Raw genomic sequence first — 144,179 nt, 5'->3', positions numbered from 1 at the left:
TCTGTTTTCACTTAACTTCCCCAACATTTCCCTACTTTCAGTGTACAGTTTTCTTTATTCTATTCTCTATTCTTAAACCGTATTGATTACTTTTTTTTTTTTTTTTTTAAGTGGAATTAAAATGGAATTAAGAGTTGTTTGGTCTTTAAATTCAATAGTCTTCGGAGCATCAACTGTTTATTCTTTATAGCACACATTTTGAATGACGCATTTTAAAAGCAAAGAATTGAAGAGATGAGAGAAAATACATACAAAGAATTCTGTCCATCCTCCCTCCCCCTCCCCCCCCCCATGTAGTACAAAAAACCTAGATTATTGAACTTCAAAGTTTCTCATGCTACGAAATAATTTAAAAGGGAAATGGGTAGCCAAGGCCCGCATATCTTGTCTGTAACTCTGACAATACACCTTTCACCATTAATCATTTGCTAGTGTTCTGCTGTCTGTTGATTCAACATTATAAGCAGCAGAATTTCCCACTTGGCCAGGTGGCATTTTCACAGGATCTAATGTCCTGCAATGCTGTTATGGTTTGTTAATCTTCAAATACATTAAATTGAAAGTCCACCACAGCTGGTGACCATTCCAGGTGAACCTTTGCTCAGTTCCAAGACTGGAATTGGCTTATAGTGCTAGACTAATTCCACAACAAACTTGGTAGCTTTCCTCGGCTTTGTTATTCAAGCATATTAAATTAAATGGAACTATTCTGGCCCTCACTGCAGCCCTGTTACACTGGTTTGAGAAGCAAATGGGATTACATGTACAAAAGATTGCAAGAGGGGAAATCTGACAATGCAGGCATAGCATAAGGCCAAATACAAACCCAATATAAGATAGGAATGAAAGCTGGGATACTGTGTATGCTGGGATATTGTGCACGCATGGAGTAGAACTGCATTGTAACCCAACCCAGGTAATGCTTACATATATCAGAAACAAACCTCTTTTAAATTTTTCTCCTCCTCTTCCTCCTCCCTTTCTGCATCACTGGCTGTGACCTAGGTACCTTTGCTTTGAAAAGCATTAGTTGTCTCTGTCAGTCCTAAGGGCACAATTTCTGCATAGTTATCATTTTCAACTGTGGTTGTTACTTCCCAAAGTGGAGCAATACACGTGCCCTTCTTTAATCTTTTCTGGTGAATCAGTCTCCTTAGCCCCTCCATTTTTTTTGCTGAATTCCTTTCAGTTTGTTCCTTTTATCTCTTTTGTTCATATTTTTTTCTTTCTTTCTCCTCTGAAATCCTCACAGCTGAATGGCTGAATGCAAAATTCTAGGTGTGGGTTTACCTGAGCTGTTCAGAGAAGGGATAATACCTCACAATACCATCATGCCTTCTGTATATATGTATTCACAAGTAATACTTACCTGTTGCCATACTTTGCTATATTTCAAACTTGTACCAACCAGCTGACCACTACAAGCTGAAGGTTATTTTTATTGCATTTACTTTCAATGTTTATGCTTTCAAAGATCCTGTAGCTGTTTTATTTTTAATTATTTTATGTGTTCCCAGATTATGCTCAGTATGTTTTCTGTCTGTATTTCTTACTGCTTTCTATATTCCCTGCTACTTGCAAAGTTTTCCAATTTAGGAGCATCTGTTAGTCTGTTGTTTATTTCCAAATGATTCATGGTGATACTAATCGTCTTTGCACTAAGCCACCAAGGCTCTGTTTTATCTTATCTAAGGCTAGTCAGATATTTTAGGAAGTGCCTTTCTTGTGGCTTGCCTTGTCATTTATGCAGAGGCAAGAACCACAAGAATGTGAGTCAGATATTACGTTAGATAATTTACTCCCAAATTGAACTCAGGTGTGATGAATGCAAGCTTGTCTCCTTTCTTCTGAGAATGCCTTGGATTGTTTTCTGCTTGAGTTTCAATACTTTATTCCCTGTATACTGAGATCAATTTACAAAATAAATGACACATTTTGAACTCAGAAAAATCTAAAAATGTCCAACACTAGAATAATATTCTGCTCTTGGTTACATTCAGTGGCAATAGCCCAGCTATAATTCTAGAGTTGTGTTATATAATACAGTTTAAAGTAGGAACATCTGGAAGATTTCATTTGTTAGATTTTGTGATTGGAAAATTGTGTTAATCAAAGCAGTTGGTATAGGACAATATTGCTGGAATTTTGTGACAAAGGAATTGTTTTCATTGACAGGTTTAAGGATTACAGAGAACCACCTTGGTCCCCAAATCACTATGAGTTTTCTAAACAGTACTGGGCGGTCTTATCTGCTCGCTTGGCTTTTGTTATTCTATTTCAGGTAAGTCTGTTAAGCTATGCGATTTTCTTCACAGGAATATTGATTAGAGATTGAAAGGCAAGTACCAAAGAAACCCATCTTCAATAGAGTTTTTCTGCTTGCAAATATTCAAACTGTTTTGCTTGTACTCAGTTTACTGGTCTTTCTGAGGTGTCATTAGGCTGCAGCAAATATTCTCCCTTTGGAGCTGTGTGGCATAATTCCTCATGGAATTATTTTCCTTCATGGAGAGCAGTTACATAGCCTGCACAGGATCTTGAACATTTTGGGTAAGTGGGCTGTCTCAGAGTCAGCACTTAAATTCTATCTTGTGAAACATTATTCTTTACACATAACAAGAAATAAACAGAAATAATAAATCCTCCGAGATCTTTTGTTATTTTCTACAAGTCAACAGAATACAGTCTGCCCCAGCATGGAAAGTTCATTGGTTCACTGATTTGCTTTCATGGCTTATATTCTGAATGGCAAGAGCCTTCTGTACTCCTTCTTGACCTGGGATCTCTTGACAAGTTTAACCAGTGTCATCTCTGATATTGAAATCTGCCTGTCTTTTCTTCTCATCTGTCAAATATTCCTAAGTGTACCTGAGAGTCTTGTCTGGTTTATATTGCCATCTTCTGCTTCTTCACTCTGACTTCAGTAATTTTCCACCATGACCTGCAAGACTTTTAAAGCCAAATGGGTATGATGGTGTAGGAAAATGCTTCCAGTAATCCTGCTCTTCAGTAATGGATTCTGTACCAGCCTCAACAAACTTGATGTTGGGAGCTGAGTACCTTTGAACCTCTGTAAGGAATAAGACTATTTTAACTACTTAGGCAATTTATTTGATGAATCCAAGTCAAATCCTTTTTAGATCTGATGGAAACATGTTTAAATCAGTCTTATCACTATGATGGAACTGCTTACAAATGTGAATGATTTTCTGAAAGAAGGCTGTCATCAACCATATAATACTATGTGACTTCAAGAAAATGTGCTTGATATGTGCATCATACCTATAGCTCAGGTTTGGTTTTGCTTTAGGGAAGGTGTTTTGTATTATTCCTTCTTCTTTCATTGTATGTTTCTATGTTTGCAGAACTTGGTGATGTTCCTCAGTGTTTTGGTCGACTGGATGATTCCTGACATTCCCAAGGACATCAGTGAACAAATCAAAAAGGAGAAAAGTGTGCTTGTTGACTTCTTCTTAAAGGAAGAGCACAAAAAACTGAAATTAATTGAAAGCTTTATCACATGTGACAAGCGCAAACATGAAAGTGGGACCAAAGACCAAAGAATCAGAGCTGCAAGCTTCTCTCAGTTTAATCAGAGTCAGAAAGGCAGCATTGTCTCCTTCAGTTCACAGCACACAGAAGTGTGACTCCACAAGGGGGATAACCTCTGCAATAACGTTTTACTGTGTTCTGTGATTCTGAAAAAAGAAAGGGAAGGAGAGACAGTTAAGGAAGGAATGGAACAAAAAAGGACACTTCTTTTTCTTTCTTAGAAACTCCATATGTAAGTGTCTCTGTTACATTTTATATGTTATCTGAGCTTCTACAATTTCAGAGTTTACCACTACAGGATATGGGCTATGTTGAGCCTGTAGCTGGTCCCCATAGTGGTGCCTATCAACTGAGTAGGTAAGCAGGAATGCTCCTCATTTATGCAGTCCCTGAATACATTCCTTGTGAGGAATGGGAGATGGAAGGGATACTTCTGCCCTAATATCTGTCTTTTAGCTGATCTGACCAACTCTATTGAAATGTGCACAAGTCATGTTCTCATGGCTTTTAGCTGTCACTATATGGCTGATAACATGTAGAGTCTTGGGGGTTGATGTGCCTTCCTAACTTGTACTGCCACTTAGTGATGTCACGGTAGAGCGTTCAGGGCTACTGGTAAGTGCACTGAACTTTGAGAAGAGAAGGAACTGAAAATAACTGAGGACTTCCTATGTATCTCCATATATATCATATTTTGCTTTGACACATATTTTGCAGGACACTGAACGCATGTGATAATAAGCAGAAGCCACAGTGTATGCATCAGAATTAAGTAAAGCTGCTAGAACTAGAAAGCTCATTGTTATTCATCATCCTGAACAAAAAACTGCATGTTTGATTCTTTTCTCACATAAACTTAATTCAGACAGTATAATTTTTTTTGTGCTGTACTATATTGCTCCTTCTTCTTATACACATTTTCCAAAACAAGTGATTTGAAGACCTTCTGAAACAATGTAATGAATGTAGACTACTGACAGTGTATATATTTGGCGTTTATAAGTGATTCCAATAGGTAGGAAAATTACAGGAAACTGTTCTTTTTAAATACAATTTAAGATTTGTCCTAGTATGATTACTTCACAGTCACCTGCAGACAGATGAAAAACATCCTTGTGAGGCACAGAAGTCATGATACTGTATTTTGTGTCTCAGAGAATGCACTTGATGTGATCACAACATATCTATTAAAATTTAGTAGGTTTCCTCTGTAGTCACCTCAGAAAGAAAGGCACTGGCAAATTGGGTACCCATCTCATCTTGACATTGCTGTCTGAAAGAAATGCATGAATCACCCCTGGGAATTCTTGGCTCTTATTTTATTTTTGAAGGTCCAACAAGCCCTGTTAGGGAATCTAAGGGCCCATACTTTATGTCAGCTGATATTAATGACAACTATGATCTCATTTGCACTACGTAGTATTTTGGTAGGGAGATCTGAGGGTTTGAAACTTTCTAATTGTTGTGGTTTACATTTCTAGTTGATTGATTCAATTAACTTTCTTCAAAGCAAAATGTCTCTGACGGGGAGAAAAGTCAAGTTTTTAAACAGCAGAAATAACAGTCAAGCAAGAACTTTAGAATATTTTATTCTCCTTTTCTTTTTCCAGATAGGCAGAAGTACATGCATGGTTTAGAATGAGTTTCACAAGTTACACTCTTTTTCCAGTAACAAACTGGATGCAACATAGTCAAAGTGAAGGATCTTCTTAACAGAACCATTTCTGCACACTTTCTGCCAACCCAGGAAATACCCTCTTGCCTTTTAAAAAATTCTGAGTCACTTAAAAATGGTCAGAAAAAAAGCTATCCCAAAATTGAATGCATTAGGCACAGAATTTCCGTAATGAGCAACTGAAATGCTTTCTGTGATAATCTATTTCTAGATTTCCTAGCAAAAGGAACTATAGAAGAAGGCAGATATATACTGATGCTCTTGAGTTTCTCCTGAGATTTATATATCTCAACCAAACAAGGCTGGGAAAGAGGCACTGCAGCAAACACAGCTGATGTCCAGATTTGGATCTACTATGGTATCAAAAGCAGGACACAGAGCTTATCTTTACCTGTGATATGCTTTCTGTGTTTCTCTTAACTTGAGAATTTCTTTCACTGAAAATTCCTGCATTTGCTACTTGACCTCAGTCCCTGAGGACTGCATTCATTGTTACACTTCTGTGGTAGCCTCTGGATTCTTCTGATACTAATTTCCATCAGTTCCTGTAACTGTAGATCACTGATTGATTCTTTATTCATTCCCAGTTTCTAACTTTTCCCCTTTGGACAAAGAAAGACTTTATCTGATTCCTTTTAATCAGTATACTCGTAAGTCCAAACATAAAGTACCCCCTTACTATTACACGTATTTCAGAAGCAAACAATCATTATTTCAAGAGACATGCATGGAAAGCTCTCTCTAGGGAAGAGAGCAGGAATGCAAGTAGAAATGCAAAGCAGTTACAAAACCTCTGAGCTTTTGTGATTCCTTGCAATGAAAACGAGTTAAAATCTCTGCAAAAGGAAGGAGAAAAAGAAGTAGAGAAGAAATTTGTGCAGATGCCTCTAAACATTCTGTTCAGATTTTAGTAGATCTGTCCAATAGTTCCAACAGTAAAGTAAGAATAAAAACAACAGTAAAGTAAGAATAAAACAACAGTAAGAGCAAACAAATGAAAATCTACATCCCTTTGTGGATGAATATTTAATGTTACTCAGACACAGTCACAAAATACTGAACCCACATTCTAGGCTTCATGTCTAGAGGCATTAAGAGGAACATACATAACACATACCTAATTAGAACAGTGAGAACATTAAGTAAAAAAACATAATAATGACCCTAATATAAAGCCTTAACAGAGGTATAACTGGTCCTGATTACTAGGCAGTGTAAGGAGTGTAAGGAGACCTCTTAGTCTCTCTACTAGCAGAATCTTACAGTAACTAACAGAGATTGTTGTTCCATGTACCACGGCTTCTCCTTTGTGCTGCTGGTGCAAGATTAAAACAGCTTTCTGAAGTTATTCAAGAGAATAAATTGACTCAGATTGAAGGTGTCTTTGCTCCTTGCTTCTGAGTCACACTATGAACTTAAACACCATTCTGTTAGAGAATCCAGATTCATACAGACAGATTAACCTCTTCACAGTGGCTTTCTCCAATTTTAAAGAGGGCTTCCAAGAATTAAACAAAGCTGCAGGGGGATGTTAGCCCTTTCCATCATGCCTTTTTAAAGGAGACTTGCCCTCTTTTTAAAGCATCATCACTAGTAGAAGTATCACTGTAATTTTCTTCAGCATTCTCAAAAAGGAGAAAAATGTTGTTATCTAGACCTCTCCTGCAGTTTGATCTTTCATGGCATTAAAAACTAGTTAAACATCGTCCAGGGAAGAAAAAGGTAGACTATGTGGAAGTATATCTGTTAAATTATTGCTTGGAAATATCTATCTCAACATGCACGGTATTTACCACTGTTACCAATAAACACTTCAGACTACAGGAGAGTCTGTTGCTGTTCTGTTCTGTTGCTGTTACACACTCTCACCCTTTAACTAGGCATAGATGGCCTTATATCCCACTATTCTTTTGCTTTTGAGAAGAAATTGCAAACAGTTATTTGTTTGTTTATTTATTTATTTATTCGTTTGTTTGTTTGCTTGTTTGCTTTTGTGACCCATACTTGTAGGTAACTTCCTCCACATCATATATATTTCACATGTCTGGTAATATCAATTTTTCAGATGTAGCAGCAGGAATTGTTTCTACTGCATTTTGAAGAGAAAGGAAAAGGAAGGAAGTGAATCGCTCTGAAAGTAATACCAATATTTTCCTGAAAACTACAACAAAAACACATAATAGCACTATTTGACAGAGCAAATTCTCAGCTACAAAACACTATTTTTCAACACAGTCAAACAAATCAGCTATGCATTTTTGCCAGTCATGAACAAAAACCTGTGTGCCATGATTGTTAAAATCTGCATGGACATCTGCAATGTGCCTTGTCTTTAATTTTACTGTTATCACTGTGTCATGGTTTTATGATTTTGGGCTATTGGTATTCCACATCATAACATCATGTAGTACACTGGGAGTTAAGGATTTAATTTTCCCGGTCTGGATACCTGTCCCAGAAGAACTACATACCCCAGGGGACTTTGCGTTCAGAGAGGAGATAAAGCCCCTGGCAAGGTCATGAGACGAGGCTCTCCCTCCTTCTGCTTGTCTTGACTGCATGTCTTGCCTCTGCATTAGAGTAAGGCTTTAGGCTTTCAGACACTTTCTCTCATTTAATTTGATTTATTGGCTCAAAGTCTAATTATATTGTATTATATTGTATTACAGTGTGTTACCTTGCATTTGATATCTTACTTAATAAATTAGTTTGTTTCTCCTCAGATTGTTCCCATTGTTTTGTTTCAGGCCCATCTCTCTATCTGTTTTCCCTCATCTCTCTCTGGGGCACAGATCCGTGGGTCCCTCCACCCCGCTAGTCACGGAATGGGGCCAAATCAGCCCATAAACCATTGACACACTGCTGAAAGACAGCACCCACCACTTCACTGTGCTAGAATCCACTGATTAGTCTCCATAAACACTCAGCACATGTTAATGTATCTCAATGGGTGCAACCTTTTTCTGCATGGAGGAATTCAATTCCACTCCTTTGTTTCATATGCACTTCTATGTCAGATTCCATTATGTCAGGCCTCCCCTCTGCTGCCATGAATTGCACAGCAACAAAATGTTACAGAATATTGGCAGGAAGGTTTAACATCTTCTGCCATTCCACTGACACCTGCCTCTGACATTGTGAGCTAATATAATAAAATAAGAAGCATTACTTTCAGAGCAGCCCTCATTCATCCAAATTCATAACTCTTGACTAGGAAGGACATTGATGCGTGTTTCATGTAAAAGGTTCACAGACAATGGATGAATTATATTTCTAGCAAGAAAATGAGTATGCATTCTGTATGTCATATGTGCAACCTAACCATTTCTAAAGGAAAGAAGAATCGCGTCACCAAAGCTATTCTGATTCAAGACATTGTAGTACATGATGCTGGTATAAATAACATAAAATTGGGAAGAATATAAGAACATAGTTCTGCAATGTAGTTATATCTATGTACGTAATATAAGATAAATAACTTCTGGTAAGAGAGAGTCTGTTATCACGTGTCGTAGTGGTTGATTTCAGTAAATTCAATAAATAGGAGAATAATGTGATCCATTAGCTAGGAAAGGAATTTACTGCCTTGCAGATGAACCACATATTTTGGGGAAAGACTGTTCTAAGACTGTGAATTGCACTTTTAAATTTAGAAAGAAACTAGCTAAGAAGGTTGGACAAAGGAAGCAGAGATTCATCAGGAAAGCCAAGATGTAAGAATAATGCTGTTCTTATTTGAATAAAGATCTCTGTACAGTGTTAGTAGGCACACAACTTTTATAAGTTGTCAGTATGAGATTCAAGTCCACAGCCTCATCGTTTAGTGGAGCTCTAATTATCATAACTGGATCAGTGGAAAACAGTCACTAGTGCTAGTGCTTCTAAATTCTTCAATGTAAAATGCTTTGGTCCGTTATAATCATAGAATCATAGAATCATAGAATCATAAAATCATAGAATCATAGAATCACCAAGGTTGGAAAAGACCTAAGTTGTTATTCTGCACTGACTGCTATAACTAATGTGAGATGATCCTTGATAGATGTATTAATATCGATAAAGTCTTCACAGTTTCATTTGAAATTCATACATCGGGGAACAAACTATTTTCTACTTAAAGAGAAATAAAAGGAAGAAATCAGTCTGATCTGAATCTGACCCGTAAGGTAAAGTCTGTTTCATGAGTAATTTCTGACTACTCTTCTGAATTTAATGCCCAAAGGAAAGCAGCAATTAAAACAAAACAAATAAACAAAAACCACAACAAAAGAAACAAGCAAATAACAACAACAAAAAGCAATGGAGTCTTTAACTACACAAACAGGGAGAGACCTTCTGGCATTTTCTACCTTGGAATTAAACAGAAAGCTATCCTTACCCTAAGAAGCCAGTTCTCTAATGGGATTATTTTCTAAAAATATTTTTAGTAGACACTTTAAATGAGAGATGAACACAACAATAAAGTCATCTCGAGCTTTCCAGGTAAGATTTAAATTTGCTTGCTAGATTTCAGTTTCTTTTCCATCTGTTCTGACACTTAAAAAAATAAAAAAATAATAATAAAAAAATAATAATAAAAAAAGAGAGCGAGAGAAAAAGAGAGAAGATAGTTACATATGCCTAATAAAATACAAATCAGAAACTAAAAGGAAATTACTCGTCTGTTTTTACTTTATAATATGTATGCAATTTATGAATTTTATAGCAACTTTCAAAGTACAGCCAACTAATTCCAAAAATATCCTTCTATTGATGCTGGGAGAGTTTTTGATTGCTCATTTGTTTGTATTTTACTAAATCTAAGCTTCTGAGAAACAACAACATAATTTCATGAGAATTTGGAAACACTGAAGGTAGGTAAGAAGATAAACCTATAAGGACTTCTAAATAAAGAGTATTCTTACTGTCAAGGTTCTGATTAAGTCTGGAAAAAAAAAAAAGTGTGTGCGAAGTACACTCTTAGTTATAAACAAAATTATACCAACTGTAAAGACTAGAGTTTTGGTTTTTTTTTCTCATTTATTAACAAAAAATGTTTCTAAAATAAATATACAAACATATATATGTCGGCGCACAGTTGAGTTAGAGAGCTCTCACAGTTTCTTGTAGCATCAGAATAGTTCTCCAAATAGTTCTGCTTATTGTGTTCAACATAATCTTATATACCATTCAATTACAAGCCACAAATTCCTGTCCCTCTAATCAGTTAATTGGCCTAGCTTCTCTCAAACAACAGTGATAAATGATAAAAGGTTTCTTAAGTATGATAAGGTTAACAATGCATACAAACAGAATCTCCTGTTTACCCTTAGACACAAGCAGATACCATTTGCTCTCCCTCTTACACTCTAGACTCCCAAGGCTTCACAGAGCCCAGGTGGAACACCTGCTCACAAAATAGAACAACCCACTAAATTAGATTTCTCTACAAAACAAAATACAGAAAGTTGTTTACAGCTATAGTCGCTTACTCCCATTGTTTCTTGCCTTACCATTACCTCCATTTTTTATTTAATTCATAAGCTTTTTCTTGTAGACCAGCAACTTGTACTACTGTTAAAAAATCATCTATGGGTAATAAATCTTGATGCAGCACAGAGTGAGAGGCATCCATATCTACCAGAAAACAAACACCTTTACTCTGCTGTGTGTGCACTGCATTCAGTCCACTGGGGGCAAAACACAACATGGGTCCTTCAAGGTCCTGCTCTAGTGCAACTGCTCCTGTTCTTCCCAATTTCTTTCTTTCATTACAATCCCTGTTTCCATATACTTTCCAAGTCTCCTCATTTAATTTGTCCAATTCCCTTACTTCAATTCCTTTAACCTGTATATTACTGGGAGAAAACAAAGACATTCTTGCTCAGACTAGCGAAAGTCCTTCTGAGGTGTAAACAAATTTAGCAAACGTGGAGGCAGAAAAACTGAAAGATTGTAACTATTCATCCAGACAGACACTCTCAACATGATCACAAGATGTCTAGCTTGTACACCTGGCATGGGTGTGCGCAGATGCTATGAAGACCATTGGCAAGCCCCTCCAAATCTGGGGTGGCTTGGCAGAGGTGAGTGGCAAGGAACTGTGGGTTCATGTGTGACAAAGGAGCAGACGGTGGATTGCCAATTGACAGAAGAGCCTATCACTTATACATGGAACCCAATGTATGTTGTCCCAGTCATGAACAGCTGGGGGAGATGACCTGCGCAGAAGGAGGTGAGCGCCAACATCAAGCTTCATCTCGTGCAGTAATGGTTCTACGGCAAGCTGGGAGCAGGGTGCAGTGGGTGGCACATTGCTGAGCGGCTGCTGATGGAGTACTGTGCCGAGATGGGAGCCCCTGATGGCTCCTTCCTCGTGAGGGAGAATGAAACATATTCTGTCCTTCGGTATATTGAGAAAGTAGAGCATTTCCGCATCCATTGGCGGCTGGATACTAACATCCACAAGTTCTTTTCAACTGAAACCCACGTATGTGACAGCCTGTATAACCTCATAAGCTATTACTGGGAGACACTGCTGAGGTACAACGGACTTGAGATAAGGCTGACAGAGCCGGTGTCTCAATGCAACACTCACAGCAACATAGACTGGATGCCGCAGGACGGCACAAGGGGGACAAGTTCAGCTCCAGCGTGATCTACTTCAGGGCAGGATGGAAGATCGAGCTCTGCCAAATGTGGCAAGAGAGTCACATTTAATAAGGCACTTGACCAAGTGCACACTGTTCATCACCCACAATAAAAGTTTTTATTCTGCACTAACAAAGAGTCCATGTCTAATTGCCACAGTTAAACTTTCCTCTTGTTTGTCTTCCTCAACCTGTATGAGGACCTTTAGACACGATTTCAAAAGGGCACAGAGGGGCTTTACCAGTACTCCATAGTTGTAGGTGGCACCACCTCGTCATCCTTAGGAAAATCTGGAGCTCCTTAGCTGTTTGAGGTTCTGGAGTCTGGCAGATTATTTCCTTCCTTGCTGTTTCCTAGGGTTCAGGATCCCGCAGCGATTCCATAATACAAATAGGTTACCTGTGGCTGTGCCACTAGGGCACAGAGAAACTCGATAGCCATTAAGTCTGACAAAGTTTAGTAAGCTAATTGTCCGTGTTGTGCATTACCTCCTTTGTTTTGATAGCTATCAGGTCATCCATGTCTTTGAATTTGAAGGAGTACTTTTTAATCTGAACCAGCTGATCTCCCTGCTTTATTCTGAATGCTATTGGTGTTGCATTCTTAGCCCTATCTGGAGATTCTACTACCCATGCCCCAGGATAAACTTGGTCCCTTACTTTGTCTGTGTTCTGGTCCCAGCAGGGGTAATGATTAATGCTAAACTAAGCACCTTTATTAACTGTTCTTCTTTTACCTTAAATTCCAATTTTCCTTTAAACTTCATTTCAGTTTCCAGTTGTTTTATTAGATCTTGCCCTAGTAAAGGTTTTGATGAATTTGGCATGTACAAAAATTTGCATATGCCTACCTGTTTACCTATACTAAATTGCAAATGTTTAACAATGTAAACCTCCTCACTTTTGCCAGCTGTTTCCTTACGGTTATAAATTCGTCACTTACTGGAGTAAGAATACCAAATTAGTTTCTTCAACGTTTACTACAAATTCCACACTTTGCTGTAATTCCTTCCTTAGTATAATTTTCTTCACCCTTAACTGTTATTGCATCTGTTACCAAATTCAGCGCTACTTTTTGCACCAACTGTTTTTCTGTTCAGTGAGGGCAGAACCCTCCTCGACTCTGCCAGCTCCTCCTCTCAGCTATTCCTGAGGAGATCTCTGGATCCTAGAGCCCTGCTCTCAGCTCCTTCCTCCTAAGGCTTCCCGTGCTAACACTGGGATATCAAGTTTCCTACATCTCTATAGATAAAGTCTATTCTCACTTCCAATGTTTTGTTTTTGTCCCCATTTGCAACTAACACTTTGTTTATGTTCTGATTACAAGTAGGGGGAGGAGCAGTGTGGGGATGTGTTTTCTTGTCGGCACTTACCTGCTTTGGCTAGAGCAAATCATAAACTTTAATATTTTAACTCACTGTTCTTCTTTAAATTTTCTGCTGTTTTTTGTTTTTCACAATTCCACTATTTGTACCCTCAATTACACTTCCATATACCATTAATAATTCCACTTCCATATACCATTAATAATTCCACTTCCATATAGCATTAATATTTACACTTTCACATAGCATTAACATTTACACTTCTGTATACTGTTAACAATTCTACTTCCATATACCATTTACATTTACATTTCCATATACCATTTACATTTACACTTTCATATGCCATAAACCTCTAACAATCTCAAAGACAGTGACAATAACCAGTACAAGTTTATCCTAAAGATTCTCCCTCTCTACCAAGTTATCAGTGGGAATGAGCATTCCCATGGACCTGATTCCAGATTCTTTACTAGTATCAAAGTTTTTCCATTAATATTCACTCTTTCCTAGTTAACTGAAAAGAAATGAGGGCTATTGGTTGACCTCTGTATTCACATCCTCAATTTAAAAAGTGCAATACATGTGCTTCCTGCTGGAAGTGCCTTTTCCATTCCATTTTGCTTAAGTAGCACAGTTTTAAGGATGCTATGGGTATGCTCAACTATGGCTTATCTTATAATACTGTAATGCTTCCTGGGATATATATTTTTCCATTATCTGTAGAGATTGTAGGGCTGTTTTTTATGCCCTGAGGTAATACTGTCCAATGATACTGTTGGGCTGGTGTTGATGCTTTACAGAGAGGATGAAAAAGCAAACCTAGGAGCATCATGGGGGTCCAGAGTGATGGTGAAAAGAACAGTCTTTTAAGTCAAGCGTTAAAAGTCCTGAAATGTCAAACTTCCGAGTAGGAATCCGCATTGATCCAAACCCTGCAGCATCCCTTTTCATGGGTGCAGTTGGCACTGGCTGTGCCTGAGAATGAATCAGTTGAGCAAAACAAGTGCCTGCCAGTACTTCACATGGGGGCATGGGTGTAACTGAGCATCCTAAGTCCTGCAGGACGCTATACAATAACACTTCCCAACATGGCTCTTAATCTGGGGCTATGATAACTGGGAAAACTTTCAACATGTCTGTATTTTCGGTTTTCCTAGCCTCCCTCCCAAGAGTTGCGCGTGGATCAGGAGGGGACAAATCCGTCTCTTCTTCAGGGTCTATGGGGCCACGATCAAAAGGGCCGCCGGGATGCTCGCGGAGGGGAGACAGAAAAAATTCCATCCCATGGCAATGGCTGTGGAGCCGATAGCATTGCGGGCTGATCTGTAGAGCAACCAGCTGCTCCTTTGCCCTCAGGCAGACCGGGGGTATCAGATTGCGATTTTAAGTGGCTCCTTACCACTTCAAAGACCTTTCTCCAAGTCTGAAGCAACCAGAACTCTGTCTTATCACACTTAGTAACAGTGTCCCATAGCTTCATCCTGAGCCGGTCTCATACTTCAGGATCCTAAGCTGTCTGATTTGTGATCAAGGGGTCACTCTTGGTAGCCCGTACAGGCATCTTCTGTAAAGTGGCAGTGGGCACCATCTTTTTCCATTTTTAAGAATAATTTGAAAAGTAACTAGGACATTCTTTTGTTCTGAGGTCATATTATTCCCTGTACGCAATGGCCTACCTTCTTCCAGCAAAAGGCAGAGCTGTTGGAGACAATGAATCCTCAGGTTGTGGCGCTTCTCTCAGTGCACCCACGCTTTTCTCAGCGTCTGCCACGCTCCTCTCAGCACCACGCTTTTCTCAGCATGTTCCACGTTTTTCTCAGTGCCTACCATGCTTTTCTCAGCGTGCTCCAGACCGGTCAATTTTCAAGTCACGCTCAGCATCAGGTCCCTACTCAGGCACCAATTGTTGGTGCTCAGTCAAGTTAGAGAGCTAAGTGTGATAAAGTTAACAAGGTTAAGGTTACCCTCTAGACTCCCAAGGTTTCACAGTGATAGAGTCTGTCAAGGAGTCTGATAAACTCTTTGGTAACTTGCTCACAGTTTTATCTTCCCCCACGTACATATATGTAGCACATACAGTGAGCCCAATTGCACAGTTGTGCTACACAAAGCATGACGGAAAGGAAGTAGGTGGAGAAAATAGAACTGAATTTATTGGAGATTATTGTTCCTAGGTGTAAAAGGATAACAGCCTGATGTCAATTCTTTCTGATCAGCCTATCTGCTTCTAGTACATCCTTTCTCAGCTTTTGCTGGATATCCTGCTCACCCTGCTTCCCCCATGTAAACATCTTAGAAGCACTGAATAGAGGAGATGACAACTGGTGAAGCACCAACAACTCAGATAATTTAGAGCACTGTGTGTATTAAGAGGAAGGTATAATCCATAGGGTAATTTAGTTTGAACTTTCTGCTGTCTTACCTGACTTAACAACATTCCTTCAAAGTACATGATGTTTCAGAAACTTTGACACACTTTTCATGACATTCATGCTGCTCCTTTCACAAGTCAAAAGTTTTGTTGTCCTCAGGTCAAAAGAGCAGCACAAAGAGCAGCTTTCAGAATACTCCTATGTCATCACAGTCAAAGTACACTTCTCGGAGTACTGGAAGAAATTTCCACAGTAACACTGTGAGATGAAAGCACTTCTCAAACATGAAGGAATAGCATAAAAAATGGCAAAATATTAAAGAAGACATCTAGAACTTTCTCTTTTGGTGAGGCTGATGAATTTCCATCTATGTCCTTCCTACTGGCAATACCAATGACTTTTCTTCCCTATGGATCCAAATTTATCTTCTCCCAGAGGGAATAGACCTATCCCAACTCATGCAACCTGGTCAGTATAATGCTGTTCCTGTAAGCTCAGGTAGATCTCAAGTGAGCTTTGGGAAAGAGAAACAACAAAGACTTTGAAATGCTGTCTGTGACTAGAAACATTGTGTTTTTGTATTTCACAGAGATTTTATTTTTTCTCCTAAAGGGAAATTCATTACAGTCATATTATCAGCCTAATTTTCTTAAAAATCAATACTTGTGCTTCTTAGCACTCTCCTCAACTCTCTGAAAGGAGGTTGTAGAGAAGTGGGATTGTCTTCTCCCAGGTGACAAGCAATAGGAAAAGATGTAACAGCCTTAAGTTGTGCCAGGGAAGTTTCAGGTGGATATTAGTCAACATTTAGTCTCAGAAAGAGAGGTGAGGTATTGGAACAGACTTCCCAGAGAGGCAGTAGAGTCACTGTCCCTGAAGGTGTTCAGGAAAAGGGTAGATGTGGCACTGGGGGACATGGGATAGTAGACATGGTGGTGATATGTTCATTGTTAGACTAGAAGATCTTACTGTTTTTTTCCAATATTAGTGATTCTATTACTCTATGATTCTGTAACTATCATATGATTTATTCATTCAAATGCCATGCAAAACTCATTCCAGTAGATGGAGCAAGAAAGCAGCAGGAAACAGTGCCCTATACAAAGGGTAGGCAAAGTAGAGAGGTTCTGGGAACACACCTCAAACCATCCGAGAACAAAGTACTTCAAAAGTTACTTTGTGAGTTCCAGTTCAGTCAAAAATAAAATAAACATATCACATAACTGACATCGATGGATTTTTCCTTGGAATGAGGTTAGTAGATGAAGAAAAATAACCACTTGGGATTTTCTGTGAAACAAAGGAAACAAATGAATTGTAACTTGCCTTTTATTCTCTTGGCTTTAGTGGAGATTAGAATCATTTAACCCTTTAACAAAAATGAATGCTGTGAGAAAGTACTGAATGAAAAAAAGGTTTAAATGCCCCATATGATCCTTAGCCTTTTATGTTTGCTGCCTTTCTCTTTATGCTAGGTTCAGACCCCGTTTCTCTGTTTACACTGAGTCCTGCACACACGATGTGCTGGAGGAAATCTGGCTGAAGGCCTTGCACAGGTGCAAGCCAGCTGAGCCACAGTTCCTTAGGAACACCACAGAACCTTTGCATACAAAGTAATGTCAGATCTTCAAGGGAGATAAAACAGCTTTTCCTTCCTCTTTCCTTTGTTTTTCTTGTTTTTTCTTTTTCTTTTCTCTTTCTTTCTCTTTTCTCTATCTCTCTTTTCAATATATTTTCTAGAAAGCTATAATAAGATAGATTTTTTTTCAGTGAAAATGAATCAAAAGATCTCCTACCCTTATCAGAAAGGTTTCTTAACCATGCCTATATATCATAGAAGCCTCTGGCAGTTGGCTAGCAACATCCATGAAGCCTGTGTCTTGTCACCAACCCAGGAAGTCTGTGACACTGAGTGACAAGGAGAAAAGAATATTTACAAGCACAGCTCCAAACCTGCTAACAATAAGGAGGATCTCCTGTCCCACCTCAGCTCTGGGGATATCAGCCCTATTCCTCCTGTTGTTTCCTTACCTCCCTGCAAGCCCTATGTTATCTCTTTTAAGTCCTACATCATTGTCTCCAACCTGCAGATATTATCATAGAATCACAGAATGGTTTGTGTTGGAAGGACCTTTAAGATCATTTAGTTGCAACACCCCAGCTATAGTCAGGGACACCTCTCACTAGATCAGGTTTCTCAAAGCCCCATCCAGCCTGGCTTTGAATGCATCCAGGGAAGGGGCATCTGCAGCTTCTCTGGGCAAGCAGTTCCAGTGTCTCACCACCCTCACAGTAAATAATTTTGTCCTAATTTCTAGTCTAAGTCTATTCTCTTTCAGTTTAAAGCAATTTCCTCTCATCCTGTCGCTTCATGCCCTTCTAAAAAGTCTTTCCCCAGCTTTCCTGGAGTCCTCCTTCAGATACTCTACTGTCACTTTAAGGTCCTTCTGGAGCTTTCTTTTCTCCAGGATAAAGAGCCCCAGCTCTCTCAGACTGTCCTTGTAGAATAGGTGCTCCAGCCCTCTGATCATCTTCACGGCTCTTCACTGGAACTGCTTCAACAGCTTGATGTCCTTCCAGTGATGGCTCCCAGAACTACAGAACTAGATGCAGTAATCCAGGTGGGGTCTCATGAGAGCAGAGTTCAGGAGCAGAATAACCTCCCTCAGTCTGCTGGTCACTCTTCTCCTGATGCAACCCAGGGTATAGTTGGACTTCTGGCCTGGAAGCACACATTGCCAGCTCATGTTCATTCTTTCTTCAATCAACATTCTGAAATCTTTCTCCTCAGGGCTGCTCTCAAGACATTCTACACCCAGCCTTTGTTATCCTTACACATCTTTTGACATCAGTGATTGTCTTGACCTCACCTTCAGTATTCATTGACCTTCAGTTTCCTGTGTTCTTCCCTTTTTATTTCCAAAATGGAATTAAATAAGCCATATTGAAAATAACATAAAAATTAGTGGTTCATCTCTTTAGAACATAAGGAAAAAGAAAGTTCAGGAAAAAACACTACAAAGATGCTAATCGCCTTTAAGTCTATCATTTCGTTCAAAAGACTCTGGAAAAGGAGGCCACCTCTTCTACTGCTTTAAAACAACCTATTATTCAGGTGACCTTCAAGGTATGATCATCCATGAACACAGGAGAAAGCTGATGTCTGGTCTCTCCTCCTGGTGGTTCTGGGGATTGGTGGGAATGAATAAGGTTTGTTCCTGCATGATTGCCCATTCTTTGGATGCATAAGCAGGTATGCGTTTGTACACATTCACTCATTACTGAAGTAACACAAAGAGAGTAAACACTCAGTGCAAAGAATTAAACATAGCTTTCCCTTCAGTAGAAGACATCTTGAGTGATGAGAGACAGTTCATTAATGAAAGAAGAAAGACAGGGAAACAGAAAACTGCTCACATCTCTAGAGTTCTGCAGCTTCTGGCAAGGTGAAACAACTGCATGGAGAGCATCTGAAATTGTACAGAAAAATTCTATACCTTTTTGTCCAGGACTGGAAGAACAAAATTGAGAACAGGAGAGTTGTACGAAGAATAGAGAAAGACCTGAGTCTAATCATTAGTTGACATTTGTGGAAATTTCTATGTCTGGACATAAACATTTTCCATTCCAAGTTGCTATTTAGTTGTCAGTGTTAGTCATTCCAGTATCATAGTCTCCAAATTGTATAACATCTTTTAGAAGAGCAGTCATGGCACCTTCTGAAGAGGCACAACAGTAAAGCAAGGATTAGAATCTTGCAAGAATTCAGCACAAGGATTCTGCTCTGAGTCTGTAAATGTGTATTAGTAATATTAATATTAATAATAATAATATCAACTTAAAAAATCTAAAGTAAAAGCCTACAAAAAAAGAAAAAACTTGCTTGTAGATAGTTTGTGGCAGGAAAAGAGTGGGATGTGTAAAATAAATAGTTCCTTCTGAAATAGGACTAATTAAGAGATACTGAAGGACTGAAGGGACAAAATAATTGAAGAACAAGTGTAAAGGAATATCCAGCTAAAACATAAAACAAGTATTTGAGTTTATAAAAATAAACAACGTGTGTGAATGTTTTTCTTGGGATGAGCCAAGGGAAATATTTTCTTGGGGTTTGGCCCAAGCGACTTGTGACAAATGAGACCAATCTGATTTTCCCTTTTGAATTAATTACACAATTAGTGGGTAAAAGGAGATATAATTGATGCTAATGTTATTTTTGAATGTCATTTGAGCATCAAATCCTATACATTCTTATGTTTGAGGGTGCCTTAACTTACAACAACCTTCATTTGATGCTGGTGCTGCTCCATTGATTCCAGAGGGCTCACACCTGATTTCATGTCTTTGAAAGAGGAAGAAGGTCTGATTCCAGGCAAAACTGTCGAACTATCCAGGAAGCCTGGTGTTGCTAAGAAAGTTTGCCTAAAGCCTAAAGGATTTCATTCCAACAGCTAGTAAGTGTGCTGTGAAGAACAACTTCAGTTCTGTAAATGAGATAAAATTATACCCCAAGTGAATGTGAGAAACACATGCAAAATATTTATGATACTTCCTGTTATTTTACTTCCTAATACTCAGGAAAGGTGTCTATTAGAATGTGTAGAATGTGTAGCTTGTGTGTTTGTTTTGCATGATTTCCATACACAAAACTGTATGAAACTGTGGGATATGGGGGCCCACCAGCAATATATGAATAAAAAGTGTTATGAAAACACTGTAACAATAAAAAAGCCTACTCTTTCAAGTCCAGGAAAATTTTAAAAATAATCCATATATAATCCAAATCCAAGAATGTTAATTAAAAAATATCTTGGAAATCAGAGATGTTTTGGAGAAGCATGTTTAGGGCCTATTGAATTTTAAGACTATTTCTTTTAATATGAGTATGGAGTGTGTTAATGACAATCATACAACTATTGCATAAAACTCTAACTGCAAAAACTTGCACATCCTCAAAAAAACTCACTTTGTACTTAAAATAAGGGTGAGAACAGATCTTACGCTGTGGCTTGATTGAAGCATCCAGCTTTGAGAGTGATGTCCTACACTCTGTGAGCAAAGACCGAAGAAATTTGTTCTCAAAACTGAAGATGAAACATAAAAAAATATGATGAAATGTTCTAGAAACATGGGAAAAGAAATATGAACAATGCAAGATGACTTCTGCCTCTGCTCAGAAGGACTATGCTCAAAGGGCATCGTTAGCATCTGAAGCTAAAACAGACCTGAGGGTACTGGTGGATGAGAAGCTGAACATGAGCCAGTGATGTGCCATTGCAGACCAGAAATTCAACCATATACTGAGCTGCATCCAAAAAAGCGTGGCCAGCAGGGTGAGGGAGATGATCCTGCCCCTCTACTCTAAGCTGGTGTCATGGGGTTATCCTTAGATATAAGTCCATGACAGGGGGGCACAGACCCCGGGGAAAAGAAAAAAAAAAAAAAGGAAGGGGTACTAACCGTTTGCTGTTACCCAACTGGCCCCTGGCCACATACACTCTGGGAGAGAGGAAAGGGCAGAGAGCTAGCAGGTAGTTTTAAAGAAGAGAAAACATAATGGCAACTATCTGAGTAGGAATGTTAATTTACTGAATTTAACTAAATCAAACAAAATGAGAGAGACAAGAGTATCCAAAATGCGAGTCAAATCACAATAGTGTGAGGGAAAGCGCGTGCTTTTCTTCGTGGGGAGTTGAGATGGCTGAGCAGGGGCCAGAGAGAGAGATGCAGACGCTCAGGCCCTGTCCAAAGTTCCACTCCACTTCCTCTTCCCTCCAGGTCCTCCAAGGGATGCTATCCCCTCCCCTCCCATCAGGATACTCAAAGTGCCCATAAAAGGCAGTAAATGGAACCAGAACATTAACTTGTTAACTCTCACTGGTCCACATGATGTTCTGATGTAGAATACTGACAACAAAAAATCACAAAACCACAACAGATGGTGAGGCCTCTCCTGGGGTACTGCATCCAGATGTGGAGTCCTCAGTACAGGAGAGACATGGACCTGTTGGAGAGCATCCAGAGAAGGGCCACAAAAATCAACCGAGGGATGGAACACCTCTATGAGAACAGGCTGGAAGATCTGGGGCTCTTCAGTCTTGAGAAGAAAAAGCTCTGAGGTGACCTGATCATGGCCTTTCAGTATCTAAAGGGGAGCTACAGGGAAGAAGGGGATGACTTTTTAGCAGGGTCTGTGGTGATAGAACAGTTGGAAATGGTTTCAAGCTCAAAGAGGGTAGATTTAGGTTGAATATAAGGAAAAAATCCTTTACAATGAGGTGAAGTGAGGCACTGGAACAGTTTACCCAGTGGTGGGGTTGATGTCCCATTCCTGGAGACTTTCAAGGAAAGTCTGGATAAGGCCCTGGACAACCTGATCTAGCTGTGTGTCTGAATCCTTCTTTGTTCTTGGCTCAAAGCTTGCTTTCTGAGGCATTTCTTGCGATAGGATTCTGACTTATCTAGATGAGAGGTGGGTGTTGCTGTGTGGAAATCAAGGTCACTTTGTGGAATGTTTTACATTTGAAAGCATTTCTTTGGAGCTGTTTGCTTCCAGAAGAGAATTCTTAGGACTGTTTACTGGCAGAAGATCTGGTCTGTGACCAAATAACTCCAGGTTGGTATGGAAAACTGTGGGATGATACCATCATGTCCTGTAAAAAACGGGTTGCATGTGGGCAGCTTCCTGCTCCCTCTTATCTTCTGGAAAGGCCTGGAAGACGGGAACAAAGGAGTTTCTGCTAAGATCCCAAAGCCAGAAGCTGTCACTCCAAAGAGAGCCGCTTGGACTTATAAATAAATTTGTACTGCTGCTGAAAAGTTACTCCTTGTTGTCATCCAAACAACAATCCCCAATGACTACTGAGGATCAACTGACCTATGAGCAGTGCTGGAATCTGTGGTGGTGACTATCTTTCTCTTGCTTCCTACAAAGACTCCTTGCTTTTATTTCCTATCTTTTCTATCACCAGTCTTCCCTTCCCTGTCTCCCTAAATGACTAGGATGTGTAACAAACTGACCGGGCTAACATTTGACCTGTTGTGTCTTAATCTCACCATTGGGTATACATATATTAAAAGAACCTCCTCTCCCTCCTATACATTGAAGGAAGGCATTGTGGCGTCCCTGTTCGCTGCAGGGGAGTTGGAGTAGATTGGTTTCAGAGATCCCTTCCTATTATGGATCTCTCTAAGGATTTTATGATTCTATTCTATGACTTCATCCCTCCACAGTGGTATAAAGAAAGAACAAGGGGGCACAGCTTTTTTCTCCTCCTTTGCATATCTGCCTCATGTTACTTCCAGAATCCTGTTAAGGTGAATCTGAGCAATGAAGCTGAAGAATATAGTCTACAGCAACAGAAATTAGTGTTTCTGGGAGACCCTGCCAGTGATGCTACATGTGAAGCTCTGAGGACAGCATTTCTTTTAGAAAGGGCACTTGACTAGAAGAGCCTGAACTCTATATGTATATAAAGAAATTTAATATCTGATTTCCAACAGTACCTCTGCTGTAATTCTGAAAGTATTGTCCCATCTTAGGCTCTATGCATACAAGTTTTGAAAGCAGATGGTAATACTATTTTCCCTTCCTAATATAGTCTTGAATGACTTAGCTGTATCTCTCAAGAAAATGTTTCTATGCAAGTATAGTACACATGCATTAACACTACAAGTAACCTGGGTCTATTCAGCCTGGGAAAACAAGACTTAGGGAGGGGATCTGATTAATGTTTGTAAATATCTAAGGGAATTGGGAGGCAAATGGATGAGGTCAGGCTTTTCTCAGTGATGTGTAGCAACAAGACAAGGAGCAATGGCCTAAAACTTGAACGTAGGAAGTTCTATAAAAACATGCAGAAGAACTTCTTCAGAGTAAGGTTTGAGAGCACTGGAACAGCATGCTCAGAGAGGTTGTGGAGTCTCCTTCTATGGAGATATTCAAAACCCATCTGGATGCCTACCTGTATGACCTATTGTAGGAAACCTGTTTTAGCTGAGGAGATGGACTCAATGGTCTCTTGAGGCCCCTTCCAACCCCTGCAATTCTGTGATTCTGTGATACAGAACAGTGCCCTGAGCCTGGGACAAATGAAGGAAGCCTACATTTGTAAATGTTTCAGTGAAGATTTAAGCCAAATGAGGATCTCTTCTCTATCACAGATCCTTTAGTTTGACCTTTTTTCTGTTCTTTCCCCTTCTGTTTCTCACACCTCCAAAAAGTAAATGTAAATAATCACAAGGAAATATAAAGGGTGAATTGTCTTATTTTGTGTCCTAGAAATTTCTCTGTAAAATGTTACACATCCCACAGAAATGATTCAGAAATACTGATGAGCATGATATCAAGGAAAGCAAAGAATATGTCAGTCAGCCAGGATTATTTTTCAATATTAACACAGTTTGATGCAAAAAATTGGTACCAACTGTGGTGGTATCACTGAAACGAATTTGCTACACCTACTTCTATGTGTCAAGGAAAAAGACATTTTAATAATGGCTGAATATATCATATTACATGATAACTAGCTGTAATGTGATTGTAGTATAGGTTAAAGAATGGGGCAAGTTATTTCTTTTTTTTTTTATTGTGCACCATAGTTATTATATGCACTTGAACCTTATATTGATCTTTTTACATTTCCTGTTCCTATCCTCTTCTGAGTATTTCTCCTAGGATTTCAAATAAAGCAATAATAGAGACAGCTTAAACCTTTGCATGATGGTATAACTCCGTCCCATATCTGCTAAATGTTCTAGAAACATTAATTACAGCCATAAATTAGAGTATGACAGGCATATCACTTTCCTGTCCCCCTCCCCCAAACCCTATTGTCTATTTTGGACAGATTTCAGTCCTTTGAAATTATGGTAGAGCTAAATTTCCAAATGTAAGTGCATTCCCTCCATCGTATGTTACTACAGATGTTTGGTACCGGTTATCCAAGCTTTCATCTCTTCATCTCAAAAATACTATCATTAGTTGTTTCCAGACAGTTCAGTCTTCTACTTATCCAAAACTTCATTCCAAGCCATATGGGAAAAAACATTTATTTTTGATTAACTGTCATATTTTCTTACAATATACTAAAGACATGAGAAAAAATAGGCAGCAGTTACTAATTAATGTTCATGATGGGAATGATAATTGATTATGAACTTTATTGTCAAGACATAGACTATGTGGTCATAAAGTACTCTCAGATATCACAAAAGCTGGCCAGTTCTGTAACAGTGAAAGCATTTTTTAGGCGTTTAAATGCCACTATTTATTGGACTTAATGGAGATTGGTATATGTACATATTAATTTCCATTGGAAACATTTCCATCTTGGCCAGCTTCAGCTTTAGTTTTCCTATGGTTTGAAATTTCTCATATCTTGCTACATGCTATGTATGACTACTTATTTTAGATTTGAATCTTATCCCCTATGCTACTGAGGACAGGTATTCCATTAAGCTTTATAATGTAACAAATGTTAAAACGTAATTTCTTGCAAAGTTGGAAAGGCTGTGGGTAGGTTGTCACACTGCCCATGACTATATGAGTAAGCAGATAGCAGGGGGAAGCAGTGAGTGCTGTTAAGTCAGATGTCCACCTCACACTCATTCCAGACTGTTTCTGTGGACTGATTGCATGCTCATGGCTGGAGCACTTCAAGTATAGTCCTGGCTGCCTCTTTCAGGTTAGATCCCTCCAAAAAGAAACTTTATTTGTGTGCTCTGAGGTCATACTGCAGTGTGGGCCAAACAGCGGTAGAGATAATGGCGGCGCCATCTTCAGCAGTGATTCAATCTCAAACACAGAGCTGGAATGAAAGGGATAAATTAAGCCAGTAGAGTTATTCACCTACCAATCAATTCCAGAGAGACCAATTCCCTTATTCCCTTTTTTTTTTTTTTTTTTTTTCCTTCCTTATTTTTTTTTTTTTTTTTCTTTCTTTCTTTTTTTTTTTTTTTTCCTGAATATTTATTTTTGAAAGTGATGGAGTTACCATGCTTGGGCAGAAATAGATTTTTTTGGGGGACTGAAAATAAATAAATATAGACAGGGTGCTATTCTTAGGAATCAGCTATATGTGTCATTCCCCATTTCAAAGGAATATTTAAAATGAGAAGTTGAATTCCCATTCAAAGCCATTCCCTTTGTTGCAGAACAAAGGCTTGTCCATGCAGCCTTCAAACAACTGCAAGATTATTTCCTCCTGAGTTCAGTCTTGTTCTCCCAGCCACCCACACTAAGCAACCTCTTCCAGACACACATGGATTATGAGTCATGTAAAGTGATCCAAATTGAAACCAAGGAGGAAAACAATTGCTAGGTGGCTAGAATATTGGTAAAAAAATTATTGGAAAAATTACTGAAGAAATATAGTGATGAAGCGTGTAAAAATAGGGAACGGATTAATCATTTAAATGGACCATGCTTTTGATTGTCCACCTGTATTAGAGAATAAGGGCCTTGGTTCCAGGTTCAATAAGACACTTCATAGCAGTAGGAAGGAAAGTCACCTCTGTGGACTTTGAGGCAAATAATTAGGAAGGTCAAAGGTAGGATGATATAGAACTGCCTGGACTTTTAGAGCTTCTGAATTTCATAATCTTCATTTCTTATTTTACCAGCTATCAGCGAGCAGCCAGCAGAGAAAAAAATAAACAAAGACAGTTCCACAGGTCTGGTAAGAATTGTTATTGTACTGCTTACCTGAGCAATAACCATCTTCCTTTTTAGCTCTCTTTTTTTCCTGTCCAGGTGTCTGAGGATTTTGAAGATAAAGAATGTCTCATCAACGCTGTAATTGGTTCAATAATTCTCAAATAAACTGATGTTTTTGTTAAAAAGTAGAATATCTGGGATATCTTTTCCTGGGAAATGTCTTTGTTTGAATGAAATGAACCAAGTTTTGGCAGGGAAGTGAATAGACGTGGGGCTGGAGCAGGCCCTAGAGGAGTTAAGAGCACCCACGCCAGTTTCCTCTGAAGTCTATGAATCAGTGTCTTGCTTCAATTTGTAGGAGGGAGAAGAGATTCTCATTAATATATGTGTACCCGGCATGAGATTAAGAAGCAATAGTTCAAGTGTTGGTCCAACCAGTTTATTACAAATCTTAATCAGGGAGATGGGGAAGGGAAGGACGAACACTGTTATGAATTAGGCTAGTGAGGAAGGGAAGGAGGACAATAGAAAAGACAGGAAAGAAGCAAGGAGTTTTTGTAGGAAGCAACAGATAGATAGTCACCACGATGGAACCAGAGTAGTTCATAGTTCAGTCACTGATCTTCAGTGGTGGTGGATCATCGGGCATTGTTGTTCTGCTGATGACAACGGTGACCATGGCGATGATGGCAATTTCTTTCCAATGGTAATACCAACTTATTTATAAGTCCAAAGTGGTTGAGTCAGTTCTTTTTGGAGTGACAGCTTCTGGCTTTTGGATCTCAGCAGGAACTCCTTTGTTCCCATCTTCTGGGCCTTGCCAGCAGATAAGAGGGAGCAGGGAGGCGCCCACTTGAATCTTGCCTTCACAGGATACAGTGGTATCATCCCCCAGTCTGCCATAGCAAGCTGGAGTTATTTGATCACAAGCTAGATCTTCTGCCAGTAAACAGTTCTGAGCACTCTCTTCTGAAGGCAAACAACTAAAATTGTCCACACAGCGATATTGATTGCCACATGGCAACATCCATCACTCATCTCTTAGACAAGACTTATCACAGGAAATACCTCAGGAAGCAAGCTTTGAGCCAAAAAAAAAAAAAAAAAAAATCCAACAAAGAAGGATTTATATACTCGGGTCTACGACTCTGCAGTGGCTCTTCATAACTGATTGTCTCTTTCATCCAGAAAGTGTTTAGTTAGCTCTACAGTCCAAAAAGAGCAATGTGCTTCCTATGTTGGTGGCAGAACATCCATACAACGCATTTCATCAGCATTTGAACAAAGATGTCCTCATGTTCTAACTGAGCAAGTCAAGTGCAGTGAGGAATTCAAACCCAGAAAAACAGCCACTTTCAGCCTTTTTGGTGAGGTAGTCAGCTCTGGAGTAAACTCATTCCATGCCAAAGCAGGGAATTGCCTAACCTGGTTGAGGGGTAGCACTGTCTGGGTGCCACTGTCCTCCATGTGGAAGCGGCATTCTGATGTCGCAAGGGTGGACCTAGGAGCAGTGGAGGGATCACTCCATTTGTGTATAAAACCTTTCTCTAGGGAGCACAGTGGCCCAGGAACGTAGCATGTGGCACATCAGAAGGGGGTGGCATGGCAGTTTGCCTAGGCTGTTTGAAGATGAGGGGGGAGAGTATCTCTGTCTATTCAGGAGACCAGCTCACCTGCTGGCTGCCTCCCAGACAACAAATCTAGCCATGGTCTCTGCTAGGCAGAAAGCTCTGACAAGAAAAAATGTGGTAACTCAGACAGAGCATCTGCCTAAAAATGTGGCAGTTCAAGACTCTGGCTGCTGCAAATGCCTAAGCCTGTTACTGTTAGTGAAGGGTGACAGGGATTCCACCTGCGTAAGGTGTGAGCAGGTGGATGCTCTCCTCAGTAAGGTGATAAACTCAATGAAAAGATGGAGAGATTAAGGAGTATCAGAGAGTGTGAGCAGGAAATGGATTGGTGGAGTAACTGCTGAACTTGCGAGAAAGACAATGGTATGATACCCCCCAAACAGTGGAGCAACCATAAGAATTCTGTGGGGGGGGGGTTTGTTTGTTTTTTGTTTGCTTTTCTACCATGGGGCTGTTTACTCAGCACCTGGCCTGATGTCTGCTGATGAGTTTCATCTGTTTCAAAGGGGGAAACAGATCCCAGCCCAGTGGGGCTCTTTGAGGGGGCTTTAAACTGGATATGAAGGGGAAAGAGGTTAAAACCAGACCCACTAGAGATGGACCAAGAAGAATGATGTTGGGACTGGGGGTGAGGCAAGCAGCTCACTGAATGTATCTACACCAGTGCACACAGCACAGGCAACAAACAGGACGAGCTGAAAGCAGCAAGCAAATTTGACTTAGTTGCCATTATAGAAACATGGTGGGATTGCTCCCATGACTGGAGTGCTGCAATGGATGGCTATAAGCTCTCCAGAAAGGATAGGCAAGGAAGGAGGGGTGGTGGTGTGGCTCTTTATGATAGAGAGTGTTTTGATTTTGTTGAGCTTGCAGTTGAATCTCTATGGGTAAGGATCAGGGAGAGGGCCAACAGAGCTAACATCCTAGTGGGGGTCTGTTGTAGACCACCTAACCAGGATGAAGAGGCAGATGAGGCATTCTATGATCTGGCAGATGTTATGCAATTGCCAGCTCTTGTTCTCATGGGGGACTTCAACTTCCTGCTATATGCTGGAAATATAATACAGTGTGGTCCGGGAGGTTTCTAGAGTGTATGGAAGAAAACTTCCTGAAGCAGCTTATAAAGAGCCTACCAGGGTGGTGCCCTGTTGGACCCACTGTTCACAAGCAGAGAAGGAGTGGTGGGAGATGTGGAGGTCCAGAACTGTTTTGGACAGCATGACCATAAAATGGTAGAGTTCTCAATTCATGGTGAAGCTGGGGGGGGTGGGGAGTGAAGGGGAAGAGGGCAGCAAAACTGCTACTTTGAACTTCCAGAGGGAGGACTTTGGATTGTTCAGGACACTGGTAGGAAAAGTGCCTTGGGATTCAGTCCTGAAGGATAAAGGAGTCCAGGAAGGCTGAACACCCCTCAAAAAGGAAGCCTTAAAGGTGCAGGAGCAGGCTATCTCCCTGTGCCGCAAGATAAGCTGGTGGGGAAGAAGGCAGGTGTGGATGAAAAGGGAGCTTTTCCTGAGGCTTAAAGAGAAAAAAGAGAATCTACTTCCTATGGAAGAAAGGACAGACAACTTTGTGAGAATACAGAGAAGTTATTAGGATGTGCAAGGAGAAAATTAGAAAGGAAAATGCCGAGTTTGAACTCAGCTTGGCTGTTGGAGCAAAGGAGAACCGAAAACATTTTTACAAATTTATCAACATTAAGAGTAGGGCTAAGGAGAATCTCCATCCTTTACTGGATGCAGTGGAGAGTGTGACCATTATGAATGGATAAGGAAAAAGCTGAGGTTCTTATTGACTTCTTTCTTCTGTCTTTAAAAGTCAGACCAGTTATCCTCAAGGTGCTCTACCCCCTGATCTGAAAGTTTCAGATGGGGAACATAATAAAACTCCCATGATTCAGGTGGAATCTTCTCTGGAAGCAGTTAGAGACCTACTACTCCACATGGGCTGCTAGAAGTCCACTGGGCTAGATGGGATCCACCCAAGGGTGCTAAGGGATCTGGTGGAAGTAATAGTAATAACCAAGCCACTTTACATCATCTATCAGCTTTTCTGGTCAACCAGAGAGGATTGGAGACTTGTCAATGTGACTCCCATCTACAAAAGCTGTAAGAAGGATCCAGGGAACTACAGACCTGTCATCCTGACCTCTATGCCAGGTAAGGTTATGGAGCAGATCATCTTGAAGGAGATCACATGGTATGTATGGGGCAAATGGGGGATCAGGCCCAGCCAGCATGGGTTCACGAAAGGCAGGTCCTGTTTGGTCTGCCTGATCTCCTTCTATGATCAAGTGACCTTCCTGATGGATGAGGGAAAAGCTGTTGATGTAGTCTGCCTAGACTTCAACAAAGCCTTCAACACTGTCTCCCATAGTATTCTCCTAGTGAAGCTGGCATCCTGTAGCTTGGGCAGATATACTCATTGCTGGGTAAAGAACAGGCATGATCGCAGGCTCCAGGGAGTGGTGGTGAATGGAGTTAAAAACGTATGGTGCCTGGTCAGAAGTGGTGTTCTGCAGGGGCCAGTACTACAGCCTGTCCCGTTCAATATCTTTTCTGATGACCTGGATGAGGGCACTGAGTGCCCTCAGTAAGTTTGCAGATGACACCAAGTTGGAAAGAACTGTTGATCTGCCTGGGGTCCCTATAGAGTGATCTGGACAGACCTGGGCCGGGGCCAGTGGGATGAAGTTCAGCAAGATCAAGTGCCCGTTCCTGCACTTTGGCCACAAAGGCCACCACAGGCTTCAGGCAGAGTGGCTGGAAACTGTGCAGAAGAAAGAGACAGGGTTGTATTGGTCAATGCTCGTCTGAATGTGAGCCAGTAGTGTGCCCAGGTGGCCAGAAAGGACAATGGCATCCTGGATTGTATCAGAGATAGTGTTAACAGGAGGAACTGGGAAGTGATCACCCTTCTGTGCTCTGCACTGGTGAGTCTGGACCTTGTGTACTGCATTAAGTTTTGGGCCCCTCATTACAAGAAAGACATTGAGTCCCTGTAACGTGTTCAGAGAAGAGCAGTGAATCTGGTGAGGGGTCTGGAGTACAAGCTTTATGAGGAGCAGCTGGGGGAGCTGGAATTGTTTAATCTGGAGAAGAGGAGGCTCAGATGTGATCTCATTGTTTTCTACATCTACCTGAAAGGAGGCTGTGGCAAAGTGGGTGCTGGCCTTCTCTCCCTCTAACTAGCAATAGGACTAGAGGAAATGGCCTCAAGTTGCACCAGGAAAGATTTGTTCAGATGTTAGGAAATATTTCTTCCCTTAGAGAGTGGTAAGGCACTGGAATGGGCTGTCCAGGAAGGTTATGGAGTCACCATCCAAGGAGATGATCAAGAAATATTTAGATGGTATACTGAGGGACATGGTTTAGTGGGAAATATTGGTGATAGGTGGACAGTTGGACTAGATGATCTTGGTGGTCTTTTCCAACCTTGTTGATTCTGCAATTCTAAGAAAGCCCATTATTCAAAACCCAGTCATTACTCAAAAGTCTGACCTTTCATTGAAAGAAAAATTATGTGGTTCCTCTATAGTAAACAAACTGTTGTGATGTGGAAACACTCTTTAAATGGAAAAATGTAATTAGCAACTCTGTTTACTCAGTTATTCTTCAGGTCCTACTGCAAAATAAGCAGCAAATGGAAATTCCTGGAAATGTGTCTCATTTATAGCAAGTTTCTGTGTAGTTTAAAAAACAAAACAAAACAAAACAAAAAAACCCACAACCTCCGAAGCCAAGAACGAAATCTAACTGCATACTAAGTGTGCTGATAATATTAGTAGGTGTTCAGTTTAAACAATCAGAAAATTAGCAAGCCCAGCTTGAACACTAATTCCTTTCTGGTAGCTAATTACACACTTCTCACTTTGAAGCAGTACCACATGTATTTGGCTGATCACTTTGTGATATGTCATCCAGTTTTCATCAATTTGAGAATAACTGTAAATACAGTGGAATTCTATACAGGGAATACTGTGAGTGATGTACAAAATGTACAGCATGTTTAAGACATGCAGAACATAGTATCTTTATCTAGTTATGTTATTATCTTAAGGGATGTTATTATCTCTTACCTGGATTGTTGGAAGTATCCAAATAATTTTGTCAGGATGGTATCTCTGATAAAAGCAGATCTTATTTGCAATTGCAATGGCGGGTGTCCTGCAAGCAGAAGCACCCTTAAGGACACAATGACAGCTTTTTTATCTTGTTTCTCCCTTTGCCTATCCCCCTCCCCTGTTTCCCCATTGCTGGGTACTCCAGGTTCACAATCTTATCAAAGTTTACACTTGCTAATTGGTGTGTTATCTGGTGTCAGTAAGTAGCCATCCTGTAGTTTCTAAGATGTCTCAGTGCTCTTCTTGTCATATTGATTTTCTTTGAAGTCTTTGTCAAACAAAGAGCACCAGGGTGTGGGAATGATGCCAGGCCTTCCCGATATCTCTTCAGGCACTTCTTCGGACATACCATGGCTTGTTCTCTGTTTTGATCAATCTCATGCAGGATATTCTCCCAGTGTGTATGACAAGATATACATATATACACCTATATACAGAACGTGCATTCCTGGGGAAGGTTCATCTGGAGGATAAGTGATGCAAACTATCAGAGACCCCCCCCCCCAAGTAAAGTAGAAAGACTCCCAAAAAGAACTATGACAGCAGAGACCATGAAAATTAATATATATATACTATAAAATATAATATATATATATTATCCAATTCTAATGCAGAAACAACATTTGATTCCCACGTGGAGGATAACAAGAATAACATTAAGTCTTAGAGTTTCCAGAAACTTTAACCCCCCCCTATAGTCTTTTATAAAGCAAATCTCTGGAGAAAAAAATGTTATTTTTTATCAGCTCACTTCACCTTTCATGAGCTCATTCAAACTCCACCAGCACCACTTGTTCTTTAAGACTTCAGTGTTAATGTCTTAGTGTCAGAGCAATGGAGATTCAAAGTATCTTTACAGGAAACAATCCTCCAAAGTCAGCCACAATTTGCACTGGCAGAACAGGGGGTGTGTTTCTTCAGTGTGATATAAAATGTTTTCCCTGTTGTATGGGAACTGCTGAATCATGGGCTGAACCTCTGATTCACCACCTGAGGCAAGTAATGACTGAGCCACGGGAGCACGCATGAAGGTAATTCACCTGTGCTACCAGAAGTGGTGGAGTCTGGCTCTACCTCTCCTAGATCCCATTTAAGTGCTGACTGACACTGAGGAATGATCTCTTTCTAGAGATTGCTCCTTGTAGAGAATCTTGTGAGCCTACAACATTGGTAAGTGTTTTCCATTTATTATCTTCCTGTTGCAATAATCTTACTTAGCCTAAATTTCCTGTGTATTTCTTAATTATATCATCTGTATATTCATTTATTATACACCCATCTCAGAGACTGGATAGATGCCATAGAAAAATAGGGTCAATCTACAACCGTTACTGTTTTTCCTTACATCTGGTAATTGGAAGAATGACATATGGGAGTTAGGCTTCTCTGTGACTCTTGTATAAACTTTTCTTCTAGAGATAGCAATTATTCTAAAAAAAAAAAAAAAATAAAAAAAATACACAGCCTACCCATCCAAACTGCTTTCTGTCCATTGATAGAATGTAGTAAGAGATACATTCCCTTTACATCCATGATGTGCTTCACTTAATTCCCTTCTTAAATCTTTCACTCTGCCTCCTGAAGGACTTCCTGATGCTTTTGAATATCATTTCTAATGATATCCCAGACACCACTGAAGAACTAGTTAAATGTTTTGCTGTAGGAAAGCCATTGCACTTTCAAGGTGCACAATCATACTCAAGAAAGCCTTGTGCAAGAGCACCAGGGAACACTTTCTATTTTAAAAATGCATTCCCTGGAGACCAGGAAACAGTGAGGTCTGTGTCACCTTCAGTCCTTTAAAATTGATTGTATTTACTATTCACATGTTTGTTGGTACAGATAGCTCATGTGTACGCATGCAGGAATGGGAAAAAAAACCCCAAAAAACAACACATTGCTGTTGGGTCCTGTTCCTATACAGATGGTAAGTTTTTCCTTTATTCTTTTATTCTCCTTCATTTTCTTTCATGATACAGCTTCACTGATTGTTGTCAGTGGTTTCTGCCTTGGCTTTCCCTCTTGATCATTAGTTTCCGTTGTCATCCTGACATAAGTAAATCACTTCTTAAAACAGATTCTTTCTTCAGGGCTCTTGTTTTTGTCTTGTTTTTGCTGTAAACATCACACCTAGTGATAAGCAGTAATAGAAACTGAGAATCAACTCAGTTGCCCCCATACAAACGTGTTCTTATCTACCTGGAGATGCTATCAGAAAAATCCCAATGGATCTGCCCGATTTGACAGAAATCCTATTAGGGACCTGTGACTTTCTGTAAGGACAGCTGGGAGTGAACTGAATTATGCTTAGAGAACTCAAATGGATGGAGACAAATACATAAGGCAACTCCTTTTCCCTAGTTTCCAATCTGCACAGTGCTATAAATAATACTTTGCAGTCTAAGCCAGCTGAGATCTTCTTAGCAACATCATACAAAACTGAATTTTACTGTCTTACAGGTGAAAAACTACAGGATATCTGCATATGCCATAGGAGTAGAGAGAGTGAAGGCAAACAAGGGAGCTGGAAGGGAGTGAAAAGGAGAGAAGCCCTGGAAAACTGGACATCACAGACCAGATACCGAAGGAAATGTGAAATATATGAGGGTGACAAGTGTTTTTGTATCGGGCTAATACTCCTGGAACAGATACTGCTTAGCAATAGAAATTGAAGGGGTAATCAAAAGGATTGCTTAAGAACATGACCTCATGTAGCAGCTGCTCCACCAGGAGAGTAAGTATTTGAGAAGCTTCAGCATGGATGTGAACTGGGTGGTCCACAGACACTATGAAACATTCAGGGAAAGAATAAGGGAAAATCATAGCCAAATACCTCATAAACAGGAGAAAACTATGAGACTAAGATTATGTAAGATTGCATTCCTTTTACTGAAATTGAACATTACCTAGGACTTATTGAAATTAAAGTTTGACCCTCAGTATTTTTATCTTTTCTTCAAAGTCAAATTTCTCATGTTGGAGCACCTCAGAGACAGAGGGTTGTGGGGTTTTTGTTTGTTTGTTTGTTTGTTTGTGATCTTACATAACCTAGTAGTTTTGGCTAATTTCACCTGTATCTTCAGCCATCCAAACATTTTTAGAGACCTACAGTAAAGTTATAGAAAGCATAACAAGATTGTAAAGCCTCGGGCTATAGCAAGTGTGGATCTGCTTAGATGTGACAACAGTAGGTGCAGAAATAATTAAAAAAACATACAAACAAAAAAAACCCAACTGATTGCCTACAGAAAGCCTATAAGATCCTCAGGCAGGGATCTCCAGAGACACCACGCTCACCTACCCCTATCAATGCTTTAAATGAAGTCTGGAAAGGGGTAGATCCTAGCTCCACTCCTTCTGATCACTCAGGTGCATTGCTTGCACCTGAACTCTCCTGGGAGGGCTCTGCCTTCCTAACCAGGTGCTCAATCACTGGTTCAAGCTGTAACTTAGCATTTCCACTATACCTACCATCCATTATTACAAGGTATTACTGTGGTCACAAAGTAACTGCTAAAATGGATATCTAATCATCCCATGAAACTTCAAACCCAAAGGACAGCTGTTAAGTTTTAGAGGATCTGAAGTACTAGACCTTTAGAATCTTTGTTACAATGGTAGTCCTTCCAGCTGGGGGAAGATAAGAAAATATTGAGACTTTTGGGAAATCTGAGAATCTGGTTCTGAGAACTGAAGACTTCTGCAACCGAGTAAACTTTCTGGTTTACTGCCCTCCTATTAACTACTTGAGGTATTGAAGTTACAATTCAACTCTTCTGTAAGCTATATAAAAAAAAAACCCAACACACGAACATGTCTTTGAGCTTATTGCTACTGGATGTGTGCTGAAATTGTTTAGGAACCTAAGAGTCATTGAAATCATCATATATGAAGTGTTGTGTGTGTTGCACAAATGTATATGACGAGTGAAACTCATTTCTGTGTATGTTGCTGAGGCAAATGTAACATTAGAGGAACATAAAGAAATGTATTAAACTGAACTAGATTTGCACTGACTGGTGCATTCTTTACAGAATTTTAATTTATCTACAGAACAATATGTTGATATTTTCCACAGCAGTTTGAATGATAATACACACACACACACACACACACACACACACACACACACACAAAAAAAAAAAAAAAAAAAAAAAAAAAAAAAAAAAAAAAAAACACACCAGAAAACAACAACAAAATACATGTAAGGATGCAAGATTTTTTTTTTTTTTTTTGGGGGGGTAGGGGGTGGGGGAAGTCTCAAGATAAAACTCATTCAAATTTTTCAGATTCCAAAAGCCAGATATATTTATCTTTCATAGTGTTTAATGTACTAGGGGAAGTTTTTGTATTAATACTTTCCACCTCTCAGCTTCCAACTCAGTATTCTTGTTAACGTTATTCAACTTAAGGAATACAAATTTATGCTAAAAGTGATATATATCGTGGAAATTAATTTGGTAAGTAAGGCTGGAAGATATGTAGAATATTTTTTTAACTGCAAATGCTGCATGTATGAGTGCGTCAGAAAGAGACAGACTATGACTTAAAAATTAGCAGTGATCTTTGAATATCTGAACACTTTTACCTGAAACTTTCTTCTGTGCCCTGTTACAAAATCGTGTGTTTGGTATAGTCACTTCACAATGAAATCCCCTGTGAGGCAGAATCTTGTCTGCATTAGGATGAACCCAAAGATGGAAGGAGACATAGCTTGAGCTTGTTTTTGCTGAATAATTTTATGTCTTCATCTTCCTAACCCCACCTCATTCCCTTACTTTGACCATCTTCTTATCCACTGGCCACTTTGTTCTATGCATAGAGCGCCAGCTTCTCGGGGCACTGACCACATCCCCATATTTCTCTGGAGCCTTATGTGATTTGACATAGATGAGTAAAAAACAATAATCTGTCATATTGTTGCTCTTGAGGATTTTAATGATTTATTCTTTCTGATTACATTTAATCATGTAATAGGCTCTCAGCTGATTTGTGTATCCTGAATAAGCTGCTAAAATGGCAAGGTTTTGTATGGAGGTGCATTTCATATAAAGGCTTTGTAAGCTTTGATGGACTGATTAAAACGGATATAACCTCTTTCCCTATTTTAACTGTAAAGAAATTGAGTGAAATTTCCTTATGAAAGATGAATAGCCTTCAACACTGACTCCTTTCTACTAAAGAAAAATAGAGCACAGCAGTGAGGTGTGGGTGGTGCAAGTTACGTTCCTGATCTGGTTGCTGTTTCCTATGTGTCCCTGACAAAGTTACTTCACTACAATAGCTCTCATCCTGGATATTTTGTATCCTGGAGATCTGAAGTGCTTTTCAAGGCAAGATTTTTATTTATTTATTTATTTTCTGTGCGCTTCTGAAAGGACTCATCAGCCCTAATCTTGCTTGGGTCCTTAAGGCTCTGTCGTGGCAGAATTACTAGCTCTACAACACATCATCAGTAGGGTAAAACTAATATGATTTACTGACAGAAGACATAGCTTCTACTGACAACAGAAATAAGTTCTGACACAGATATGGAAATGAAGGGACAAACACAGGAGTAGCAAAGCTGTGAAGCAGAGTCTGTTGGTTGCCATTAGTGGTCATGTTACTTTGACAAAAGTTGTACGACTTTTACAGTATCAGAAAGAAATAGCTCAGTTCATTGTAAGATATTAAATTAATATATGTATATATATTAACTGTTTTATTTTCTTTACATAATATTTGCTTTTTGAAGCTATAGTGGTGAAACGATTGTACTGGCCAGTATCACAAAAAAGCTGACTAGATATTCGTGAATAAATGTTTTTTCGTATATTTCTGAAACGCAGCAGCAATAGATGGGATAGAGGAGACTAAATTTCTCAGAAAACATTTTTTTTTTTTTTCCAGGTTTTCCACAGTGAGCTAGAGAAATTAGTTAGAGATTCTCCTCATGGGGAGATTGTGAGATTGTACCTTAAGTTCTTGTGCAATAGTCTGAAACAGATTTCTTAACAGAAATAAGGTCTCTGTGCTCATTAAACTTTGGAGGTAAGTTCGGAGGCTAGACAGTGTGTTCCATGGTGTATCTGTCTAAACAGAAGTTTCACTGCTTGAATCTTACAGTTGATTAGGCAGCCAAAATTTATTACGATTCTGCACTCTCAGTGGCAATGAGAGTTGCCACCTGTTGCAAGACTAAGCCTCAAAGTAGAGCTAGTTGCCAATCTGCTTAATCATACCTAGAGACATCACTGCCCAACAGCCAAGCAGCCAGAAAATAACTATGTTTTCAACCAAGCATCTAAAGCTAGATGCCTGCCTTTCCACAAACAGCCTCTAATCCTATTTATGACCTTGTGACTGACAGGCATCTGCATTCCAGACAAAGTGCTGAAGAGTTCTCAATTACAGGAAATAAGTAGAAAGTTGTAGCAGGTTCTTTGCTCATTAGACTTCCCCGTCAGTGACTGTGGGAGTGTGTGGCATGGTGGTAGACTCTCCTGCTGCTGATCATTTGTCTGTCATAATGTGGTCAGCCACAGTCATAACGAAAGGCTAATGTGTCAAGAGAATCCAAAGATAGAAGTTCAGCTTGACTTATGAGGATAAAAGGGGCAGAGCTAATTCTGAATGGCTGTCATTTGTGTTTCCATGTGCTGGTGACTGCTTTTAACTTTAAAACCTGTCTAAAGCTGCAGCCCTCCTTACTCTATAAGGAGTACAGCAGTGTCACTGAATTACCTGATAAAAGATAACAGGAGTTTCTCCTATCTCTTGATGCCTTCTTTTGGGGGGCAGTTGACCTCCAAAGGAGGTCAGCTGATGGAGCATACCAGGCTCTATTCTCAGCAATCACATAGCAATGCCCAGTTTTAACATGGTGCTACTCAATTATACATCATCGCATTCTAACTTCACAGGTGGAAAAGCTAAGATATGGAGATGAAATATGGCAGGGTCAAGGTCACTCGTTTTGTTACTGCTGTACTAGAAACTTACTCCCTCAGGTCCTTGCTTTGTGTTCTAATGTCTGTTGATTTTTGCCCATTGCCAGCGTGATCTGGAAGGGGTAAGCTAATATGTTTTCATTATTATCTATTGAAAGCAGAAAAGAAAATTTGTTTCCTGTACTCATTTGTTTCCTTAGGGACTGGAAAAGCCCATATTGTGTGAAGACCAAGATGGAATGTAGGATATTTGAGAAAGCCTTCTGTAAGACCACAGAGATCTTCAGAGATAAAAGACAGGGGTTGTGCAAACCAAACTTCTTCCTTAGGATAAAAATGTGAGTGAGAATGAGACATTCTAGCAATGGATTTGGCAACTAGCTATATATAAGGGCTGCTCTGAAAATGATGCCTCCTATTTTATTGTATTGGTCCACAACGTCAGAGGCAGATGTTGATGGGATAGCAGCAGAGGGTGAAACTTTCCACTAATACTCCATTAAATTTTGTTGCTGTGCAACAGGTGGCAGCAGAGGCAATTAGACAAAATGGTACCTCATTCAGAAGAGTTTATGAAACAAAGGTATGGAATTATTCCCCCCATGCAGCAGAAATTGTTCCCAGAGACATTTATCGACACTTGTTGAACATTTTTGAAGATGAAATGGTAGATGTTAGCAGAGGAGGTGGTGGGTAGTGCATTTTAGCAGTGGTGACAATGACAGTGAGTAACATCTGTTGCGCAGATTTTTTGAGTGTGGCTTGCTGCCTCTTGTCCATACATGGTGAAAATGCATAGCTAATGGTGATGACTATGTAGCTGAAAAGTTGATCTATCATGTAGTATTATTGTTCTTTTGGTATCTGTTGCTGTATGATGGAAATAAGTAAGAAACATTACTTCTGGAGCAACCTACATGAAAAGTGAAGTATTCATCCCTACTTAAAAGACTGGAGGAGTCCCCTTCTGCATTCCTTACTGACATAGTTCATCAGTAATGTGGTCTTCAAGGCACTATTCTTCCTGATGTCATGACTTCATGGAGGTTTTACCTGGAGGCAACTCTGGCTTAAGGAATTCCTATCTTTTCAAATGGCTTATGCAGTTGCATGGCTATCCAGACTACAGCTTTCAGTAGGATTTCTAAAATACTTCCTTTACATTTAGCTGAGCCCCTCTTCCTACTGCACCTGTCAAGCCCTTGGAAACTTGGTGACACATAAAGTAGCAGTCTCCTTGAGTCGGCACTCTGCTGAAGAAGCACTTGCAGAATCAGGCTAACATTCAACCTGAAGCCCGTCCATTGTGCATGAGACAAATATCTTCCCCCTGTCACATTGTGTTGGGTAACTGAGATTTCTAAAGGATCTATTTTTGTTTCTTCCAGGTGGCCAGAAGCTTTTTTTTTTTTTTTTTTTTTTTTAATAGGCAAATGCAGTTGCGCTGACTTCATTTATTCTATATCATCACACGAGGAGCAGTACCATTAATTGACCATTTCCTCTTTTTTTGTGTTTAAAATGTGCTGATCTGGGATTTCAGTGTAAACTGATGCAATTATAGTATTACACAACACTGCTTGATGCTGCAATAGAGAATGGCACAAACCATTTATCATCATTAATGAACAGGCAAGTGCAGGAACATTAGAGAGTTCAAATATGGGAGCAGTGGATAGCTCTCAAAGGCAAGCTACACTAGCAGGATGCAGAGAAGGATATGTGTTCACAGACAGGATAAAATTACAGACCCTTATAACTGGTGGTGTGATCATCCAAGTATATATACACTTCTCATCACTGCTCAGAGCTGTTAGTCCAAGCTCATCAGTCTGTATTCAAGCAAGAATGAGTTGTTTTCATGCAGGCAGATAAACTGAGGAGGAGACTAAATCTTGCACAACCTTCCCTCAGCTCCACCAGAGGTGTTTAGACTAACAGAGAAATCACCACACTTTTCCCTAAGGAAAATATAGAGTGGCTCAAATCCAGTTTTAAGAACAAGTCTAAGCCAGTTGTACACTGGAAATCAAACATGCATAAATGCAGTAGAGAGAAGAAAAAGTTATTTTTGGCAGGGCTTTACTCTGAGATTATTAACACCTTTGATAGACAAAGAGCCTCACTTGCTAAGCATCTGAGTTTTAATTCCAGAAAAGATATGTAATAACTGTGTAATCATGTCAGACGTAAGACTGAGAGGAGGCCCAGCAAAAACGAGCTGTGTCTGCATAAATAATAAGTGTATTTTTCTTTCCTCTCCACACTCCAGCACCCAATCCTCTGCAAGACTCAAGACACCTTGACAAAAGTTAGCTCAAATAATCTTTTATAACTGTTCAGGATGTCCTTAAGTAACTACAGAGTTAGGCAAGAAAGGAAATCACAAATCCTGATGTATCTTCCATACACAAATATCCAGAGCAATCATGCAGACAAAATAAGTAGAAGAAAACATCCTGCAGTTTGCCTTGAAAGGTTTTGCCAAAGGCAGAATTTGGCATGTGTGGAAGAGAGGTTCCCAGCATCGTTGGCCACCATAAATGAAATTATTGCTTTGTTGGCTCATTCAAGTGGCTTTATCCATTGCAAATATTCTTCTATTAATGCATTAAACTTTTTAATAGAAGTCTCCAAAAGACTGAGATTTTGTTCTTGAGCACAGCAGATGTAAAGAAAAAATGGACTTCTACAGTCCCTGAAGTATTAAGCAAATTCAGGCGCTATTCACAGGACGACTCTTCCCCTGAGAATTCATGCTAAATAGAGAAGAGAAACAGTATTTTCATTCTGCTGCCTCTCCTCTTCATTACTGCGTCGCCTAATGGGTATAAACATTCCCATGAGATCCTTTGGGAGTGGAAAGAGAGCTACTGAACCCTCATATTTTATATCCTTGTTGAAAGATATATGTACTTCTTGAAATACTGTATGAAAACCAAAGCAAATGCATATCTTCCCATGATGAATTTGTGAATTTAGTTCTTCCCCGCCTTCTCCTCTCTCCCCAGTCCCCTACCGGGTTGATTCAGTAAGGTAACCAAATGAGAACGGTCAGTTGTTTATGAAAGATTCCCAAAGACCTGGATACATTCATGGGCCTTTGAATAATGCCATGCTTTAAAAATAAATAAATAAATAAAACAGTGGTTCTTCAGATGGATCTGCTGCTAAGCTTCCTGGTGTCTTCAAATAAATCATTTTGTAAGTATGACTGCTCTTAAAAGATGAAAGCCACCAACAAAAAAAGCACAAATAAATAACAAAATAAAGAACTGTCTAGACCTGTTGCCAATATGGACTTGTGGCTACAACCTAATAGTCACAAAACTGAAATACAGAAAATTTCAAACACTACTGTGCATAGTTTCTTTCGAAATCTGCTTCAGAAGTGACATTCTTCATTAAAAACAATCTGTCATCCTTTCTCAGATTACAGTGTAGCTAATCTTGTAAGAAGTCTGGCTACATACATACAAGCATGGTTTGGGGAACAGCAAGGAGCATTACATACTTTTAAGACAAGCCCTTTGTCCACGCAGATTTCTGCCTACTTACAGATCGTCTGGATGTTCTGTGATGTACCACCTTACCTAACTGAAACAAAACAAAACAAAACAAAACAAAACAAAACAAAACAAAACAACATTAAATTGTAGTGAGCTTATTTGAGACATGGAATTATATGTCCTACAGGGTTGGCCTCTGCCTGCCTGGGGCTATGCTTAGCTTTGCTGACTACTAATCTGATCTTGGTAAATCAGGTAAGCTACTCACATTAATGAAGAGACATGGACATTAAAACTGCTTACAGAGTACAACTACTTCTCAAAGGTGAACTAAAGCAGTTATCTGGCACTAAGCTTAAAGTTAAATAACTGTTTGTCTCTTGAGCTGAACATAACATTGTTGCTGATAATTATAGGTAGTGGAAGAAATCTCTTATAATTGCCGTTGTTTACAAGATGCATTAAATAGAGCTATTTTCCATTTCCAAATATGGAGAGTTTAATTGAGTAGAAAAGCAAGAAGCTCTGCATAACTCTCTTTACCATTCTTAAAGCTTAGCTATCAAAAGATGGAAAACATTATATCTATACTATGTACCCTTTCTTGTTTTGAGGCTTTACTCAAACCTCAGGGAAAGTAAAGGTAGTTTTTCTATTGACTTCCATATTATCCAGAACTGGAATAGTGATTGAAGGTGTGTATACTCAGTGGTTTCTTTTCGGGCCTATGGATTTGGTTTTACTTTCAAGAAGTAGAATATACTGGGTGTCAAGAAGGCCACTATTGAAAGCCTTCACAAAATATCTTCTCCTTAAAAGTGCAGCATGTATAGATGCTTGTGATCTCTGTTATTTCTGAAATATTTTTTTTTTTTTGGCAGATAATTGTGCAGTAAGGAAGAGCTGAATACTCTCTGTCTCTCTGTCTCTCTCTCTTTCTCTCAATATAAATAAATAAATAAATCTGACCACAGTGATGTTACATGGGAGTCATTCCTATTAAATTGCAATAAATATCAAAATAATGTCATGGCTTGGAAACAGAGATATCCCAAACCAGTATTAGCATTTGATTATTGCCATGATTGTTTTATAAGCCCCCAGCAGAAAGGGGGAAAGGAATCAAACAGAAGTGAAGAAAATTGGAATACTGAAAGTGGAAACTTATTTTCTGTTCTGATAACTGTGTACGTGCTGAGGAGACAGGAATGTGATCATCTGAGGAGTGGTGAGGCAGCAGTTTTTTGTGTCCTGATCCACCCCCTTCCCTGTCCAGCAGAGTTTTCACATGAAATTGTAGCCATACTTCAATTAAAATAAATCAAAATTTTAAAAATCCAGGTGAATTCCTATCCCCCTTAGAATAAATAAAGAAAAAAGCTTTCATGAGTTTTCACATTTAAAGACAGCTGCACTAGTTATGTATATGAAATAGTATTTATTTTTTGTCCATCTATTTTGAAGATGCATCTACTCATTAGGGTACTGTAGAATTCATAACAATTTCAAACAATTTTACAATTTTAAAAATGTATTTTTATTTTTATACAGCTAAATAGGAAGTTCTTCTACAAAAGTTCTATTTCAAGTAGAAAATGAGCAGTCTAATCCTACATCTCCTGACGTCTTTTTACACATGAACACATTGTTGCCATTTACTGTTTTGGCATTATGTGAAAATAAGCATATGTATAATTTTTCATAATAAGTAGTACTTGAGGAACTGGGTTCAGATGAATCATTTTTTCCAGTTATGTTCTTGAAAATCTATTTAGGCACTGGTTTAAATAGAATACATAAATCTGACATTCAGTCTATTTCTGTTAATGTGTAAGGCATTCTAGAAATTGTTTCTGATATCTTCCATCATTTATATAAAACGTATGAGAAATAAAATGTTTGAGTGACTCTAAAGCTAGGACTTCTTGCCAACTTGGACATGTCAGTAGGGAGACTAGTGATAAACTGTCAACCAATAATTCAGGTTTTGACTGGAATTGAATTTCTTGTCTGTGCTCCTGGTAGCTGACAAACGAGGACATAAACAGCTGTGTGCCAGCCATTAATTTCCTCTTACAAGCCACCGTTTCCCCTGAGACTTTCCTTTTCTATCAGATCATTGCCCTGTAGGGAATGGATTTAAAGTGCAACCATCCAGGAACTTTGCATGTCCTTGAAGAAAGGCCCTTTCTTGTGGAATGTGATCCTCTTCCTGCCTTACATCAAACATCAGATACAGAAAAGAGACAGGAATATTCTCTGCAAGCAACCTCTAATTCTGCACTCAGTGCTTTCTCACAGGAAAGCAGACAAAAGGAAAAATGTGCAGTGGTAGACCTGCCTTCTAATTGCATAGATGTAGGGATTTGAGATCAGCCCTGCAGATATAAGAGCAGGATTTTCCCTTTGGTCTTTTCGTCTTGGCTGAGTTATTGCTAAACTATTTGGCCTCTATATAAGAACCTGACCTTCTGCTGCACAGCAGGCAGCCTGACATTTCTTCTCCACAGAGGTTTTAATTACTAAGTTTGTTAGAACAAGCATCTAAATCAGAATCAACGTTGCCTTATCTAACTGATTTCATTTGGAATGGCTTCATGCTTCACAGTGCTTTACAGATGCTTCTTGAGAGAGTTCAAGCAAAAGACAGCTACCAGAGGATAAGCTCTTTCTGAAGACATTTGGCTCTTGCAGCTAGTTTATTTGCCAAAGAAAACTCTGTGTCCCAATTCTGTGAGAATCACTGGAAAAATTTAACCTGCTGCTGCCTATTCTGCTCTGCTTTCATAAGTGAATGTCTATTGTCTTCAGTAGACAGGAAATCTTTTCTATAGTCTCTCTTCTTTTTCTTTTTTCTTTTTTTTTTTTTTCTCATCGGAGCTGCTTCCTTTTGTTTACTTGCTATTTCTTTCACAAATATTTCAGATTTCTGCTACCAAGAACTTTATCTCCTTTATTACCATACTGCATTTCAGCCAAACGTGTTCAAGAAATCTCTTTCACCTGAGGAAATCATGACAGTGAAGATTAATTTCACACAGCCGCCAAATGGATGCTAAATAGCGCTTCTGTTTTTGTATAGAGTACTGACTGATACATCCTTGACTGCTGAAAGCTGTGCACCAGACATGAGCATATATGTGTAGCATAAATATCATGTATAGGATGTGGTAGCATTTGACAAAGCAAAAAATTTTTATCTTATAATGGAATCTTATACTGGAAAAACTTAATATGTTTGCTTACCCAAATTCTTGCATCTAAGTATATTCAAGGTAGCACAAATTCAGCTTTTAAACAATTTTACCAAACTCCATAACAAGCTATAGCTTACAGCGATTTGTTTTATCAAAGCATAGTTCTGTCATGGAAGAATATTATTCTGTCTTCATGTCCAGGGGCACACACTCTCTGAATTGCTTCAAGTTAAAGCAATGAGAAAAATATTTTAAAGCTTTTTCCCTCTTCAGTTAATAAATCTTTTAATACCTAATTTTTTAGGAGTATGCAGCTGGAAAGAGCAATCTGGCTCAGAAAGGAAAAGGCTTCAAACTCTCTGAAGTTCCTTAGTCCTATTTATCTGCTACCTCACCCAGATGTTTAAAATAAGCATTGAAACATTTCCTGTCCAATTTTCTTTTCCCTGCATGGTAAATTCTTCCTACCTGTATTAATGCCTCACAAGGAGCTTTTTGTTTTGGTGAGAAGGTAAAAGAAACTCCTTTAATTGATTGCCTTCAGATTTCTATTATTAAAAAGTATTGAGACAACAACCTTGATCCCATTAATTGATGACAGGATAAATTAAGTCTTAACCCATTAGTAGAGTTTAGATAGTGTAATATTAAACATGACATTCAGGTTCCAATTCCCACATGCTCAGTATCTTCGGAGTTGTTCCTTGGATATACAGTTTGACACGTGAGCCAATGTCCACTGCCTTCAGAGCTGCTACTCCGCTCTGACTCAAGTATAAGAAAAAGCAAATTCAGGACTAGATCTTCATTAAGAAAACAATTTTAAGTTATATTTAACAACATTTCATGGCATAATAATAACATCCTATCTACAATCATATTTATAGTACAAGATAAAAAATGCTGCAAGCCACACAGCTGTACAAAAAGTGATGTGTAAACCAGATGGACTGAGTATAAGGAACTGAAGTCTGGTATTACCCTCACTGAGTTGACTGTGAAATAATACAAGTTGGTGTTGTAAGAACAAAATAAGTCTCACAGCATTTCAGGACATTTCAGTTAGGGAGGAAAATTCGCCATTTTTCCTGAACTATACTGTAACATAAAATAATTCTACTGGTGCTAAGATGCCTAAGAAGGTCATAGCCTCTTACGTCTGGAAGCAAACATGGATGAGTAGTGTACCTACTAACTCTGAGTACTCTGAAGTTGATTTTCTATTTGTGGGAACCTGAAGAAAGTACAGAGCAAACTCAAGGATAAAATGAAAGTGATAGCACTGGGGAAAGTGCTAACATTAGATACTAATCATAGGGAAAGTATTGCAGAAATTTAGAGATTAAATTCTATCGGTGTTTAGCTATTTACATTATAGTATTTATCTTACTTCATATTATTTATATATTATTAATATAATATTATTTTATATTGATTTATTATATTATACTGTTTTTATTATTTAATACAGGCAAATCAATCCCACTACGAAGCCAACAGCCATATCATTGTTCCTGTACAGAACAGTCAGTTCCAAGCAAGCATGACTCTAAATTTGTTGCCTGTTTCAATGGCATAACTACAGAAATACCCTAATAACTCTCCCAGTAGTGATATCTGGTATTCCCAAAGGGAAATATCAGATATATTGTTTAGGGTATCCTTGCAGTGCACTAAGGACTGGGCACTCTTTATAGGTTCTTTCTTTTGCACCCAGGTTTTAATGATCTCAGCCAACAGGGATTATAGACAGTCCTCCTTTGAAGCCCTCTGCACTGGTAAGAGTGTGTATGTAAGTGTGTGTGAAAGGCACTGAATTCTGCAAGTAAGGAAAACTTTGTGATTTGCTTAATAAAGAGCAAAAAACTTAAGCAGAGAATAGATATACATAAGATCACTTGGCCAGTGGCTTGCTACAAGGATACCTGTGCCCTGTCATTGGTGTGATTCTGATCTCCTTTCAATACCCTTACCGATACCTTAGAGTGCATGTCTGTGATTCATTAATAAGGGAGTAACAGATGGGAGCTACAAATCAGTAAATGAGGTCACTTTCACTTAATTTCATCAGTACAAAATGCTCTTGAATTCCTTCAGTGAGATCAGGGGCCTACGACAGACATTATGTTGAATGAATTAGAAATATTAGAATGATTAATTAAGCAATTTTTGTTGCAACAATTTCAGATTTTTGTGGAGCAGTTCTTAACTACCTTTTTTTTTTTTTTTTTTTTCCTGGACTGCAAATGACTTCTAACACTATGCAGCAGTCAGAGTATATTATATTAGAGGAAGGATGTAACTGTGACCTTACGACACTCCTGTTAGAATAAAGCTGTAAAAAACACCATGTCAGAGAATTTATCTTTCTTGGTAACATCTTCTATTTCAGTAAATATAGTTGTACAGATCTTTATGCACATGCTTAATTGTTTGTACAGGAATACACTGACTGTATTCAGTATGAATACTCACGCTTACAGTTAAGAACACGTGTAAGAATTTCCAGGACTGAGGCCTGCCTTTTACCAGTGGAGAATTATGCTCTTACAAAGGCATCTCCTCCGGTGTGCTTAAATAAATCTGGTCCTTTAAGTTGTACAGAGCCAAACTTCTCCAGTCTTCTTGTAGTCATTTTGCCACTGCTTACTGCTTGGTGCCTATTCTTTGTTCTAACTGGTTAGTATATGTTATGCTTTCCCACAGCTCTCTCTTCTTCCTGTATCTCACACATGTGACTGAAAAATGTTCATCCAGTGATAAGTCTGACTTCTCTTTTACGCAGTAACACATGATTTACTAGTATTAAAAGAATGTCCACATCCTTGAAAAATTCTCTTTATTCTTTAGCCAGTAGTGAGGAGTAGGGTCTGTTCCACTATGCAGCACATTGCCAGATTACACTGAATAAATATTCTTCCACAAAATTTTTCGCTTGCAATTTTAAGTACTATCTTGTTTTTTCTCTGTAAGACTCAATGCAATCCTGTCACATTTCACTGAAATGCACCAGGGTGAATACTTAAAACAAGTGCAAGACAGGTGCCCCATTAGGACATAAGTAAATGTCACTGATTTCTTACTCTTTTCCAGATTATTGGATTTAAAAATAAACTGTAGAAGTAACAACTGAAGGTGACAAGAGGCAAGGTACCTAAAAGATATGCTACATATCAAGGAGATGTCAATGGATAAGATGTCATCACTAAATAAGTAGTGAATCGTAAAATCACAGAATTGTAGGGATGAGAAGGGACCTCTAGGAATCATTAGTCCAACCTCTCTGCTAAAGAGGGTTTCTTACATTAGGTCACAAAGGTGAGCATCCACATGGCTCCACAGCCTCTCTGGGCAGCCTATTTCAGTGCTCCGTCACCCTCACTCACTGTAAAGAAGTTCTTATTTGTTTGTGTATTTGTTTGGAACTTCCTATATTCCAGTTTTTGGTTTTTGCTCCTTGTCTTGTTACTACATACCACTGAAAAGAGTCTGGCCTCTACCTTTGATAACATAATATTACATGAATTAGAAATCTGGAAGTCATAAAGTGTTTTGAATTAATTTCTGAAGACTAATATAGAATAACACTAAAATAATAAGAATATTGCAGTAGCAATGTAATAAGAATAGTATTTGCAAAGATTAGGAATTAAAATTGGAAGCCATCATCAAACAGAACTTTTAATAGAAAGAGCTGACAGGCTTGTCTACAAATTAGTGTTTAATGAAGCAGGAAGGGATCTAAACAAGATTTTTGTATGAATCATAGAAGGCCTAAGGTTGGAGGGCACCTTAAAAATCATCTATTTCCAGTACCCCTGCCATGGACATCATTGCCAACCACCACCAGATCAGGCTGCCCAGGATCCCATCTAACCTGGCCTTGAATGCCTCCGGAGATGGAACACTGTTTTAGGGTAGGTTTGGATCTGAATGATGTGTTGTCTCAGGAGCAGAGGCAAGCAGCACAGAGGGTTACGATTTTTAGTCAACATACACACTCATACGCACACAGACATCAATTTTTAGATAATCCTCATTTTTAGATAATCTTTAGACAAGACCCTGCTCCTCACTATTGGCTAGATAATCCCACTTTAGATAAGCGGGAAGAAGAAATTCTCTAAGGAAGTGCACTAACCCTTACTGACCCTTGAGAGATGGCAAATTCCTGAAAAGAAGAGAGAAGGAACATGCTGGTGGTAGATTCAATAGGTAGTGCCAGCAGGTCATTCCCTGCTTCAAAGTGCACTTTTCCTCCCTCCTCCACCACAGCCTCTCTCCTGCTTTTATTCTCCCCAGGGTCTGTGGGTTTTTTTCCACTTGCATGCTGTACCTGCATGGCCAGTGCATGATACAGAACCCAAGTGGAGCACCTTCTTACAAAACAAGTCCTTGAAAAAGCAAAATAAACTACCAAGGTCAGCTCTCTTTACAAAACAAGATATTTGCAGCGACAGCCACAAATATCAGTTCCCTTAAAACTATCAGAACACTTTGTCCCATCCCGGTATCATTCTTCAGTCAGGGCCCTTTTAGTCTGCATCGCAGGCATACACAGCTTCTCTGGGCACATGTTCCAACTCTTTACTACCCTTTGAGTAAAAAATTTCTTCCTAACATCTAACATAAATTTCCCCTCTTTCAGTTTAAGCTATTCCCCCTTGTCCTATCGCTATGAGACCGTATGAAAAATTGATTCTCTCCTGCTTGTAAGCTCACTTCAAGCACAGGAAGGCCACAATGAGATCTCCCCAGAACCTTCTCTTCTCCAGGCTAAACAAGCCCAACTCCCTAAACCTTTCTTCATAGGAGAGATGCTCCAGCCCTTTGATTAGATTTGTGGCTCTTCTCTGGACCCTCTCCAACAGGTCCACATTATTCCTTTATACACAACCCCAGGCTTGGACACATGTCCCAAGATGGGGTGTCACAAGGAGGGCAAATCAACTCCCTCTTCTTGCAGGCAACTCCTCTTTTGATGTAGCCCAGAATGCTTTAAGCCTTCTGTGCTGCAAGCACACACTGCTAGCTCTTGTTCAGCTTTTCATCCACCAAGACCATCAAGTCCTTTTTTAGAGGGCCATTCTCAATGAGTTCTTTCCTCTGTACTCATATCTAGAATTGCCCTAACCCAAGTTCAACACCTTGCACTTGGCCTTGCTAAGCCTCATTATAGATTCTCATGGGCCCATTTTTGAAGTCTGTCCAAGTCCCTCTGAATGGCATCCCTTCTTTCTATTCTGTTAACTGCACCTCTCAACTTGATGTCATTGCCAAACTTGCAGACGGTATGCTCAATACCACTGTCTATGTCATTGATAAAGATGTTGAAGAGCACCAGTCCAAGATGAATCTCTGTGAGACACTGCTTGTGACCGGCCTCCACCTGGGCATAGAGTTGTTGAGAAGAACTCACTGGCTACAACCATCCAGCAAATTCTTTAACCATTGAACAGTTTGCCCTTCAAATCCAGCTAGATAAAATCCAGGTAGATAAAATCAGCTGTGCTTTCTTTATCCACTGTTGCTGTCTTTCCATCATAGAAAGCCACTGGATTGGTTAAGCATGACCTGATCTTGGTGAAGCCTTTCTGGTTGCCTCAGATTACCTTTGCATCTTGCATATGCTATAACATCTCTTCTAGGAGAATCCTCTCCATGCTATTCCCAGGCTGAAACATGAGGCTCACTGACCTGTAGTTGCCTGGGTCTTCCTTTCTCTGTTTCTTAAAGATGGGATTGATATTTCTATTTTTTCAAGTCACTGGGAAACTTGACTGACAACCATGATTTTTCAAATGTGATGGAGAACAACCATATTAGTCAGTTTCTTTAGAACCCTGGGATGCATGTTATTTAGTGCCATTGACTTGTACACATTCAGCCTCAATTGTTGGCCTTGGAATTGCTCTACTCTTACAATGGGAGGGATTTACTCTCCTGACCCCCACTTAGAAACTCTGGAGATAAGTGGCATGAGTACCCTGACTGGCCATGAAGAACAAGGCAAATAACTTGTTAAGTACCTCCCTCAGCCATCTCCATCACTGAAGAGGCCAGCTCTCCTTTCTCATTTATCAGAGGCGGTACTCTCTCATTTGCCTGTCTTTTCTGCCCAACGTATCTAAAAAAATCCCTTCTTGTTTTTCTTTCACATCCCTCACCAATTTAATTCCTCTCTTTAATTCCATCTGCACATTGGCTTTTCTGATTCTGTCCCTTTACATCTAAATAGCATCCCTATGATTCTTCCCGGGCCACTCATCCCTGCTTCCACGGCTTGTACTTTTCTTTTTTTACCATCAGTCTGATGAGCAGATCCTACTTCAGCCATAATGGTTTCCTGCTTCATCTGCCTGATTTCTTATTCTGGGAGATGGAGAGCTCTTGCAAATCAAAGTTGTTAGTCAACAGGAAGCTCATAAGTACACTCAGTAAGCTGCTGTTCTTATCTAGCACACACCTTAACCCTGGGGAGTAGTATGTGAGTAGTAGCGACTGTGTTATGAAGCAGTCAGCCGTTACACTCCAAGATTATCATCTCAGTCTGCTTCAGGATTCTTCCAAGTTATGCAGGGAGTTTGGAAAACATACATGTAAGATTTGACATTATTATGTATTTGTCATGTGCTAGTGTTTGAAAGAAAATTCTTAAAGTTGTTGGAGCTGTCATAGTGGGGAGCACTGAGCTGTATGAAAGAAGAGTGCAGAGAGACAGACTGTATTAGAAACCGTGTCCCATGATGTTACAAAATGTGATGATTGAAGGTAAATGTTAGGAGACACAAGGAGCATTGTTAGCTTCTGATATTGCAGTAGACCTGCATCTTGCAGTGACTGGTGATTCTTCTGTGGTGCTTTGGATCTCAGTCCCAAGCAGATGGGCCACTAATGAATTAACAAAAAAACTCCTCGCTACAGCCACATCTTTCTTTCATTGCATCTGGTGTAATTCTGAATAAAGTTGCTCATAATTACTATTCAATTAACTTGGATCAAAGTATATTTCATGTCTATACTCTACATTTGGTTGACCACTACAACAGTCAGTCCTGAACTGTAGTGTCAAATACACTTAAAGCAATGGAAGTGGTCTGGCTGAAACCGAGGGCAGTACCAGAGTATTCATTTCTACCTGTGAGTTGTATTTTTCAGTTGGCATTGGCAATGATTACTTCTTAGCATCTTGCCTGTGGTTGAGGTACTGCAGGAAGTTTTTTTTTTTTTTCTCCATGGACTTGCAAGTGAAATATTGCTTTTAAAGGCAGCAGAAAGCATGCTCTGATATAAAAGAGACACCTGATTCGAAGTACATGCAAATGTGTTTTGATGTGTTGCTTTTCTACTCCTTGGCTTTTGTATTATGGGAACAACATCAATACAGTGGAAAATCCTTTTAAAGCATCTAGTATTTCACTGTTTCTTTGAAGAGGCTGTGCTTGCCTGTGGAACAAAGCTGTGTTGCCATTTTGGTGGAACGCAACCTGACCTTCCTCTTGAAGAAGTCCTGGTTTACAGTCTGGCAGAGCCTATTTCTGATAAAGCAGATGGTGTTATTCCATTCAGCCACTTTTCATTCACCACTGAAGAAATTTTGTTCTGCCTTGCTGTACAGCTGTTATTTTAGAACTCTGTGTTAAGGAAATTGTTATATTTTTAACTTGCAAAATGTCTTTCTCATTAGAGCTTTCTCACTGCATGGGTGGCCTCAACTTTTTAATCCCAACTTTCCCTTAACCTTAGTCAATCTTCTTGTCAGTTTATATTGTCCCCTGCTCAGCAAAAAAATGTTTGTCAGTGTCAGTAACACAAAACTGAGAGGTGCTACTGACTCCCTGAAGGGACGAGAGGCCATGCAGATGGATTTAGGTAGGAGGACTGCTCTGAAAGCAATGCCTCCTATTTTGTTATGTTGCCCCATGATGGATGTCTATGGAATGACGCAGAGGTTGGACCTTCCTCACAATATTTTGTTTAAACCTGAATTTCTGTATGTGGAAAAAATTGTACCAATTGACGATCATTAACACTTGCTGATTGTTTATGGAAGTGAAAAAGTGGATGTTAGCACAGTGAAGTGGTGGATAGAGTGCTTCAGCAGTAGTGACAGCAATATGAATGAGAAGCCACATTCTTTATGGCCATATAGATTTTTATGAGCATAGCATGCAGATTCTTATTCATCATTAGCAAAAATACATAGCTAATAGTGGTGACTGTGTTGAAAAACTGCTTTGTAGTTGAGAATTTTCTCTATTAAATACTGTTATTGTGCTCATTGTCTCTGCTGTGGTTTTCATGGAAATAAACAGCAGACATTACTTTTAGAGCAACCTACATACTTCATAGCATTGGAGATGAACAGTGACTGTGTTTAGTATTGATATGTCTTCACCTTGAACATTGTATGTAGTTCTGGGTTGTGCAGCATAAAAAGGATGTTAATGTCTTCGAATGTATTCTGAGGAAGGCAACGAAACTTGTAACTGAGCTGAAGAGCAAGTCCTGTGAGGAGAGACTGAGGATGCTTGGGGAGGATTGTGAGGCAGCCTCATTGCTCTCTGCAGCTTTCTAAGAAGGGGAAGTGTAGAGAGGTGCTGGGCTCAGTTCTTTGTTCACTGATGGCCAGGGAAGGTTCAGACTGGACAGTAGCATAAATTTCTTTGCTTTTAGAACAGGCTTCCCAGTGAAGTCATTGATGTCCCATGCTTGTCAGCATTTCTATTTCCAGCTGACCAAAGAATATATCTAAGTCTGGTTTTGGTTACATTTCTTTAGACTCGTTCACTTGTAAGTGACATACTAATAAGTTAATGGGAATGCTTACCTATTCTGACATTGGAGATAACATTAAACAGTATTTAAAGTCAAAAGTGAAGGCAAAAAATTAATAGAGATTCAGAAAGAAAAAGCCCTATTATTTTCATTATTAACACATGAAATTTTAGTCACTGAAGCACTGATCAGGTCATGTGAGACAGAATAGGGTGGGTGATATTCACCCTCACCGGAGGTAGTCTCCTCTGTTCATAAGTCTCCATGAAACTTCCAGGATCTTTTATTATGGTCTGATCAAATATTCTACTCAGTATTAGAAATACTTCCTTTCCTCTTTCTTCTGCCTGCCACCATGGAAGCAGCATTTCTGCCAGCTCTCTTTGCCCTGATAGAGGAGAACTCCAAAGCATGCCATCATCAAGAACTTGCTTTTATGCTCCTAAAAAGCTGGTTGTATGTTCCCTTTTCAGCTGCTTCAAGAACTGTGGCTGACCAAGAACTAAGCACAGAATAAAGACTGCACAGATTGCCTGTATAGCATTCACTACCTGCAACACAGGAGGGTGCCATCAGCTATTAATAACATAAATGGTGGCACACCATTTTGTTTCTAGCACCCAGGGTTCCGGTACTGGTGGTAGGAGTGGATCAAGTCTTAGGGACCACTGCATTTAGAAATTCATCTTTCATATCTGCGAAATTGGTATGTGGAATGAGGGCAACAATCACATTGCAGAACTTACATCTTCCTTTGCCAGGTTGCTTTGGTCATGACCTTTTTCCCTCCTGAAGTAATATATCAATGTTGGCCCCAGAGGTGCTCAGACACCTTGATGAAATGTGGTTATGAATGTGAATTGGAGTGACTAAACCATAAATGTGGGTCTCACTCTCTATCATCCAGGTTATAGTAGCAATTCTTTCTAGTAGAGTAAGCAGTAAACTTTTTGGACTCCAAGTTTAAGGCAGTATTGACCCAGCTACCAAGAGAAATGGAAAAACAGGAAAATAGAATATGTTTTTACATATGATTCACTCCATTTTTCAGTGGATGATACTTAGATCCTTAGATCCTTTTGTAGATAAATGACATTCAATATGAGAAGGCAAACATATGACTTTTACGCCAAACACCCTTTAAGTCTAAATTCTAGCTATGCTATCTCATGTTGGAGAAATCCCTCATCTTTCCGTGTTTGCTTAAAAGCTTTCATAAGCTACTGGAGCCATCTACCAAAGACTGAGAAAGGTGTTTATTTTATAAACATTATAGCAACTTGCTTAAGTCTAGGATACTGCATATGAATGTAGGGGAGTAAATTCAAAGAAAATGCAGGGAAGTTTATTTCTGCATCTCACATCTGCAGTTGTAGCAGCCTTCTAAACATCTAAATGACTAAAGAGTCACTAAGCAAAGAAATTATCTCAAATAATTACCCAAACCACCTTCCGTTTTTCGCAGCAACTTTTAGGTGGAAGGTGGCCAATTTGCCTTAAAATATGGAATTGAAACATCTTAACCATTGAGGTGGTCTTGATAATTTTACTTCAGTTTCTGCATTTACGCACTGAATAGCTTCTTCTCCTTGGTTCATCACATTTCTAGTTTTCTTTGCATGTGCATCTTATTCTTTCAACAAGTTCCCAGTCCAGGTGATTGCTTTCATATCCAAGTCTTTTTGAATATTGTTTTCAAGTAAGAATTCTTAAAGTACTGCCAAACACATGCTTTACTGCACTTTAGCTATTACTTTATTTGCTAATTCTATTCTCTGTTTAAACAACAACAAAAAAAGTCTAGTTTTTTTAATATATCCTTTTTTGTCTTTTATCCTATAATTTTATAGCATTATAATGATAATGTTTCAATTATTAAGCACATGATCCAGGATCCACTGGAAATTTATGGAGCTTTTTGAAAATGTCCAAGGATCTTGGATCAGTTCCTAAATGCTTACAGGCTACTTGTTCTTCTTTTATTTTTTCACTCCAGATATTTTAAGCAATATTTATGAGATGGGAACTATGAGGGTTGCTCACATTCTTGTTCTGTTGTTTTGTTGGTTTTGGTTGATTGAGTGAGCTGTTTTGTTGTCTTGTCTTTTTTTTTTTTTTTTTTTTTTTTCTCCCGAATCACTATTATTTCCAGTAATATAATCTGAAACCTTATTATTGTCCTGGTCCATCTAGGCATGTGCTTAATTTAATCATAGTTAATCTTATCAACTTCAAGAGAGCTACTTGTCCTTTTAAAATTGAGCATATGATTAAATGCTATCTTGTCTTGGACAAAGACATAAGCAAACAGGTTGAGTGAACCAAATCCCCTTCAGTGCAGCCGAATCATGGAACTAGTTCTCAGCAAATCCTGACTACGTATTTTTTTGAAGAATAAATCTATAAGCCACTCCCACAGCCAGATGGGCAGTGGGATTACGGGTTTAAGAGAGGAATTTTTTAGGAGTGGTTACCCTGATTATAAGCAGAAACATAGTACATGTTTGAAGCATGAAAATATCCCTGGCAGCAGAATTTCTTAATTAACATTTCTTCAAGCAAAACAAAGCCCAATGAAGTTACATCTGAAGCAAGAAATAAACTCAATTTTGGATGAGGCAAATCCTTAACTGCTGTGTATGGTGGTTCTCAGAGGAGACTATTTATCTTATGCCACATAAAGCCCCTGAGTTTACTTAGTGAGCTATAATGAATCAGTCTGAGTTCTGACAGTGATACTTCTACATGAAAAGCAATTGTAGCTTAATGCTTCTGCAGCATAGTATAATGCTCCTGTAATCTATAATACTAAGTAATTATATTGGTATTCATCATGTAGCTCCACAGGCAGTAGTTATATGGTATGCAGAAAATGAATTCAGAGTTCACCACCTGCTTTAAAATGTCACAGGCATGATTCCAAGCTTTATTGTGTCAGTAAGAACTTCAGACATTAAGCCTTCATGAGATCAGAACTGCTATGTATTTATTAGTTCCCTTAAAATCATATGGGTGACTTAAGCATTTTCCGCTATTTGAACTAGCTTTTTCTGATATTCTGGATACAAATGAAACTGTTAAATAGAAAATTTTTGAACAAAAATGCAAAAAAATTTCCTTTCTTCTTAGTCTTTCAATTACTGTGACCAAGATCCAAATCATTACAACAGTGCCATGATTTTTCTTAAAGCATCATTACAAATCTTAATCTTTAAATCTTAAAGCATCATTACAAATTACAAAATGATGGTGTGAATTCTCTACTCAAAGATTACACTGTTAGAGACAAGAGACCTGTCTCCGCCACCTTGGAGATGGTGGAGTTGACTTCACTCTCCTTGCCTTGGGTAATGTGAATAGGAAATATGTGTTTTGTGCTGCTGACCCACACTAGTCTCCATGGCATATTAAAAAAAAAAAAAAAAAAAAAAAAAAAAAAGGAAGGAACCACAGATAAGTAGTAACACTAAGTAATACTCTTCAATCCAGGCATAGCACTGCAGCTATTTTCTTCCCTTGCAGTGGAATTCAGAACAGAAAGCATCACCACACATTTTTGTATTAGGGCTACAATACAGTAAGAGGAGAGCTGAAAAGAAAATAGATCACTGAAAAAAAGTTGTTGAATGAGAAATTTCCTGTTTCTAACTTCTGTTTTCCAATACCCTCACATTCCTCTGAGAAAACTGCATGCAGCAATCCAGAAAACATGGGAGTTTGAGACTAGGCTGTTTCCATAAGAACTCTGTTTTGAATATTTGCTGTTATCCAGTTATAGTGGAAGAAGGTATTTCTTCACCCTTACCCTCTCCTAGAACAACTACCATATCCTGATGCCAAGTCTCTAGAAGCCAAGATTATTGACCTGTGCCTCTTAGTCAGATTCTGAGATCAGGAGATCATGAGGGCTATTCAGTCTGTTTCACATGTTTGAGGAGTTTAGTTTTCAAGGAAACAGTGTAGTAATTATTATGTCATACATTCCACCTTTCTACCTTTCAGCTCTTCAGTCTGAAGAGTTCTGCCTTCTTGAGACTTCAAACACAAGTTTTTGTGGTATCTTAGTGCAGACACTGTGGCTCTGGTAGCCAAGAACTTTTTTTAGCACTGAAAAATTCCCTTCCTGGAAGGTTTTCCTCAGGGCATGAATGCAGGAACCATGTTCTGACCTGTAATTTGTCTCATATATTGGGACGATAGTTTATGTTCTATCAGCAATGTAGAAATGAGCAAATTTCTGTCTTCCAAACTTAATGGGGATCACATTTAGTCAGTGTGTACAAAAACGAAGGTTAAGAAGTATGTTCCATCTGAGCAGTGGGCTGTGCCACATGTGAATCTGGCTGAAGGTATTTGTAATAACATGACAAAACTGCCATTCAATATTTTAAAATATATTTAATCTCTGAGCCTGAGAAGCAGAATATTTCAATCTCACATTTAATTTATCTACTACACTAATGTGCAACTTCTCAACTTTTACTTGGTCCAGAAAGATTAGAGGCATATTTCTACTCCTTTATCCAGATTACACATTGTGAGTGTCTACAAGCAGTAAGCAAGATGCTTATTACACAAAATAATATGTATAAAGCAAAATTGAGATTTGTATTAACATTCCTTTCTCAGACACAGAGAACATAATTTCTGTTGATTCCTTTTTACAGTGCTAGACGTAGTATTTTACAACATGCTGCTATTTAATTTCTTTTTCATTTGCTGCTAAACATTTGTGTTCTGATCATACTGAGTAGTTAAAATACCATTTAAAAGTTAGGTATAGGGAACTAGATGGAATACTCAACAGTTTTTATGACACTGATGATAAAACCTTGGGGTTTTTTGCATGGTAGATAATCCTTTCAACTTAGGCTAACTCTTTCACATTCAATTTGGATTTAGTCAAATTCTGCCCTGACTTAACAGCTTAGTAGTCCAAAGTGCTGACAACAAGGGTTGCACTGGAATAACCAAGAGCAAAACTTCATCTTCTGTCTTCTTTGAGTATAGTTAATTCCTAGTTAACGCAGGAGGATTGATCTCAATTAAAAGAGGTTAATTTTCATTTTGAATCAGTGTTTCAGATGATCTGGTGGCGTTTATTTAACACTTGTAATATCAGGAATGACTTTTTCACCTGAGATTATAGCTGAATAGTCTCTCAACCCCACCTTCCTAAAACTCTGTGGGACTTTTGCAACACTACACTTCTGACTCCCTGTCTTCTCTGCAGTTTTTCTCTCACCTGCCATGGAAATATATTCAGTCAGAAAAAAGCAGCATTTCATCTCCCTTAGAAGCCTCCCTGAGCATATTAGTGTATTATGTCAAATTATCTGACATGATTTACAAATAATCCAAGTATCCAAGTGTTCTCTCTCTTCTCTGTGGCACTAGTAAATCATAGCAACATCCTCAGAAAGGGCATCTGCTGCTCCTCTGTTTTAGAGAGGGTTAGACAACATTCTGCAGTCATAGCACTGCTTTACGGAAGGACTACTCAAGTTCATGAAAGGCCCACTTCTGGGCAGATAAGAAACGTGAACCAAGAAGCACCCACTGTACTTGTGTCAAAAATTTATGTTCTCTCTCAACCCCTAGATAAACAAGAAGCCACTCTTGATTACCTACTCCTTGGTTAAGTAACTTGCTTCTCAAGGAAGAGACTAGGAGATTTGGGAAAGTGAATGAAAAGACAGTATAAAGTTCTGTCACGTTCTCTCCCTTTTTGCTCCATATAGAAGCAACATACGCACAGCTGCTTCTCAAGCATGATTTAGAGAAGGCTGCTCATGTTCTCAGCTAGTTGTACAATGAACATCTTCAAAATGTGATCAAGCTGGCTAGAAATATAAGATCATGACATCAAAATGTCAGTTCTATAGTGAAAACATGGCTTTCACATGCTGCTGGCTTCAAAGCTCATCAACAAAACAGAAGAAATCTGTACTTGGAGATCTTCACGTGAAGTATTACCATTTGCAGTTGATCAGAAGTACCAAATCATCTTTTGTTTAAAAATATACATATATATGTTTAAGAAAATTATCAAACTTGTGAATTTAAGACATTCCAGAAAAAAAGTAGTAGATATATTTTTTCTGACACAGATTCTTGTTATGGAATTTAATGGAAATGTTACTGCTAAACTCTCAGAAAATCTGCACAAAACTGTACAGATCTACAGGGGCAGAGAATAGCAGACTCTCCTAGGGAAAGGTTTCATTATCCTTACACAGCTTGATTTTTTTTACACTATGTCTGCGCATGCTTCGTCATTCTGCCATCTGCTGTAACAAAATACAGGCAAAGCATTTTTGAAAATAAGCCCTCTGCATGTTAAAAATGCTCCCACCCTTCTCACAAGCTGTTGAGCTGATTATCCTCACCTCCTCTTTCTCCCTTGGCCCCACCATCACATGCTTCATGAATTAAATACATGTACCAAGCAGGGAGAACATAGAATCCCATTGATTTTGCCACAATGTTTCTATTAAATGAAATGAATAGTCATGCATTTTACTTTACTGTGTAAATGCATCTACTGGAAGGACAGAAATATCACGTCATTACCATTAAATTTTTAATTTTGGGACTCCCAGTCAAATTTATTTCTTGTTTGGTATTGTTTCCAAATACACAATGTATAGTGATGTTGATTGCTATAGCACTGAAATTATAGAGTATAAGCAGAGTAGTTTTTAGTGCACTCTCTGTACAGTCAAAGTTTTTTCCTGGTGCAGCAGCACAAATCTCTTGGTAGCAGTAAACTCTCTACACATACTGCATTCCCGAACACATGTTCAAAGGTGATAAAATAAATGCAGATGGTTTCCCAAAACCTCAGAGGAGTGTTTTTTACTGTTGCTAAATGGACTATAAAAAAATTGGGAAAAAACTGGAGAAAATTTACTTTGACATAGAAAGGCAATTTCAGAATAGCATTCAGTCATTTGGGAGAAAAGCTAAATAAAACGTGTGTTTATAATGATCTATTGGCAAAATAATATTGACAGAATATTGAAACTGCCTAATAGGAATGAGTTTCAAAATACTTAAAATAAGTATTGTGAGCTGAGTGTTTTCTTAACTACTTAAACATATGAAAATGTCAGATAAGGAACTTTTAATTCAGTGTGCCATCACTGGAGCTGACAATAAAATCATCCCAAGCTACAGGCAAAACAGAACTAAGCTTTAACAAATTTATTACAGGCTTTGTTTACAAACTTGTTACAAAATTATACAGCATCTTAAGTGTACACAGGTTTTACAAGAACATGTGACTAATGAGTGCAATTGCTCTGCTCTCTGATTGAGATCTGCAGGTTTCTCTTCAGTGATGGCCTGATGCAGCTTTCCCCACAGTATTTTTTTGTTGTTGACTTTGATGGAATTTGGATCACATCCAAAGTGTAACACTTCTGTTCATTTCTATACTGAGGTAAGAAAGAGGCAGCTGATCTCATAACCTTATGCTCCCTGTTTCTTTCCTATTTAATATGTTTCAGATGATTGGTGTTATATTTGCTTTGATGTGTTTTTGCTGGGCACTTAGAAAACACTCAATGTATTGGTGATGTTAAGAATCATAATGACTTTCTTTAACTAAAATAGCAAATTGTTTTCTTTAAACCTATGAAGAATGATCATTTTCAGTGGTAGAAATAATTAGATTAGAATCATTTCTGATTTTAATTACATTGCTTTAATAATACATTCTCACCTGTATCTAGTATACTTTCTCTGGATGTATAGTGATGTAAGCAAGAGCACCCTCCACATTCCAGGAACAATGTAGTCACCAATTAATGGGATGTAAGCAACAGTGTCTATCCAAGTTCAGAGGATGCTCTTCTTATATAGATATAGACCAAATTGATGCATGAAAGAGTGAAAACCTCTGAAGTCAATAATAGATGACAATATCTGCTCTCGGCTATTCACTATATCTGAAAATAATCTCTATTTGGAAATTTTGGGTGTAAAATTAGATTTTTAACCTGGAAAATTTTTCAGTGGGACAGTCCTCTTAAAAATATGCTTCTCCTCACAAACAGAAAAATTGATAGTTAGAGGTTATTGTAACCTACACTTTTCTGCCAGTAAAAATAGCACAAGATCTGTTGAGGGTTTTCTTTTGTTTGTTTTCCAAGGAGGGAGAATTCAGAAAAAAAATCTAATCACAGATTAGATACTGAGTTGCTTGTTATATCATCTCTTCCCTTTTAACCATTGCCTTCGTACTAAAACTGAAGCTATTATTGCTTGAAGCAAAGTTAGCTTCTAGTCCATTGAGGTGATTACTTTTCCTCTGAGGTAAATACTCTGGCTTCATATTGAAAACTGAGAGAATTCTCAAAAAAACTTTTTGTTTATGGCCTCCCCTCCAGAATTACACCTCCATGCTCCAGCCTAGTTTTCAGTGTCAGCTATTCCCTTGCTTCTGCTCGTGAGAAACCTGTCCATTTTATGATGTGTAGGGCTCTCTGCAAGGGATTAGGGGAGACCACACAATTTGTTACATTGATCACCTGTTACAGATTCAAAGTTGATTCTCCAATAGTGAAAATTATATGAATAAAGGCACCTTATCACCATATTTTGCATACTCTGATCTCATTTTCACTTCTGATGTGTAACGTGCAACAGCAATGAAAGCCATAATGTAAAAATTTAAGACCACTATAGCTGCTTTTTTGAAGGGCTTTGTTTTGAGCACTGATTGTGGATTAAGAATTAGCTAGGGACAAATAATTTATGTGGTTCAATCTTAGTTCTGTTGACCAAAATCTATGACATGATTCTGATTTACTTTTATCACAGTAAGATACCATCCAGTGCATAATATAGCTAATGCAGAATGGCCCTTATCTTCAGGTAGAATAATTATTAGTGTCCCCACTGGAAGTACATGGTGATGCAAAAACTAATTTGAGGTATTTGTTAGCAAGTTTTTCTGCCCTAACCACAAACCTGTGTGAGTAAATAACTCTATTATAGCTATGGTTTACCTGAATTTTAATGACAGTATGGCTCAAAAAGAAAATCTTTTATGTCTCTGTGAAAGGTACCAGGTTTGCTGTGAGCTTCCACTCGATTTTCCCTCCATTTAAAACAGGGACTGTGTTACTGAGGAGAACAGTTTCATGTGAGTTTGTGGCTTTGATAGCCATCCTAGGATATAATCTCTTTCTTTATTATAATTCTTAAGCCAAGAGCTCTTTTAACATAAAGACAACACTGACTTTGTTTCTAATTTTAAAATGCAGACAGAGAAGAATGATGTAAAAATTAATCATGAGATAATAGATTAGTGTAGAAGAAAAGGTCAATCACAATAAATGCTATATCCAGAAGAAATAATCATTTACGTATTAATGATCCATTTAGATCTGCTCTTGGTCTCATTAGTTTAGTTACAAACACTTTAGATTTTCAAAATATTGTTTCTAAGATTAATTGTCAGCATTAGAAATAGTTGCAAAACTTATGTGCTTTAAAAACAACAGTGGTTGCTGGATTATAAACAATCATCCTGAAATGCTAACAGGGAAAATGGTCATCTCACTGACAAAACTGACACAATAAAGATAAATTGTATTTTACAGCTACTTGACGACTCTGACAACAACATCGGCTACAGGCTACGACTCATATTTTAGTTCTTTTCTGTTTTGATTGTTGATACTGAATCCAATTAAATGTGAGTGTATAGTGAGAGATACAAATATGTACACAACTCTTGACACCAATCTGATTTTTAACAAGTTTACTAAATAACTGTCACTGGTTTGACTATACTGAATGAAGAATACTGATTTTACACAGATTTTACAGTCAGGTTATGGTGTTCTGCCAACAGACAGTGTCACAAACATAGTCTAAAGAAATCTGGAGTTGCCCATAGCAGAGACTTGTTTATTGAGAGAGAAAGCTTATATACTGTAGATTTGCTGAAGTTTAATAAATAAGATCAACTTATAATATATAAAACAATATAAACATTTATATGCTACATGCATATCATATAATTTAAAGTAATAACTTATATAGCAAAGAGATGCAGATTTATGTTCTTCCTATTTTTCTTGACAATGCACACACGCAGGAAGTGTCTATTCTTATCCATCTCCAGCCTACAAGTTTATTGTTTTCTGAAGTCAGTGCTCTAACATAAGTTTGGGATGTCTTGCATTGCGAGTTCCAGTGCTTGTCGTCAATGCCTCGGCAGCCATTTTTAACAGGTTTGGCTTCTTTACACCTTGTTTCATAAAAATATTGCTTAACTGGAGAGTTGCCTGTTTTAATTTCTCCCAGCACAGTTACCTGGTGTCCTCTAATGTCAATAGCAGATGATTTGTCCGTGACCCATAAGCTTTCACTGTCACAAACAGAATATTCCCCTCGGTGGCTCTTGTGTTCTGCGTACCTTTTCCTTCGAGATGTTCTGTTTAATACCACTGAATTTCCAATATAATCCTCTGTGAGGTACAGTGGTGGTGGTTGCAGTGGTGTGTTGTCACTCAGGAGAACTCGAGGAGAATTGTAACGTCTCTGCTGCCTTAAGAGGTCTGTATCCATTGAAATAACTGGCTGGAAGTCTGATTTCATATTTTCATCTCCATCCATCTCTTGGTGATCCTCTACTTTCTGCACTGTATTTTGATAGTTTTCCTTGACATCTATCGTCTGCTTAGAAAGCTTGTTCTTCAAGATGTCTGCCCGAATTAGTTTAATAATGAGAGAATTCATTGAATCTTCTGGCAAACTCCTTTGATCCATATTGTTTGACTGAATGCCACGAAGATATGCAAGAAATATCACATAAAACAAGATGGACATCACCTTGTTCACCTGTAAGATCTACAAAGAAACAGAAAGTCAAGATAAAAGCAATTAAATAAGATTTACTAAATGCTGTAAACATAAAAATTCTTTTATGATTAATTTTTAATGTTTTACTTACGGAGTAAAGATAGATACAGATAGGCTATATGTATTTTAATTTTGTATTTGTATGTTTTTTTAATTTTGTATTTGTATGTTTTTTGTATTTAATTTTATTCTGTAATAAATGCAAACATTTTACAAATTCTTTTTTAAGCATTTAATTATCCTCTCATGTGCTTTAAAGAATGATCTCACTTTTATTCATTACTTGTATAGTGACAGACATGCCAGTTAAGTCCCATCTCCACAGAGTTAGGTAGCTACTCTTGGGAAAGCATGAACAAGCCTTGATAATGAACAGATGTTAAATCACTTTTGCAGAGTCTGTTCTAATGAGTGGTTGGTTTTAAAGATGCAAGGAAAGTAGCAGACTCTAAAGTGGTGTAACATGAAAAAGGTATGACTTTGCTAAGTGTCAAGAATTTGCATGTGTTGAAATCTCACGAATACATCAAATTTCTGTTCATCAAATGGCTTGTATCTAACCTTAAGAGTATCATCATACACTGAGAAATAAATGCAGTGTTTGAATAGAGCTCTCTCACTCATGCTATGAGATAGAGTACTCTTGAAGAGAAAATACACAGTTAAACTGTAAAGTGCTGTTTCTTATATTTTGAACATCGGAAACCAACTTTTAGGCTTTTTTAATACAAGTGGGAAGTCCAGATAGATCCACTGAGCACTTTTTTTGTGGCTCTTTGCTGGGCTGCGGCCTGTTTGCTATTTTTCTTTTTTTTAAATGAAGTTCCCTTGTTTCATGAGTGGAACAAAATAGCTAGAAATATTCATGGACAGAAGGAAGACTCTCTCCCCACTCCTCTTGAAAATGAAGAGTCTTGTTCAAACAGATCAAAATGAACTCAAGACTGAAATTTTGAAAACTGTGCATCCTGTGCTTCTTTTTGTACTGCATTTTAGCCATACTATGCTTAATGCGGATTCCTGTATTGTTTATTCCTAATTCTAGCTTCTCAGTATCTTCTGAAAGCCCTTTGGCCACTTCTGGTTTAATCTTTCTATCATACTGTAGTTGAGAACTATAAGCATTTGTGTAAGGAAGTGTTTTTTCCCTTGTGGATAACTGTTTATTTTGTATTGAATTGCAATTGAATTTAAATGAAACTAATGTTCAATGTCAAATATAAGATCATGGAAGAAAACCATTGACTTTGAAGTAGACTATCTAAAATTTTTAAACAGGCAGTGAACTGAAGATGAACATATAAAACTCATGTTGTTACAGAACTGTCATACCATGTGAGAGGCCCTAGGTGAAGTACTGCTTCAAGTGACTGAAAAAAGTCTTGAGATTCATTCTCCTACACTGCAAACTAGTCCACCATATGCCAGTTTTCTAGCATTCTGGAATGAAGTCACAGACTCAAAAACTTGCAGAACAGCTGATGTTGCAAGGATCCTTAGGAGATCATCTAGTCTAATATTTCTTCTCAAACCAGGGTCAGCTGGAGCAGCTCACACAGCACTAAGTCCAGTCATTTTATTAATATCTTCATGGATGAGCAGTCTAAAACCCATCCAGGCAATCTGTTTCAGTGTTTTATCACCCTCATTGTAAAAAAAAAAAAAAAAAAAAAAAAAAAAACTAAAAATATCACTTCTTTCAGTAGTTTCTTCTATTTCAGTTTGTGCCCATTTCTTATTGTCATTGTATGGAACATACTTGATAGAGTTTAGCTCCACCTTCTTTACTCTTTCCCAGTAAGTATTTCTACACCTTGATAAGATCCATCTGAGTTTCTCTCCTCCGGGCTAGGCAGTCCCATCTTTCTCAGCCTCTCTTTGTATGACAGTCCCTTAGTCATCTTTGTTTCGGTATGTCCATGTCTCCTGTACTAGGGTGCCCAGAACTGGACTGAGCACTGCAGATGTGAGTAAAGCAAAAGAATTACCTCCATTGACTTGCTGGTAATGTTTTGGGTACTGTGCATTTTCTCAGAATAAACTGCAGAGAAATCTGACCTTTTAAAATAAAAATTTCTAACAAAGCATTTTCTGTGTAAGAAGGAAAAAAAAAAAAGAAAAGAAAAAGAGGAAAAAGGGGAAAAGGGAATGAAGCAAAACTTGTTTTAGCAACAGTGAGTCCCCTCTTAATAGTTTGGAACTGCAGCAAAATCAGAGCTACCCTCTGTGGATGTCCTTTTATGGACAAGAAATGCGTTTTCTCCATTCTCAGTTTGTCACAGTATGAGTTCGCCTAAATCTAGACAGTTGTTTGCAGCAAAGCTATGCTTTGAAAGAAATTCTTAGATTTTCAGTTAACATGCAGTTACTGTCATACCTAAATAAATACTAACTTCATGTAGATGGATCTCAGAGCCGAGACTGAGCTGTATAAAAGATCTTTTCCTGTGCAATTTAGCTTGCCCTTGGTAAATTACATTCCTTTATAAAACAGAAAAGACATTTTAAAACATGTGTCATTCAGCAGATTTCTCATAGCACTCAGAAGAACTAACTCACACATAATATGACACACAAGGCCATAGAATGGTTAGGAAAGCTCTGAGAACACTCTGCTCAAAAGCTGAAAGCATTATTCATGCCAGCATGCAGCTGCATGTAATCACTGGTCTGCTTCATTTCAAAACTAAGTGGCACTAACAAAATACACAAGTTGGAGCAGGTGATGAGGTGAGAAAAGTAAGACTAGAGTTCCTGCAAACTCCATTTAATATCATACTGCACACAGACAGAGTTAGAGATCTCAAAATCAAATCAGATAAAATAAACTCTTTTTTCTTACCCATGGCAGAACTATGTTAATGGTAAAAATCTTTTGTTGAAAAATATTTTGTTGAACCAAAAATAAAATGTCTTATAAATTTGGTGGGAAAAGTTTATACTACTCTGAAATTTAACCTGCAGTTTAACTTTATCTTAATAAATAATTTGCTACAAAAAGTAAATTGTCTCAGAACAAATCTTTACAGTTTTCTGACATACTTTGGGGACAAGAATTTGGAAAGAAAATGCAAAGTTTGGGCTAAAGGAATTACAGTTTTTTGGGAGTTACTACGAGACAGTTTTCCTAGGAACTGTTTACCTGTGAAGATAGTGGTGTACTCAGAAATTCCAGTCCAGAAAGATCATGTAAAGTTGGCTGTGACACACAACCTACTTGACATTAAGGTATATCATCTCGCCTGACTTAAGTGAGTCCTCAGTATATATTGAAAAATTGAATCAGGATAATTATCTTTCTGTGCAATATGTACTATATATGTAATATGTAATTTTAATTTTGTAATATGTAATATGTAATTTGTAATATGTACCTTTTTGTTCTGTGGTTATAGAAGATTTTAGAAATATCAGTTTGAATCTGAAAAAATCGACCTACCATCTTCTCTGGATTTACATCAAAATGTATCCCTTATTGACCTACCTGTTTATGATGAATTCATCATTTGACTAGGAACTCAGTATTGGAAGAATGCAGTGGTAGATAGCTTGATTCACTTTGTGCCTGTAGCTTCCAAGTTCCATTTCCATTCCATGTTTTGGTAATTCAGGTAGGGCTACTGACATATTCTGCAAAACTTTTTTCCTGAGCTGCTGAGAATCTTTGGATTAGGTTTGCTTTCATCTTCTACTATTCTATGTAGTCTTCTAGCTATTTGGGATGTAGCGTTGATGCTTTGAGCTACTGCTAGACTCTTGCTAGAGGTGGGTACATGGTTCAAAGAAGCCATTAAATATGGTCAGAAAACACTGTGCTATGTGAAATTTGGAGAAGTAGTTGTCATCACAGTAGGAAAATATTCAATTCTTCATATTTATCCCTTTGTATAGTGTCAGTCTCCCCTTACTCAGAGATTCTACCTCAGCTTTCAAAAGTGATTTAAAACATGCCAACAGGAGCAAAGATCCATAGCAGAACTAGGAGTAGAACTAAATGGCAATTAAGCAGTCTGAATGGTATAAAGGTGCTGTCTATCTTGCTCCACAGCTTTTGCTCTGACCAGTTTTTCTTGTATTCCCACATAGAGAACTTATAGGAACAGATATCACACCATGGCAGGAAAGCCAACAAAAACTGATAGTACATAGAGCAGACTGTTAATGTGCGCTAAACAAGTTTGGCTTGGAGACTGCTGACATTCGTGGCATACCAGGTAAAAACAAACATTACTAAAAATGTGATGCATTCCAAAGTTGTTCAATCTTTCAAGTGCAGCTTAGCTTTATTTTATATTAATGGTTTATATTCCTGTGATGTTGACAGGGTATTGATGCTGTCTAGCATATGCGTCTTGCGGAAGTCCTAAATTTAGGAGAAATAAACAGTCTTACCTATTATTTGTATTAAGAAATGAAATCCCCCACCAGACTCTGGTAAATTACTTTCCAACCTATTCTGACACAGTGCTTTACATAAGATTGGAAAGCTTTCCTTTGTTTTGTTTGTGGTGATTAAAAATAATAAATATCTTCTATTTTGATTACCCTCTGAACAGTCTACACAGCTGAAGCGAAAATGTCATTTAATATGTGCTGTGAAAATAGTGAAACCCTAGTACTGTGAGACACAGCATAAGTATCCACTTTTAAGTCATTGCTCTGAGGAGCCGGAATAGAAGCTGGTGTGACTGGTGAATTTTTCATTCAGCATTGTAATACCCAACATGATTTATGTAAGTCAGCTTGAAGTATGTGGCACTTTCCAAAAAATTTAAGAGCAGCTTTTTTTTTTTTTTTTCTAGACTAAGCAATGATCATTTGCAGTGGCTGACAGTTTATTCAGGCTTCTGCATGATAACAGTGCAATTATTCTCATCGCTTGCTAAACTCTCAGAAAACAAGAAGTAACAAAATGCCATTTTCATTTCCTAATCTTTATAACTTTGTTGATAAAAAATGCAGTCCTTACCTTCTGTGCTTCGGGAGGGAGAGAAAATGTACAGAATGAAAAATATTACTGCATTATGAATAGTCAGATGGCAAAAGATAGATTATGATATAATTGTACATTAAATATGTGCACATACTTCAGATTAGAAATTGACTATTTGTCAATATCAAATTGACTATCTGTTGTTGACTATATGTCAACAACACATGCCTGTAGGAGAATTTATTATGATAGATGGCTACAGAGCACTGAGTGCCCCAAGAGATGCTATGACCATGCTGAACATTTCTGTTTCTCAAGACACAGAAATTTCAACATACCCAGTTTGAAACCAAAGATTTCACAAGAGCCAGGCCCACTAAGAAGCCTAAGAATTCAGACACAAAATCAAGTGGAACTGGGTTATGGCAGCTCTATGTGTTAACTCTCCCATTCTCAGGGCCAACCAAAATGTAAGCTAGAGTGAAGGAACTTGAAACCAATGCATTCCTCCTGCAAATGGGCTGGGGAGTAGGGAAAAACACTGTATCTGAGGAGGAGGGACCCACAGTAGATCAGTAGCTTTTAATTATGAGTTGCTTAAGGCCATTTTCAAGAGAGAACACATCTCAGCACTTGAGTCCCAACAGTCTCCAGTGAGAGGTGTACCAGTTAGAGGTATTGCAGTAATGGAATTAAGCCTATTGAGTCACTGTTTTTTCCTCTAAACAGTTATGTACTCGAGTATGAAAAGCTCACTTGCACTTCAAACAAATCTACCTTACTTATTATTACAGTTGTGTTCTTGACCCCTACCCTCTATGGAAAACTTTCCTAACTGGTGAGAGCTTTCTGAAAGACAGAATAATCACAAAATATGATAATACATCTGCTGTGAGGGGAAAATGCTTTAACTGTTAAACACACTGTGTAGAACTGCAGTAACTTTGGTTATTTTCTGATGCAGCAGATTGCAACTTTTTGTTTGTCTGCATTTGATTCTTCTGCAAATGTATCTTTTTGGAGATTAGAACATGATCAATTTACACATACCTATTTCCAAGAGAAAGGTCAGGAACAGTTTCTCAGTGCTTACCTCACTACTTGGAACAACAACTGCTTCTCACACCTTGTGCAACGGTAATTCTGTTTAGGGTTTCATACGGCCAACACTGACACAGAATTCTGGGCAGCTGAGACCTCCCAGAGGTGCTGGGCACTCTCCAGCATCTTCTACCTATTCCACCAAGAGGCTTGACTATTAACAGTGTGTACCAACCGCACTAGTTGCATCCTCTGCTCTGTGATCACCTACAGAAGCAGGAGGATATCTCCTTAGTCACAACTAGGTCTTTTTCTATTTTAATTCCTTTCCTCATTTATATTTTTGTGACATGATGATTACAGCTGTCTGCTTCTGCCCAGAATGCCATCATGTAGTTTTGCACTAACCAGTTGAGTAATCGCAAATTGAGAAAGTCAGGGTGAGGTCATGACAGGTTGGGATCCTGGTTCCTCCAGTTTGCTGCAAGATTTTAGTAGAGTCAAAATCTCTGTTCATGACTTTCTACATCTGCAAAATAAGGAGCTCCATGAAATGATGTTGGCATTTTTTTATTTTGGATAAATACTCTAACATCCTTTGCTTTCTTCCTCAAATTGCTGTCTGTTGTTGCCCTACTAAGACTAAAGATTTTGTCTCTCCACAGAAGGCTTGACAATATTGCAGTATAATGCCCTTAATGCTATATGGGAGGTGTCTGTTTAGAGACTAATGAGACATTTAACATAAACATTCCATAAATGTAAATCACCCTCTTTTCTTTTACAGCTCTCATGTCACTGATATTTGAGAACTCCAAAAACATTTATCTGCATTAATACAGAAAAATTAGAGTTCTTCTTGTTCATGTTTAAACAGACTGGAAACAGAGAGCTCAGATGTAATTAACAAGGTTGTACGAGCATTCTGTTACAAACCAGGAGTAAAGAAAATATCTTTATGTGTTTTCATGCTGTACTGCATCAGAAAACCCATTTGGAATGTTGTATGATAAGTTGATCACAGGAGTGATAACTGTGAAATATATGGAAATAAAAATAATCACATCTGAGATAAGTGATTAACCACATCTTGGTCATGATGAAGAATTAAAGCGGTAGCTGTGGTAAACAATTTCTGCAAAATTCTTCTGCTTTCATATTATTCACTGTGTAGCTCTGAAAATTCTCCAAGGTAACAAGAAATATAAAGGTCAAATTCTTACTTAAATCAATAAATTCCAATGACTTGATTAGATTTGTGTTATTTTTACAAAAACCAATAATTTCCCCACAGTTTTGCATTTGTCTATTTTTTCAGTTTTGGGATGTTGTTTTTTTTTTTTTTTGTTTTTTTTTTTTTTTTTTTGTTTGTTTGTTTGTTTGTTTGTTTTGTTTTGTTTAAGTTTGGTTTTGTTTTGTTTGTTTGTTTTTGGAAATCACTTGAAAATTAGAAATAGAAGGCACAGGAATTAATCCATGATGGAGAATAATATAAGGTCATACAGTATTTTCATTGCTAATTGTCACTAGCAAAAGAATCAAGCAGCAAGCAAATTAAATTTGCAGCGGAACTGGGAAGGTATGCAAACAGCAGTTAGCAAAGAAAAATACAATCTCTGCTGGGGAGATGAAGACATAAAATATTGGCAGAAAATTACAAAATGAGAGTTGAACTAGAAATTACAACTTAGTATACTGGGAGAATAATGATCTTGAGCATAGACCTAAGAATTGCTGAAAAATTTAGAGAGGTATAATATTTAATAAATGCAATTGCCATGGCATTGCATTGCAGAGCTAGGAGGGAATTTTTGTAGCACAGCAGAAAAATCAGGAAAGCTGTTTGAATGTTGGAAGGTATTGTCATATAAAAATAAAATAAAGAAAGAGCAGCAAAAAAGACTACAAGGTTTGTATAACTGATATTTAAGGAATTTGCCTTGAATGTGCAAGTTTTTGCTATAATGTGATAAAAAAAGCGTGACAGAAAACCTCGTGTAAAGATCTAGAAAGTGTGAACACTGCTAAAAGCGAGTGTTCACTGTAGGGTGGTGCAAAGGAATGCAATCAGGAAAAATGAAATTGAAGAAAGAGAAGTTAGGCTGATCATCAAAATAAATTCTCAAGCTCTACAAAATATTTGCAAAAAGCCCAAAGCCACACCAAAGAGGCCTGTTTTTATGTTTTGCTACAGCTCTGAAAATCCATCTAAATTTTTTTTTTTTTTTTTTTTTTTAAACTCTTTGACAATCCTTTCAAATCAATCTGGATCTACTTTGGCTCAAACAGGGCCAATAAATTGTTTTGTAATAGTCAGACAACAGTTCCTGTTTCTTCTGGTACGATATGAAAGAGCAACCTTTTAGAGACTTTGCAAAGTAAGATATGAGGTATAAAAACATGAGGTGTTTTCATATTTACATTCCCACTGGATGAATCATTTACATGCAGGATTTTTTTTTTTTTTTTTTTTTTTTTTCAAGGAAAAATGAGAAAATTTCAAAAACATATATTTTTAGATTAGATTTTCTGGTGTTAAAAAAGCACAAGCAGAAAAGTCTTTCAAACTGTGAAATTCATAATAATGTTTTGCTGGAATTTCATTTGAAAGCAAGAGGATTTCTGTTTTGCTTTGCCTTGTTCTATTTTAAAAACTGAAACTTTCCTCGTCTATCTTTTTAAGTATTTTCTAATTTAATTTTTCTTTTTATAAAGTAAGGAAAAAAGTCAAATCAAGCAAGCAAGTAGAGGAAAGAAAGAGTCAGAGTTCCAAAAATATTAGACCCTCACTATGAAGTCCCAGATCCATTGACCTTGCTTATGGATACAGGCGAAGTTCATACTCAGAAGGAAATAGAGAGAGAGAAAATGCCAGTTAGAAGTTAAGTGACCTTTCATTCATAGTTTTAATGAAGATTTCTGAACAGAACTTGAGATGCTTTTGTTGAAAAGAGAGCTTCTCTTCCATTTTCTGATGGCTTTACTGTGATCTGATAATGCACATTTGCCTGGAAAGCAGTAATGCTATTTGGGTAATAATGTATCTCTCAAGGTCTGTAAGATATCATTTGATTGGAACGAGCAGAGTTCTAGCTCAGAAGCTTCTCCCAGACAGTGCATGAGCCTTGCTGTGTCTCCATATGTAATTCATTTCTGCTTCAGCTGTGTTCCATGGGACTGGGACTGTCATTATGCAAGGGACTCAGTGGAGAAGCCCTATTTCATTTTAACTAAAACTGAACCCGTGTTTGCTTTGCAAAATCCCTTGGCTCCTGATTGCTTAAAAGCTGTGCAGAAATACATCCTTGGCAATTTTGTGAATCAAGTTTGTTTTCTGAAATGCCTCTCCATACTCCACAAAGGTTCACCAACCTTCAAATAGAGAAGACAACATACTAGACAAACACATGCAAAGTTTTGGGTGTAGATGCTGTGAAGGCAGGATTTCTGAAGAACAAGAGGCCTGCTCCAAATAAATTCAATCACCAGAAAGATCTCATGAATTCAGCACAAATTGGACAAGGCTTTAGCAGATAAAGAGGTGGTGGGGATGACAACGTGGCTACAGACAGTGGCTGTTGGACTCTGTCATACATGTAAGATGCAACTCTATTGTTTGCATCCAGACCATAATAAGGAATTTTTACTGCACTATAAGACTAATACATCTTTCATGATTATTGCGCAGGTGTAGCAGTTTGCTCATAACTAGCTTGAAATATGGTTAAAGTCATTCTCAGAGAAAAGCAGTCTGTATTTCTGATAGATCATAGGGAAGTGTGGGAAATGTAAGATTATAAGTTTTTCTCACAAAATCACAGAATTGCAGGGGTTGGGAGGGACTTGAAGAGATCATCAAGTCCAACCCGCCTGCTAAAGCAGATTCCCAACAATAGATTGCACTGATATCTCCATAGAAGGTGATTCCACAACTTCTCTGGCCAAGCTGCTCCAGTGCTCTGTAAAACTTCCCATTTAGAAATTCTTCTGCATGTTTATTTGGAATATCCTATGTTCAAGTTTTAGGCCATTACTCTTTGTCCTAACACTACAAATCACTGAGAAGAGCATCGCCTCATCCATTTGCCTCCAACCTCCCTTTTGATATTTATAAAGATTAACCAGATTCCCCCTCAGTCTTCTTTTCTTCTGGCTGAAAAGTACCAGATCTCTTAGCCTTTCCTCATTAGGGAGATAATCCGGGTTCCTAACCACGTTTGTAGCCTTTTGATGGACTCTCTCTAGAAGTTCCGTATCTCTCTTGAACTGGGGAGCCCAGATCTGGATACAGTACTCCAGATGTGGCCTCACTAGGGCAGACTAGTGGATGGCCTCCTTCAACCTGCTGGCCACACTCTTTTTAATGCACCTGAGGATACCATTGGCCTTCTTTGCCATGAGGGCACACTGTTTGCTCATGGCCAACTTGTTATCTACTAGAATACCCAAGTCCTCTGCAGAACTCCTCTCTGGCAGGTCACCCCCTGACCTGTAATGCATGAAGTTATTCCTCTGCAGGTGCATCTGCTCTTATTGAACCTCATAAGATTCCTTCATGCCCAGCTTTCCACTCTATCTAGGTCTTGTTGAATGGTAGAACAACTTTCAGGTGTGTCAACCACTGCTCCCAGCTTTGTATAATCAGAAAACTTGCTGAGGGCGGACTTTTTCCCTCCATCTAGGTCACTGATTAGGATGTTGAACAAGAGTGGACCCAGCACTGATTTTTCTCAGCGTGAAATGTAAAAAATAATTTTACACAGCTAGTGTGCCTTCTAGGCTTGTATATTACGTCAAGTTACAATAACTGGCATTGTGGTTTAACCTGGCAGCTGGCTAAGGACCACACAGTCACTCTTGCCACATTCTCTCACTCTTGCCTGTCAAGGTGACATAGAGATAGAGAAAAGAATAATAGCTATCTTTGTTTATATATATGAATGTATACAAGAAGTGATTGTACAAGCAATTGCTCACTACTCCCTGACTGATGCCCAGCTAGCCCCCTGAGCAGGGGAAGAGAGTAAGATACTCATCCCCCCCTTCAAAACTCATTCTGCATGATGTCATATGGTATATAATATCTGTTTGGCAGTTTAAATCAGCTGTCCTGTCTCTGTTCCATCCCAGTTCCTTGGGCCCTTTGCTAAGAATGCTCCTGGCTCTGTACAACACTGTTTAGCAGCAACTGTAAACATCAGTGGGTTATCAGCACTGTTTTTGTTCTAGAGCCTATGCTTAAACATAACATCATACCAAATATTCTGAAGAAAACAATTCCTTCTCAGCTGAAACCAAGGCAATATCCACCCCTTAACCTTATTCTCTTATTCGTCTTCAGGTCCCACAGTTTCTACACATACTAACTAATTACCATCACCTACCTCGTTTTGTTGTTCGTTAATATATATATACACATACATTATTTCCATAGTCTGTGGGCTACCTATTTAAACTGTCCATGTTTATTCCTATAGTTCACAACTTTGAGCTCCATCTATCATAACAGTCCTTCAGTGCAGGAGGGATGATTCAGTGTTGGGTTACGGCATGCAGAAGCTAGTTCAGGTTCCATCAGAGTTCATTCTTCTTTAACCTGTGTAGTTCCTACTGTACTACTGTAAAAAGGCATATAGGAACCATAACAATGGAGACATACTATATTAGGTAGCAACTCAACATCACACAATTCAAATTATTGGCTCTTCTCACCCAGCATCTAATCACCTTGAGGTACACAATGGACATCCCCATCCACAATACTCACCGTATGCACTTAGGTCTCTGAGCAAAAGCAATCCTGTGAATAGGTTTGCCTTTGTCTCAGGCAGAAATAACCCAGCCTGTTTTGCCCAGCTCGTTCTTTACGTGCACCACCTGGTCTTTGTCCTCTTCTACAGTATGCAGGAGGTTTGACTGGGCAGGATCAGCTCATTTGGCAGAACCCTGAGTGTTGACTAACCATGCGGCTTTTGTCAAATGTACACTTCAGGGTTTGAATGTCCCAACACTCGCTGGTCTCAATGCAGTCTTTAACAGTCCATTCACCCTTTACTTCAGTAGCTTCTACAGCTCATTGTATAAGAGTACATACAGCAGCCTTCCGTCTCGAATGCTTTCTCACGATGCAACAGACCCATCAGCAAACATTTTCCAGCACTTTATGATGCAGTGGAACCTCTTCAGCATGTGTAACCTTCTTTTCTGGTGATGTGTTGAAATCTTATGTCTTTGAGCCAGTCCATAATCACTTCTGAGCTTCCTGGATGACTGAGATTCCCTTTTTGAAACTGATCCATGTGATCCACTTACTCCACGTACCATCAGTTGGACGATGTGGGGAGGACAGGACCCTCCCTCTGAACACCAAACCAAGCACAGGCAGGTGGGGTGCCAAAAGGAGCTGTGTTTCACTACCAACCACTTCTGAAGCAGCTCAGAACTCTTCATTTGCTGCCAATATCTCTTTTTCAGTAGGAGTATAGCAGGCCTCAGATCCTCTGTATCCGTGATTCCAAAACTCCTGGGGTCAAACTTGTGTGCCAGCTGCGCCTTTTTTCCTGAAGCTCCAAGCAAGGACATTCTCCCCAGTTGCAGAACAGAGCACTTTTTGTTACATCTTGCCCTGTCCAAACTGGCCCAAGGGCTACTGTGTGAAGTATCTCCTGTTTCATTTGTTCTAGGGCCTGTTGCTGTTCAGGGCCTTATATGAAATCGTTCTTCTTCCACATCACTTGATAGAGGGAGTTTACAATCAGACTGTGATCTGGAATATGCATTCTGCAGAAGCTCACACCACCTAAGGAAGCTTGTGTTTCCTTTTTGTTAGTTGGTGGAGACACAGTGGTTATTTAATTGATCATGTCCTTGGGGATCTGGCAGTGTCCATCTTGCCATTTTATCCCTGAGAATGGGATCTTCTGTGCGGTCCCTTGATCTTACTTTTCCTTATGGCAAGATCAGCTTTTAGAAGGATTTAAATTATTTTCTTCCTTTTCCCCAGAACAACTTCTGCTGTGTAGCCCCACACAGTGATGTTGTCAGTGTACTGCAGGTATTCAGGAGCTTCTCCCTGTTGTGGATCAGCTCGTGAGAAATGTCAGGGTTCTGTTTTGACACCTGGGGCAGTCGATTCCAGGTGAACTGGACACCCCTCTAAGTAAAAGCATACTGTGGCCTGAACTCTGCTTCCAGAGGGATTGAGAAAAAAGCATTCACAATGTCAGTTTTGGCATACAACTTGGCTGCCTTTGTCTGCAGTTATTATCTGGCAGAGCAATGTGGTGTGACTTCACTCTGGCCACAACTGTCCACTGTTAGGCAACACTTTTCAATGGACTTTTGCACTTGTCATATGGGACTACTGAAGGGTGAGCGAGTCTTGCTGGTTTCTCCTTGGTTCTCCAGTTGGTGAATCAGCTCATGAATGGAAATTAGGGAGTCCCAGTTGGTATGATATTGCTGCCAGTGCACCACTGTACTAGCAACCAGCACCTGCAGTTCTATTCTTAGCAACCTCACAACAGAAGAGTCTCCTGAGAGACCAGGCAAGGTAGACAGCTGCTTAATATCCTCTGCCTCCAAGGCAGCTATCCTGAAAACTCGCCAATACCCTTTTGGGCCCTTGAACTACCCTATTCTGAGACAATCTGTACTAAAGATGCACAGGGCCTCTGAGCCAGTTGCAACGGAGTCCTTTTGCTTACTTTGGCATCCAGTACAGTTAACCTTTGGGATTCCCCCTTACTCCAGAAATACAGATGAGTTTCACCCCTTCATAACTTGATGGCATTAGAGTACGTTGTGCACAGGTGTCCACTAAAGCCTCGTATTTCTTTGGTTCTGAAGTGATAGGCCATCACATCCACACAGTCCAATACACCCGACTATCCCTTTCCTGCATCTGACTGCAGGAAGAGTCCCTCTAGTTTTGGTTACGGTAGTCATTACTCATCTCTGGTGTATGAGAACCAAAAGTCTCATTGTCATCCTTGGATGTAAGATTGCACTGTCTTCGCTGTCTGGAGAACTGCCTGCTGGAAACTGAAGCCTCCATATTGCTAGGAAGACCCACTCGTGTGATTGTTTTCCCTTGCAACTCAAGTTCCCATGCCTGTAGGGTTGAGGTGGGTTTCCCGTCCCACTTCCGCATATCCTGTCCATGGTCATGAAGGTAAAACCCCCGGATGCTACATGTTGTGTATCTGCTATATCCTCTCTCTTGAGCAGAGGAACGCTTACTCCTAATGGATGAAGTATGAGTTCATACAGCCGGAGGAGCAGTTGAAGCTGTTTCTTTTCCTTTGAGTTCTTGAACCAGTTTCTCCACAGCTGCGACACGGGCCCTTGGGGAGGAAGAGAGATTATCTTCATATTGTCAGAGCAGGCTAGCCACTTCATCCACTACTGGTTTTTCATCATCTTTCCAGTTCTTTCCTGCCAGGCTGCTGGCGTATGATGATGGTGCATTCTGTACAACTCTCTGCCACATATTTCACATACATATCATGTCGTCTGCATCTTGGGAACCGGTATAATTGTCCAAGTTAATTGCATACATCATCTCTACCACAGAGAGCTCCCTCGAGTACTGGATACCTTTCTCCATTGTGCTCCATATGCCTGGGTTAAGTACCAGGTCTTCCTTGAAAGGATATCTTTCCTTCAGGGCTGACAAGAGTTGCCGCCTCGGGGTGAAAGACCGTATTCCTTTCTCAATTGCTTTGTCAGTGCCACTTTCCCTAGAAACAGATCCCAGCTTCTTGGCTTCACTACCTGCTAAGTTCAGGATACTGGTTCCACTATCCCAGAACCTAAGCAGCCAGGTGGCAATATGCTCACGTGGCTGATAGCTGTAATCTTCTTGCAAATCTCACAGTCCACTTAATGTTAGGAGTCAGAGGGTTTCTGTTTCTTCTTCTTCCTCTTGCTTTTGTGATGATCACACTCCATTTTTTTTTCTCTGCACTTATAAACTTCTCTCTTTGCTAAGTATTCTGACTTTTGTAGACGTTTTTCTTCTTGCTTAAAGGGCTACTGATATGGGTACTATTTTGTTCCCCAGTTGAACTGTGGGGTTTGTCAGGAGGCCTGGAGTGACTATAAGACTGGTTGTGAGGATCATGGTACCTGCAGGGCCTTTCAGTAGGGTTGGAGTAACGGCAGCGTCTGTCAAAAAAGGGCAAAGCAACTGCAGAATCTGTCACAGGGGTTGGAGTAGCCACAGGGACCATCATGAGGGCTGGAGCAGGCAAAATGTTCGTTGCAGGAGTTGGAGATACTGCAGTCGTTGCAAGAGGCAGAGAAATCGCAAGCTTCATTGCAGGAGTTAGAGCAACCACAGGGCTCATTACAGGTGCTGGAGCAACCGAAAGGCTCAGTTGGCACAGGACACGCGCCAGTACGCTGCAGTGATTTGTGCCTCTTTAGGACTGCCAGGGCAACGGCAGATCTTTTCCAAAGATTCTACTAGTTTTTCAGGGTTCTGCTGTTGTTCAGAGGTGAAGGTCCAAACCACTATGGGTGCCCACTCTTTTAGGCACCTGCCCATACCATCCTATACTCCCTGCCCCTCAGAACTATCCTGCCTTGGGGCAGATGTTGGGATTTTATTCTGAAATAATAGTTTAATCTTAAACATAACCGGAAACATACTCATGACTCACGCTGGTTTGAACATCCCATAGATATTCAGATTTCTCAAGAACTGTTGTAACTAGCTCTTGAGCTCTCGGGAAAGAAGGAAAAGTGAAAGGGAGGCTGAGGGACTGATAATGCTAATAGTATAAACAATATGGCTTCCCAAACCCACAGGTGACCGCAGTGATGAATACGCACAAAACAGCAGTTTCTCGGCTGCCAATTTTATCATGATGCAAGACGAGGTCACACAACATAGCAAACTGAAAACCTTAATCTAATGCCCAGTAATGACAAACAGCGCAGCAGGGAAAATAAGCAGCACACAAGGTGCTACACAATACAGTTTCAGGAGCAGACTCTTAAGGATCTCCTGTTAACATGCTCTGCTCAGGTCTGCTGTTATCTCAATCCTTTGTGCCCCATGCTGTGCGCCATAAAAGACTGTTGTGGTTTAACCCAGCAGGTGGCTAAGCACCACACAGTTGTTTGCTCACTCTTCCCAGTGGGTCAGGAGAAAGAATTGGGAAAAAGAACAAACTAGAACTCATGGGTTGAGATTTAACTAATATAAAAACTAATGTAGGGAAAAGGAAAATAGTCATGACTATATATGTACTCACACACACACGAATGTACATAACTAGGAGGAAAAATTGCACGCACCGATACAGGTTGGGGGATGAGCTGCTGGAGAGGAGCTCTGCAGAGAGGGACCTGGTGTCCTGGTGGATGACAGGTTGGTGGGCAGCAGGTCAATAGAGGTGATCCTCCCCCTCTTCTCTGCCCTGGTAAGGCCTCACCTGGAGTAGTGTGTCCACTTCTGGGCTCCCCAGGACAGGGATCTCTTGGAAAGAGTCCAGCGGAGGGCCACAAAGATGGCAAAGGGCCTGGAGCATCTCCTCTATGAAGAAAGGCTAAGAGAACTGGGTCTGTTTAGCCTTGAGAAAAGAAGACTGAGAGGGGACCTGATCCAGGTCTATAAATATCTGAGGTGTCGGGGGCAGAGTGGCAAGGCCAGACTCTTTTCAGCAGTGTGTGGAGGCAGGACAAGGGGAAACGGCCAGTAACTGGAGCATATGCAGTTCTGCACAAATGTGCACAAGATCTTCTTTGCAGCGAGGGTGACGAAGCACTGGAACAGGCTGCCCAGGGAGGTCGTGGAGTCTCCTTCTCTGGAGATATTCAAGACCCGCCTGGACACCTGATTGTGTGACCTGGGGTGCTTTGGCAGGGGGGCTGGACTCGATGATCTCTGGAGGTCCCTTCTAACCCCTACGATTCTGTGATTCTGTGTTTCATTCTCTACCTCATCACCACCATCCACACCTGTGGTATCTGTTCATAGCCCAGATACCTTATGAAGCCCCCGTGGAGCCCTTCCTGCCCTCCTCCATGCGTCCCATCTGCTTGCCTGTTTCTATTCAATCTCTGTAGCACAGGGAAACCTACAGCCTTACAGCTGCAGAAGTGTCCTCAAGTCTCTGGACAAAAGAAACTTCTTTTTCAATTAATTAAGGAAAATGAACTTTCATTTGATGAGGAATGTGTGTTATTAAAGCATTTCCTTCTCATAAGGACTACCCAGCAGCTTCTTCAGTCATATACAAAGATGAAAGTAGCTATAGTTGGTGTGGTATTAGTAGTTGTAGATCATTTTATGTGTATATATATATATAATTATATATCATTTCAAATATCAGCACAAATAAGTACTCTTAGTCTTTTGAAACTGCTGGTCCTAAGGGCCAGAAAGTAGGATTTTCAAAAACAAAGCTGCTACTTCTTTCTTTGAAATAACCAGAATTTTTAGCATTGATAGCAAGGAAAGCATTGTTAATCCAATATAGGAGGATCTTAGAGTTCCACAAACTAAAACTCTTGCAAATATTCACCTCATATGGAAGAATGTATCTTAGATTTTGTAAGTCTCTGTGTCAAAAAAGTCACGCAATCAAGCACTATGTTTGGCACCAAATTGATGGTTGTAGTTTAACCCAGCAGGGTGTAGTTTAACCTCTGCAGATGGAGGAGAGAACTGGGAAAAAAATGTGGACTTTGTGAGCTGAGGTAAAACTATTTACTACGACAGAAAAAAAAAGAATAGGAAAATATTTTTGAGTATATATATATGTATCTATGTCTGAATATATGTATGTATGTAACAAGAGACACGTAGGCAATTGCTCACCTCTCCCTGACTGATGCTCAGCTCACCACTCCCTGACTGATGCTCAGCTAGCCCCTCAAGCAGTGGAAGAGAGTGAGATGAATTCCCACCTCCTTCAAAACTCCTTCTACATGATGTCATATGGTATGCAGTATCCCTTTGACCAATTTAAGCTAACTGTCCTAATTCTGTTCCATTCCAGCTCCTTGGGCTCTTCACTAAGAATGGTCCTGGCTCTGTACAGTACTGCTTAGCAGCAACTATAAACATCAGTGTGTTATTGCTTTTGTCCTAGAATCAAAAACATAGCATCATACCAGACACTCTGAAGAAAACAATTCCATCCAAGCTGAAACTAAGACAGCTTGTCTAGTATGTGAGACAACTCTTCCAACAGTGTTACCCAATTTTAAAACAGGAAAGGAGGACTCTCCTAGAACAGCTCCTAGCTGCAGTGAGAGCTTACAAATACAGTATGTGCCCTGAAAGACTGTTTTTTTCCATTGGATCTGAATCTTCAAAAAAACTGTTGTGCATTTAGAGAAAAAGTCATCCAACGTATTGGCATTACTCTCTAACAAATTGTTTACAAATAAGTTCTGTCCTGGGGGTAAAATCTGTTTGGGTAAATCTAGGTATTCTGCCTTTTTTTTTTCCTTGAAAAAAAACAAAACAAAACAAAACACAAGTTCTTACTGAAGATATTCATGCATTTCATGAAAGTGTCCTTCTGAATTCTGATCATCATGAGGGTTAGTTACATCATTGGATAATTGCCTTGCAGGTAAGATACGAGTTGTGGTAAGATACTGGTGGAGTGCTGCCCTCTGTTTTGTGAATGATCAGGTATTCACTGCTGTCAGGGCAAGATATCGTATTTGGGTGCACAAATCAAACTGCAAGAATAGATGCAGTGTGCGTGAGAGCAAACAGAAGGCAAGGAAATGCTGTTGGCAGTCATACTGCAGGCATGGCAATGCTGCAACATGAAGCTTTTTCTATACATAGGAATGGCTTTGGCAAGCACCTGCTTTTGCTATGATTTTACAGCTCAGACACTGAAGCTCAGACAGGTTACGAAACTTCTCTGAGGTCATGCAAGCCCAAGGCCTTGTAAGAAGTGCGGGCTTTCAGGTTTTCTTCTCAAGAGATGTAGGCTGTGGTTGGTTCTACTCACTGAACTAGCCTCTTCCTCTTGGTTCTTCTCAACTCACTTCAGACCACAACTTCCTTTCTACCCCAGAGAAAGTTCACTGAGTAAGCAGATCAAAATGAGAGGTGCTTCTATGCCATATGTCTTTCCATTGAAAGGGTAGTAGAGGGAAACAATCCTTACTCTAGTGAAGTCGGACGCAATTGGGATGCAAGAGGAGTGAAAGATGAAGATCCAGAAAACACTGGAAAACTGCCTATGCCTGGATCATGCAGAAGATAACAGGGGCCTTCAGGAAATAAGAAAAACTTGCAATAAACCTTAAAATAGTAGGACAGTGCAAATCAGGCATGACAGTTCAATAATGCTCCCCGGCATCAACGCTTTTTTCATCAACAATCACCTCCAGGAGTTTTAATTTTTCATTTAGCAAGGCGTGGTCCTAGACTTGAATTTTTGTAGTAGAAATCCTTATTAAATCCTTATTAAAATGAAGCCAAATGCTCTTGTGCTTCAGGAAGTAGGAGAATAAGGGAAGATTGCTTTGGATAGCAGTATAACCTCACCGTGTAGCCTATACAAGGAGAGATGCACAGCTGCATTTCCCCAGGAGCAAAGTCCAGAATCACATTGTATGATAACTGTTGAGTCACGGCTTGAACCACTGATTGAGCACCTGGAGAAAGGACCCTGTCATCCCTGGGAGCTTCTGTGACCGGAAGGGGTGGAGCCTGGCTCCACCTTTCTTAGACCTCATTTAAGGGCTGACTGCCACTCTGGAAGGATCTCTGGTTGGAGATCTTGTGGAGTTTCTTCCGTGAGCCTAGATCTTCAGAGATGGGTGAGCACCTTTACTTCTCCTTTAAAATACCATTCTGTCTGTGCTAGTCTCTTTGCTGTTTTGCTCCTGTATTGCCCTCTACTGCATTAATCTTTCCAATTGTAACACGCATCAGGTTGGAGACGCGATTCCTTTCTGTTTTCTCTCCATACCACACACTTTCTTTGCTCTGGTACAAGAGTTGATTACTTCATCCTTTCTTTTTCTCTGACTAATGTCATGGAGCAGTTAAATCTCCTGTTCTCCTAGTTAGCTACTTTCCTTAGGAAGGAAGGAGCCTGTGGTCAAGCTTGAACTGTCTGCCCTTCTGTCATCTTAACACCCTCTCTCCATCCACTTCTTCTCGGAAGGGTGTACTGAGTGAGTAACTTCTGCTCTCCTTGCTGCTAGCAGAATTGCAATGAGCAGACTGAACTTCAACAGTCATGAGAACAAAGTTGTGGGGAAGAAGGAGAGAGATGTATTCTTCTTCCATATTCCTACCTGACTACTTGGTGGCCATGGCAACATGTGGTGGATTTAACCCAGCAAATACATTGTGTACATAGTCAGAGATGAAGGTCTGTGTTAAAACAATATTGGTTATTACAGGTACTCAAAAATACGGGACTGTGTTCATTGAAACCTATGAAAGACGAGCATCTTCCTAACATGGTTTCAATCTTTTACTAGAAAATACAAAAAGGATCCTGCTTTAAGTACAAAACAAAGCAATCTCATCTTTAGAGACTTTTGGCAGGGGAACATATTGGAAAAACTCTTTAAAGTTAAGAGGCTAATCAACATTTTTGGATAACTGGATGCAGAGCGGATAATGTTCTCAGGCTTTATTGACAGTGGGAATACAAAGAGGTTTGATGCAAACAGTGAAGGAAGCTAAGGTAACCTTACCTGTGGCTTGCACTGATGGGGAGATCACAAATACTCAGGGAATATTTCTGTGCCCTCCAGGGAAAGCAGTGGCATACACATACCTCTCTTCTGTTCCGTGCTTCTATTTTCTCCCCCTAGGCCTCCATCTTTTTGTTGAAAACACATTAAGCCTCAGAAATTTCTAGCCGTGTAATGAAGGTCTATTCTATCTCTTTTTACTGTACACAGGGGAGCACAGTCTGCAATTTCAACCTTCAATCAAAATACAGTGAAGTGAAAAGCAGAGAAGAACGTGGAAGGTCAAGACTGAAAGATTCAGGATATCTGGAGTACTGAAGTCATTTGCATGTGCAGAGATTAAATTTACAGAGAAAATGCTATGTCCATGTTATTTAGTGAAGATAGGAGACACTTGGGGACTGCTAGAGATTACATAAAATTGCGGACTATCTAGCCTCATTTTAAATTACTATGCCTGGGGAGAAATCTGTATATGCAACTCATAAATATCAAAGCTCAGAAGTTAGTCTCTGCCTTCCGTCATACAGAAAGCACAGACTATAGACTGAATTACATACAACAGATCATAATCTGGCATAGTATCTGAGCTGGCTCAGTATTATATTAAGCTAATGTCAGTACTGATTAATTGTAATGAGGAAATCCTGTAGGGAATTGCTGAGGTGTAAATGTTCCTAATCAATGAGATTCCATTTACTTGAGGAAATCTTTATAAACAGTGCCATGTCTTCTGATTCAAGTTGCTTTTTTAGACTTAAAATAACTACTGTCTTAAGTAGTGCTTCTTCAGATTTATCATGGTGTAAGTTAAGAGAGAATGTTGAGGAGACCTTTCCATGTCTTTCCATCTCTATCAAAAGCAAGGAAGGAAGCATACGGAAATTTCTGAACAAGAAGATAAAGCCTTCTTATCCTCTGCATCTTTCCAAAATCTTTTATTTTCCTTAAGTTTTGGGAAAGCTTGAGTCTGTGCTGTGAAACTTGGAGTCATCTTCTTTGATGGTTCTGATGGCCCATAGCTATGTGGAAGAAAGAAAATAATATTGCAAGAAAAGTATCTAGTTTATCTAGATTGTAATGAAAGAAATGTCTTAAAATATAAATGCAATTCCTCAAAAATATGTTGTAATTTCATTGCCTTTTTACTACATGTCAGTTGAGGTGGACTAGAATTTAATCACAGTATAAACACAGTGACCTTTTAACTTACATTTTTTTGTTTGTTTATAACTAAAGCAAATTATAAGAAAAGTATAAACTGTAGGCAAATTTCCATTCTGCTAGTCTGTGGTAAGGTGTCTAAATAATGCGTTTTGTGTTAGTTGACGAAAATCTGTACATCTGTATGAATTCAGCCATTCTGAATCTTTCTCCTAAGGACTGAATGGGTTCAGATGAGAAGCTGTGATTTTTGGCCTCTTTACCACTTTTATCTATCTTCATTTAGTTTAGTTCTTGCACCTTAGAGCCTAGAGTTCTTGTCCTAGAGCATTATTTTACTAGTTAGCACTTAATATACAATAATCAAGGAATTACAACACTTAAGATCAATATGTAACGTAAGAGACATTATCTATGGCATTCTTGCCAATGTCTTATTCTACACAGACCATGCCAAGAGAACATTTTCAAGGCAGGAAGTTTTTCCAGAGATCTGACATGAAATAAATTGTCTATTTTGAACTAAAAGAAAATCTTTGTAATCATAAAACTTTCAGTTAAAGCTGGAGGGAATTAAAGGAACAAAGGTGAAATTTCATGTTGAGTCTATAGTTACTTAGATTTTATTAGCTCTTCTCCATGGTATTCTGGGAAGGCAAAATTCAGCATTTGTAATGAAACAAAGTTCCAGAAGCTACACAGTTAGGAAGAGGGGAAGAAAAACAAATAATGTTCATCACAGTCTCTCTTCAGGTCCCAGGTAGTCGTTGGCTACTCTTGAGAAGTGAATTAATACATACAAAGGAATTGTATTCCTTTTGAAGATTCTCTAGTTGGAAATTTCCTTATGCATTTCACTTTCATTTTCTCTTTTTAAAACATCCTTGCTTTAGTTATTCTTTAGGCTCGATATGTCACATATCCTTTGTATGAAACAGTTTAAAGCAAATTCTCATTTAATTCCTGTGACCTCATTCTAAGGCCTTACTGCTATGAAGGGCTAATATAGATCACTTTGATCAGTCTCTCTATTCCATTTTCTAAATGTCATTTAACTCATCACAAGGCTTTTATATTCTTTTTTGTAAAAATAAGCCCAAACAAATCTTCATTTGTAAGTGTTCCTATTATTAACTCCCTTAAATTCTACAGCTGAATGAACAGCGCTCTCTGACTTACTTCATTATCATACTACTTGAGTTTGTTCAAATGCATTTTTGAAGTAATGCAGCATAGAATCTTATCTTTTTTCTCCTTTGCTTTTCTCTAGAGTATATGTCAAATAGGATTTGTTTAGTTTGTTTTTTCAATTACCAGAGGCTTTTCAAGAATTTTTCTATAAGCATAACAATTTTCCTAGTCAGATTATTCCCTTTGGTTCTTTTTCCTTGGAAGAAATTTAATTTAGCATCTTCATAAATATTTGCTGCATGCTTTTACATAAATCTTCTGTGTAAGAAATGCATGTACTTAAAATTGTCCGAACTGTTCAGTGTAATTACCAGGTAATTCATCTTGATGCTTCCTGTGCCTCTCCTTAAATACTATTGTAGACTGGGAGAAATTCCTCTGCATCTACTGTAATTAAACACGTGCAATGTAAGTGTGAGTGATAGAAGACTGTCCTCTTGACCTCTCTTCTAATATTCACGTTCTTCAGATCTGGTCTATACTGCTTGCTATAAATTGTATGTTTCACAGGTGACAAAAAGACGAAAGAAATAGGATTTAAATGGACCACCAGAAAAGCTACATCTCTTAATCTATGGAATTTTCAAGGAATCCATATCAGAAATGTACTGTTTTACAGGAGAATCATTCAGGACTGTTCTAATTCTTATCATTAATGCAGCAATATGGGCAGAAGATTGTGAGTCTCCCTGAATCTGTCCTGGCAAAAATGAATTTTCCTGTTTTAGTGTGTTTTGCTTGTTGAATTTAGCTATATCCATAAAAAGCATGAAAATGCAACTGGCAGTGGTTGCCTATTGATGGAGACAACCTGGCAATAATTCAACTGTAGATCAAGACCAGATCTACATTTTTTTTTTCCCACATAGACCTTTATCTCTTCCAAAATTTACTTAGGGCTGATGAATGTAGACTGTATCACTAAATAAAAACTCATATTTTACAGAGATTGCCTTAAATTTGGTTCAATGGGCGATGTGTTGCTAAGACACTTCTGTTGTTGTTTGGGTTTTTTCTCTCTTATCCCTACTTTAGCCACAAGGTCTCTGTTGTACACAATTGTTGTTTTGTTCTTTATGCTACATCCTTTACTCCTTCAGATGTCTACTTCAACAATAGTCCAGAGAAAGGAACAGAATCCCTATCTGACTTCTCTGTAGAATGGCTTCCAGAGGGAGGTGTAAGCTCTGTGAAACATGGACATCTCTTCCTGTGTTGTTAAGCAGATATTTTCTAACTCTGTGGAGAAGCCTAGGAGTCAAAGGAGACTAGGATCTGAATGCAGAAATTGAAGCCAATTAACTGGGAGCAGTTAAGATATCTGCTCTCTATGGCTCTTGAACAGGTATATAGAATCACTCACAGCTCGCAAAGCTGAGAGAATGCACAAAAGAAATTGGTGTTAGGATCTTAGTCATGTTTAATGGAACTTTTCTGGTAGTAAGAGAGATAGTGACATTCTCTATATCATGATTTCAGAAATACTGCTTCTTTAGCATTCAGATATTGTGCACAAATGGAACTTCTGTGCAAACTGATGCTCTAGCATAGCTAAAGATCAAGAAGTAAATGTTTTCAGTTCAATATGCCAGGGTATAGACTGTGCTTTTATTCAATGCTTAATTCCACTTTTAATTGTGCAATGATCAGCACAAAAAGCTTTTAGGATAATTCTATTCTGTATCATTATCTTGATTCATGTTTATTGGACATTTTATTCAAATCAATTCATGAAGGTGAGGAATTATCTCCTGACAATCAATACAAATGTTTGATGGAAAGCTAAATTCTCTGTATATATGACCTTGTTACTCTATCTCAGCCTAGAAGAAAGCTTTCTTCACTGGCCTGTCATCTTTAACATAGCAAAGTTGAATATGCTTTTGAAAAACAAGAAATTTTCAAAGCCTATCAAAAAAGATGAAGTCACATGCTCTGCTGATAAGGATTGTTGAGTAGAATTGAGAAGGAAATGAAATCAAATGTATAGAACAAATAAAGCAAGTATTAGCTACTTCTTAGAGCTAAGTCTTGGGATTGCAAAAAATAAAACTTTAATTCACTGGAGCATGTTACAGTCCCAAAGACTGAATGAAATGACTTTTGAAATAATATTTAAAATACAGAAGAGAAGAATCTCAAAAGCAGAGGTAGCCTTAAAGTATTAAAAGTTACAAACTTGGGAAGAAAATCCGCAAATCAATGTCAGAAAGTTTACAAGTTGACCACCTGAAAATATTTTGGATTCGATAAATTAAAGCTTGTTGCTTGACTTGAATTTTAAAAGAAATAAACAACATTTTAAAAAACACAAGTTGTCTACTTGCTTGAAGTGAATAGGATTTCTTTCCACGTGGCTTGATGTTTGACTGGATTTTCCTTATTCAAGATATTTTCTGGAATTTAGGAAGTGTGGGATGTATGATATGGTTGTTCCAAAGTAAGAATCTCATCTGCTTGCTAGATACTAACTAGTCAGTAACCTGAAGAATAATATAATTGTGGTGGAATTATCATAACTAGCAATGTTGTTCAAAAAGTAGGAGATAAAACTGTCTAAAAGCCTTGAAGAAGTCCTTTTTGTCTGACATTACAGTATCTAGATTTTGCCTAGTTGAGCAGATCTTCTGTAGCACAGTATGTTTATGAAACAATATCACCTAGGGAAGAAAATAATCCTTTATATGTCAAACAGCATACACACCAGGCAGTAACTGTACTAACATTTGATGCCAGTGAACTTTTTTTACCAATTCTAAAACTGGTAACTTCATTTCTTAATTTAAAAAAGCATCCTCCCTCCTACCTATCCTTGTTCTTCTTCTCCCCACTGTCATCACTGTTATCAGTTTGAGTAAGCTGGTAAAAATAAAAATATGTATTTACCAGTACCGTTTATTGTTGTATTTGCTGGTATTGATTGCCTATTGACTGGCATGTCTATGAATTGACAACAAGCCACATACAAGTCTACTGAAATTGACTCTTTTATCAGTCTTTCTCATACTGTCTTTCCATAAGACATACATCAGAACTTTTATCTTAGATTGTGAGGTTTGGGGGATATAGACTGACATCTTACTTCATGACTCTACAGGAGCTGTCATGTATCATGAGTGCTAAGCATCAGAGTCCTGTAGTTCCTGTGCAGAAAAAAGCCAAATTTTCTGTCTTTCTGTGGCCTTTCCCCTGCTTTGTGAATCTACATTGTGTATTAACTGAGGTCATGGAGAAGGAGAAACAGCACTGAATTGCAGCTGTGTATTTATTTCATAGGGTTGTGTGAGAGAGCAAACTTACTAGAAGACTTTATTTCAGCTGCAGCTGAGTACTATAACCGTTTTCCTGACTGGATGTGTGCCCATTGGACAGTCCCAGAGAATCTTGGTTGCCTTCCAGCCCCAAATGCCAGAGGCATGTCCCAACTTCCTCTCCCCTTACATGACGAAGTCTGTTGGGTCTCATTTGTTATGACTTACAAATAACGTCTTACACAGTCTTAGGTCTGTGAAGTCAGAATCTGATTAGGGCCTCCAGATGTTATTGTAATAGCAATAATAATTAAAAATGTTCCATGATTAATCAAATATACCATAAATTTTTAATCTTTTTTCCACAGAGTTTTAGGAAAGCTGTTGCAAATCTGTAGTCATAAAAGAACTGTCCTTTAGTGTCATGTACACAGTATCTGTGACTTTGAAAATGCTGCTGACTTCAAGTACTGTTAAGACCAATTGAAAACTGGCAGCTCCTAGAAATTCTGCAGGATATCTTCTTGGTGTTCAGCTAGTCAGAAATAAGTGTGTGGTGATTAAGTTCAATAATCTGGGTTCCTAACTCTCCTTGGAATTGAATTTCTTTGAGAAAACAATTAAGGACTTGTTGATGCTGCTAAAATTATCTTCATGTTTTACAGTAGCATTACCAATGAACATGTATTTGTTGCAATGTCTTACCGATGTTATCAATGTCCTACCAGCATGTTACTTTACCTTTAGTTTGAGATTTTTGCTGAATTTGGCTCCTAGTACAACTGAGATGTTGTATATCTGTTCGTTTTGCTTCACTGTTGTTTGGAACCTGGGTAGCTACAGTTTGTTTAGGATTATGAAAATAAGAAATGCAGTTTCCTAAAATGATTTTTCTACCTGTAAAATGAGATAGTAGTACTTAACTTCATCTCAAGGATACTGTTAAGTACACTCTAAGAACTTTGAGACTAGATTTGCTGTGGGAGCAGTTAAAGACAGCTCCTGGATCCAACATTCCTTAGATATCTTTGTGAATGGGCAGAAGTATTTTTAGATGTTTGTGTCCACTGTGTGTTTCACACATCTATTTCACAAAAACTAAATAAAACCTAGGGAATACAAGGGTTTTGCTTGCCACAGTTTTCATATATAAAGCATACATATAATGAAGATATATATGAACATAGCTGTAAATGATAGTGCTGGACAAAGACCTTACGGACTCATTATTGGTGTGTACAGTGATCAAATGGTCTGTAGGTAGACTAATATGTGGCTTTGAGAGGCATGAAAGCTTTCACCCCCTGCCCCTAGACAGTGCATTTTGCTCATGATGCAAAAGGTAACGTAGTTCGGTTTGCTTATGGAAACCATGACACTGATTTTGCTCATAAAGTTATTTTCTTCAATTTTCACACTAACTTCACAAAAGAAAGAATAAAAGTGACTTCTAGTTATAGATTCAAAGTTATGTTTGAGGAGAAAAAAAGTTGTGACCCTAAAAATGGGTATAGAGTAATGAATTGCAAGTACAAATAATGCTATGTGCTTATAGTTTCACTGGTCCGAAGGATAATCTGTCCCTGTTCTTCTGTAATGAAGGAGATCTTGATTTATCCTATGCTTTCTTCATCTTTAATGCCTTTTGAATTTGTAATTGACAGCCAAGAGCATGAACTGTAAGCTGTCTTGCTAAACAGAGAGCTTTGTAATATTTTGTATAATCATAAACTTATTAAGATTGGAAAATACCACTAAGATCACCCATACAACCAATTGCCACCATGCCCATTAAACCATGTTACCCACTGCCACATCTACCCTTTTCTTGAAAACCGCCAGGGATGATGACTCCACCACTTCTCTGGGCAGCCTATCTTACCCCTAGGGTCTTATCCCTTTTTCTGAGAAATTTTTTCTAATATCCAACCTGAACTTCCTGGTGCAACTCAAGGCCGTTACCTCTCATCTTATCAGGCCTAAAGGTCAACACCCACCTTGCTACAGCCTCCTCTCTCATACTTCTAGAGAGAAGTGAGGTTTCCCTTGAGCCTCTTCTTCTCAGACTGAACAATCTCAGATCCTTCAGCTGCTCCTCATACGACTTGTGTTCTAATCCATCTCCAGATGAAATCAGTGGGAGTCACTCTGTCTCCATTTGGTGAGATGGAATTGGACTGATAAAGCTGTGAGAAAAACTGAGGAATGCTTTGGGAGTATTTAAAATTACTTAATGAGTAAGGATGAAAATACACAATCCCTCTGGTATTTCCTAATATACATATATATATATGGTATTCCCTTCATATATCCAGTAATACAGTATGTCAGGATATTGGATACTGGAGTTTATCCTCTAAATCCACTGTACCCACAGCTATATCAAACAGTGAAGACTGTCATCTTCTTACATGATTCATCTAAGTACTGTGTCGAAAAGATTTTAGCTCTGGGAATAGAAGAATGCAGTTCCTCATTCTTCTTCTGCCCTTTTGGCCCCTGCTACTCCCAGAGATGACTATATGCAAGATGACAAGTAATACCAACTTGTGAGTATGTTAACTACCCAGCATGAATGGTCTTCTGTGTACTACATTTATATAAATTCTCTCCGCCTGATGTCAAACATAATTACAAATCATTCCTTCTTTGAAAGCCTGATGTATACCTGTGTATTCCTTCAAACGCAAGCAGCCATAGCAACTTGTAACATTTTCATTTGAAACAGAATAAATATCGTCTTCATGTCCAAATCAGTAAGCTGCAGGAGCATAATTACATTAATATCTGCAATCCTATATCTATTCTTTTTTTTTTTTTTTTTGAGCAGTGGTTGTTTAAAGCAAACATTATTGCAACTGTTTGTTGTTGTTAAAATCACAATGCCATATTCCTAAAGGAGAAAATCTTTTTTTAAATTGAAAATAACTAAAAACCCTTCATCATTCATTTTTCACTTGCAAATTCAGTTTTCCAGAATTTATATTTGTAGAGTGATGATATTATTATTGTTATATCTTGGGTGGAGAAAGTGGCTATTTCCTTAAGAGAGTGTCTTAGCATTTCCAAATGTCACATCTTTCACTTCATCATTCGCTTCAAATGTCACTTAATCTTTCTAATATATGTAAGATAGAAGTTTAGAAAGAACTGAGATGAAATAGGATTAGTTGTATTAAATCCTACACTTTCAAAGGGAGTACAAATATTCCTTATGTTTTCTGAAGATCTGCATTCTAAACAGCAGTTATCAATCCTCTGTTGTTTTTTTGTTTGTTTGTTTGTTTAATAAGGATTGATTGTAAGAGGGTGGGTGAAATTTCCTGTGATCCTGCTCTCATATACCAGCTCTAGAATTGAACACAAGATCTGTAGAGTTTTCTCTAGGTGTTAGTAAATCTTCAGGAACTACACTCGATTTAATTTAAACATGATAGAGGGAGAACAGCATTTGATTGTTCTTCACTTCTTCTGCCATGGCCGTATTTGAGACAAACATGCATTTGACATTGGTTTTAAGAAAGCTTCTGAGAGGCTCTCTTTCTGTGTGTACAATAAGCAGAGCCTGCGCAGTAATGCCTTTGAGCAGTGAACCACTATTAAATCACGCTCTAATAGTAGTGTTCATATTTGGCTAGACTGTGTCTTGTTCCAGTACAGTAAGTTCAATAGGCTTGGAGCTGAACTGTAATACAGCCATTAATCAAAAACCCTATAAAATTGGGTTCCAGGAATTTATAAGTATATAATACAAATATGAGCTGTGAGATTTCTTCTGTAAACATTGCATCTCAGCAATGCTTTTTGTCTCCCTGTGCACCATAACTTCACCAGCAAGCACAGCTAGTTCTAGCTCTTAATTTCTATGTGCCTTAACTGTGTTGTCTTGTTTCCCATTCCTGCTTTTCTGTTCACAATCATTGTGAAGAAGAGAGACAAAGAGGACTCTTACTTCCACAGAAGCCTACCTGGTTTTTGTTAGTAGACAAAAGGAGAGTGTAAGTTAACAGTAAATTGTGTTATTTCTGGAATAACATAAACAGGACTGAATCTCACCTACCAGTAGCCTGTCCACAAAACACCAGTTCAGTATAATACCAAAGTCCTTATCTCTATTAACTTCATTTGAACTGATCTATTAAGTCCAAATATTTTCATTATAAAATAGAACAGAGAAAAATTATACTTTGCTTTTTGTGAAGAGATGTTCTTTCTGTTTAATGCTTTCATTTTATTTGAAAAATACTTTTGTTCATCTTCACTGTTGTTTTGCGCTGAATATCTAATTTTTAGCTGTCAGGGAGGGAAGTCTAACACTTCAAAGCATGGGTGTTCACACCTGGTTTGCATAGGCCCCATTGAGTGAAGAGGGTCACATATAAAATGTAAATAAAAGGTATAAAATTAGTAATGTATTTGATTTTTAACTGTTTTTATGGAAAAAAAAAAAAACCAAAAAAAAAAAAAACAAAGCCAGAACATTGGTAGAATATTTGATTATGTTAACTTATGAACTTATTATTTTAAAAAATAACGCAAGCTAAAGTTTTATAATTAAATAAGAAATCTTACACATCTGCTTAATAACAGAAAAGACGTGTCTTCACAGATACACAGATATGTAGGTAGGTTGAGATGCTATTGTTGCTAAATCACTGCATTTTACTTGCCAAATATCACAAATATCTGCAACATGTAATGCACACAGATTTTGATTCAAATGAGCGTATGTGGTGAGAGATGAGAGTTAGCACTGCACTGTGCCTCTCCCACCCCTCCACAGTATTTCTTTGTTGCTTATGCAGTCTGTGCTTGAACATGCAATCAACTCATGAGAAATATCACTAAAAATCACATAATTATGTTAAGATTTTATTATCTTGCAGGGCTGCATTCTTAGCTGTCCAAGGCCCCTTGTGGCCCCTGGGCTGTGGGTTGGAGACATAAGCTTTAAAATGTTCCCATTGTTTCCACCTCTTATTAAGACCTCTCCACTGGCCCTTGCAAAATGTTTCTAAGTAATTCTTCTGCATAGGGTTGAAAATGGAGGTCACTCCCTCAGCCTTCCAAGTACGACATGTAAAGGACTTTTCCAGTGAATTAATTTGTATTCATGTACTCTGCAGTGTTTGGCTTTGTCTTGTCTTTGGGCAAACTGCCTTGCGAGGGCATAAGCACATAGTCTTTAACTCAGAAATTCTGTGAAGTAGAGGGACCTGAGTTTTCTTGTAGCATGTGGGTGTTTTTTGACATTTATTTTTAATTTGGCATGAAAATACATCTCAGGAATTCATAAACCTTAAGATATTCATTTTAGACTAAGGAAATGAAAATAGTTGTTAATTTTTAATTTTTAAAGGTGATGCAAAATACAAAGCTGCATGTGCAATTCAGAAGGTTCCCTTCTCTAGCATTTGGTCACCATTTAAAACTTATAAACCAAGAGCTAAACATAGTGGTTATTTGTGTCTGTTAAATATTTCCCTCTCATTTGTTATCAACATTCAGTAATGATACATACTTATGTCATGCGAGACAGTAAATATGCAGAAGTTCCACGGGAAACTTCAGTGCCATATCTTTGCTGATTAATGTTTGAAGCTAGCATAAAATCTAGAACAGTAATAACCTTTAGCATAATCTGGAGAAATGAATGCAGCTGAAAATGGGCTCCAACAGAAGGTGCCACAGCAAAACTGATATGACATCCAGCCTCCATTCTGAGGGCTGCAGACACTTATTTCTCCCCTAGGCACATTTAGTTTAGTCTGAGACAGGAAATTGCATTTTGATCTTCATTCTACTGCCAGCTGTAAGCTAAACTCATACTTCTTGAAGACTGCAGCAACAAATTCATTAAGCACTGGAATCTAGGGTAACTGTGCTCATTGGACATGTTAACTCTATGCCTCTGTTTTCCAGAGTTGTAGCATATGGATTAGGAGTCTTGCTGCGTGATGTAACTTTGAGGATCAACAGCTGAGGCTCTGCATAGTGCTGAGGATACTAACACAACTGAAACCCTAAGAAATGAAGAAGAACCATAGGTACATATCTGAGGAAGAAAGCGTGAACGCTGTAATTCAGACTAAGAAATAATAACATAGAGGGGAGATATTATCAGTCTATCAGACACATCTTAACCATTCCAGTAAAATTTTGTTACTAACATACTTGATAAAGATTAGAAACTGCACTTATGCCTATGTTTATGTAATAATAAAACATCAAACAAGACAACATGGTAGTCAGTGTGAAAGTTTTCAGAAACTCCTCAATACAGCAAACGTGCTACTAAAGACTATTTATCTTGTAATTGTCAAGGTAAGTTGGGGCATTGACTCAGGTGCCCACGCACTGATTTCTGTTGCCATTTGACATGCTCAAAGGGAATCAGCATATAATGTACACAACTCTAGACAAGCTGGAGTCTTCAATAAACTGGTCTAGATTTGCAGAGGTGTTTCAGGCATGTCAAATGTCCCTTAAAATATTAAGCAAATTTCTCCTGGGTGTCTATGAAAAAGAATCCCCATGAGACTAGTAGGATGTAAACAATATTCTTGTTTTATGGTTTGGTAGATTTAAAATGGCATTTACTACTAGCTAGCATGAGAGAAATTCATGTGTTTCAAATTTTGCCACTTAGGTTTCCCACACTGACAAAGCACATTAAGGCTTCTGACATGCAGTAAGATAAGCCTTGCTTAGTTGTAGGATACATCAGGCAGAAGATGTCCTTTGAACAGCTAGGAATCCTTACAGCACTGCTACAGATTTTATAACATGTGTAAAGTTCTCATCCTGAAGGCCAGTGAGAATTGGATAGATAAACAGATTATATAGAGGGAGCAAGAGTTTGGGAGGAAGGGCATGGTAATCTCTTCTTGTCCATTTCAGACTGTATGATTTTCTTGTCTGGAACATTCTGTTTTTGAGAACTCTGGAGCTATTGCAGGACAGAGAAGTGCCTATACGTAAGAAAGTCTGCAGATTTTTTGTTGATGGATGATACAATTTGCACAGAGATGTCATATGTTATTTCAGTAAATGTCTATTTCTGAATTCACTGTCTTTGTAAACTCACAGAGTAGCGAAAGATAATAGAGGACAAAAATGAATAGAATATACAGTGCACTAAAGAGAGAGCTGGTTCACAAAGTTTAATTTTACATTTCAATTTTTAAAAATTGACAGAAATAATAATTAGTATGTATTTGAAATCAATAAATATATTGTGAAATAATAATAAATTTAATATCCATTTTTAAAAAATTATTTTGCTAGATTTCTTATATACTGGGATTGGCAACTGAACCTTAGGTTGCTGTGAGTTGCAAGGTATACAGTGATCTGCCAACTTAACAATAAAGTATGCATCCTTGTGCATTTATTTATTGAGACAGGGCAATTAAAACTGTGAAGTAATGCCACCAAAAGCCCTTGTGCTGCCCTTGCAGACCTCAGCCTTATAGTGAAGGTAAGCAGAAAGGTTGGGAAAGATATGTTTGTGGCACATAGCACTGAGAGGATGTTGTGCTTCATTCAGTGTGCTTTTGTGAAAGTTGGGGGAAAGTTGTTAAATATTTACATGTTTTTATGTCATGGTGTTGGGAAAAAAACAGCTAGTACTGATTTTGCATCCCTGCTGTGTATGAGTAAAAATCCAGGTTTGCCAGTCTTGCCAGAGAGCAGATCTGGACCTGTATCAGTCTGTTTTACTAAAATAGTTATTGAAATCTGGTAAACAAAATAAAATGTGATGGTTTCAGAGCTTCCATAAATAACTGAATACAACTATGTGCAATTGCAATTATCAAAAATGTACTCTGGTGTACATATGTTTTATTGTCTTCAGTAAATCTGCTGAATTCTCTGCAGCCTCTATACATACAATACCATGAAGTGCAAATGCTTAAATCTTGGAAAATAGTCATCAACAAGCATGCTGTGAAACAATGGATGTGGATTTAGATACTGGACAAGAAAATCATAGGTTGGTTTTACAAGGAAGAACTGGGAATATGATTGCATGATTACATTGTAAGAGCAACAAAAATCAAATAAGAGTCCAAAACACACTTCAAACTTAATAACAAACTGGAATCATCTTATAGCAAAGGTAAAACTAGGATGAGCATTAATCTTGTTTTAAAAATGGCTATTGGTAACAATTCTAACTGTAAGTATCCCACACTTGCAGAAATCCAGCTAGTCCTCTAATAGAAGTCTAGCACATAGCAGGTGTTGAAAATGGAAATGCAATTTCCCAGCTAGGCAGACATGCAATATTTATGAGCCAAGTCTATTGAAATAACTGAAACTGCTGATAGGGACAGAATAATTTAGCAGAAAATTGAGTAAGTTTTACACTTCAAGAAAAACTGTCATTCACCTTTTGTCTGATCATGTTCCTACCACAGCCCAAATCTATTGTTTGATGCTAAAGTACAATATACTAACAAAAAATGTGAGCATCTTCAAAAATAGATTTAATTGCAGCTATTTAGTTACCTGGCTGAGCCAAGTGAAGCATATATGAGAAAAAAGAAAGGAAAGAAAACAGATGCCTGAAAGGAAAAATAGTCCACTACCTTGCAGCAGTACTTTTATTACTTCTTACCCAGTATTTTGGGTCCAAATTAAAAATAGACTGGAGTTGAATTTATATTCTGATTTGACAATGTCATATTCTTGCAAGATATTTTTTGAAATATCTTTCTGTTGGGTAGAAGCTTTTCATGGGCAGCAGATTCTGCTGTGACATTTCTGAAGCATGGAAATCTACCTCTTGCACTTTTGGATCTAAGTCAGAACCAGATCTGCAAAACTAGAATGTCTCTGGGAAAAACAAATCTTGAGCATGCCTTCTGCTCAGCCAAAATCTGAAAATGCTTAGGTTTGCTCTTTGACTGTTAGGGAATAATTGATAATTGCCAGACAGGCAGCTATGTTAATGTCAACACTCCTAACTCACAAGTCAGCTCCTGAATTTGCTTGAGAATTTCCTGTTTCATTCTGATAAGGCTTCTGTCTCGTTTTGGCAGAATACATCAAACTGCCAAACTAGACATAGCAACAATTTTTACAGGTATTTGTGCAAATTCAGATTATCCTGGCACGGGCCAGATCTCAATAGGTAAGTGGAGAATTAAGATGTGGAGAACCTAGTGAAAAATTCCCAAAAAAAGAATACATACAATATGTTTTCCTTCTTTCCATCTTAAGTTCACTCCATTAGAAGACTAGTAAAGAGGCTGGGATCAAGATAAAATATTGTAATAATAGAGCTTAGGTAGCATCAATGTGGTGGTTTTGCCCATCATTCACTCTCTATATAGAGTGATCATCAACCTTTGAGAACTGGATTTAAGTGGATTTTTATACCCCTGTGCACACCCAATTGTATCTGTGTATTTGCAGATGTGTCACACAACTTTCACTAAGTGATTGCTTTTTTGAGGTGGAACTAATTTTGGGAGTTTTTTGTCAGTTTTTTGCCATTCACAGCAAAGCACTTTGGAGCCTGTTTTAGCAATCCTCTGTACTCACTTCCCTCTTTGCATTCCTTCCAGCATCCTTCCAGCATATCAGCAAAGACTCCTGCTTGCTGCATCCCCAGATATCCACCAGCCCTCCTATAGGGGAAGGGCAACAGCTCTTGCATTCATCCCATTTGATGCCTCTTTGAACTGACAGCCTTAGTCACCCTATCACTTGTTTTGGCAGTATACCTACTACTCAAACATCAGGCTTCACCAATAGATACATACTCTCTTATAGAATAGGTTTGTCCCATCCTAACCAACAGAGACTTCAGTTTCAGGAACTATCCTCATTTTTGCAAATTTGCAATAAGCACTTTCTGGAATCAACACACAAAATTCCTTTAAAATTCACCTTTCTTGTTCATGTTTATGATGAAGAGTGAACATATGGAAAGCAAAATAAAAAGAGTTACTGAACCCTAACAAAGCAATGTTGATAGGATATTTTCTGTCCTAGAAAAAAAAAAAATGTTTATATTCTCTCAGACTTTATTTGTCTGATAACTTTGTTTGAATTATGTATCAGGTATCACGTGAAATTTTAGTGAGTCAGTAAAGACAGTAGTCACAGAAAGACAGATTGGCTGAGGTTGTCAGCAAATTCTTGGTCCAAGCCCTCTTCAACCAGGGACACCCACAATACGGTATTCAAAAAAAGTTCCTCTAGTACCATGAAGTATAATAGTAATAATAAAGATTTATTCCATTTTTTTTTTTTTTTTTTAACAAGAGGTGAAACCATGTATGAATAATTTTGGAGCAAGTAAGCACCAGAAAACAGCAGAATAAAAAGATTATTGCTTTTCTGGGATCCCCCATTTCAGAGGACATCTGGACCACCAACCAGTTGATCCTAAATAATTGTTAAAAATTATGTTTGACATACTAAACATAAAAAAACACCATAAACATAAAAATATTCAGTGGAACAGAAGTACTGTTTAACAGTATAGAAATTACTCTACCTTGCAGCTTCTTTTGTGCATTCCTACTGTGCCTTTTTAGCCTGTTTTACTGAAGAAAAAGAATTGTATTATCAAATAGCCTGCTAGTCCTTCCCAGTTATTCCTAAATTTGGAAGTCTATTATTTAACCAAATTTGGAAGATGTGCAAAATTTTCAAAAATAATAAACTCCTACAAATTTCATGATAACTGGTATGAAAACACACTGAGGTTAGTGCCTCGTTTTTAAAGAACAAAGCTCATAGCTTCCTAGTATCTGCATTAGCATTCACAGAGTTCTAATAGCAAAAAGATGTGCTGTCTCTTCACAAGCCAGTAGTCAGAGAAAAGGGAAAGAGATAAGATACTGTAGTTCTTTAATGGACAGGGAGGTGAGAGCAGGTGGAATCTGAGACATTGAAGAATGTAAGGGAATGAAACAGAGAGAAGGACTACTGGCACAGAAAGTAAGCTCATAAGCTGTATGGCTTTATTAATATTGCTGTAAACCAACAATTTATTTTGGTTTAGTCTTTGTTACTTGAAAATGAATTTCTATTAGCCAGAAAACCAAGCACATCAGAACTGGATTATGTGCAGTTGGAAATTCTGACAAATTCATAGTTTGCATTAAATTCACACTGTATCCTTTTGTATCCTTTTCTATAAAGTATAAAGCTGCTTTCTTGCTTTTTTTTTTTCTTTCTTTTTTTTTTTCCTCCATTTAATAAGATCATTTGCTCTATGAGAAATAGATAATGCTACAAACAACTCTGAAGGAGAGATTTCACAATCTTGATTTTGGATAAATTATTCTAATTCTGTAGCAAAGACATAACAATTATATTAAATTTGTATGAAGGATAACATTCAGGTGAGAAGACAAAGATTAGAGTTACTAAAAGCTGTTCATGAAATGGGAAGGCAAGTAAACAGAACACATCATTATATACACAGTGCTTGATACAATATTCATGTTCTGTATGATAAATATCATGCACAATTTTTCAGTCTAGTATCAACTCCAGTTGGGAGCCACAAAGTTTTCCATGCCTTCAAGCTGTTGAATAACATCAATGTAACATATTCAGAGTACATATATAAATAATTTAATTCAAGACAGTTGAAAGCATCAGCCTTGTCCTTCTGAGAGGTAGGTATCTTTCTCTATGAATGGTTAGGATTATTTTGCAAAGGGTGTTTCTTTCTCTAGCTTGTCTGTAGTAGAAGTAGACTAGGTTTAACAACTTGCTTTCTTAATTGCAAATTTTACTTCTCTAATATACTGGGACACCAAGTTTGAAACCTAGCAAGCCTCTTCCACTTATAGATGAGATGATGTCTGCATGCATAAAATATTCTGACTGCATCTTTATACAGGTGTGTTTTTTTTTCACAAAAATACTGAAAAAGAAGATGAACAGCAATAATTATGTCAAATAATTATAATGTAAGCAATTGTTGCTATTTAATTATATTTTATAATTTTTTAATATAATTATGAGCAAACAAATTTCACGGGAGCTTCTGGATTCTATCTGTTTGGACAGCAATGAGGCACAAAGGAGTAAATCTGAGACATGAAAAGTTACAAATTCCTGCTATATATTTAGGGGGAAAAATTGTTATGAAAATTGCTAGAATGCCCAGTAGAAACAAAACAAATTACAAGTTCTGTGGGGAAAGTATGAGAAAGCTGACTGTTTGGATTAGCAATTGCATTATATATATGAAAAAAGTATCAGCTTATGTAGGCCCAGATTTTGTAAAGATTTTTTTTTTTTTTTTTGCAACTGTAAAACAAAATTGTTTTGCAAAAGATGGCAAAATGTATTTACCAAGAAATTCAGTTGTGTAAGCATCCTGTATGTTTGAAGAGAATTATTCATTGGAAATTTGAAAAGATTTATATACATATTAGCCAGAATATCACCTTGAATACAAATTAAAATTTTTCTGACATAAATTATGCTTCTGTGTACAATTTAAAGTGAACACTGAAATGATGGAAAAGCATTTGAATAGACATCTAGGGATGTTATGGACAAACAATAGTTCATTCTAATGTTCATTCTAATTAAATTTAAGGTAAGAATTACTGGACTGTTCTACTGTTGTTGTTTCTGTGAGTTTTTTGGCCAGTGGAGTGCCAGGAATTGTTTTATTTTTTAAGAATAGTAGAAACACACTACCGAATACGACGAAGAAGAAGGGCTGAAATATGTTTGCTTCAGGGAAGTGTAGGAAATCCAAAATACAAGAAAAAAAAAAACTTAAAAGAATTGAATTCGCAACCCTAATGGTGATGTTTTCCCAGAGCTCATATCTATGATCCAAGAGTAATATATGCTGTTTATTCTGTGGGGAAAATTGTACTTTTAGGGTCTGTACTGCCAGCCTCATTAGTACGTCAAGGGAATATTAGGTGCTTACAAGTCTGGAAAATTTAAAAACAGAATACCTGCTTATGTATTGTAAGACTAAAATCAAAGGCTTTAGTAATTCTTTCTATTATCATGTAAATATCAAATGGAAAATCTACTCAGACATAGGTCATGATATCTACTGTCTTGTTCAAAGTGCAATACACTCATATATATATGTACACATACCATACATATAATGTGTATTCAAAACAGAGGAGCCAGTGAGTCAGACACCACTGAGAGACTATACAGAACTATGAAGATATTTGAATTCCCATTCAAAATAAGATTTACAAGTGCTGTATTTCCATTTCTAATCGGTATAATAACAATTTCTAAATTACTCATAATAAAGTATAATTAACATTATATACAAAGATTATGACACTACAAATGGAAATTTAACTAGGAGGCAGAATGACATTTAACCCAAACATAGTGTAGGAAATTCAAGACAGAATTTCCTGTGTTTTCAAAGATAAGGAAGAAATGTATTTCTTAACAATTTCTGAAAATAACTCTGTAATTTTCAAGTCACTTGAACAACAAGATGAAAACAAATATTTCCAAACTAATTTATCTTCAAGATAATTTAGCCCTTGTTGAGTCCGATTGATTTGATGCTGATAACTGGAAAAAATGGGCTTGTGCTGAACAAACTTGATACTTGTCCCCTTATTTAATCATTAGGTCTTCCAGACGGCAAAGTTTACTTCTCCCCATCTGCTCCTTTTCATGAAGAAAAAAGGAAGGAAAAAATGAAAGTGCTGAAATATGACTTTAAGAGCTTCTTTTCATGTCTTTTATTCTGTATCTGCGAAGACTAGCGGTGGTGCCTATGATTTTCTGCTTTGAGGAAAGTTAAATACTGGGTTTCATGCTTCAGGTCTTCCATGAGATAATTAATCTGAATGAAGTTCATGGATAAAAACATTGAAAGAAGCAGAGTAATCAAATCAAAGCATACTTGCAGAAGGAGCAAACAAAACCAACAAAATGAATGTGGCATCAGACTCGTGATTAGATAATATTTGATGTAATCTAGCAGTAAACAGGTCAGAGCAGAATTTCAGATGAAATGCTACTATTCAAGATTTGGAAAATTGTTTCTACATTCAGAAAAGATTTTGTACAGAGACAAGTACTATCAGATAATGTGGAAAACGTTCAAGAAACAATTAGAAAAATAAGTCTCTAGGGAGTATTTTATGAACTAAATTTAAAGTAGTCAACTTTATGGACTTGGCTGAAGGAGCACTTGAATATCTTAAATAGTAAGAAGCTCTCTGTACCTTTCTCTTCAGGCACAGTAGAAGGACCAAGATTTTTGCCTCTGTCCACCCTAAAAGAGCACAGTGTCTTGGGGGATTTGGAAAAAAATCTGTGACTTAGTTCATCTTTCCTAGTGAGTTTGAATCCAAGAGAGGGGATATGGAAGAGCAGATGCTTGTATGCTCTTGGAGAGTTTTCTCTTACAACCATACTGTGCAGCACCTTGCTTGCTCCTAATTTTCTCTGCTGCATTAGGGGTTGGATGTTTTATACATCATGATAAAATTGGCAGCTGAGAAACTGCTGTTTTGTGTGAATTCATCACTGGAGTCATCTTTGGGTTTTGGCTATTCAAACCAACATGCTCCTGTTACTATGTGTCATGAATGTGTTTTGAGTTATGTTTAAGATTAAACAATTGTTTAAGAATATCACTCTGCAATCTGCCCCAAGGCAGGATAGTTCTGCGTGGCAGAGAGTGTGGGATCATATGGAAGAGTATCGGATGGTATGAGCAGTGAGCACGCATAGTGGTTTGGACCTTCACCTCTGAACAACACAGAATCCCAAAAAACTAGTAGAATTCTGGGAAAAGATTCACTACTGTCCTGGCAATCCTAAAGAGGCACAAACCACTGTAGCATGCTGGGGCCAGGCCTGTGTCTGTCAAGCTCTGATCAACACTATTAAGAATCCTCAAGAGGAGCAGAGTACCTATAGATCTGATGACAGTGAAAGGAATCCTTCAATTACTGTCATAGATGCTGAAGCATCTCAAGTTCCTGCAAGAGTGAACAATTGTGGTGCAAATGAAGTCAGATACCACAAAGTGATCTATGAGAGAACTCCAATCTGAACTCCCTGTTTTATCAGCAGTCAAGTCTTTTAAGTCAAGCTTTTGAGAGATCCACAAAATGCATCTGGGGAACTTGTTTCTGGAGAGCCTTGCAATGACATTCAGTAAGAAATGAACCCAGTTGTCTTGGTGCTAATTGATGGGATGATCAAGAGGGTCTTCCATAGCATAGTGATGCACTGTGCAGGCATGCAAGTTTGTGTAACATTAATCTGGGGATGCCCATCCAGATTTCTGCCTGGATGTAGGTAAACCTCAGTTGTCCTTGCAATGTGTTCTCTCAAAAAAGAGATTTTTCCAAAGAATAAACATTCAAAGCCTATTTATTTAAACATTATTTAATTTCAGTACTGATAACCTTTATTTTGACTTCTTTCCTGAAGAATACCATCATAGAAATAACCATAAGAAGTGAAAAAATAAAAAATAAAATTGTAAACATAGTCCTAATCTAAAATCATCCCATGCTAGGCCATTCTACCATTTCCCAGGCCTCTCCTGTTGCTAACAACTTTTGTGTTGAAAAATATACTATACTGTAGGAATGAATAGAATGCAAGTTGGATGGGGGATGATATTAAGATTTTTAGTGGAGTAATGGAAGCCCACTTGAATTGAAAATTAGACATGACAGATCTTTGAAGAATATGCCACCTGGTTGGTTTGGATCTTTGGACCACAAGCCATCTTAGGAGATATTGGACTGTATTAGGAGATGGATTTTTTTGGTTTTAATTCTCCAATTTTGAGGAATTCACACCTCTCAATCCCAGCAGCTTTCACTGTCCCCTATGAGCAGACGTTGTTAAGCCCTGGATTGCTCCAAGCTTCACTGGCTTTGTCCCTGTGTCTGCAATTATCAATTTCCTGGGCTGGATAATTTCCTGGATGGCTAATATCTCTAGCAGTCAACAGGAAGATCAATAAGAAGACAGGTTTTCAACCAAGGGGGAAATCTGCCAAGTTTTAAACTTTATGTCCTAGGAGCCTTACTTGAAACTTAAGTGTACTTGGGGAATTATTTCCTTCTGAGAAACTGACAAATCCCAGCACAGAAATCTATTTGCTATAATTATTCCCGTCAAATATAACGTTTGTCTAATATGGATACATTCTCTTCCTCTCTTGAATTTATATGATTCAACATACTAAAATGCTTTGCATGTGAATCCATGGTTTTAAAACAAACATCAGGACTCAAATTTAAGGTTTGTTGAGATACTAGCTGGTTTTGGTAGGATCGTCTAGGTGTCACTGAGATCAGAATTTGGCCTGTAATCAGAAGCATTTAATCATTTACTCATCAGGCAAGTCCTGCTTTTATAACACTTGTGAAAATAAAAACAAATGTGTTGAATTAATTTAAGTGCTGTTGTCAAACAGTCATCAGAGACTGAGTCAGTAAAGGCACAGTCTGTATCTGAGACACTGAGACAGATGAAGGCAAAGAAATGAATCCAGCAAAGAACAACTAAACCAATCCAATTTGCTTTATGATGATTAAAATGGCAGCAAACACAGAAAATTCAGCAGTTTCCATTTCAAATGAAAAATGAGACAAATGAGAATAAACTAGGGAGGAAAAAAAGCAAATTGAACAGAAAGTAACAGACAAAAAAAAAAAAATTAGAATATTCTACTGGAATTAAAAAAAAAAAACATAAATTTCCCTAAAATGCAAAACCTTCCACGGGAGACCACTTCCTACTAACAGATGTACTAACAGATGTGTAAAGGAGCTTTAGCTTCTGAGGGAAAAATTTAATTTTATGAAGCCTTTTAAGAAAACAAACAAACAAATGAACTCATCTTCTACTTATTTTACTGTCTTTAAAAAAAAAAAAATTACTAAGAAAAACAGTCTGTTGCAAATTACACTTATTACACAGAAGCAGCCAAACTCTATAAGTACACAGACTTTCCAGGGTTTACATCCAGCTGGGAATTATAAATAAAGCAAGATCAAGATACAGTGTTGAGCACTAGCACACAAAACCTCTTTCATGTTGTTTTCTTTACATGTAGGTGCCATGCAAAAGTACATAGGGATGTGGTGCTAGCAGTACTCAGTGTGTCTGAGCAGAAAGAGTGACTTTTTTTGACACAGCCACTTATGAAGTCTAAGACACATTCTTCTATATGAGGTGAATAATTGCAAGAGTTTTAGTTTCTGGAACTCTAAGATCCACCACATCCTCATCTCCAAATTGGAGGGAGGTGGATTTGATGGGTGGACGACCCGATGGATAAGCAATTGGTTGAAAGGCCGCAGACAGAGGGTGGTGGTCAATGGCTCTATGTCCAGGTGGAGGCCGGTAACAAGGGGTGTCCCCCAAGGGTCTGTCTTGGGACCGGTGCTCTTTAACATCTTTATTAATGACATCGATGAGGGAATTGAGTGCACCCTCAGCAAGTTTGCTGACGACACCAAGCTGAGTGGTGCAGTTGATACGGTGGAAGGAAGGGATGCCATTCAGAGGGACCTCGACAGGCTGGAGGGCTGGGCTCGGGTGAACCTAATGAGGTTCAACACAGCAAAGTGCAAGGTTTTGCATTTGGGCCGGAAGAACCCCAGGCACCCGTACAGGCTGGGAGGAGTGGTCCTTGAGAGCAGCTCGGCAGAGAAGGACCTGGGGGTCCTGATGGACGAGAGACTGAACATGAGCCAGCAGTGCGCTCTGGCAGCTCGAAAGGCAAATGGGATCCTGGGCTCCATCAGGAGAGGGGTGGTCAGCAGGGACAGGGAGGTGATTGTCCCTCTCTACTCGGCTCTTGTGAGGCCCCATCTGGAGTACTGTGTCCAGGTGTGGAGCCCTCAGTACAAGAAAGACATTGAGATTTTGGAAAGGGTCCAGAGGAGGGCGACTAAGATGATCAGGGGGCTGGAGCACCTCCCCTGTGAGGACAGGCTGAGGGAGTTGGGCTTGTTCAGCCTGGAGAAGAGAAGGCTGCGGGGTGACCTCATAGCAGCCTATCAATACCTGAAGGGAACCTACACCCACGAGGGGAGTAAACTCTTCAAAAGGGCTGACAACAGCAGGACTAGGGGAAATGGATCCAAGTCGAAGGAGGGAAGATTTAGGTTGGATGTTAGGGGGAAGTTCTATACAAGGAGAGTGGTTAGGCCCTGGAACGGGCTGCCCAGGGAGGTTGTGGATGCCCCGTCCTTGGACGTGTTTAAGGCCAGGTTGGACAGGGTCCTGGGCAACCTGATCTGAATGTGTGTGTTTGGTGGCCCTGCTAGGCAGGGGGGTTGGAACTACATGATCCTTGAGGTCCCTTCCAACCCGGGTGATTCTGTGATTCTGTGATTCTGTGATCCTCCTATATTGGATCTATTGCATCTATTCTTGCAGTTTGATTTGTGCACCCAAATACGATATCTTGCCCTGACAGCAGTGAATACCTGATCATTCACAAAACAGAGGGCAGCACTCCACCAGTATCTTACCACAACTCGTATCTTACCTGCAAGGCAATTATCCAATGATGTAACTAACCCTCATGATGATCAGAATTCAGAAGGACACTTTCATGAAATGCATGAATATCTTCAGTAAGAACTTGTGTTTTGTTTTGTTTTGTTTTTTTCAAGGAAAAAAAAGGCAGAATACCTAGATTTACCCAAACAGATTTTACCCCCAGGACAGAACTTATTTGTAAACAATTTGTTAGAGAGTAATGCCAATACTTTGGATGACTTTTTCTCTAAATGCACAACAGTTTTTTTGAAGATTCAGATCCAATGGAAAAAAACAGTCTTTCAGGGCACATATTGTATTTGTAAGCTCTCACTGCAGCTAGGAGCTGTTCTAGGAGAGTCCTCCTTTCCTGTTTTAAAATTGGGTAACACTGTTGGAAGAGTTGTCTCACATACTAGACAAGCTGTCTTAGTTTCAGCTTGGATGGAATTGTTTTCTTCAGAGTGTCTGGTATGATGCTATGTTTTTGATTCTAGGACAAAAGCAATAACACACTGATGTTTATAGTTGCTGCTAAGCAGTACTGTACAGAGCCAGGACCATTCTTAGTGAAGAGCCCAAGGAGCTGGAATGGAACAGAATTAGGACAGTTAGCTTAAATTGGTCAAAGGGATACTGCATACCATATGACATCATGTAGAAGGAGTTTTGAAGGAGGTGGGAATTCATCTCACTCTCTTCCACTGCTTGAGGGGCTAGCTGAGCATCAGTCAGGGAGTGGTGAGCTGAGCATCAGTCAGGGAGAGGTGAGCAATTGCCTACGTGTCTCTTGTTACATACATACATATATTCAGACATAGATACATATATATATACTCAAAAATATTTTCCTATTCTTTTTTTTTCTGTCGTAGTAAATAGTTTTACCTCAGCTCACAAAGTCCACATTTTTTTCCCAGTTCTCTCCTCCATCTGCAGAGGTTAAACTACACCCTGCTGGGTTAAACTACAACCATCAATTTGGTGCCAAACATAGTGCTTGATTGCGTGACTTTTTTGACACAGAGACTTACAAAATCTAAGATACATTCTTCCATATGAGGTGAATATTTGCAAGAGTTTTAGTTTGTGGAACTCTAAGATCCTCCTATATTGGATTAACAATGCTTTCCTTGCTATCAATGCTAAAAATTCTGGTTATTTCAAAGAAAGAAGTAGCAGCTTTGTTTTTGAAAATCCTACTTTCTGGCCCTTAGGACCAGCAGTTTCAAAAGACTAAGAGTACTTATTTGTGCTGATATTTGAAATGATATATAATTATATATATATATACACATAAAATGATCTACAACTACTAATACCACACCAACTATAGCTACTTTCATCTTTGTATATGACTGAAGAAGCTGCTGGGTAGTCCTTATGAGAAGGAAATGCTTTAATAACACACATTCCTCATCAAATGAAAGTTCATTTTCCTTAATTAATTGAAAAAGAAGTTTCTTTTGTCCAGAGACTTGAGGACACTTCTGCAGCTGTAAGGCTGTAGGTTTCCCTGTGCTACAGAGATTGAATAGAAACAGGCAAGCAGATGGGATGCATGGAGGAGGGCAGGAAGGGCTCCACGGGGGCTTCATAAGGTATCTGGGCTATGAACAGATACCACAGGTGTGGATGGTGGTGATGAGGTAGAGAATGAAACACAGAATCACAGAATCGTAGGGGTTAGAAGGGACCTCCAGAGATCATCGAGTCCAGCCCCCCTGCCAAAGCACCCCAGGTCACACAATCAGGTGTCCAGGCGGGTCTTGAATATCTCCAGAGAAGGAGACTCCACGACCTCCCTGGGCAGCCTGTTCCAGTGCTTCGTCACCCTCGCTGCAAAGAAGATCTTGTGCACATTTGTGCAGAACTGCATATGCTCCAGTTACTGGCCGTTTCCCCTTGTCCTGCCTCCACACACTGCTGAAAAGAGTCTGGCCTTGCCACTCTGCCCCCGACACCTCAGATATTTATAGACCTGGATCAGGTCCCCTCTCAGTCTTCTTTTCTCAAGGCTAAACAGACCCAGTTCTCTTAGCCTTTCTTCATAGAGGAGATGCTCCAGGCCCTTTGCCATCTTTGTGGCCCTCCGCTGGACTCTTTCCAAGAGATCCCTGTCCTGGGGAGCCCAGAAGTGGACACACTACGCCAGGTGAGGCCTTACCAGGGCAGAGAAGAGGGGGAGGATCACCTCTATTGACCTGCTGCCCACCAACCTGTCATCCACCAGGACACCAGGTCCCTCTCTGCAGAGCTCCTCTCCAGCAGCTCATCCCCCAACCTGTATCGGTGCGTGCAATTTTTCCTCCTAGTTATGTACATTCGTGTGTGTGTGAGTACATATATAGTCATGACTATTTTCCTTTTCCCTACATTAGTTTTTATATTAGTTAAATCTCAACCCATGAGTTCTAGTTTGTTCTTTTTCCCAATTCTTTCTCCTGACCCACTGGGAAGAGTGAGCAAACAACTGTGTGGTGCTTAGCCACCTGCTGGGTTAAACCACAACAGTCTTTTATGGCGCACAGCATGGGGCACAAAGGATTGAGATAACAGCAGACCTGAGCAGAGCATGTTAACAGGAGATCCTTAAGAGTCTGCTCCTGAAACTGTATTGTGTAGCACCTTGTGTGCTGCTTATTTTCCCTGCTGCGCTGTTTGTCATTACTGGGCATTAGATTAAGGTTTTCAGTTTGCTATGTTGTGTGACCTCGTCTTGCATCATGATAAAATTGGCAGCCGAGAAACTGCTGTTTTGTGCGTATTCATCACTGCGGTCACCTGTGGGTTTGGGAAGCCATATTGTTTATACTATTAGCATTATCAGTCCCTCAGCCTCCCTTTCACTTTTCCTTCTTTCCCGAGAGCTCAAGAGCTAGTTACAACAGTTCTTGAGAAATCTGAATATCTATGGGATGTTCAAACCAGCGTGAGTCATGAGTATGTTTCCGGTTATGTTTAAGATTAAACTATTATTTCAGAATAAAATCCCAACATCTGCCCCAAGGCAGGATAGTTCTGAGGGGCAGGGAGTATAGGATGGTATGGGCAGGTGCCTAAAAGAGTGGGCACCCATAGTGGTTTGGACCTTCACCTCTGAACAACAGCAGAACCCTGAAAAACTAGTAGAATCTTTGGAAAAGATCTGCCGTTGCCCTGGCAGTCCTAAAGAGGCACAAATCACTGCAGCGTACTGGCGCGTGTCCTGTGCCAACTGAGCCTTTCGGTTGCTCCAGCACCTGTAATGAGCCCTGTGGTTGCTCTAACTCCTGCAATGAAGCTTGCGATTTCTCTGCCTCTTGCAACGACTGCAGTATCTCCAACTCCTGCAACGAACATTTTGCCTGCTCCAGCCCTCATGATGGTCCCTGTGGCTACTCCAACCCCTGTGACAGATTCTGCAGTTGCTTTGCCCTTTTTTGACAGACGCTGCAGTTACTCCAACCCTACTGAAAGGCCCTGCAGGTACCATGATCCTCACAACCAGTCTTATAGTCACTCCAGGCCTCCTGACAAACCCCACAGTTCAACTGGGGAACAAAATAGTACCCATATCAGTAGCCCTTTAAGCAAGAAGAAAAACGTCTACAAAAGTCAGAATACTTAGCAAAGAGAGAAGTTTATAAGTGCAGAGAAAAAAAAATGGAGTGTGATCATCACAAAAGCAAGAGGAAGAAGAAGAAACAGAAACCCTCTGACTCCTAACATTAAGTGGACTGTGAGATTTGCAAGAAGATTACAGCTATCAGCCACGTGAGCATATTGCCACCTGGCTGCTTAGGTTCTGGGATAGTGGAACCAGTATCCTGAACTTAGCAGGTAGTGAAGCCAAGAAGCTGGGATCTGTTTCTAGGGAAAGTGGCACTGACAAAGCAATTGAGAAAGGAATACGGTCTTTCACCCCGAGGCGGCAACTCTTGTCAGCCCTGAAGGAAAGATATCCTTTCAAGGAAGACCTGGTACTTAACCCAGGCATATGGAGCACAATGGAGAAAGGTATCCAGTACTCGAGGGAGCTCTCTGTGGTAGAGATGATGTATGCAATTAACTTGGACAATTATACCGGTTCCCAAGATGCAGACGACATGATATGTATGTGAAATATGTGGCAGAGAGTTGTACAGAATGCACCATCATCATACGCCAGCAGCCTGGCAGGAAAGAACTGGAAAGATGATGAAAAACCAGTAGTGGATGAAGTGGCTAGCCTGCTCTGACAATATGAAGATAATCTCTCTTCCTCCCCAAGGGCCCGTGTCGCAGCTGTGGAGAAACTGGTTCAAGAACTCAAAGGAAAAGAAACAGCTTCAACTGCTCCTCCGGCTGTATGAACTCATACTTCATCCATTAGGAGTAAGCGTTCCTCTGCTCAAGAGAGAGGATATAGCAGATACACAACATGTAGCATCCGGGGGTTTTACCTTCATGACCATGGACAGGATATGCGGAAGTGGGACGGGAAACCCACCTCAACCCTACAGGCATGGGAACTTGAGTTGCAAGGGAAAACAATCACACGAGTGGGTCTTCCTAGCAATATGGAGGCTTCAGTTTCCAGCAGGCAGTTCTCCAGACAGCGAAGACAGTGCAATCTTACATCCAAGGATGACAATGAGACTTTTGGTTCTCATACACCAGAGATGAGTAATGACTACCGTAACCAAAACTAGAGGGACTCTTCCTGCAGTCAGATGCAGGAAAGGGATAGTCGGGTGTATTGGACTGTGTGGATGTGATGGCCTATCACTTCAGAACCAAAGAAATACGAGGCTTTAGTGGACACCTGTGCACAACGTACTCTAATGCCATCAAGTTATGAAGGGGTGAAACTCATCTGTATTTCTGGAGTAAGGGGGAATCCCAAAGGTTAACTGTACTGGATGCCAAAGTAAGCAAAAGGACTCCGTTGCAACTGGCTCAGAGGCCCTGTGCATCTTTAGTACAGATTGTCTCAGAATAGGGTAGTTCAAGGGCCCAAAAGGGTATTGGCGAGTTTTCAGGATAGCTGCCTTGGAGGCAGAGGATATTAAGCAGCTGTCTACCTTGCCTGGTCTCTCAGGAGACTCTTCTGTTGTGAGGTTGCTAAGAATAGAACTGCAGGTGCTGGTTGCTAGTACAGCGGTGCACTGGCAGCAATATCATACCAACTGGGACTCCCTAATTTCCATTCATGAGCTGATTCACCAACTGGAGAACCAAGGAGAAACCAGCAAGACTCGCTCACCCTTCAGTAGTCCCATATGACAAGTGCAAAAGTCCATTGAAAAGTGTTGCCTAACAGTGGACAGTTGTGGCCAGAGTGAAGTCACACCACATTGCTCTGCCAGATAATAACTGCAGACAAAGGCAGCCAAGTTGTATGCCAAAACTGACATTGTGAATGCTTTTTTCTCAATCCCTCTGGAAGCAGAGTTCAGGCCACAGTATGCTTTTACTTAGAGGGGTGTCCAGTTCACCTGGAATCGACTGCCCCAGGTGTCAAAACAGAACCCTGACATTTCTCACGAGCTGATCCACAACAGGGAGAAGCTCCTGAATACCTGCAGTACACTGACAACATCACTGTGTGGGGCTACACAGCAGAAGTTGTTCTGGGGAAAAGGAAGAAAATAATTTAAATCCTTCTAAAAGCTGATCTTGCCATAAGGAAAAGTAAGATCAAGGGACCGCACAGAAGATCCCATTCTCAGGGATAAAATGGCAAGATGGACACTGCCAGATCCCCAAGGACATGATCAATTAAATAACCACTGTGTCTCCACCAACTAACAAAAAGGAAACACAAGCTTCCTTAGGTGGTGTGAGCTTCTGCAGAATGCATATTCCAGATCACAGTCTGATTGTAAACTCCCTCTATCAAGTGATGTGGAAGAAGAACGATTTCATATAAGGCCCTGAACAGCAACAGGCCCTAGAACAAATGAAACAGGAGATACTTCACACAGTAGCCCTTGGGCCAGTTTGGACAGGGCAAGATGTAACAAAAAGTGCTCTGTTCTGCAACTGGGGAGAATGTCCTTGCTTGGAGCTTCAGGAAAAAAGGCGCAGCTGGCACACAAGTTTGACCCCAGGAGTTTTGGAATCACGGATACAGAGGATCTGAGGCCTGCTATACTCCTACTGAAAAAGAGATATTGGCAGCAAATGAAGAGTTCTGAGCTGCTTCAGAAGTGGTTGGTAGTGAAACACAGCTCCTTTTGGCACCCCACCTGCCTGTGCTTGGTTTGGTGTTCAGAGGGAGGGTCCTGTCCTCCCCACATCGTCCAACTGATGGTACGTGGAGTAAGTGGATCACATGGATCAGTTTCAAAAAGGGAATCTCAGTCATCCAGGAAGCTCAGAAGTGATTATGGACTGGCTCAAAGACATAAGATTTCAACACATCACCAGAAAAGAAGGTTACACATGCTGAAGAGGTTCCACTGCATCATAAAGTGCTGGAAAATGTTTGCTGATGGGTCTGTTGCATCGTGAGAAAGCATTCGAGACGGAAGGCTGCTGTATGTACTCTTATACAATGAGCTGTAGAAGCTACTGAAGTAAAGGGTGAATGGACTGTTAAAGACTGCATTGAGACCAGCGAGTGTTGGGACATTCAAACCCTGAAGTGTACATTTGACAAAAGCCGCATGGTTAGTCAACACTCAGGGTTCTGCCAAATGAGCTGATCCTGCCCAGTCAAACCTCCTGCATACTGTAGAAGAGGACAAAGACCAGGTGGTGCACGTAAAGAACGAGCTGGGCAAAACAGGCTGGGTTATTTCTGCCTGAGACAAAGGCAAACCTATTCACAGGATTGCTTTTGCTCAGAGACCTAAGTGCATACGGTGAGTATTGTGGATGGGGATGTCCATTGTGTACCTCAAGGTGATTAGATGCTGGGTGAGAAGAGCCAATAATTTGAATTGTGTGATGTTGAATTGCTACCTAATACAGTATGTCATCCTTGAAGAGAGTATAATGGGATAACTCGTTAAATGTCTACAGTGCATTTGTGAGGTCTATATTTTATTGCTGAAATCTGTAACATCTGCTCTTTTATTGTAACCAAAACCAAATACTGCCTAAATTCCATCTCTCAAGAAAAGAAAAATTGTTTTCATTCATTCATATGATAGTTTGTAGTGGAAGGGACCTTAAATATTACCTAATTCCAAACTCACTTCGTTGAGCAGACTTGCCATCAAATACCTTGAAAACCTGCAACTATGCACATGGCATTTGGCCATGAGCCAGAAGTGTGCCCTTGTGGCCAAGAAAGCCAACAGTATCCTTGAGTGCCAGCAGATAGAGGGAAGCGATCCGGAATCATTCAGCAGGACATAGACAGTCTGGAGAGTTGGGTAAAAAGGAACCAGATGAGGTTTAATGAGAGCAACTGTAGAGTCTTGCACATAGGAATAACCTTAAGTATCAGTACAGGTTGGGGGATGACCTGCTGAAGAGGAGCTCTGGGGAGCAGGACTTGGGGGCTATGGTGGAAGACCAGCAGGCCAGCAGTGTGCCCTGAAGGCCAATGGGATCCTGGACTGCATTAAAAGGAGTGTGGCCAGCAGGTGAAGGGAGGTGATTCTCTCCCTCTACTCTACCCTGGTCAGGCCTCACCTGGAATACTGTATCCAGTTCTGGGCTCCTCAGTACAAAAAAGACATGGATCTTCTGGAAAGAGGAGAGCCACAAAGATTATAAAGTGCCCGGAGCCTCTTCCCTATGAGGAAAGGCTGGGTGACCTGGGTCTGTTCAGCCTTGAGAAATGAAGATAAGAGGGGATCTTATTAACATTTACAAATATCTTCAGTGTGGGAAACAAAGGGACATGGCCAACCATGTGGTCTGTGGGAATAGGACAAGTGGAAATGGCCATAAACTGGAGCATAGGAAGTTCCACAGCAATATGCAAAAGAACCTCATGGTGAGGGTGACAGAGCACTGGAAGCCCAGAGAGGTTATGTAGTCTCCTTCTCTGGAGGTATTCAAGAGTTGACTGGCTGCCTACTTGTGCATACTGCTCTAGGGAGCCTGCTTTGACAAAGGGGCTGGACTCCATGATCTCTAGAGGTCCTTTCCAAACCCCACAGTTCTGTGATTCTGTGATTCCCTTCTACTCTGCCTTGGTGAGGCCACATTTAGAATACTGTGCGCAGTTCTCGGCTTTCCAGTCCAAAAAAGACAGAGATCTCCTAGAAGGAGTCCAGCAGAGGCTACAAAGATGATAAAGGGTCTGGAGCATTTCTAATATGAGGAAAGGCTCAGTAACTTTGATCTGCTTATCCTGGGAAAAAGAAGGCTGAGGGGAGATCTGACTGATGTTTATAAATATCTAAAGGGAGGTGGGAGGCAAATGGCTGAGGCTAGGCTTCTCTTGGTGGTACATAATGATAGGATAAGGAGTAATGGCCCAAAACCTAAATGTAGGAAGTTCCATACAAACATGCATATGAACTTATTTATGTTAAGGGTGATGGAGTACTGGAACATGTTGCTCAGGGAGGTTATGAAGTCTCCTTCTATAGACATATTCAAGACCTGTCTGAATGCCTACCTGTGCAACCTATTGTATTCCTCTAGCAGGAAGGATGGGTTCAACAATCTTCTGAGGTCCTTTTCAATCTTTGCAATTCTGTAACAACATCTCTGGGCAGCCTGTTGTGCTTCAGTCCTCTGTGAGTAAAAAATGTCCTCCTAATACCTTCTCTAAGAAATTCCTCTTTAAATTAAAAAGCATTCCCTTTATGCTATCACTATCAAACTGTATAAAGTCGGTCTCTCTTGTGTTTATAAGCTCCCCTTAAATACTGGAAGGCTGCAATGAGGTCTCCCCAGAAACTTCTCCAGACAGAATAAGCCCAGCTGCCTCTGCCTTTCTTCATAGGAGATGCTGCAGCCCTTTGATCACTTTGTGGCCTTCTTCCAGACATACTCCATTCTTCTAAATCTTTCTTGTGCTGGGGCACCCAGGTCTGGATGCAGTACTCCAGCTGGGACCTCATGAGGGCAGAGAATAAAGCAGTCCCTCTCCCTGCTGGCCATTCCTCTTTTGATGCAGCCCATGATACTGTTAGCTTTCTGGACTTCAAGGACACAATGCTGGCTGTCATCCAGCTTTTTATCCACTAGGGTCCCCAAGTTCTTCTCTGTAGAGCTGCTCTCAAAGAGTTTTTCTCCCAGTCTGTGCTTGTATCTGGGATTACTCCAACCCGTACTGCACCTTGCGCTTTGCCTTGTTAAATCTCATCAGGTTCACCTGGACCCACAGTGGGAAATTATGCTTGTTCATCTGCTGGCTAAGGAAAAAGCTGTAGGAGAGGATGCTTAGAACTTGTCTAAGTTAGTGGACTAAGTTAGTGGTAAACTAAGTTATTCAGAAGCAGCTGTTGGATTTAAATTTCACACTCACAACCTGAATTCACTTCTGAAGGTAGACAAGCCTTTAAACATTCATGTATAGTACAATATACTTTTCCTTCTGTCTTCTGTAACTCACTGGTTTGATATCAGCTAGCTCTGAAAATACTAACTTAGATTTCTGGCAAATAGAAATGAAGAAATAAATATATCTGAGTCAATTAGATTAAGAGTTTCTTACATTTTAACTCAGGTAACGTAAGATAAAACATGCAATAAGTACAGTAGGGACAAAACCCAAATAAAGGAGTTTTAGTGCTGGAAGATGTGAGAGAGCAATTGAAAACTAGCACTTGAGTTCCACAATGGGTAACACACACAGCTTAAGCACAGAAAATGTTGGAGGAGTGCTATAAATCTTAAAAGAAAGAAGCAATCCTTCAGGAATGTTTTCATTGCCTTTGGTACAGGCACGTAACAGATAACAAAAATGGGACTTGTTCAATGTAATCTCTATATTTACATGGCTAGATGAGTGGTGACTCACTCAAAAATACAGACAGTGTAGCATTGAGTCATGCACTCTGTTTTTCTGATGCTGCTTGTTGGAAATATGGAACTGCCATCCTTTTCATGTGCATTTAAATCCAACCAACAGGTTTCCTGAGCTTCACATGACGACCAATGAATTTAGTTACAGTAAATACAGACACACAACCTGTTGCAAGACAACTCTGCTCCCATTTACATATCTTCAGCATGTGTTTCCACAGAGGAAAATTTCGAACACAAACCTAAAAGTCAGGCTGGGCAAGACTTATGTGTATGTGTGTGTGTATGAAGAAGCAGAGACGAGAGAGGAAGAGAAAGATGAAAGAGAGAAGACTATATGATCTTGTTCTGAGCTTTCCATATGATTGTTGTCCTAAAAGGACAGGGGCTTTAAGACCACTGTACTGAGCTTGCTCACACAGTGAGATGCTTGTACCACACAACCACTGAATTGGATGGATTGTGCTCTTTTATTCCCAGCACTGGAAGACAGATGCAGAATCACCCCGATGTTCCCACCTTTGCAGAAAGATTTTGTTGCCTGTGCTGTGATTACAAAGGAGTTCATGTGAATGCAAACACTCCATGTTCCTCACATTGAACACAGACGATTTACTCACACTTTGAACACTTTCCTATAACCACTTAGCACTAATTGTGCCTGTCAATCCCTTTCTCTTCTCCCAGCCAACTGGCAGATTGAATTACCATTCGCTTTCTATCAACTCAATGGTTAAACAGGGAGGAAGTGTGCAGAGGAATGCTAGGACTTTAGCCTAACCTGCACTGGTGACAGTTTGTTTCCTGTGACTTCAACACTTGTTTTTTTTTGTTTGGTTTGGTTTCTTGTTGTTGTTTGTTTGTTGTTGTTGTTTAGGAATCTATCCCTGGAAAAAAATGGAAAGAGATCTATGAGCTTTCATGTGACTAGTGCTATGTAATGTAAGGAAGGGTGGCGGATGGCCTACTCTATCACTGCTGGGAGAAGCACTCAATAACAGCAGTTTGTGCAGGCAGGACAAAGTGCTGTAACTTGCTTGCAGGTTCACAACCAAGGGAATTGTTCTTCATGTCTGCCAGTATGGGGGTAAATAATTGTCTGAGAGCTAAAACTAGTGTTCCTATAGAGAAATTTCCAGAAATATCTACAGCATCCACTAAGACAGAACTGGTAAGAAACGAGTCTTCAGTTCAGACAGTTGGTAGCACTGAGTGCCTTGAACTTTCTCCTGGAGATAAGGTAAGTACTAGCACATATACACTCACACAGATGATCTTTTACAGCAAGGATTGGGTTGCAAAAAGCAGTTTAAATGCTTTCTAGTGCTACAGGTGCCAACGGAGAGAGACATATGTTGTTTAACAGTCATATTCCAGAAGTGAACAACTCTAAAAGGAAGACACCTTGATCCCTGGTGATCCACAAAAGCAAGTCTGCAGTTGAGTTCACACTCTCTAGCTTCACTCTCAAAGCCAGATATGTTTATACAATTATAGGCAGCCATGGCCAAGATCTGCAAGTAAAAACCATACCAGCAGCCTGCATGTAGTGGGTGATTCCCTTTTATTGATGTTCCTTTCTGCTGGACTGACAGAGTGTCTTGAGAGGTATGCTGCCTCCTGGAATCTGAGATCCAGGATGTTGCTGAAAGCATGCCACACCTTGTCAAGAGCGTGGAGTACTATCCCCTGTTGTCCTTCCATGTGTGCGTTAATGACACTGGAAGCCAGAAAATGGGCAGAATCGAAGAAAACTATAGAGCCTTGGGAGCACAAGTGAAAAACACTGAAATGCCCAAGTTACCTTCTCAGTTTTGCCAGTTGGAGGAAAGAGGGAAACCAGAAATAGTTACATAGTTCACATCAGTTCCTGGGTACATGGCTGGTGTTTGTATGAGGGTATCACAGTGGGACTTTCAATGAAGATTATAACCTGTTAGGGAGGAATGAGTCCATATGTCTAGAAGAGACAGGGCAATGTCTTAGCTCCCAGGCTGCTCTTATGCTGCTATCTACACACGCATTTCTGCCTGCATTCTTAGACAGCCTTCATCAAAGTAAGAGACAGATAACTGCAGATTGTCTACATCCCCATAAAATTCTTCTCAATCTTCTTTGCTCTTCCCTTCTTCACCCCAAATTGTTGTCATTCTCCCAGGTCCCACACCCAGCTCTATACTAGTTACCTGTACTTCATTTATTTTGAGCATGCTGTGTGCACAACTCACTTATCAGATAGCTGTTCACTTCTACCACCTTGTCTGTAATCCTTATAAATACACACAAACTGATAATTTCTCTGCTTGCTCACACACCATCATTTCTCACCCCTTGTTAAATGAGCTGTCATTCTCATTTAATCCCAATTTGTGCCTTACAATTTCTAACTCCGCTAACCTATCCACATTTGTTCCATTCCCTCTTTCTGCTTCTTTTAGCTAGTGCCTACTACAGAGTCATAGGTACATTAGTTGCATCTTGCTTAATAAAATATCATTCCTTTTTATTTGTATGTATTCTCCTAATTCAACACTGTTACTTTTCACTACTTTCCTCAGCTACTTCCCCTGTTAAATGTTGCCTATTCCATCCTAACTACAGATAAGAGGCATCCTTTGTTTCTAATAGGCAAATAACTATTGCACCTTTGAACTACTTCCTCAGTTTGTCTTCAAAGCAATACAAAACTAATATTCCTTCCTGTGCTCTCTTGTCCTGCACCTCCATTAGACTACCCTTTGCTCACTGATCTTTACAGAAAACCCAGCTCTTAATATTATCCTTATACCCTCTTTATTCTTCATTCTTCATTCATTCCTCATTCTCATGCTTCATGAGAACTGCCGAATCTTCATATTCACAGTTCTCCTTGTCCCCATAATTTTACTTATCTTGCATTTCCTCACAATACCTTCACACAGCTTTTTCCTTTATTTTGCCTCTGCTCATAACCAGTCACAACATGTCCACAATACTCCAGCAGGCTTATAGCCTCTGAAATAGCTCTTCATAGCTCTTCATGCTTCTATCCAAATATATGAGAGATGCTCTGAAAGTAATGCCTCCTATTTTACTTTGTTGGTCTACTACATCATAGGTGGATATGAAAGACAAGCCACGTTCCAGACAGCCATGCAGATATTTGTGAATGTGGTATGCATTTTCATTGCTGATGAAAATGCATAGTTAATGGAGGTGACTGTTGAAAAATAGTGTTTTGTAAATGAGAGTATGCTATATCAAATAGTGTAATTGTGCTCTTTTTTGCAATTTAATGACAATAAACAGGAAGGTGTTACTTTCAGAGAAACCTATGTGCATTTTTCTTCCTCCTCCAGACATCCTTCCTGCACTGTGCTTTCACCATTCTCTCTAAACTCCCACTGCATATCCCCCACTCACCCTTCCTACATCCTTGTAGGTCCCTTTCATACTTTCACCCAGTATCCAGTCTGCATCTTTTCCCATCCCTCTCAAGTGATACTTCCCTTTCTGAGTCCTAAACTTTTCTCCATCCATGAACATTCTCTCTGTCCAGTTAACTTGCAGTAGTTTCCCTGTTATGCTAACTACCTTTGCATGGCTTACCTGCTCTAAGTACCCAAAATATAGCACAGTATATTGTGGTTTATTTTCAGCACTTAATACTCTCCCTACAAACTCCTGAGGTATTTCCTTCTATGAGTTATTTAGTTAATTTTTCCCTGGGGAAAAAAAAGAATAAATAAGAAACACTAAATATATTGGTTACCTCAAAATATACCACCTTCCTACACAAAGCACTCCTGTCCTGATCCTTCTGGTTTATCTTGTCCCCATATTTTGAGACCTCAATCTGCAATCGTACGTTGTTTTCCTCCCCCTACCATGCTAACAGACTCAGCTTCTAGTGCTGACATGTGTATCTAAAAGTACAAGTCTTTATACTATGTGTTGTTGAAACCATGCTTAACTCTCATTCTTTACTGCTTTTGTCTACTTTTTCCCAAAGCAAGGTAGTTTAGTTATTTTCGTTTTTCTGACATCTTAAGTGTTTTTGTACCACTCCTCTACTTACACACTTGCACAGGCCACATATTTCAGCGCCTGAGAATGTCTTTCTTTTTTGTCTGGGTATTTTACTGAGGGCACAGTGTTAAGTCAAACTTTACATACCATTTGCACTTCTCATGCAACAAATCACATGAGCCTAAGAGTTAAGAGTGCTTTTTGAAACTCTGCAGTTCATAACAATTGCCTGGACCATACAGCACACTTCTCTGTTTATTTAAAAAGGGAAGAAAAAGCACATACCCACTCCCCTCTAAATAACTGGTTTTGCAATATAGGACTGAGAGAATGTGTGCATAGCAGCCCTTTTCATTCCAAAATATCCATCTCTCTGAATAATGCATATTTATAGTTCAAGAGATAGGACCAGCACAGAGCTTTCTCGTTTATTTTAATAAAGGATTAAGAACTGATCAGAAAACTATCTAAACCATTCAAGGATTTTTTCCCCTCTTAGCTAATAACATTTGGTAACTCCATAAAGACTCGCCAGTAACTAACTTAATGCTTTAAGCTGCATTTCAGCTGTTTAGATGAGAAACAGCTTTCTATTTTGCTCTCTATATGTCTGTATTTATTTGTTGTGTGCTGCATTCTTAGAGGGCGCTTACTGAACACTGAAAATTGTACTGTAAGAGTAAGTCACCCTACCATCCTACACACAAAGTGAGTGTATCTTTTTCACCTAGCCACAGATGTACAGGGTATCCTTTGATCTCCAGTTCCTTCCAGAGAATTTAGTATTGGTTTTGAGGGGAAGGGTGATTGATTCAAAGGTCATGAGTAGGGTTTTCAGTGTCTGACTTGCACAAAAAATAACAAAGCTCCAGTGAAGTTAAGTACCTGAGACAGGAGAAGTCTAGGAATTAGGAATTTTGACTTTGCATGTCATGGACTCTGAGTTTCCCTTAGGGCAAGTCTGCTGTGTATTCTGACGCTGGTTCCTGCAACCTCTACGCAAGATTTGCAACTCCTTTTGTTACATCTGAAGTTTCTTGTTTCCGTCTTAAAATAAAACCAAGAGTCTCCTTTGTTTCTGCCTCTTAAATTAGATTCCTTTAGCACCTCATATTTTTTCCCCACTGTTTTCTTACCAGGGATCTAAACAACAGTGTACAGAGCAGGAAGAGAGAGGAATCTCAAGACTAAAGCAAGCTGTAGGGCAATTAGAGGTGGGGGAAGGAGGAGGCACAATGGGAAACGCATCAACATTTGGGACAGATCTACTTCTTGCAAGACACCCCTCCCAAACTACCATTGTAATTCTTTAAAGAATCCCTCTCCCCCCTCCTCTCCCCGCCCTCTTAGGACCCTATTAGAAAACGTCAAATTTCCCTTACCGTGGTAGGAGTAACCATGGCATCCGTGTAAATGTTTCCAGAAAAGTCGACATGAAGAGAAAGGTAAATGTAAATACGTTCATTCAAAGTCCCAAAGTTGTCTGCTTGGGTTGTGCAGAGTTGCTCTATGGGAGAGGAGCCTTTAACTCTGAGTCCCGTGAACATAATCTCCCCGATTATAACAAACCAGCTCAGCCAGATGGCTCTGCTCTGTAGATTAACCCTTTTATTGCCATACTCTACTTTCACTGCCTACTGTTTATAAAAATTTTGCCTGGCTGGGGAATTTCAGTGAGCGACACATTTTTTTGAAAATAACGTAATTGTCATAAAAGTCTTTTTTTTTCTCTTATATGCTTTACAATACCCATAATGTGTCTATTTTTTATTTTTCTTTTTGTTTTTTTTTTTTTAATTATTTTTTTTTCTTGTTCCAACTAATAATTTCATTCCTTTTCCTGTCAAAATCTTTTCGTATTATAAGGAAAAGTCTTAGTACCCAGGAATATTCTTTGTAATTCTTTTGTTAAATCATTACCATAAAACAATCTCTTCCGGACTGTGACTCTCAGAAGACAAGTATTTCATTGCAGGAATGTACAACTCTAATAGTCCATTCCCTCTTCTCTGTCTCTGTCCCTTTCTTTCTCTCTTTTTTTCTCTGTCTCTCTCTTCCCCCCACACTTGCTTTGTCTCTCACATGCATACTCACATATATACACAGATGCAGTCTTTGGTCAAACTGCCATCATGAGTTTCTATTCTTATCCATATTTAGAAATCATTATAGGACATGCAAAACAGGTGAAATAGAGAAACAGAACTGAAAAGCCATAAACTTCCAGTCTCTCTCTGGCTTTATTATTATTATTGTTATTGTTATTACTTCCAAATTCTAGGCACATTTATTTATTTTGTCATTGTTTCTCTCAGCCAAGTCACTCCTCACATCATAAAAATAGAAAGAATAGACCTTAGAGTTGAGTTTTGTCCAGATATGCCTCCAGTTTTGATTTGCAGATTAGTCCATTAGGAAAAAGATGGTGAGTGCCAAAAATATGGAAAGTTAATCAGCGACCAGTAGTGACTGGTTTCTAAAATTCTTATTTAGAGATTGCTCACAGAGATGGCTGATAAATTTAGCTGCATTCCTCTAAGTCTCCCTCTAAATTTACATGCTTAAGTCATCTTTCTTTTCTGTTTGATTCAAGCATAGTTGAACAAGTAATAACCATAAGAATCTGCTTATATAAGATAGATATAATATAGATACAATACTTCAAAATGGAAGTAATCAGATGCTTCACAAGATCATGAACCTTTCTCTTTAGTTTTTTAACAAACAAATTTTACTCTTTCTCCTCCCTTTGTAAGGATTATTAGACCTCTAATGCTGTCAAAGCACTGTAACATCATCTTCAAGCTCTACCTAGATAGTTGCCACCATTTTATAAAATATTTTCCGCTGTGGATTGGAACATGGTAGGTGTTGTTTGTAGTTGTTGTCCTTTACCTAAATTTTCTCAACCATAAGATAATGCTATTTAAAGAAGTCTAAATTCTATATATTGCATCTGTTTCTTAAGTGCTGCTTGAATTGCTTATTTTCCCTAACTGCCCAGATGTGAACGGAGAGAGTAATCTTCTATCATTGACTCTTAAGAGCATTCATTCCACTGAAAACTACTGCTTCATCAATTCACATTAAAAAAAACCCACCAAAACAATAAACCAAACCAAGAGATATTCCGAAACATGCACAACACAAATCTTAAACAGCTCATGAGCCTTTTTGTCTTTGCTATTTGATTGAACACAGTTTCCATCCTTTTTAGACCTTTCTCAGCTAAAAGGATGTAAGAATTAACTGCTTTCTCACTATCCCAACACTCTAGTCAAATCTGAGAAATGCCTAAAATATGACTCAGCTTTTAGTCTCCTCAAGTAGATAAACAGCTCTAGGAATAGAAATCATTCCCCTGGCTTGTGAATGCTCCTCCAGAGGTAGGCAAAGGGTTAAGCTCTGAAAGCAACCCTACCCTAGGAACTTTACATTTGCAGGTAGTCCAGCAAAAAAAAAAAAATAATAAATAAAAGCAAACAAATAGTGTACAACTAAACGTTCCAAGCAAAGGGGCTGCCTCCCTCTGATGGGAGGTGAATCTACCAGAGCCAGGCAGTATGCATGAATTGAGGGATTTTGCCTGGTACTCGTTGTCTGTGTCTGTGGGCTGTCAGACACCTTGTAACATGAGATGTGACAACTTAATCTTGCCAAATATGCATGCACTGTTAAAAGCATTGTAGACGGTGTGTTTTTACAGCTATAGAAAATGGAAACATGCTTGTTACTTGCAGTTTTGCACATTTTTCTCTAAAGATGTTTCTCTCCTTAAACTGTTTTTACTAGATATTTTTACATCTTCTTCTGCTAGGTGATTTGGTGCCATGTTATATCTTGTTTTCTAAGGATAAGCCTTAAAACAAACAGATTTTATTAATTTATTTTTTTTTTAAACTTCAAAGATGCTTTATGGTTGGTTATTTTGTTTTGTTTTGTTTTACGAAAAATAAAGATCTCAAACTGTTATTTTAAGTATAGTCCTTTGATCCAAGATTCTGATATAGCAATCATGTTTGTTACTTTTAGCAAAATCTGTAAGTCTTGAAGAAATTGAAATATTGCTCTGAGCATATTTTAAAAATAATCTTCAGTTTTTGAGGATTTTAATTGGAATAATAACTAGTCATTTATCTGATTAATTAGGTCTTTCATTAGACTCCAGAATACACAATATCTTATTCACTGTGAAGGCAGTTTTTTTCTAAACATGTTAAGATACCCCTATAATTCCATTTTATGTTAATAAAATAGAATACTTATAGAGAAGATTTGTATGTTAGTAAATAAATGGATGAAGCTTTTCACAGGGTTTGATGGGTGCCTTGGCTCATTTTATATTCAGGATTTCCCCCGTTAGTTTTGCAACAGCGCCACTTTGTGGTAGTTGTCCCGAGCAGATACTGAGAGTAGGAAAGCCTGCCGGAATACTACTTGTTTCAAAAAGTTTGTCCTCATCGTTGCTTTGACATACATCAACAAATGCATTTATCTACAGTAGAACTATATTCCAGCCATGTACTTTTCCATTTATGAGAAGGTAGCTTTGAAGAAAGGCTGAGAAGAAGTAGAAGCAAAAGTTTAGCCCCCTCTGAATATTTTGCATAAGAACATCACTTTCATTCAAATTTCCAGAACTTTAGTGTTTGTAAACATCTCTAGAAAAGATTTTCAGTGACAGTTGTTGTAAATGTTTCATTAAAAACAAAAAATCGAAGCATGGTTTTCTGTAATTGATAGAAATAGCAGCAAGAAAGAATAGGTTATTGGGAGGAAAAAAATAAAGCAAAAAAACAACCAACTACAGAATACCAGAGTTGTGATTTCAGAGTTGATAGAATTGCTGAAACATCACTGAGTTTGGCCTCCCTTACATCTGCATCAGTTCTGAACTTAAGCCGTCATGTACACTTGTGCTGGAGTTTCTGTTTCTCCCTTGTACTCCAGAACTCAATCTAGGGAAATGATAGGTGCTAAACAGAAATTCTAAATAAGCTTCATATTTTGTTCTGTTATACATTTATTGGAAAGTTGTCTTCAGCAGCTTTTCCTTTCATTAAAAAATAATCTCATGAGTTCTTAAAATAATCAGAATAGATTATAGCAAGTAACAGAACAGATTCAAGGTGTCACACTGAAAAACATATATCCAGAGCTGCAGACATTCCAAGAAGTAAAACATAAAAATACAGGGCAAGAACCATGAATTAATTTCAGACTCTGAAAGTCATTGCTGTTCAGATCTATTCCTGAAAGCACTAGTCTCTGCACAGTTAGGTCACCTGTAAAACTGTTTTCCTGAGGATTAACAAAGTGAGATTAAATCAGATTCAAAATTTTGTACTTATAATAATAATAAATTTTGTACCTATTAAGTATAACTAGCACTTTTTCACATGAAACATTTTACATACACAACCTAGCATTACACAAACAAAAATTTAAAGTGTTTCACAAATAATTTTCATTTGGGGGTTTTCTTGTTTCATAAATGTAGGAATCTGTACTTCTATATCAAAAAAGAGGCATATACTAAGTAATATACAAGAAGAGATATATACTTGCCAACATATAACTAAGGTTTGGCAATAGGGTTATGGATCATCACAAATCTTGTCTACTGTAATAATGTAATGTAATAAACTTCTCGCTTTAGAACATATTTGGGCTTGTGTAATATTTTTCTTCTTCTGATAGTATCTAATTTTTCCAGAGACAGTTTTTTATTGCAGGAATAATCAAGAAACTTTGCAGCATCTGATTACAGATACAATTTCTGGAAGTAAAAAAGAAAAATCTTCCTAACAATAGACATACTTTTAGCCTCTAGTCATTTGTTTTGATTACCAAATTAGTTGAACAGAACTCACATGATTATCGGTAACAAAAGTCGTTTCTTGTTTATGAGAGTGTTGAGAAGATTTTCTCATTGGAGGAATCAACCACTGCAAACAATAGAGCTGCTTAGTAAAATGCTAAAATTTCCCTAGCAGGGCAGTAAAGTTCAGTACTGGTTTTTGTTCCTGGACTGATGCTTTCGTGCCTGTAAGATCCAGGAGAACTGCAATTTCTGAAGCTGATTCTAAGAGAATGAAACAAACAAAAAAAAAAAGATAAATATTTTCTTTTTATTCAATATTAAAAAAATAAATAACTTTTAAATCTGCCATTAAGTTGAACAGTACAAAATTTAAGGGCCTTGGATCATTGCTAGTTAGCCAGCACAGCATGAGCTATGTTTATTAAGTTTATTTCAGTTTATCACTAAAATAAAAGGGGCAGTTCCACATCTGATTTCCACTCACAGGGAAATGCGTCTCTGACTTTTGTGTTTACATTTTTAGTCTTAGTGTGAAATATAGTTGGTGTTCTGGTTTTTGGTATTTTTTTTGTGTGTGGGGGGGAGGGAGGGGGGGGGAAGGTGTTTTTTTTTTTAGCTTCCTGTGGTGAAAAAAATAGAAAACAAGGTTAATAAGGCAAGCAGCAACATAAGGTAGAGTAACATTGGAAATGCAACTATGCTATAATATTTTTCTTAAATTATTTCAGAGTAGGGTCTTCATTTTGTTCTGAGACTTTGCTGTAAAAAGAAAGCTCTTTATTCAGTTAATGAGGTGTATTATATGTGAGAAATCATCTTCTGAAGTCAATGAGACTCTTCTCATCACTAGCTTTTATACCAGGCAGTTAATATTCGTGGGTTCTAACCTGGCAAGGCACTTTTATTTGAATTAAGGCATTTTTATTGAAACTTTTTTTTTTTTTTTTTTAATGGATACTGATTCTCACTGAAGTCTGAGCTTCTGAATTTTTAATTTTCTAAAATATTATATTGAAATTGCATCTATTGGAGGAGGGACAGGACAGCAAACATGGTATGAATTCACCTTCAGGCATTCCAAAACTGAAAGTCTCATTTCAGTTAATTCAGCTGTATAACGAGGATTTTTAAAACAGCTGTGGGTCAAACTATCATTTGTTAATGCCTATCTTTTTAAGAAATAAGAAATTCCCCATACTAAGGCATACTAAGTATGCTCATCTACTGCCCAAATACTTCTTCTGTACAAAGCATTTAATGCATATGTCTGTTATGATCTCTGCAGCAGTTCCCAGGTAGTGTTTGGCAGGTCTGTTCCAAGTGCCGTCTCCAACAAGCAGTTTGTGTACTGCTGCCCTTTTTAAAGCCATTCTTTAGCACAAATCTGAGCTGTTCTATGCCTGGTGTTGTTGCCCATGAACGCTTAGTTTATCGGTATTAAGTGTGGCTTGGTAGTGATGTCAGTTAGGGTCTTCCATGCACTGTAGTACCCAAATGTGAATTCAGAGATACACTACTGTAAGAGCCCTAATGCAGCAAGTGGCATGAGAGTAAGTGGAAACACACAAGTCCAGTGCCTGCTCTCAAGACCAGATTTGCTCCCTACCCAGATGACAAGCTTGCAAAGTCAGCTTCAAGCATGGCCATAGATTATACACTGGAATATGTAAGGCTCCAAGTACCAGAGACTAGAGGCATCATACAGTGCTGAGCCCAGAGAAGGTGGTGCTCTACATGCAGTGTGAAATGCACAGTAGGACAGACAATCAAAGATAACCTATGCTTACAGTCAAGAACACTGCTTAGGAGTTGTGTAAAATGAAAGTGTTCGGGGTTTTTTGTTTTCTTTTGTTTTGGGGTTGTTGATTTTTGCCTCTATACTTAGCCTTTTTGGAGATTGACAATAAGAAAGAGAATGCTGATATCTCACTTTCTTTTAACCACATAAATGGACAAACTATTTTCTGACAGAATCCATCCTTCCCTAGTTTTATTTATTTGGAAGGCGTGGAAAGAAAAGTTCAGTCCGTAATGAAATAGGGCAAAAAGAAAGTAAGTAGTTAAGTGATAAAGGATTTTAAAATGATCATTTCTTTTCAGTCTGAAGAACTGATGGAGGGGCACAATCAGGTGTTTGGTCCCACTTTTTATTATAGAAGGAAGAAAGAAGGGTCTGAATGGAAAAATCCAGCATATGCTTTTGAATGAACAGTACTACTGAAGCTGATCATAATACAGATTATCCATGGCCAAAATTACGTTTAAGTTCTTAGTTTACAGACTAGCTGTAGCTCTGAGTCGTGCTTCTCTGTCCCTCGAAGATATCTTGTTCCAAATACTTTCCTGCTACATGGTCATGGTATATCTCTCAAGTATCTGTCATCACTGATAGTTCCACACATGCTTATGAGTGTATAGAAGGATCCTACTCACTTGTTTTGTTGTCTACTGTATCTCTAATTCCCATTGTGTAGCTAAAGCAATTCTTTATCAAGAGCCACAGTGACCACAATGACAACTGTAGTTAAGGAGCTGCAAAGAAGGAAAATGAAGAAGCCACATGTTGAGCAGACAACAGAGGGTGTTCATGACAGCATGATGGGCTTGGTCACATTATTGTCCATGACTAGGATGACTGTATGAGTCATGCAAGCTTGATCACACAAGCAGCAATCAGAAACTTTATGGGGCTTTGCAACTGTTATGAGGTTAATACATATATTTTATCTCCAATACTCACACTGTGTTTGACATTCAACATTGCTTTAGAATTTTATTCAGCTTTTTCTCCTTTGAGACATTCTCTTTGAAGCCTGGTATGTACAACTTTTCTCAATAACCAACAACAGTTGGTAAAGACAGGCTTTAGGCCAGTGTGCTTTTTTTCTTATGTAAAGTAAGATTTTGTTATATCATGTAATGCAGTTGCAGTGTATGTGTGTGTAGCTGCAAAGGATAGATTTCTTAAACAAAATTTACTGTGTATGCAAACATCTTGTCTTTTCCTTAATGTCATGCTTTCTTCCTAAACAGTGTGAACAGGATCAATTTCTCAACCTAAGAGCAAATAAAACTTATTTTTTTGATGACTAGCTCTTTGGAAATTGAAGGTTGTTTTTGCAGCAAGGCACTAATCAGTGTGGTAGTCAAATGCAGCTGTTAAATACAAATATTCCAGCTCCCTTAAATCTTAAGCAAAGTAAAGCTCTTGACTTTTTTTTTTTTTTTTTTTTTTTTTTTTTTTTTTTTTTTTTTTTTTTTAATGGGAATATAATCATAGGGAAAAGACACAGAATGTTATACAAGTAATCATAAATTCAAATTAGTTCACATCAAACTCCATATGCACAGTGTTACTTTCAATTAAGCTCTTGTGGACCTTGTAGGAATAAGAAAACTTTCTTTATCATATCTTGTTGCCTTCCCTGTGTCTTCCTTCAACATTTTTCTCTTCTTCTTGTATAAAAACCCTCTGTCTTCTTCTGTGTCTCAGGAAAAAAAAAGGATATTGTTCTTTATCTAAAAGAAGAACAAATTGCAATTCTGACAGAGCAAGTGAATGAATTGCAAAAAATTCTTATAAAAATGTATAGCTAGAACCAAAACATTCCCTATCATACAATGTGTTCTAAACCCTGCCCCCACAGATTGGCTTTTGTCTTGTGACGTGATACTTTCAGCAAGCTGTTTCACTTGGAAAAAATAGCCATGCAACCTTACTCTGCACTGAGAGGAATGCCACATGTCATTTTTGTTTTTCAAGGTCTTCAAGAGCAATTCCATGCTTCAGTGTGTTTTTCCCAGAGATGGTATTGTGAATCAGCTTAATAAAATGAAGAACATCCAAAACTTCTGAGGAATTATCCTTGGGTTAAAAGGCAATAGACATGTTTGTACATACTTGCAAATGGCTTACACTGACAAAACATCCTTTTTTGTAGCAAATGTTGGTTACAATCAATGCTTGCTTCAAAAGTCCTGTATTGATGAATTGGATAACAACAGTTTGAAGGTGGGGGGAGGAATGCAAAAATTAAAGGAAAACTATGCCCTCTCCTTAAAAGGAAGAGCTAAAAATCACTCAAGGACTGGGTTTTGCACTAATGTATCTGAAATTACTAAGAAACTGTAGCACTACACACAGAAATTGCAGTTCAGGTATCTAGTGGAGTTGTATGGTCTGTGTGTATGCAGCGTGTCTGTATGGGACACTTCACACTTATGAATTTGAGTTTGCACATTAGGAGTGTCTCAAGTTAAAATCTCCTGGTTTTGTTGTTGTTGTTTGTTTGCTTGTTTGTTTTTTCCTCAGTTCATTGTTCTTTTTCATTTCTCAGCAAAAATGAGCTGGATTATGCTAATATCATTATGTGATCAATAGTAACTCCTTTCTGAAGTGCTTTTCTCCTACCACAACTGTTGTTCAGTGTGCAAACTTCTATTACTGACTCCTATTCATAGGCATTCTTGTGCTGTGATTGTGTTAGATAGTGTGCATAACACAGTCATTGGTCCCAGACAGGTACTTAGCACATTACCTGCCCTTTTTTAAGACTGATTCTGTTTGTTTCTGTGAAAAAGTGAAGTGCAGTGATAGACTGTACAGGAGCATGAGACAAACAAGAAGGATTAGAGGAAAAGTGGAGAAATAGCTGAAAAAATAAGTGTTACTGAACTGTAGCTAGAGGAATTAAGAAAAACAGATACTTTTTTGATTGTGCACGGTGAGGGTACAAATCTTGCCAAGAGGCAGAGGAGGGTGATGTGACATGACCTTTTTTCTTCTATGGCTTGAGGCACAATCCTTTCTGCAATTATTTCATTTTATTGTCTACCTAGGCCAGCTTTTAAGAGCTGCAATTGAATGAATAGTCTTCTTACATATTCAGAAATACATCCAGAGTACAGCTCTGACATGAAAACCTTTTCTGCTACACCCAGATTATTACTGAACAGTTTGTTTTGGAGGTCATTGTATTTTGAGAAACTAAAGAATAGCAATCCTTCAGTAGAAAAAAAAAAAAAATATATATATATATATATATAAAGATATATAAATATATATATATATATCTTTATTTCTTTTAGGTCTGATGAAAAAAAAATCAAAAACTATGTAAAAAATATTTCTTTAGTTTTAAAATATTTGTATATGGAAGGATTCCATTTGCAAAGTTCACTTAGGATCATAGAATCATAGAATATCCCAAGACGGAAGGGAAGCATAGCAATTAAAATAGAAGTGATGTTTTCCCTTTTTCCAGTCAGAATGGAAGATCCAGTCAGATGAAGATCTGACAGACATCATTTTTCAAATATGATGGAGAATACCTTGGCAATCACATCTCCCAGTATTCTGGAATGCCTGTCATCTGGCCCCATAGACTTGTACACACTCAACCTCAAGACGGTGATTTTCTCTCCCCACCCCTGCAAGAAGCCGATGGAGATGATGTGGATTGAACCCCAGATCTCACACATGCAAAGCAGGTCCTCCATTAATGAGCTACATCCACATCACATAGTTTCTAAGTTATCAGTAAAATCAGTCTCAATCATATATTTTAAAAATGTTTAATATTTTAAGGTAAACAACTGGAAAACTTAACTGAGAATCACATGTAACAGCAAAACTTACCTATTAATTTTATTGCAAGAAGTCTATTTTGAATAATAGATTTCCTTCCAACTCATACGAAAAGTAAACTTCCTGAGATGACACTGTTACGAGGTAGTGTTGTATAAACAATGTGGGATATTACATCCTGAATATTTTGTTAGTAATTTCTACAGAAGCAGAGTTGGGGGTCACTGACATGATGCTTTTGACCTCATCTCCTTGAAAGTGAGTAGAATGGTATAGGCACAGATTTGAAATTCAAACAAAATGTCCAAGACACCAAGCATTCTCAGTAAAGACTGAACATATTGTGTTATGGATACATATGACTGAGACAACACAGTCATAAAATATTCCATAATTGCGGGACAGGGTCCAAGTGTAAGAACAAATTGCCCATCCTTTTTATTTTATTGTGAAGAGCCAAAATCATTATTTTTTTCTGCAATTCTTCTATGTCTGCTAATGTCAAGCAAGGGAAGACTAACATTTGGTACTAGGGGGTTAACATAACAAGGAGGAGCACACTTAAGAACACAGGGAGATGGATAAACATTGTGCTTCCATGCTGGCAGGTAGCTGCTCTCCTGAGAAATGTCCTTATGTTTTGTCTGGATTGTTGAAGGAAAGAAGTGCAACAAAAAGATCTTTTCCTTCCACTGAATACAAAATGCTTTCAGCTTTGTGACCAGTTAAAGTGCCCTGACCTTTAACTGTCATGTTATCAGCAGGAAGGTAAAACGTTTCAGAGCCCTGAAGTTAGTACCATAGTGTGCAACACACGTTGAGCATAAAATTACTTTACATCCAACTTAGTAGAAAATACATAAAACTGGTGACTAAAGGGTAACAGTTTGCTTTTATTATATCTCCTCTTTATTAGCACAGTAATATAGAAGTGACCATGGTGCTAAGCAGACTCCAACATTTGACTGCTTTTCTGAGTTTCTATGGAAAGAAAACAATGTGTTTTTTCCTTAGGACAGAAGCAATACTATTCCTCAATCTTTTTTGCTCATTCACTGAACAGGCATGGAAATAAAAAGTTCCTGTTGGGATCATATTGTTTACACTAAAATATTTTTCAAACAGAATTGGTTTGTTTTTGAAAGCAGTTTCACACAAATTAGGCTTTTGCCTTCTTCTGCAGCATTCCCAGGAACTGTAGTTCAGATATCTCAGATCACTAGTTTTTTATGTAGGCCAGACTCATTGTATGATAGATAGCATTGAACTGCAAGATATAATGCTTATCAGTCACACACTTCACAGAAGCAATGTGCGTCTCATGAGACAATGCTCAACACAGGATTTCAAAAGAGTAGCGACAGGTAGACTTTACAGTACAGTTCCTACAAAGTGTAGAGACCTTGAATAAAGATTATGATGAACAAAGCTGAAAAAGAATATGCTTATTTTCAGAAACTGAAACCAAATAGTTTGCCCAAGAATGCTTCTTTATGTTCAGAATGCTAAACAACAAATCACAACATCACTTTTATAAATTCTGATACCCTTAAAATAGTACAAGAAGTGCTTATGATGATTTTCTCCATAATTATTTCCCTTTATCAATTTTTAGGATCACTTCCAAAATGTAGGAAATCTTTTACACAAATTATTTTTCAATTTCTGAGTATTTTCATTGTACTCACAAGTTAAATTTTAGTATTCGCTTTTTGTCTCTGCCTAAATCTTGATTTCTCTTATTTTAACTCTTATTTCACAGATCTTTTCATCCCATTCCATTCCTTTAAGACAATCTCTTTATATTCTTAGATGTGATTATGGTTTTGTTTTTCTTTGTATCTAATAAAAACAACAAAACCTCAGGCAAATTCTTGGTGATAGCAGTAGATGTTTGAGAAAGGTGCTAGATTTTGTTAGCTCAACAATAGGTATAAGCAGCTGCTCTTTTTGGTTTGGTGATACTACAGAAATATACATCATAAAAGTACTTCTTCTGCATGTGTATGTTCTTTATCTAAAAACTACTGTTTCTTGTCTGTACACTCCTGTACATTGGAAAATTTTTAAAGAGAAACACTGAAATGCTTCATGGATAGAGCATGGTATTAAAAAAGCACTGTAGATTTAAACAAGATCTTGTTGATTTATTGCAGGTAAGAATTCAGTCTTTATCATAGTTGCTTTTCAAACATGCTGGCCTTTGAGCTCCTCTGCATTGTTATTTTAATTATTTCTGTCTTCTTTCACCAGTGAACAGTATAAGTTACCTAGTGATCTTCCAATATTTATTTCCATTTCTATTACATCTTTCCATGACAAGAAACTAAGTTTTGGGTCTGAGTTCTTCAGTGAAGTCCTTGACATACATTTACATATCTTAAGATATATATTTAAAAATAAGACAAAATTTGCAGGTGGCATATATATGAATACTTTTAGTTCTGTCTGTCTGTCTCTTTTCGCAAAAGCAAATAGATACATAGCTATTATAGCTAGCCATGATTAATTCCATCCATAGTATTTTTATTCCTTATTCTTCCTCCCACAATAAATAGACTTTATTGTATAACAAGTCCTTTAATGAATACAACGGTAAAGAAATGCGAACATTCAAGTTTTGAAAGTGAAGATGATAGGAATAAGGCACTGTGAAACATTCACTAGTGTCATGGTTTTATGGTTTTTGTTATCAGAATTCTACATCATAACATCATGTAGTGCACTGGGAGTCAAAGAGTTAATGCTCCAGTTCCATGGATTATTCCGGGTACATGGTTCTCAGAAGAGAAGAACTACTTACTACAGACCCCAGAGGGCTTTGCATTGTTCCATTTCCATTTTTCTATTCAGAGGGAAAGATAAAACTGTTCATAGATCACGAGACATCCCTTTTGGTCATCTGGCTCATCTCTGCTCCCAGCCATATTGGCTCAGCTTGCTTAGAGTAAACCTTTGGTTTTCAGACACTCATTTTATTTGATTTACTATCTTCAATTCCAATTATATTGTATTATAGTGTGTTATCTTGCATTCCAATATCTTACTTAGTAAATTATTTTGTTTCTCCTCAGATTCTTGCTGCTGTTTTATTTTTAGGCCCATCTCCCTACCCTTTTCCCTTCTCCATTTCCCCTTCTCCCTTTCCTGGGGTATGAGTCCATGGGGCCACCCCACCCCACTAGTCATGGAACCAGGCCAAACCAGCCTGTAAACTGCTAACAACTAGTTGACTTAAATCATGAGGTGAAAGGAACAGGGAACTGCCATGGGAAAGTGAAAGACAGGAGACAATGCTGAGTGCTGCAAGAGAGGATGTTGACGGAGTTCTAGAAATGTTCCTACAGTTTTCCGGTGGTATCTCAGAATTGTGCTCAATATCAGAGGCAAGTATGAATTAGGAACAGAATACAAACACGGACTGAAAGCTGACAGCAGTCCTTTTCATTCACTGCTTCTTCAAGTTATTCACGGCTTTCCCTCACAGCTTTGTTTCCAAAAGTAAACTGAGTGTGGTTGTTGGCACACAGGCTCAAACAAGCATGTTGTTCATGCAATCTCCAGTTTTGATTGTCAGCTGCAGATCACAAGATCACTTTCTTACAAAAAAACCCCACAGGTTCAGTCCTCCAAGGATGTCTCTTGGTAGAGCTGCCACTTGGGCTATGGAAAAAAAATCTTATACTTGCAAACAGAGTTCAAACCCTTTTAAACCAAACGGTTTTTTGTAGTGAGAAAGTAGCATATATAAAGTCACATTTGAGACCTTTGAAAGCAGGTTTGGTATCTTACAGGATCAACTCCCACGGTAGCCAAAGACAAATTGAAATTAAAAGCCAGTATAGTTACAAAACAGTATTCTGCATTTTCACCAGAATGAGAACTCAACCCTCTTTGGAGAGGCTGTGAGAGTTGTAGGATAGCCTATTGTTAAAGACAGTGTAGCAATGAAAAATTGTGTGGGAGATGGATTCAGCGTTCCTGCACAAACACAGCATGGAGCCAGGAAGTTCTAGATGACTTACTCTGCTCGTCAGTAAAGAGAAGTAAATTTCCCAGTCTTTTAGCTGAATGGTCCCTGATCTTGAACATGCTTTCCAATACAGGGATAAGTCTCCACCAGCTCTTCAATGCCATTTTCCTTAGGAAGTAGGAGAAGCTAAGTCAGCCAGTAAGGAAAACCTTTTCCTTTCCAATAAAAGACTACTTTTATTTATTACTTCATCCCTTTTGTTTATTTATTTTTATTTCATTATTTTATTACTTGATTGCAAATTATGCCAAAGAAATATTTGACAAGCCCACTGTGCACATATATCTTTCCAAATTTCGATCTATGTTATTCTGGTTACTTTTTATTGGTGTGAAGTGTGTTAGATTCCTTTTGACTTGAATATATTAAATATCAATATTAATTGATTTAGATATAATTTATAACATAATTTATATATTAACAAACATGATAATTGTATGTTTATATTATTGTTATTATCTCTGTAGATGTGCTATTATAATACTTATTTAAAATAAACTATTTCAATTTATTTATTGAATTATACATGCGTGATTATTTATTTATTTTTCTCTGAGGTTAAATGATTTCAGAAATCCAGCTGTGTTAATTATTCCATATCCAAGTAAAAGAGAGAAAGCAGACCACAGACACTTTGAATCATAATAAGTCAGTACCAAATAACTGTCTACTTAAATCACTTTTACTATCCCAATTTACAGCCACAGATTTACTGTATCTCGTAAATAAATAAATAAATAAATAAAATCTTCCAAAAATTTAACCAGAAGGAAAATAGGTACTATCATGTCAACTGTAAAGAAGAATGAAGGATTAAAAGACAGATAAGAAACAAAAGTCATCTGAAAAAACTGTGTGTTGACTGGATTTCACAGCTCTTTCAACAGAGTTGAAAACGTGCTGTAGTTTTTCAAACATGTGAGGTATAAAATTGTGTGTTTATGGCCTGTGTGTTTTAATGAGATTTAGAATTGACCTTTCATGTATCTCCTGAAAACCATTCTTCAGGACTGAAATGTTCAAAACTCAGTTCAGAATTATGTTTTGATTTCACAATATTATAATAAATTCAAAGGAAGTAATAATTAAATAAAAGAACTAAGGTGAAACATTAGTAGAACTGTGATGACCTTGTTTCCCAGTGCAGTATCTCTATAGGTAACTTAGCAAACCAGGATTAAAAGTTTGGAAACTAGGAACTATGCAAGAACTGCATTTTTCCTCATCTTCTATAAATGACATCTGCTTTTATAATGTGCTTAGTAGCTGAAATGCTGTCACCAGTAATTGAGCATGTTGTGGGAAGGCAGGGCCAACTCAGGGGAGTTCAGATGCATGCCATACACCTGAGTAACCAGAAGGGGTGGACCCAGGATCCACCCCTTCCCAGACCTCATTTAAGCATTGGCAGCGGAAGAAAGGGTGTATTTCTTGAGATCCTTGCCTACTGGAGGCCTTCCAAAGCTAAGTAGTTTTTCTTCCTTCATTTCTGTATCTACGAGTGCTGCATTTGGGCTTGTTCTCACTTGCTGAATCCTAGTATTGTGCTGCTCTGCTATTATTGCTATACTTTCCATTACACTATAGCATTGTGGTATTACTTGCATCAGTAGTGGTATCAATGCATAACGGTGTCTAATTTTTTCATTCTGCAAACTGTTTTTTAAGAAAAAATTGCACAAGGCACTTGGAAATTTCAATAATAAGTTGGGAATTATTCTAAAAGTATGGCCAAATGCAGGGTGAAAACTTATGTCAATCACTGTGGGTCACGTCTTTCAGACCCCAGCTGAAAATAAGTAATGTATTTCAGTGTATATGCAGGCCTCTAGGGGGTCATCAAATAGCTACTTTTTTTTATAAAAGAAATAATATTACTCCCATTCCTTAGAAAACACGTACCTAATAACTTCAAATTAATGCAAAGTTCTTTTAAATTTCCCATTGCTATTAAGTTGTGATATCCTGTATTTTCTAAAATCTATGATATTCTGGCAGGAAGACAGCTGAAACTGCCTTGTGACACAAGCATTTTTACTGTATAGACACCAGAAACCTCGATCCCAGAAATGAATAAGCTACTTTCAAACAGTAGTTCTGTACAGTATCATTACCAAATCCTAAGGTAAGATGCAGTTTAACACATGCAGATAATAGTTTACTTACGACCATAATGATGGCTATAAAATAATGGCACCAAAACAATGCAAAATATGCATATTAATTAACACAGTCTCCTGGAATGTGGGAAATGTCTAGGTTTAAGATAGAGGTCTCCTATTTTTTTAGCTAAGAATTTGAAACTGATGTTGTAATAATAAAGCTTGTCTTAATTAAAATCTGAACTTCCGCGAAGAAAGGTTTTTGTTTATTTGTTTTTACACTCTTGTATACAGGTGGAAAAAAAAACATACACTGCTCAAATTTCTTTTAAAAAGAAATATCTAAACAAAAACATAGTTAAGGCTTTCCTCTTTTATGCAATTACTGATCTCATAGCACCATCAAAGAAAGAAAAACACTTAAGATCTTTCTTTCCCACATCCCTGGATATCTCTCTCCCGTTCAATGTATGATATGAGTTAAAATTTATATTTTAGAGAGTCTATGGTTCTCACTGATGCTGGGGAATCTGTAAATGAAATCAAGAAAATCAGATGTACCTGCAGTAACAACTGACAAGAATCAACTCCGTTATTATGAGACTGCTGAAAAAACAGTTTTAACAAAGATTTGCTCTCTGTTCTTTTCTTTGTACCAGTCTATTTTAATGTCTCTGTTATCTACAATGGCACAGACCATTTCCTTTCTCATTTGAAACAACATAAAATCTTTTTGCTGTGCACTTGCAAGGTGGTGTGTGTGTGTGTGTGTGCCTTCTTTTCTCTATTTTCATCCTGATTTCTAAGTGTAAAATAAATTGAATATATTTAAGGTTCAAAGAAGATAAGACACAGATTAATATCTGTGTATAAATGTATAATGAAATAATCAGTTACTGTTTATTTGACTTCATAAAAATTGTAGTTTAATTTGAAAATATGTCTAACTCTTTTCTTCTTAGATCTTGATCTAGATCTCACAATCAATTGGCCCTTAATGTGAGCTGATGTGAACATGATGGTTAGTTGGATGACTAAATGGTTGATATCTTTAGTTGAAATGGACTGACAAAGATCACTGAGTCCAATTCTTTGATCCAGAACCACACAGAACCAACCAATATTCAAATCATGTGTCTGGAGTATTGTCCAAAAGCTTCTTGAATTCCAGTGGGCTTGGTGCCATGAACTTGAGGAGCTTGTTTCAATGCCAATCTATGAAGAACCTTTTCCCAAGCAATAGAGATCTGGAAATGCTATTTAGGATGGCAATAACCTATCTCAGAAAGTCTTTCTGAAGCAAGTTAAACCAGACAAAACTTCTGCTACTCCTCATTGAGACAGCTAGAATGTGTTTATTTACAGATCTGTAAAAATTTCTGCAGGGCCTGTTCCTTAGACACCAACAGATCACAAGCTGTTGTAATGGCTACTATTTCAATCTGCATAAACTTACTACCATTCTGATTTTGAAAAAAAAATATATATATATGGCATTAAAATTCAGTTGTCAGTCATGAGAATTTTTTGTTTTGCATTAATGCGTTGAAGTAGAGTGTTTCCACAGCATTTCTTTTTCTGTAGGGCTGAGATGTGGGATACAAGAATGAAAGTTGAGGATAAGATTCCACAGCCAGAGAAAAAACAGGGAATTGGCATGGGGATGTCACACTTAATGGGAGGCATTCTTCTCAGTGAAAAGACTTAGGTACACATTCCAAAAGAACTCAAACTGACATTGAGACTTGAATATACCACAGTCCTTTGAGATGGTACTTACATTGAAACGTTGGCTCCCTTCCAAGACTATTGCAGCATGTTAGTAGAAAGGAAAGGCTTTCCTAAGAAGTCATTGTAATTTTATAATTCAAGATGTAGCCAAAAATAGGCACTAAGTTGCACTGTACAGCTTCTGCCCCTTATGACTCAGTATTTCATACTATATCTAAATAGTGGAATGTGCTGCTATCAAAGCAGATGGCACTTTTCATGCAAGTCTCTGTATCTCACTCACCATAATATTGTGGAGATACTGGCTTGTAAGACAAGCTGAGCCTCTTCTGTTTCTGGTGCATGCTGATCTCCATTTCCCCTCTACCCAGGAGTCAGGGAAAGCCTGGAGGAATATACCTTTCTCATTATATCTTGGCAGCTACCACCACATTAATTTCCACTGTTAATTCCTGTCAACATCTGAGGGATCACATAAATTCCCACTTCAGTGATTTCCTCTACTTTATAATTATACTTCCATTCATTAATTAGACTTCAGTTCATTACATAAGTCAAATACATGTGTAGTCTGCTGGATCAGAAATAGTAAAGAAGATTCAGGGAAAATTGAAGTCATCTCTCTTCTGTTCATACAGAATTCTGCCAAGCTGAGTATAGTCAGGCACCAGCAGGGCACCGTAGTTTCATTAGGAATTACATTTGAAAATGAGGGAAAGTGGAAGAAGCAGTATACATCTTCTGGTGCAAAACATGCTTTTTAAAGAGGTGGCAATGTATTGGAGACAGAAGATAGTATGGGGTTTATATATGTATTAAAAGATCTGTATGTATATTTAGTTAATACAAATGTTTAAACAGTTGTAGGAATATTATAATTATTACATATATATTTATTTATTTCTGAGAGTAACTGTTGAAACTTAACAATTAACTTAGATCCCAGTCATAT

At 38.5% G+C, this 144,179-nt stretch overlaps 2 protein-coding genes across 2 annotated transcripts in view; one reads left to right on the top strand and one right to left on the bottom strand.

The window, feature by feature from the left end:
* ANO2 (anoctamin 2) overlaps positions 1–7,394 on the top strand; it is a 170,494-nt gene extending 163,100 nt beyond the window's left edge. The window contains exons 24-25 of the mRNA XM_042835091.1: positions 2,176–2,281; positions 3,366–7,394. Coding sequence (XP_042691025.1) covers positions 2,176–2,281; positions 3,366–3,647 — 388 coding nt within the window. The 3' untranslated portion in view covers positions 3,648–7,394. The remainder of the gene's footprint in view (positions 1–2,175; positions 2,282–3,365) is intronic.
* A 54,241-nt stretch (positions 7,395–61,635) lies between these two features.
* Positions 61,636–125,466, bottom strand: NTF3 (neurotrophin 3). Its single transcript, XM_042835020.1, has 2 exons — positions 125,333–125,466; positions 61,636–65,249 (listed from the first exon to the last, which is right to left on the bottom strand). Exons 1-2 carry the CDS (start codon positions 125,348–125,350, stop codon positions 64,455–64,457), a joined length of 813 nt encoding a protein of 270 aa, XP_042690954.1. The 5' UTR covers positions 125,351–125,466; the 3' UTR covers positions 61,636–64,454.
* Positions 125,467–144,179: the final 18,713 nt, after the last annotated feature.

This window comes from Centrocercus urophasianus, unplaced genomic scaffold (genome assembly GCF_019232065.1).
Source record: "Centrocercus urophasianus isolate 14NV4802_14NV808 unplaced genomic scaffold, USGS_Curo_1.0 seq_5, whole genome shotgun sequence".
Lineage (NCBI taxonomy): Eukaryota > Metazoa > Chordata > Aves > Galliformes > Phasianidae > Centrocercus > Centrocercus urophasianus.
The sequence above is the reverse complement of the archived record's forward strand: the minus strand, read 5'-3'. Positions and strand labels throughout refer to the sequence as shown.